General features: G+C 31.6%; 10 protein-coding genes, 6 long non-coding RNA genes, 1 other non-coding gene and 1 pseudogene across 21 annotated transcripts; 6 read left to right on the top strand and 12 right to left on the bottom strand.

Moving 5' to 3' along the window:
• Window positions 1–3422: 3422 nt before the first annotated feature.
• On the top strand, window positions 3423–8945 carry LOC110635539 (bifunctional 3-dehydroquinate dehydratase/shikimate dehydrogenase, chloroplastic). Its single transcript, XM_021784923.2, has 11 exons — window positions 3423–3741; window positions 4398–4630; window positions 5039–5144; window positions 5249–5467; window positions 5798–6144; window positions 6539–6602; window positions 6749–6857; window positions 6946–7086; window positions 7696–7844; window positions 8288–8450; window positions 8544–8945. The coding sequence occupies exons 1-11, from the start codon at window positions 3721–3723 to the stop codon at window positions 8585–8587; spliced, it is 1596 nt and encodes a 531-aa protein (XP_021640615.2). The 5' UTR covers window positions 3423–3720; the 3' UTR covers window positions 8588–8945.
• Window positions 8946–9995: 1050 nt separating this feature from the next.
• Window positions 9996–14761, top strand: LOC110635522 (uncharacterized). Its single transcript, XM_021784889.2, has 3 exons — window positions 9996–10326; window positions 10878–11011; window positions 11097–14761. Exon 3 carries the CDS (start codon window positions 11186–11188, stop codon window positions 14642–14644), a length of 3459 nt encoding a protein of 1152 aa, XP_021640581.2. The 5' UTR covers window positions 9996–10326; window positions 10878–11011; window positions 11097–11185; the 3' UTR covers window positions 14645–14761.
• Window positions 14762–14987: 226 nt separating this feature from the next.
• Window positions 14988–15059, top strand: TRNAP-UGG (transfer RNA proline (anticodon UGG)). Its single transcript has one exon. It is a non-coding gene; the product is annotated as a tRNA-Pro (tRNA).
• A 1572-nt stretch (window positions 15060–16631) lies between these two features.
• LOC110642450 (uncharacterized) lies at window positions 16632–57270 on the bottom strand. The gene is made up of 10 exons (XM_058142739.1): window positions 57107–57270; window positions 52113–54919; window positions 50210–50590; window positions 49474–50028; window positions 21612–21992; window positions 20712–21266; window positions 19148–19528; window positions 18246–18800; window positions 17146–17643; window positions 16632–17017 (listed from the first exon to the last, which is right to left on the bottom strand). Exons 2-10 carry the CDS (start codon window positions 54897–54899, stop codon window positions 17000–17002), a joined length of 6111 nt encoding a protein of 2036 aa, XP_057998722.1. The 5' UTR covers window positions 54900–54919; window positions 57107–57270; the 3' UTR covers window positions 16632–16999.
• On the bottom strand, window positions 19607–26320 carry LOC131177659 (disease resistance protein At4g27190-like; annotated as a pseudogene).
• On the bottom strand, window positions 39666–43404 carry LOC131177662 (uncharacterized). Its single transcript, XR_009147022.1, has 5 exons — window positions 43250–43404; window positions 43117–43162; window positions 42867–42940; window positions 40018–40080; window positions 39666–39891 (listed from the first exon to the last, which is right to left on the bottom strand). It is a non-coding gene; the product is annotated as an uncharacterized LOC131177662 (long non-coding RNA).
• On the top strand, window positions 46591–47759 carry LOC131177664 (uncharacterized). Its single transcript, XR_009147024.1, has 2 exons — window positions 46591–47252; window positions 47339–47759. It is a non-coding gene; the product is annotated as an uncharacterized LOC131177664 (long non-coding RNA).
• Window positions 57271–59308: 2038 nt separating the features above from the next.
• LOC110633494 (uncharacterized) lies at window positions 59309–62385 on the top strand. Of its 4 annotated transcripts, none has more exons than XM_021782128.2 (7): window positions 59329–59756; window positions 59843–60019; window positions 60279–60419; window positions 60772–60828; window positions 61406–61432; window positions 61827–61922; window positions 62004–62385. In XM_021782128.2, the coding sequence occupies exons 1-7, from the start codon at window positions 59517–59519 to the stop codon at window positions 62208–62210; spliced, it is 945 nt and encodes a 314-aa protein (XP_021637820.2). In that variant the 5' UTR covers window positions 59329–59516; the 3' UTR covers window positions 62211–62385. The 4 variants fall into 4 exon arrangements, with proteins under 4 accessions (XP_021637822.2, XP_021637820.2, XP_021637823.2 ...); XM_021782129.2 differs by having other exon boundaries at window positions 59338–59756; window positions 62010–62385; XM_021782130.2 differs by lacking the exon at window positions 60279–60419 and having other exon boundaries at window positions 59309–59756.
• A 2945-nt stretch (window positions 62386–65330) lies between these two features.
• On the bottom strand, window positions 65331–68051 carry LOC131177660 (uncharacterized). Of its 2 annotated transcripts, none has more exons than XM_058142742.1 (4): window positions 67723–68051; window positions 66821–67375; window positions 65728–66270; window positions 65331–65598 (listed from the first exon to the last, which is right to left on the bottom strand). In XM_058142742.1, the coding sequence occupies exons 1-4, from the start codon at window positions 67987–67989 to the stop codon at window positions 65581–65583; spliced, it is 1383 nt and encodes a 460-aa protein (XP_057998725.1). In that variant the 5' UTR covers window positions 67990–68051; the 3' UTR covers window positions 65331–65580. The 2 variants fall into 2 exon arrangements, with proteins under 2 accessions (XP_057998725.1, XP_057998726.1); XM_058142743.1 differs by having other exon boundaries at window positions 65728–66222.
• An 18-nt stretch (window positions 68052–68069) lies between these two features.
• LOC131177661 (uncharacterized) lies at window positions 68070–69172 on the bottom strand. Its single transcript, XM_058142744.1, has 2 exons — window positions 69153–69172; window positions 68070–68872 (listed from the first exon to the last, which is right to left on the bottom strand). The coding sequence occupies exon 2, from the start codon at window positions 68846–68848 to the stop codon at window positions 68120–68122; it is 729 nt and encodes a 242-aa protein (XP_057998727.1). The 5' UTR covers window positions 68849–68872; window positions 69153–69172; the 3' UTR covers window positions 68070–68119.
• A 14084-nt stretch (window positions 69173–83256) lies between these two features.
• On the bottom strand, window positions 83257–109585 carry LOC131177658 (uncharacterized). The gene is made up of 13 exons (XM_058142740.1): window positions 109525–109585; window positions 109326–109401; window positions 109081–109157; window positions 91143–93988; window positions 90495–90965; window positions 89623–90375; window positions 87627–88462; window positions 86789–87496; window positions 86110–86574; window positions 85098–85829; window positions 83640–84461; window positions 83499–83563; window positions 83257–83384 (listed from the first exon to the last, which is right to left on the bottom strand). Exons 7-12 carry the CDS (start codon window positions 88155–88157, stop codon window positions 83540–83542), a joined length of 3282 nt encoding a protein of 1093 aa, XP_057998723.1. The 5' UTR covers window positions 88158–88462; window positions 89623–90375; window positions 90495–90965; window positions 91143–93988; window positions 109081–109157; window positions 109326–109401; window positions 109525–109585; the 3' UTR covers window positions 83257–83384; window positions 83499–83539.
• Window positions 88189–93968, bottom strand: LOC131177705 (disease resistance protein At4g27190-like). The gene is made up of 6 exons (XM_058142814.1): window positions 93357–93968; window positions 91143–93308; window positions 90495–90965; window positions 89623–90375; window positions 88334–88462; window positions 88189–88275 (listed from the first exon to the last, which is right to left on the bottom strand). Exons 1-6 carry the CDS (start codon window positions 93966–93968, stop codon window positions 88189–88191), a joined length of 4218 nt encoding a protein of 1405 aa, XP_057998797.1.
• Window positions 109586–112359: 2774 nt separating the features above from the next.
• On the bottom strand, window positions 112360–112886 carry LOC110642448 (uncharacterized). The gene is made up of 2 exons (XR_009147026.1): window positions 112740–112886; window positions 112360–112563 (listed from the first exon to the last, which is right to left on the bottom strand). It is a non-coding gene; the product is annotated as an uncharacterized LOC110642448 (long non-coding RNA).
• A 417-nt stretch (window positions 112887–113303) lies between these two features.
• Window positions 113304–118912, bottom strand: LOC131177704 (disease resistance protein At4g27190-like). Its single transcript, XM_058142813.1, has 4 exons — window positions 116770–118912; window positions 116142–116680; window positions 114214–114594; window positions 113304–113864 (listed from the first exon to the last, which is right to left on the bottom strand). The coding sequence occupies exons 1-4, from the start codon at window positions 118910–118912 to the stop codon at window positions 113304–113306; spliced, it is 3624 nt and encodes a 1207-aa protein (XP_057998796.1).
• Window positions 118913–131968: 13056 nt separating this feature from the next.
• On the bottom strand, window positions 131969–134973 carry LOC110633495 (uncharacterized). The gene is made up of 3 exons (XR_009147025.1): window positions 134700–134973; window positions 134450–134523; window positions 131969–132182 (listed from the first exon to the last, which is right to left on the bottom strand). It is a non-coding gene; the product is annotated as an uncharacterized LOC110633495 (long non-coding RNA).
• Window positions 132351–134032, bottom strand: LOC131177663 (uncharacterized). The gene is made up of 3 exons (XR_009147023.1): window positions 133979–134032; window positions 132552–132614; window positions 132351–132426 (listed from the first exon to the last, which is right to left on the bottom strand). It is a non-coding gene; the product is annotated as an uncharacterized LOC131177663 (long non-coding RNA).
• A 447-nt stretch (window positions 134974–135420) lies between the features above and the next one.
• LOC110633496 (uncharacterized) lies at window positions 135421–136476 on the top strand. The gene is made up of 2 exons (XR_002490844.2): window positions 135421–135968; window positions 136055–136476. It is a non-coding gene; the product is annotated as an uncharacterized LOC110633496 (long non-coding RNA).
• A 108-nt stretch (window positions 136477–136584) lies between these two features.
• On the bottom strand, window positions 136585–143951 carry LOC110633493 (disease resistance protein RPP5). The gene is made up of 6 exons (XM_058142741.1): window positions 143932–143951; window positions 143309–143767; window positions 139117–139509; window positions 138187–138765; window positions 137085–137579; window positions 136585–136955 (listed from the first exon to the last, which is right to left on the bottom strand). Exons 2-6 carry the CDS (start codon window positions 143729–143731, stop codon window positions 136938–136940), a joined length of 1908 nt encoding a protein of 635 aa, XP_057998724.1. The 5' UTR covers window positions 143732–143767; window positions 143932–143951; the 3' UTR covers window positions 136585–136937.
• Between the last annotated feature and the right edge of the window lie 228 nt (window positions 143952–144179).

The raw sequence follows: 144179 nt of genomic DNA, 5'->3' as shown, positions 1-144179 counted from the left end.
GATTTGACTATTACAATATAAGCTATTATGCTTCTTTACCAACATTTGCCAAAGTTATAAATTCGGATTCCACCGTAGAATGAGTTATACAAATTTATTTATTTGATGCCCAAGAAACAGAACCTCCACTTAAAGTGAACACCAACCAAAAGTTGACTTATTATCCTTAGCACTACTTATCTAATTGACATTTGTATAACCCTATGATCTCCACCATATTTGTTTCACTAGTTTATCATATAATCACATGTTTATAACACGAACTACATAAATAATTCATAGTGTAGATATGTACCTTATTTGCATAAATAAATTGTTTCATAACTTGTTTAAAATGAGAGCCTCCAAAAATAAAGAACAATATCAAATTTGCACGCACACAAATGCACATTCATTTGTCCTCTTGTCACTTCTTACAAATGACTTATAAGACTCTTATATTTACTACTCAAAATGTACCAATCTTTTGGCCAATAAATTCATATCTTCATACATGTAATTATTAAGAAGATTTGCATCTTTTCATTTAGTTACATTTTTTGGCCAAGGGACACAAATTTTTATGTGGATACAACTCTTTATATGGTTTTAGCACAATTGGAAATTTAACGCAGAATAATCTATAGTTTATAATTTTTTTTAAATATCCAAAAACCCTTGAAATTTCTTTCCAATATTCCACACTAGGATTATTTGTATATCTTGATAATTTACATACTGCAAAAGCAATATCAGGAGTAGTGCAATGCATAGCATACATTAAGCTATCAATAGCACTAGCACACTCAATTTGAGCAATTATTTTATCAAAAATTTCAGTCAATTTGCAATAAATATCATATGGAGTATTTGCTTCCCTCAATATAATGAAATTGACAAAGAGTAAAACCCCACACTATATTACAGTTAGGTAGTTTAGGCAAATCCCTCAAGGATAATAACCAAAATATAAATCTAGACAGTAATTTTAAAATTCTCCCAAGAATAAATTAAAAAATAATAATGTTGATTATAGGTAAAAACGAAGAAAAGAGACAAAAAAGAAAACTTAATAGATTTTTATTCCAAACTGTTATTTATAAAGCATTTGCATCTCTTCAAACATATACAACAGTTCATTTTGTATCTATTAGAATAATTACATTTGTTCACTTATACCTTTTAGAATAGATACAACAGTTCACTTTATATTTCTTAGAACAATTACATTTGTTCATTTACACTTTTTAGAATAAATACAATTGTTTACTTTGTATCTCTTATAACAATTACATCTACTATCTTATACCATTTACAACAGATACAACCATTCACTTTGTATCTCTTAGAACAATTACATCTGTTCACTTATACCGCCTATAACATATACAACTATTCACTTATACCTCTTAGAATATATACAACTATTCACTTTGTATCTCTTAGAATAATCATATTTGTTCATTTACACATTTTAAAACAGATATAACTATCGGTAATAAATAGTTCATTTTGATGCCTTTTAATTAATGGACATAACTCTTTCAAAATGAGACAAATTTTTTTATCACTAATATTTTTAACAATATCCCCACCTAGTTAGTGATAGATACAATCAATATGAATTAGGATTTATGCATACAAAAAGTGTTTTTTAACTTATGCACATAAATCTTATTACCTTCTTTAACACTTTCATCATGATCTTTAGTATCATAATATAACCTTATATTTCTTCTAATTATAAGCATGTCATCAATATAAAGATAAATTATCACATAAAAAATATTTTAATGTGTAAGTATTTTTGAATCTGTTTAAGAGAAAAATCATATGTGGCATACAGTAATTTCTTCCTATAATCATTCAAACTAGAAGTATGATGTGCTATTATTCCTCCTAATTGCAGTGATTTAGGAATTACCATTTTCAAATCCTTAAACTTTGAAACAAAGATATGCAACTCATGGACTTATCCATAATAGACATATTATCAAGTATTTAGAATTCAAAATATTTTATAATGATAAATTTATCCACACCTTTTTTTTTATTGTATTTGAATTCTAACGAATTCCAGATTTCCTTTTGAGACTTGACAAAAGTAAACAAATTTTATAACATATCTGATGAGTTGTTGAGAATATGACCTCTGCATGACAATTCACCTTTTTTTCCTGATCTGCTTTCACCTTCTCAGTGAACATAATTTGTTCTTTAAAACAATCAAGTTTCACAAACTCTTGATTCATCACGGAAACAACCATAGACTCCATTGCGATTAATACTTTAAAATTGTTGTAGCAATGGGTGTAGAATAGGCTTTGAGGTGTGATGAATTACTATCTTTAAGGTATTAATTGTCCCCACTAGATTGCTGCAAGGTTATGGCAATATACCTCTAGGATACAATAAAGCCTAAAATCAACTCCTGAAGATTTCCCTTAAAAACTCTTTATACGAACTTAATTTAGAGAGACTAGAGGAAAAGAGGAAGAAATAGAAGTAGTATATATCTGGATTAAAAAACTCATCCGTATTTATAAATAATGAAAAGTTATAGCACCTTTTTATAGATAGACACATTTATCTATCTTCAATAGATACAATTGTTTGTATAGACTGTTTGTATAGAATAGACATGTCTGTTTATTAACAGATACCTATATAAACAGTTGTGACTATTTGTATAGAATAAATATATCTGTTTATTAATAAACTTATCTACTTGTAAATAAATACATATGTTGATAATTTATTTACGAAAATTATAATAAGATAATTATTTTATTTTACACATATACGTATAAAGTGTTATAATAGAATAATATATATTTATTTATATATATATAATTTTATACACATTTCACTTTTATCATTCCTTCACTTTTTTATATTTTAACACATAAAAATTCTTTCTCTTTATATTATCTAATATACAAGCTATTTATAACATTAATAGATAACATAAAGCAATTTCATTTCAACAACAAGAAATTAATCCTCTTCAGCTTCAATAATTCTATAGTGCTTTCAAGCTAATTGATAAAAAAAAAGGAACCCTCATTTATCTCTTTAAATAATGCAATAATTACTTCATTTTTATTTTAAAACCAAGGAACATTAATTGCTGTGTTAGTCCTCAAAACATTAATTGCTGTATTAGTCCTCAATTTCTGCTACCAGTAAGTCAGACGATACTGCCACAAGGACTTACAATTGGAAGATGAAGACAAATTATTATTAAATGCTTTTATTTTTATTTATGTTTCAAAAATATCCTTAAAATGGACAATTTGGTAAAACCAACTTTTTTAGTCAACAGCAGTCTCGCTGCCCACAGCGGCGTTTCTATTTACCTAACTCCAAGCAGTGCCGATTCAGTTGTTGGTCAACTTAACGACAGTCGTTTTGCCACATTTCGATATCCAAATTTTCATTCATCATAATTTCATATCAGCGAACCAAAAATGATTAAAATTTCACCCTGCTCTGCAATTCCAATATGGAAATGATGGTTGCAGCTAAATATACCAGCCAACGGTCTTCTTTTTTAACCCTTTCTATACAGACCTATTAAACTTAGCTATTCTCCTATTTATATATATACACACCTAACCCACCCCACCTAATGTAGACTCTCTTTCTTGGTCTTCGGTTTGATCGCTCCACTCTGCTGCCACCCGCTTCTTTCTTTGGCCTCAAGCAACGCCAGCGAACTACTTCATACTCTCTCCCACAATGACTCTCGGCAGTGTCCCGGTAACACCCTTTTTTTTTTTTTTTCTCTCCTTTTCTTGATTAGTTTCTAATTGTCTGTTTGGTTTCTAAACTGTCGTAAAGAAAGAAAAGAGCCACGATTTTTTTTTTTTTTTTTTTTTTTTTTTTTTTTTTTTGTAGTTTCTGGATATCCATACGGTTAAAGAATCCAATCTCTTAACTCGTTGTTTTAGGAAGACCGTGTTGGGGTTTAAATCAATTGTTCTTGGGTCTGATTATTGGAATAAGCTGAGTTAAGTGGTTTGCGCAGAGGCATAGTTATTGTTGATTAATGGTTTTGGGGTTATCTCCAGAATTAAAGAGAATTCAGATTATGGAATTTAAATTTTTTAGATTTTTCTTTTTAAAATTTCCTTCACTTTTCTTGCACCAAATGGAGTTTATTGATTTGTCTTCTCTGCTTAGCATTCACCTCTACAATAAGAAGGAGCAAATAATGTCGATGTTCATTTTGAAATTTCAACTTTTATTGGTTTTCTTTGCTTGGTTGATGAAAAACTTGGGAAAGTGAATACATAACTGATGGACCATGCAGAGCAAATCAAGTTTTCTGATTTTTTTTTTTAAATGTTGATCATTCCTAGATCTTCACATGTTGAACTTCTTTTCCTTTTTAAAATTTTTTTGGTGGATTCCAGTTGACTACTACGGATCTTCAAATTGTGGATGGAGCTCGAAGAAATTCCACGCTAATCTGTGCTCCAGTAATGGCAGAATCAGTTGATCAAATGTTGGTTCAAATGAAAAAGGCCAAGGAACTTGGGGCTGACCTTGTTGAAATTCGGGTGGATTTCTTAAAAAATTTCAGTCCTAGACAGAATCTTGAGGTCTTAGTCAAGCAAAGTCCTTTACCAACTCTTATCACTTACAGGTATAAATCATAAGATGATATACGTTTTGAGATTAAGAACGAGACCCCATGCTTATGTTATGTATTTTGAGTTTGATACCTGTCTTAGAATGTAAACTATGTAATATGGATATTTACTTTACCTTTGAATAGGTGAGTTACAAATATTTATCTGGATAATTATAATTATTTTATCATTAGCAGACTTAGATAATAATTTTTCAGTTGCTAATCAAGTGTGTAAACATTAGGATTTCAAGTGGACATAATGGAAAGCTCATCTTTACGAAATCAAATTAATGCATTAAAGTTTTAGTTTTCTCATCTTGTAATGGATCAACTCAGGCAAGCTTGACGCTACTAAAATAATATTAACACTTGTAAATTTACAACTTTAATAATTTTTCTAATGGATAATTTACCTTCTAGACCGAAATGGGAAGGTGGTGAGTATGATGGCGATGAAAGCAAGCGTCAAGAAGCACTACGTCTGGCAATGGAACTGGGATCAGATTTTATTGATGTTGAGCTAAAGGTTGAGCTACTTACAATCTGTATTATTTATTTCAATGTTGAAAATGTTTTATCTTCATTTACCAATGAACATGTCATTGAACTGTTTAATTTTGCGTCTTGAAGGTAGCTCAAGGGTTCTTCAGTTCCATTCAAGGGAAGAAACCTGAAAAGGTCAAGATTATTGTTTCTTCTCATAATTATGAAAGTACTCCATCCATAGAGGAGATTGGTGAGCTTGTTGCCAAGATACAAGCTACTGGAGCTGACATAGTGAAGATTGCAACAACAGCCTTAGACATCACAGACAATGCAAGAATGTTTCAAGTGCTTGTGCATTTGCAAGTAAGTAATTGATATGCTATGAAAGTACTCCATCCATAGATCTTTAATGCTATGATGGGGTTTTATGAACTTAAGGATTCTTTCATATATCAAATACTCTCAAATCTAGTATGGCTGTGAAATTTTAGCATATAGAAATATTGTGTGGCAATTACATATGTGTGTGACCTGCATCATAATGCATCATCTGCAAATTTCTAACCTCCTTTTCATAGTTGTACTAACGTTTTCTTGTTCTGTTTTAATAAAACCATCCAAAAGCATTCATGCATTGCTTTTTATTTTTCCTCATTTTTAAGCTTTATGAATGACTCTTCAGTTAAATTGTAGGTCCCAATTATAGGACTTGTTATGGGTGAGAGAGGCTTCATATCAAGGATACTTGCCGCAAAATATGGAGGATTTCTCACCTTTGGTTCAATTGAGGCAGGAGTAGTATCTGCTCCTGGGCAGCCAACCATTAAAGATCTGTTGGATTTGTATAATATCAGACAGATAGGAGCTGATACCAAAATACATGGTGTTATTGGAAATCCTATTGGTCACAGCAAAAGTCCTCATCTCTACAATGCAGCATTTAAGTCAGTTGGTTTTAATGGAATTTATCTGCCTCTTTTGGTTGACAGTGTTGCAAATTACATATCCACATATTCATCTCCAGACTTTGTTGGATACAGGTAAAATTTTCGCTAAAATCTTTTAGTGTAGCATGCATCATCTATTATGTTTTAGTTTTATAGTCCCTTACACTGCCGAAACTGAAATCATTTTGCCCGAAATATAAGTTTTCCAGCAGGCCAATCGGGCCTTTCGAAAGTTTAATTTCCTGAGTTATGTACTTCAGTCTTGTATGCATGAAGCATAAATTTGTGGTCTTCAGAAGGTCTGTAACACTATTTAGAAATTTAGGAATTACTTCAAGTATCTCTAGTCTCAACTCATATTCCTTCTCTAAGTTCTATATTTTTTATGTTTCATCTAGTCAATATAATAAATTCTTCAAATATTTGAAGATCTGCTGATCATTTATTCCTTTTGAATGGAGTTAATTTTGATTGATTTGAAATGCAGTTATACAATTCCTCACAAGGAAGCTGGACTTAAGTGCTGTGATGAGGTGGATCCAATTGCACAGGTAGTTAAAACAACTAGTTACTTTGTGATATTTGTACTTCACATTTGTCACAATCACCACTGAAAACATTGATCACCATTGTCATTTAGACTGTGAAGAATTTTGTTCCATCTTTCATATGTTCAATTAAAATATTGGCTTTGCAGGCAATAGGAGCTATTAGTTGCATGATCAGGAGACCAACGGATGGGAAGCTAATGGGATATAATGTTGACTATCTTGGAGCCATAGGAGCTATAGAAGAGGCACTGCAAGGTTTACAGTGCATCTTAGTGGCATATTCTGTTTAAAAAAAACTTTTAAATGAATTGTTTCCCCTTTTAACTCTATAATTTTCCTGTAGGATCAAATGGTACTCCTGCTTCTGGTTCTCCCTTGGTTGGTAAACTCTTTGTTGTCATGGGAGCTGGTGGAGCTGGAAAGGCCCTTGCTTATGGTGGTTATGAGAAGGGAGCAAGAGTAGTTGTTGCTAATCGCACTTATGGTGAGTCCCTCTGATTCTGTCATCATTCTGATGCAGTTCCTGATCTCTATGCATATGATGGCTTTTATAGAGGGAGTTCAATAAATAAGTATCCCATACTCAACTCAACTAAGCTTTTATCCTAAAAATTTATTGGGGTTAGCTATATGGATTCTCTTTCTTCACTATAAACGATTTTGGGTCGAATCCTTGAAAATGTGTGATGCTTCTAGGTCATGTTATATTACTCTCCTCCAAGTCAGTTTAGGTCTACCCCTTCCTTTTTTCCTATCCTCTAACCCAGTGTGCTCTACTTGTCTAACTAGAGCTTCCGTATGTCTACGCTTCACATGACCAAACTACTCTCTTCTCTCACAAAACAAACTCATTCTGAAAAATGTTGTCATGACTCTATAAAAGCCGTATTAGATACTTGTTGTTTGTGTTAGAAATATTCACATTGGTGCTAGGGAAATTATAATATTGTATGTTCTCATACATGGTAATAAAATTGTATGAAAATCATTGTTATTCACTGATGTTAAATCTGTTGTATTAATAAGGACTATTTTTCCTGATGAACGTTAGTTATGTGCTAACTTAATGATCATTTTGGTTATTTCTTATCAGAAAAAGCCAAAGAACTTGCCAGTAAAGTAGGAGGACAAGCAATGACTCTGGGTGAGCTGAAAGATTTCCATCCGGAAGAGGGAATGATCCTTGCAAATACCACTTCAGTTGGAATGAAACCAAGAATTGATGATACCCCACTTCCCAAGGTTTGCCCCTTCATCTTTTTCCCTTCCTAAGTTATGCCTCTGTATCATTTTTGTCATTTCATGTTCTGCTGTTGCATGAGTGCAAGAGTTTTCACATCAACTCTCCTGGATGGATTAATTAAACAGTCAGACTTTGCTGATGATTATGAGAAAATGAGACTAATTTATGATAATTGCAACATTACTCTTGGTCTTGGTGAACGGTTTGGAAATAATATGGAGAGGCATGGAAGTCTTTTATTTCTACAAGAAGTTTTCAAAGATATAGTACACATCAAATAAGTTGTTGTTTTCTTACCTTAACTAGATCAACCTGCTTCAGGCATCAAATCAAAGCCTAACATCAGAGTCATCATTTTCCTTATTGTAATTCTGCTTAATAAGTAAATTAGTTAGTGGATACACTTCAGTAATCTTATATTCTATTTTGCTTCTCTTTGCAGGAAGCTCTGAAACACTACTCCTTGGTCTTTGATGCAATTTACACACCAAAATTGACCAGGCTCTTAAGAGAAGCACAGGAATCTGGGGCCACTATAGTTTACGGGACCGAGATGTTCATCAATCAAGCATTTGTACAGTTTGAAAGATTCACTGGTTTGCCTGGTAAATTGAACCCCAACAAATAATCTAAAACTCGTCAGTTCTTTGTTCTTTAATCACACATTAAATCTTTTGTTTCATTTTTCTATTTTGCAGCGCCAAAACAACTAATTAGGGATGTGTTGGCAAGAAATACATGAGAAAATTTTCCAAGTGAATCTCTTCTTGCAGCTGAATCTATATATTTTTTTTTCCAATTATTGCAATCAGCAGCTGTTCAATTATTCTGTTGTATCAATAAATTTCATCTTGATGGAAGAACTTTCAAATGAATCTTGATAATTGTCAAATCTCATGCTAGGCTGCTTAAATAGTGCTATAGGTAAATTAGTTATTTTAGTATGGTGAAAAAAATATTCATGTAGCCAACCCAAATTTCCATTAAGAGAGTATTTGGTTATGGGAATTCAATATTATTGTTCAGAATCATTTTCTATCAGCAACTTTCCAAGAAAGTAATATGAAGAATTTAATATTATCATATTTGATAAGATTCAATCAATGCCCCCATTTGATTGAGAGTTTGAATCTTACCAACTGTTCTCTTTATTGAGCAATTTGAGTTATATTTAGATATAAAATCATAAGTATAATTTAGCGCACTTTATATAATTTTGACAATAATGTAAATATAATTGCAAAAATATTATTATGTAACAATATCTGACTTAAATTTAATAAAGATATGTTAGGTTTAGTTGTTGTGGTTAGTTAATGTAAAAAAAAATATTTAAAGAAATAAATATAATTTTAAATTATTAATTTTAAATATGATATCTTAAATCATTGACTAAAAGGCTAAAAGTTGAAAGCTTTGCTGTATTATTACTCCACTAAATTAATGTAAATTTATTATCTTAAATAATAATTTAATAAAATGGGTTCTCCAAGAACATTCTTAGCGTGGAGACGTTGCTTATGCAGAGGCAAGAATCGAACCCGAGACCCTCTAAATTTTATAAGGCTCTGATACCACTTGAACTGAAAATAATATCCTGTCCAATCAAGACACAAAATTTATCTTAACTTTCAGTCTATCGGGCCCAATTTAAAGTGTTGGATCTCTCTGGACAATTCTAGAGAGTGACCACATATTTAAATTTAAAATTTATTTTTATTATATATATTTATCTAATTTCAATTATTATTACTTCCATATTATGATTATATTTATATTTAATTAATAATATATGTGAACGTAAATTTTTTATTAACCATTTCTATTTTAAATTTAATAATTTTAAAAATTATTTAAATTCTATTTAAAATTTCATTAGTAATTTAAATAAATAGATTCAAAATTCTATTATTAAATTTAATAATTTAAATAATATATCCCATTTCAATTTTTATAATATTTTAATTACATTTATTTTATTAAAATTAAATTAAATTAAATATACAGGTTTTATTTAAATGTAATTGTCAGTCGAAGCATGGAAAATTAGGCATTTAAATAAAAAAAAATTCATTATAAAATAAAAAAAAAGACCTACCTGCCATAGATGCAATGCAAATATAATAAAAAGGAAAACATTTTGGGAGCAAACAAAAATTTCTCACAAACTGAGGGGTGCTCTCTCTCAGTTTTCGCTCCCTGCTTCTGTGTGTCTTCCAAAAATTTTCACTTTCTCTTCCCCCCGCTCTTTCCCCCCCTTCTCTTTCCCTCCATGTGACTATCCTCTTTCTAAAGCTGATAAATAATCACATCCTATTATCCCAAGTAAGTGAACCCTTTCCTTTTTCTCTTCCATGCCTTCCATGTCTATTTTCTAGGGTTTTTGGTTTCTCATTTTTTTGTTCTGTTTAATCAATTGGACTTATTTTGAGACGCTTTTACCTGCATGCCATGCCAGGCCATTCCATTTTGAGTTTCAATGTGAGTATATATATCTCACATACATGTCTGTTTCTTTATTTAGGGTTTGCATTCAGTTTGACTTTTATTAGTTGAATCATTTTTGGTCTTGTGTTAAAATGTCAGTCTACCTTTTGTTTCTGTTGTGCAGTGCTTTTATGGGGGGGAATGAGGATAGTTCACTTTTTGGGGTTTTGGGTGCTTTGTGTATTATCTGATAGTATGTTTAATTGCTTTTAGATATCAATTCTTAATTCCTTAACATTTTATCCGAATTTGCTAACTGTTACTGCTTGTTCAGTTGGTCAGATATGCGTGTATGCATAATTTGAATGAAAACTTCGGAGTATAATTGAAGGGATTTTATGCTTTACGAGATGATATGATGGCTTTTTTTGTTACCGCGTATGGATTCCTTTTCTATTGCTTGTGTGCTTTCTCTGTTTAACCTGTGATTTATGATTTCTGTTGGATTTGCTTGGGTCATTTTCTCGCTTTTTTCTTTCTTTCTTTCTTTCCCTTTTTTTTTTTTAAAGTTCTAAATGGAGTTGATTTATTACTTCTTAATACAGGTTTCAGGTATCACACATTATTGTTCTGGGTCAGTGAGATTGTTGCTTGCAGTTGTGGGATGAGGTGAAAGGCCAGCATTTTGTGTCACGTAGGTTCCCATTTTGAAGACTTTTCAATTGTTGTTATTTGAATGGTAGGTGTTATTGTTTTATAACGCATTGTTGGTAAACACAAATGGTAGAAATTTGGGCTAAAATGCGTTTCTTATGTTGCTGCAGTGTGAAGATATTGGATGAGAGTTGGACTCTGGTGAGACAAGGGAAGAAAAGTTGCCATCTCATTGGGTATTATTGGGTTTCAACTGTCAATGGAATGCAATAAAGAGGAGGCCATTAGAGCAAAAGAAATTGCGGAAAAGAAAATGCAAAATGGGGATTTTGTTGGGGCACGCCGGATTGCATTGAAGGCACGGCAACTCTATCCTGACCTTGATAATATTTCTCAATTATTAATGGTTTGTGAGGTTCATTGTTCTGCACAAAACAAACTAAATGGATCAGAAATGGATTGGTATGGAGTTCTCCAGATTGAGCAGTTTTCAGATGAGTCTGTTGTCAGGAAGCAATTCAGAAAGCTTGCTCTCTCTCTTCATCCAGACAAGAATAAGTTTGCAGGTGCAGAGGCTGCTTTCAAGCTGATTGGTGAAGCAAATAGGGTGCTTACAGACCCAACCAAACGTTCGTTGTATGACATGAAGTGCAGAGGTTCACTGAGATCTGTTGCACCAAAGTCAGCAACTGATCAGTCAAATAAAAACTCTTATGCCAAGAAGCAGCATGGTGCTGCAAACAAGTTTGCTAATACGCCTCATTCGCAGTACATGAGTTCACATACTTATCAGCAGCCACAACAGACAACATTCTGGACACACTGTCCCTCTTGCACCGTGAAGTACCAATACTACAGAGAATTTCTAAATAAAATGTTACGGTGTCAAAATTGTCAGCAGCCTTTTATTGCTAATGATTTGGGTACGTCACCTGGATCTTCCTGGAGTCAGTTCCTCAATGATAAAAGAGTTCCAAATCAAGGTCCTTCTAAAGTTGCACCAGGAAATAATGCAGGGAAGCCATCTGGTATGAGCTTTATGCCTAAGGTAGGAAGAGCTGCAGATGTTTGTGGGAGTTCTAAACCCAAAGAGTCAAAGGCAGAAAATGCTGCTGGAATCAGTGAGGGTTCTAAACCACATGAGAAAGTGAATGGGCATGTGGATGTGGAAGCTGGGAAAGGAGGCGTGCCATTGTCGAAGCCAGATGCAACAAAATCTAAGGTGCCAGGAAGTATTGCAAGTAGCAAGAGATGGAGGAAGTCAGTAGCGGAATCCAGTGAGAATTTTGACAAAAGCAGCAATGGTGGCACTGAAGAAAACATCGTTGTTGAGGAAAATGATGGTGATCTTTCTGCACAGAATTCTAGACCCAGTGACAGCCATCCATCTAGGAGATCTTCAAGGCAAAAGCAGCACATTTCTTACAAGGAAAATTTGAGCGATGATGATTTTGTTGCCCCTCTTCCAAAAAGATCTAGGGGTGGCAGTTCATCTGGTGTGGATGATGGGGGGATAAAAGCAAGTGCAGATGTTGGAGTACCAAGAGATATTCCAGCTGGTTTTGCTGCTGCTGTGTTGAATAGAAACAACAAAGTGGTCAAACAAAAAGCAAGTTCCAGTCTCGAAGAAAGATCATCGAACAAGAAAAGCAAAACTGGAGATTTTGAGGCTACCGTAGATGAAGCGTCCATGTCAGAGAAGGCTGGTACAAAGTTGGAGAACAGTGATGAAAACCCCAAAATTGACACATCAAAGTTAAATTCAAATGAAGCACCAAAATCAGAGATCTTTGAATATCCTGATCCAGATTTCAGTAACTTTGAGAAAGATAGGGCAGAGAGCTCTTTTGCTGTTAATCAAATATGGGCTATTTATGACTCAGTTGATGGCCTGCCCAGATTTTATGCTCGGGTAAAGAAAGTGCTCACACCTGGGTTCAAGCTGCAGATAACTTGGCTAGAGGCAATCTCACATAACAAAGCTGAGCAACAATGGCATGATGAGGATTTGCCTGTTGGTTGTGGTAGGTATGAAAATGGAAACACTGAAACTGTAGATTGTCAAATGTTCTCTCACCAAATGCATTGCATGAATGCTGCCCGCAGAGGCACTTACTTGATATATCCTAAGAAGGGAGAAACATGGGCGCTCTTTAAGGATTGGGACATTAAATGGAGTTCTGAACCAGAAAAGCATAGGCCACCGTACCAATTTGAATTTGTGGAAGTTGTGACGGATTTTAGGGAGGATGTTGGCATTGGGGTTGCTTATTTGGGTAAAGTGAAGGGATTTGTTAGTATTTATCAGCAAGTTGACTGTAATGGTGTTCTATCATTTTGCATACGACCAAGTGAACTGTATAGATTTTCCCACCGAATTCCTTCATTCAGAATGACTGGTCAGGAAGGAGAAGGTGTCCCTGCAGGGTCTTTTGAACTTGATACTGCTGCACTGCCTAGTAATCTTTACAACCTCGTTGAACTTGGTGATGTGAAGGTTGGAAAGGAGAAGCTGGATACTGAAGCAATTGGTTCATATTCAAAGTCTCCTGAATATAAAGTGGAACCTATAAAGCGCTCTGAGAAGGTTTGCACTCCTAAGAATCTCAAGAGTGGTCCTGAAAAAGGAACTTCAAGACATGCAAGATCTCCAGGAGAATCAACTGGGACATGTAGGGATGACAGTCATATTGATGGAGGTCAACGGGCAAAAGATGAGGATGGTAACAAAGTTGCTAGTCATGGCAAGCTAACTCAACCTGAAGGAATCCGTACTTCTTTTCAGGATACTGAGAGGAGCACAACCCATAAGAAATTGGAGAAGGTAAAATTTACAGCAGATGCCTGGACACCTAGAAGATCTCCTAGAGATTTAAGCAAGGGAAGTACTCCAGTAAATGCAAGTCAGTCTACAGCAGAAGACGCTGACAAGCATAATTCAACAAACAAAGATGGAAGACACGGGCAACCAGGTGCTACCTCATGTCAGCCTGATAATAAAATGCATTTCCATGTGAAGAATGGAAGTTTAGTCAGTCCCACGAAAGGTCAGGAGTCTTCAGATTGTAAGGTTATAGAAGTAGAGCACTATGATTTCAAGAGCGAAAAGTCCAAGGATAAATTTCAACTGGACCAGGTATGGGCACTGCACAGCGATAAGGATGGTTTACCCAGGGATTATGCTCAGGTTAAGAAGATTGAATCCACTAATGGGTTCAAATTGCATGTGGCAATGCTTGAAGCCTGCCCACTCCAAAAAGACATGCAGACTGTTTGCGGGACATTTAAAGTTAAAAATAAATGCATACTGCTTCCTGTCACTGCATTTTCTCATCAGGTGAAAGCGAAGCCAATTGGGAAGAACAAATACGAAATTTACCCTAGACAAGGGGAGATTTGGGCAATATATAAGATCTGGAATGCTGAATTAACGTTTTCAGACCAGGATGCAAGGGAATGCGACTTTGTTGAAGTGGTAGAAGAAAATGAGGGGGGTGTGAAAGCTGTAGTTTTGATACCCGTTAATGGATCTGCATCATTTTACACGGCACCAAGAAGATCAAAACGCAGTATAATTGACATGCCACGGGCTGAGTTTGGTAGATTTTCTCATCAGTGTTTAGCTTCCCAGGTTGTGGGAAAGAACAATAGTTTCCTGAAAGGCTATTGGGAGCTTGCTCCTTCATCAATTCCTGGTTCTGTAATTTTGGTAGATTAAACGGTCATATTGTAGGTAGGTTGCGTACTGATCTTTGTGGAATGCTATGAAATTGTTCCCTGTTATAAGCGGAATGAAGTTTGTAGAAACTTTGGCAATATGGGTTTTTCTTCTCAACCATTGATTTTTTTTTTTTTTAAATCTATTTTTATTTGATCTTTAGAATTTAATTATGTTAACATTATCTCATTTGGTAAAATAAGCATTTATTTCTTATGATAGAATTGAAGTGTTTATTTCATAATGCATTGCCTTTATCCTCTTTAAGAGTTTTTGCAATGCCAAGAAAAAAATTTCTTAGGAAATACCCTTAATATTAAATATTAGATAAATACACGGACGTGGGCATCTGGTCTAGTGGTATGATTCTCGCTTTGGGTGCGAGAGGTCCCGAGTTCGATTCTCGGAATGCCCCAAATTTTTTTCTTCCCCTCCTTTTATTCAACCTGACCCGGCTACATGAGTGCGAGATTGCCCAGGAGCGAGCGAAGATCAAAGCCACCCTTGTTTCTTTTGGTGTGCTAGTGGCTTGTGTGGCTTAGGTTGAGCTAGTTCCTCTTGTATGGAGATATTTGATTAAGAGAACAGATTTGTTTTCCAAAGTTCACCTTTAATTCACTGTTTGAGATGTATATTCATTTTGTTGCCGTGAATATAGAATTATTTAACTCCTTGGGAACTTTCACTGAAATTATGCTTCTTTTAGGAAGATGTAAGTGTTAGGCATTTTTTACTTTGTAACTCACTGGGAGTTCTTAAGCTGACTTGTCGTCAAGCCATGTGATCTTGGTACTGTGTGACGAAGTATCTGGCCTAAACCTAGCCCTAGTCACTTTCTACCAAGCAATATACCTGGCTTGGTAGTTGGTACTAGGTACATTAACTAGACTTTGCTATGGTCTATGGCTGAGTTAAATGTAGCAGTGGGCTCTGGATGCTACTGAAACCTGGACTTAAGCTTTTCCTGTGTGATTTTGACCTCAAACTTTTGTACGGAATCCGCAAAGCAACATCTTCTGGCAGGATGAGATCAGAGCCAAAGGCTTTTGGTAGGTCCTCACCAGTTCAGCTTATGTTTTATTATATCCAGCCTAAATTCTCTTGGTAATAATTAAAAGTTTCTTCACCAATTTAGTCAGATTTGCACACTGATAATTTTGAAGTTCAGGTGCGGTTCAGTATCCATAAGGATTGTTTTCCACTCCCTCAGTGTTTTCAAGGCGGCCATAAAGGACAATTATGATAAAAGGAACAAATTCAAAATAGAACTTACAGTTCAAAAAGTGAGAATTACTGGTTTTTTTTGTTGTTTGGTGGTTGTGTACTTCTGTAATTTAGTAGTCATATATATATATATATATATATATATATTCCAATTTTCCCTTTCAGATTAGGAAGCTCAGTGAACTTTTCTGACCTGCCGTGTTTCACTCAGTGCCATCAGATGCAGTGCCTGTCCATTCCCCATCAATTCAGGATAGGAAAGTGGGAAACTTTGCCAAGTCAGTGGTGATGGTCGGAGTTATCCTGCAGTCTCTCATGAAATTGATCGGCGTATTGGGCCCACGGAGGTGATATCAACACAGAGAGAGGAAGCTCCTCGTGATTTATACATGAGTGAAAAGGAGTATCGCACCTATGATCTTCTAGACCCGCACAACGGCACAAGAGGGATTTGGAAATAGAGCACCTTCTCAGACAGCAAGCTCCTCTATACAGTGATACTATTCCTTTGCATAGAGAATCATTCTTGCTGATCCCTTCTATTTAACTCACAGAGAGTTTCAGACTTACAATGTTGGTGGTAGAAGCGAATTGCCACCTGCAGCAGCATCTAGTTCTGTTAGTACTGCGTTGGACTCCTATATTCATTGGATCCATATTATTCTTACCGATATGGTGCTTCATCTTCAAAAGTATATCAGCTGCCTCCATGCATGTTGATCAAAATCAATCAACATTCATTAATTAAAAAGTCCAAAGCAAATTAATGAAGTCGAATTTGCTTTAAGATGGTTCTAATTTACAATATCCAAACACATTAGGCCATTAGCCTTACAATCCTCATACACATAATATCTCGTAAAGGCAATGCAGACACTAAATTTAACTAATTAGTGTATTCATGGATATTAAACACGATTATCTGAATTCAAACTTTACCAAATACAGACTGCTTTTAGGAATAATAAAATGGGAACAATATGGTCCGTTCACCATTTAAAATCTCAGAAGGAAACAACGCCTTGCATAGATAATCCCAATATGAATAAGAAAGCCCTTCCACAATCTACATCTGAATCAATTACAAAGAGCGTTGGCCTTATTTCAGCTTCAGCAAATGATGGATTGGGGTCAATCTTCCTTGGCATTCTGTACATATCCAAGAAATTTAGGGACAACAAAGTTAGGATCAAGAAGAGAATACATCAGAATTGAGTGATGATTTCAATTCTATGGTTTAGGAGAAAAGGGAATTTGGTTAACCAACACATACATACCATTTCTGCAAACAATTGTTGTACAGTGTCATTCAGATTGCCGTTCCAACACTCTCGTTCATCATCGTGTTGTACAACGAGGAGTCTTGGTGTGCTTAAGACTCCTTTTGAGAAAACCTGCATCTTGGGGCATTTCCTCACTATTACTTCTGTTAAAGAGGGGAATTTGAAGCTGTGCTCTGCTGAGCAAAAACTGACGAGGCTTGGCAAATATCTAAGTCCCAGTTTTCCTAATTTGCTAAAGATGATATCCTCTTTCGATTCATTTCCCTCATTTGCAACTATTTCTTTCAATCTGTCACATGCTCCTATACTCATTTTTGTGAGTTGTACCAGACTTTTTGCTGTTGAAGATGTTACCAAACTAACTAATCCATTGCATTTCCATACAGTCAAACGCGTCAGATTTTGAAAAGAAGCAGAGGATGGTGCTAAAGTGATCAAGCTGTCACAGTGCCAAACGAGAAGTTCTTCAAGAGACCCAAGAGCTTGGTCTAGCTGCGAGTCATGGTTCCACATATCCGTCAAAGCAGGAAGATAACCCAACTATAAGTGCCATATCATGTTTTAAAAAAATTACATAATCGACTCATTATCAAGCATTTTTATTTTCAATGTATGCAATCATATAATCATCTAGTAAAATTGATATTTAATTTGGCTCCAAAATCAATTTTGTTATTATGAACATATTGTAACTTAATTCTAAATAAATTTATTCTTTAAACTTAATTAATTCTATACAATAAGTTTATTATATATATTCTTTTCAAAATAACAAAAAAAAAAAAATTAAGTGCTATATTTTTTAAACTTATATATATAAAAACACAATCTCAACTAAATTTACAAATAGTGTATTAAAATGAATATAAACACATTATTTTCTTTTTTTCACTTTGAGGTGTGGAAAACAAATTCAATGGCAATGCTTTCTATGTAAAATAAATTTAATGCTCTATTTAGTTTTAGTATATAATAAGTTTCATTCTTAAAATTTTATAGATGAGAAGATATTACTTATACACAAAATATATCAAAATTTTTTAAGATAATGCAAAAAATAGATTTTAAGCTTGACACAGAGATTGAGCTCATACCTTTCTAAAGGAGAAATGTGGCTGCAGAACTTTAACCATAGGTTGGTTCTCCATATTTGTTTCTACCCAGTTCAGATTCTGAACAATTTTCTCCACCCCAGAACTGATTATATGCAGTCTTTTGAGTTGTAGCAGATTTTTAGCTATTGAAGCTGGGAAAATAATTTTTAGATCTGGACAATTCCAAACACTCACTGAACTTAGGTTATCAAACAAGACAAGTCCCAGAGGATCCTCATTCCATACATGCTTCAACTTTGGAAGGTCGCTTATGTGTAGAGTTCTCAATTGAATGGCTACTGATTCTTTCATTTTTATTAGCTCTTGGAGATCAAACACCTCTTGCAGTAAATCGCAATTATGTATGACCAGACGTTGAAGATTCCGGAGGCCTCTCAACAACGTGGATGGAAAAATTTTAATTAGTTCTTCACAGTGCTCCACAGTAAGTGCGTTTATTTTGCAAAAGGAATCTGAATGGAGTTCACTGTGCCATATCATCTTCAAATTATCCATGTTGAGAATCTCCAATTGCTCCATGTTGGGGAATGCAACCTGCATCAAAATCAATAGTCACTGTGAATAAACTTGACATGATACTCTCCTCTGTTTATTTCTTTCTCTATTTCAATAAATTTTTTGCTTATAAAAAAAAATAGACATGATAATTTCATTTTGACTCACATTCAACAGCAGATTGCTGACCCCTTAAAGCTAACATAGCATTGGATTTAGACCATCCAACATTGTTCAAATTTGAAATATACAATTTACAAGTAAAAATTATTTTTTAATCAAATATTGAAATTTAGGCCAATTACAACAGCAATCCTAAAGAAGGAACAATTAACGATTGTGGATAACAACGGAAACTATTATTCAGGTGAAAAAAGACTGCATACCTTTTCATCGAAGAGAGCAGAATTTATAATGTCAAGTTCACTGCTGGATGCCATATTTGAAGTCGTATAATTGGAGACAAAGGTCCTCATTTGAGGGCAATTTTGTATGCGCAGCTGTTTCAAGGCAGGACATTCAACTAAATTACTTGTGCAGAATCGCGTGAGTTTTGGAAGCTTCTTGAGCTTCAGGGACTCTAGTTGATGGAGTAACATCTTACTCATTATTTCTTCTTCCAATCCTTCCTTGACCATCACTTCTTCCATCATCTTACAATTGCGTATCTGAAGCCTTTTCAAATGCACAACACTTGAGAGTGATAATAAATTTTTCAAATTATCACATCCATCCACAATCAGGATAGTCAAATTAGGAAAAGATACCTGCAGTGAAAACTAGAGTCTCAGGTCCTTCAACTGTTGAGCATCACAGTACACTACACATTATCACTTGTTTGGTTGGACTTTCAGTTAGCAGTTGAATTACTGTACTAGCGTCCAACGAATGAAAAATAATTGTAGTTTTTGAATTCAATCACTTTACTTTCATAGAAAATTGTTATTGAATATCAAAATAATTGTAAAAATAAATTTTTTTAGTAGGAAATTGAGAAAGTAAAAACTTAAACTAATATTCGACTGATATGTTTTCAGTCATTAGACCAAATCAAACTAGGCACAAATAAAATATTTTAAAAATATAAAGATATATTTTTTTTGCATTAAAAAATCTCATAAACATAAGTCTAAAATTATAAATAACATATTAAATAAAATACATTTGCAGTGGTCATGTTAAATTTACCTTTTTTTCATATTTATTACTTTTCCTTTTTTCATATTTATCACATTTCCAGAAGCATATAATACATATTTCCACTTAAAAAGGAAAAGTAATAAATATGAAAAAAAGGTAAATTATAAATTAATAAAAATCACAGCTCAATCCCTATATTTTTTTATTAAAAATAATTTAATTTCTAAGTTTAGATATCTTTAAAAGAATAGTCCTTGGCCTGAATTGACCATTAATTTCTTTGCTTTCTTTTAAATTTTGGATAATTAAATTCCTCAAATTTTATTTTATTATTAAAATAGTCTTCCATTCATCTAGTAAAATTGATATTTAATTTAGCTCCAAAATCAATTTTGTTATTATGAACATATTATAACTTAATTCTAAATAAATTTATTCTTTAAACTTAATTAATTCTATACAATAAGTTTATTATATATATTCTTTTCAAAATAACAAAAAAAAAGTATTATATTTTTTAAACTTATATATATAAAAACACAATCTCAACTAAATTTACAAATAGTGTATTAAAATGAATATAAACACATTATTTTCTTTTTTTCACTTTGAGGTGTGGAAAACAAATTCAATGGCAATGCTTTCTATGTAAAATAAATTTAATGCTCTATTTAGTTTTAGTATATAATAAGTTTCATTCTTAAAATTTTATATATGAGAAGATATTACTTATACACAACATAATATCAAAATTTTTTAAGATAATACAAAAAATAGATTTTAAGCTTGACACAAAGATTGAGTTCATACCTTTCTAAAGGAGAAATGTGGCTGCAGAACTTTAACCATAGGTTGGTTCTCCATATTTGTTTCTACCCAGTTCAGATTCTGAACAATTTCCTCCACCCCAGAACTGCCTATATCCAGTGTGTTGAGTTGTAGCAGATTTTTAGCTATTGAAGCTGGGAAAATAAATTTTAGATTTGGACAACGCCAAACGTACACTGAACTTAGATAATGAAACAACACAAGTCCCAGAGGATCTTCATTCCATACATGCTTCAAATTTGGAAGGCCTTCTATGTGTAGAGTTCTCAATTGAATGGCTACTGATTCTTTCATTTTTATTAGCTCTTGGAGATCAAACACCTCTTGCAGTAAATCGCAATTATGAATGAACAGACGTTGAAGATTCCGGAGGCCTCTTAACAACGTGGATGGAAAAATTTTAATTAGTTCTTCACAGTGCTCCACAGTAAGTGCGTTTATTTTGCAAAAGGAATCTGAATGAAGTTCATTGTGCCATATCATCTTCAAATTATCCATGTTGAGAATCTCCAATTGCTCCAAGTTGGGGAATGCAACCTGCATCAAAAATCAATAGTCACTGTGAATAAACTTGACATGATACTCTCCTCTGTTTATTTCTTTCTCTATTTTTCAATTTTTTTTTTTTAAAAAAAAATAGACGTGATAATTTCATTTTGACTCACATCCAACAGGGGATTGCTGACCCTTAACGCTAACATAGCATTGGATTTAGACCATCCAACATTGTTCAAATTTGAAATATACAATTTACAAGTAAAAATTATTTTTTAATCAAATATTGAAATTTAGGCCAATTACAACAGCAATCCTAAAGAAGGAACAATTAACGATTGTGGATAACAACGGAAACTATTATTCAGGTGAAAAAAGACTGCATACCTTTTCATCGAAGAGAGCAGAATTTATAATGTCAAGTTCACTGCTGGATGCCATATTTGAAGTCGTATAATTGGAGACAAAGGTCCTCATTTGAGGGCAATTTTGTATGCGCAGCTCTTTCAAGACAGGACATTCAACTAAATTACTTGTGCAGAATCGCGTGAGTTTTGGAAGATCCATGAGCTCTAGGGACTCTAGTTGATGGAGTAACATCTTACTCATTATTTCTTCTTCCAATCCTTCTTTGACCATCACTTCTTCCATCATCTTACAATTGCATATCTCAAGCCTTTTCAAATGCACAACACTTGAGAGTGATAATAAATTTTTCAAATTATCACATCCTTTCACAATCAGGATAGTCAAATTAGGAAAAGATACCTGCAGTGAAAACTAGAGTCTCAGGTCCTTCAGCTGCTGAGCATCACAGTACACTACACAATCACTTGACTGGTTGGACTTTCAGTTAGCAGTTGAGTTACAGTACTAGCGTCCAACGAATGAAAAATAATTGTAGTTTTTGAATTCAATCACTTTACTTTCATAGAAAATTGTTATTGAATATCAAAATAATTGTAAAAATAATTTTTTTTTATTAGGAAATTGTGAGAGTAAAAACTTAAATTAATATTCAGCTGATATGTTTTAAAATAAAATATTTTAAAAATACAAAGACATTTTTGTTTGCATTAAAAAATCTCATAAACATAAGTCTAAAATTATAAATAACATATTAAATAAAATACATTTGCAGTGGTCATGTTAATTTTATACCAATTAAATATAATTGATTTTCAATAAGAATATACATAGAACTATTAACTGACTAGAAATTTTTATCACATTTCCAGAAGCATATAATACATATTTCCACTTAAAAAGGAAAAGTAATAAATATGAAAAAAGGTAAATTATAAATTAATAAAAATCACAGCTCAATCCCTATATTTTTTTATTAAAAATAATTTAATTTCTAAGTTTAGATATCTTTAAAAGAATAGTCCTTGGCCTGAATTACCATTAATTTCTTTGCTTTCTTTTTAATTTTGGATAATTAAATTCCTCAAATTTTATTTTATTATTAAAATAGTCTTCCATTCACATATTTTATTTAAGTAATAATTATTTTATATTTAAATGGTAATTCATTTTTAATCATTATAATTGACTATAATTATCAATATATAAAATATTTTTTAAAATATTTAATTAAATCTTTATAATATATAATTACTGAAATATAAAAACACTTTTGTCAATATCAAATTATTTATAAAAAAATAAAAAAATTATTTATTAAATAAAATATCCCTATATAATTATTTAATATGTTTATGTTAAATAAAAATAATTATTACAATAATTTTTTATTAATAATATTAATAAATGTAAAATGATGAATTTAAATATAATTTATACAATTTTTAAATAAAATAAAACTAAATGAAGATATAATTTCGCTGAGAATATTTATAAATTATATAAAAAACATTATGTTTATGTATTGTCAAAATAAATTACATTAAATCACATAAAAAGTAAGTTTTCTTATATAATGTTTTCCTTAAGAAAATACATTAAAAGTATTTTTACAATTATTTGTTTATTAAAAAAGATCACTATAAGCAAAATTAATTCTTTTTTAAAACTATAGATCATAATATAAAAAATTTTAAAAAAGAACTAATTTTAACTATATTTCAAAAAACTATTATTTTCTAATTAACTTTTTATTATTTTATATTTACATAAATAAATGTTATTAATGATTTTAGACATATCTTATTGACAAATTTATAATTTATATAAAAATAAAATACTAAAAAGAATTAAAGATAAGAACAAATCTTTATCTTAAAATAAAGCATCTTAAAAAAGATATTTAGTGGCGAACTAGAAACAGGATGTGGACCAAACCTTTCTACTGAAAAGTGGCATTGGTGTCTCAGTCTCGTCTTCACATTCAATTTCTTTATTACCTCCACTAGTTGTTGCTTCCTTCACTCGGGAACAAAAGCTTACAAATTGAGGTAGATTTTCCAATCTCAAATATCGTAGCTGTGGCAAATTAATTTTTTCATCATCTTCACCTTCCTCAACTACTATCTCTTCCATAATTTCGCAACTCCTCACATCCACTTTTTCGAGCTTCTCAAGGCCTTTAAACATAGAGAATGAAAAGAGACTCCTCAATGCATTACAGTTCCCCACCTTTAATTTTCTTAAATTGCTGAAAGACCCCACCATATAAGACCCACAATAGATCTTCTTCAAATTATTCAAATTGTCAATAAATAATGACTCCAACCTCGGAAAAGCAGTGGAATGGCCCCTTATCATCCAGTCTATGATATATTGAATGGGGCTATTTTGAACATGCAGATGCTTCAACTCAGGAAAACCTTGGTCGTCTGATTCATCGAGCACACTTCTTACACCCTTTAGGTCGTCCAAATACAGATCTTCAGTTTTCATCAGCAACACTTTTACCCTCTCCAACAGAGCGCTTGTACTAAGCTTGAGTTTCAACGTTCTTGAGGTTTTGTACTTACCACGCCAATCCCACACATCTCCGATGAAAACTCTAAATCTTTCCAGTTTTTCAGAAAATAAATCTTTAGGCATGATATTTGCATCCATGATGTGTACCTCCAAAGTGGACAGCTTTGACAAAAGCTTCAATTCTGACAGTTTAGCATTGTTTCTTGGTTCATCATGTCCCTCACCCTTCCATTGCACAAAACCGTCCCCCATGTACAATTCTTCCAGTTGGGCTAACCTTGATAGGACATCTGGGGGAATCACTTCAAGTTTTCGACATCGGCTCAAATCCAAAAGTCGCAAACGAGTCAATTTGCTTACTTCACTTGGCAGCCGAACAATGGTAGATTGAATGAAGCTGAGAACTTGCAACTGTTTTAGCTCTCCGATTGCAGAAATGTCTTCCAAAACACACTGATCCAAACACAATGTTTGGAGGTTCTCAAGGTATTGAAGTGATAAAGGCAGTGGTGACAAGTGCATTCCCGTCAAATCCAAGACTTTGAGCTCTTCCATTCTACTGAATAAATTCTCTGGGATTTTGAGCGAGGAATTATTAAACATAAAAAATGACTTGAGTTTTGGGCATTCAAGTACTTCAGGAAGCTTAGGGATATTGCAATATGGCAAGGAGATTGATGTGCATTGTTCAAAGAAGTCTTTATTCGGCCATTCTTCCAACTGAGTTTGATATGCTGCAGTAAAGACATGATGATGCTTGGATGCAATTGAGGCTGCGAAGCTGTAAACCACATCGTGCATTTTGACTTGTTCATGGTTGTCGCCTTCCAGTAACAAACAAGACATTTTAAGATCACTGATTACTTTAAGTAGTCTATCTCTTGTTGCTTTCAGTGTGGTGCGTTGATTAAACAAGCCTAACCCCATGCTATATTTCAACAAGTCACTGATGAACACAACATCAGGGAATTGTCCTAAAAGTCGGAACAAAGACCTCTCTTCATCTCTCAGAAAGTTGTAACTCAACTCTAGGGCCGAGTAAACTCTCTGTTCAACTCCTTTGCCATCAAACTTTTTAAGCTCTTCCAACGCATCGTTCCATTCAAACATTTGCTTGTTTTTCAATCCCGTCGCTACTGGTACAATTAAAATGGGCAAGCCAGCGCATCTATCTGCGACTTCCATAGCTATAGGTCGTAATTTGGAATCTTTAAGATCTCCCACAATCTTCTCAAATAGATTCCTTGCTTCTGGATCCTGTAAAACATCAAGCAAGACATCTCTTTGTACTCCCATTTCCAACAACACAGATTGATTTCTAGACGTCATCAGTATCTTGCTCCCTTTATGATCAGGGCCATAAGGAATTCCTACCTCCTCCAGTTTGATTGCTGCCCAAATATCATCTAGAATTATGAGAATTTTCTCTTCTTTTTTTATTCGTGCGCTCAACCGAGCTGCTCGTACCTCAACAGACTCCACATCAAATTTGTAGTCTAACTAATCTGCAATGTCTTGCTGAACTTTTTTCAATTCCGGATTGTGAGTTACAGTTGCCATAACCACCAATTTGAAGATTCCGTATTCCCTGACTTGTGCAGCAATCTGTTTCACTAGCGTGGTCTTACCCACGCCTCCCATTCCGTACACTCCAATGAGATTAACATCAGCATCCTTTAAAGCATTCATGATTTGCTCCACAGCTGATGTTCTTGATTCAAAGGCCTCAAAACCTTTGACTGCCCCTATGCCCTGTGGTGTGATGCGGTAGCAAACTTTCTCAAAATTTCCTTCTTCTCGGGTTCTAACAACGATTGGTAAAGCTTTGCTCGCTTTTCTACTAATCTGGTGGCGCCTGATCAAATTAGGACACAATCCCATGAAGCACCTCCTCTTTGATCTGTCTTCATGTCGAAGAAGAATTTTACTAGCATCTTCAGTGACATTATTCACTTTAGTAAACCACCTCGGAACAACATCTTCAACTTCTACTGGATTGCGCCTAACAGCTTCCTCCACAGTGTGCTCAACGATTTGTTTTTTAAGCGTGAGCTGTCTAACTTCTTCTTCAAGGTTGCGGATGTTGTCACTGTAGTTGAATACATATTTGATCTGACGCAGAGTGGGTTCAACCAACAGTTCGAAAACTTTGGATACAATGGGAGCAGTCACTAATTTCACAAACTCCATTTGCTGAATTTTTTTTTTCCCTTGGAATGTGACCACCTAACATACCCAGAGAAAATAAAAACATGGAGAGGTGAGAAGGAAAGCAAGAAATAAACAATTAACAGAACGCAACAAACACAAACAAAAGTGCTTTGAAATCAGATGAGAAATAGAAACCAAACGGTAAGTAATTTGCATACAATAAATAAATAATATAATAGAAATAAACAATATAACAGAGTAAAGATTTCCGACAAAAGATTTAAATAAAAACGATAATCAAAGTCATAATTGTGAGCTTCAGTTTCTTATGTAAGCGCTTAAAAGTTAACGTTTTCATTTAGATGTTTTGACTACAAAAAATTAATTTTTTAAAATTTTTTAATTTTATTTACAACTTTTAATTTTAATAATTTTATCTAAATTATCAAAAATTATTACACTTTTTTTTAACTCCATTTTTAACTGATCCATATTTTAAAATTTATTTTAATATACATCGTGATATAAACATTATTAGTTATCTACTAAAATTCAATGGTTTTGTTTGCTGGCTATCCCTTCAAACATCGCTCTTATGTAATGTTTCAGATTAAGGGAAATTCTAGAGTGAATTCCTCATATAATAAATAGAGTGAATTCCTTCATATAATAAATAGAGTGAATTTCTCATAATTATTAGTGCCCAAAATACTAAATAATCTCTTCTCATATTAAAATAAAATTAATCGAAAAATATTGATAGGAATGATAAGACTGAATATTTTAATCGTTGGAGACAAATTGAAAAATAGAATTATTGCAATATACTAAAACACAACAACAGTAAAAGAAAATGACGATTCTGCCCCTATTTTCTTTTTTTATTATTTTTTTTTTGATAAAAAGTCTATTTTAACTTTTTAAAGTGTGACTCAATACTGATATAAATATTTAAAATATTTTTAGATTCAAACAAATTCTAAAATTAAATAAATCTTTTAAATTTTAAAAATAAATTAAATAAATTCTTTAATTATTTTAAAAATAAATAAATTCTTTAAATTTTAATAATAAATAAAAAAGGATTGAGCTACAATTTACCTTTAATATAAATCTAATTAAAGTTGTGTACAAAAATCTTTTAGTGTATAGAGTTCTCATTGATAATCATGTGTTTCTAATTCGCAACATTCTAATAGGTATTTACTACGTCCTAGAATATATTGATAAATTATTTTTTTGCTAAATGATTCAAAAAAAAAATCTCTATAGATTCAAGACACTTTTGTATATAAACTTCTTGAATAATTATTTAAATAAAAATTTATCAATCTACTTTAAAATGTAGTAAATTTTTATTAGGATATTGTAAATCAGATACGTAATATTGCGGATGAGGATTATGCGCACTAAAAGATCATGTATAATATTGGCTAGATTTATTTATTTCTTTAAGAAATTAAAAAGCTTATTTATCTATAAAATAGTAAAAAAAACTTAATCAATTTTTAAAATTTAAAAAAATTATTCGACTTTTTTTTTTTAAGTTCAAGGATTTAATTGAAGTTTAAAATATTTTAAAAATTTATATAATTATTTAACATAACTTTAAAATTTAAATATACCTTTTGCTTTTTTTTTTTTTTTTTCTAATTTCTATTCCGAATATAGCATATGCTGCTGGCCTGCACTCAACCCACTGCACGGTGCACTTGACAAGTGCAATTTCCTTTTTACTTTTTTTCTTCTCTCTTTACAAGACTTTTCCTATTTTTCTTAATTTTAAATGTGTTAATTTTATTTTATTTTAATAATATATTATATTTAGTTATTATTATTTTCATTGAAATAATTTTAAAATAATTTATTTATGGTAAAACGTAATTCATTATTCTAACAATAATATTGTCATCAATTTAGCCTATGGCAGTTTCTTATTTATCATGTCTTTACTTTAATTTTAGTTTATATATTTTTGAATAGTTTTACATGCTACCTTATTTGTTTTTATTAGTTAAATCTTCTTAATTAGGAGGAACACTTAAGTCCCCTTTAATTTTTTATTAAAGTGTTCTACTTTATCAATTGAATTTTTAAATTTTTATTTGTTTATTTTAATTTTTTTAACCATTTAAGTGTTAGTACACGAATTTTATTTTTTTTTATTTTCTGTTATTATCATTTTAAATTTTAATTATTTGACTATTTAATAATTAAATTTAGCATTAATTATTATCTTTACAAAATAAATTTTAAGATGACTCCAGATAAAATGAATTTTAATTTATATACTCAACTCAACTTAATTCAACTAAACCTTTATCTCAAAATTTGGGGTCGATTATATGGATTTGCTTTCTCCACTCTAAACGATTTTGGGTTAAATTTTCAAAAATGTGTAATGCTTCTAGGTCATGTTGTATTACTGTCCTCCAAGTCACTTTAGGTCTACCCCTTCTTTTATTTCTATCCTCTAACCTAATGTGCTCTACTCGTCTAACTGGAGCTTCCGTATATCTATGCTTCACATGACTAATCCGCCTCAATCTCTCCACTCTCAACTTATCATCAATTAACATCACTCCTACTTTTTCTCTAATACTCTCATTACGGACTTTATCTAGTTTAGTATGGCTACTCATCCACCTTAACATTCTCATCTTTGCAACTCTTATCTTAGACACATACAACTCTTTTAGTGATTAACACTCACTACCATATAACATAACCAGTCATATGGCTGTACGGTAAAATTTTCCTTTCAACTTATTGGAAATCTTGCAATCATATAAAACTTCTGTAGCACGTCTCCACTTCAACCATCTGGCTTTAATCCTATGACTAACATCCTCCTCACATCCCCCATCTACTTGAAGGATTGAGCCGAGGTATTTAAAGTGATTACTTTGAGACAGTGCCACTCCATCCAAACTAACTCCTTTCCTATCACCAATTTGGCCTTCACTGAACTTGCAATGCATATATTCTGTCTTCGTTCTACTTAACTTAATGCCCTTTGATTCTAAAGTACTTCTCCAAAGCTCTAGCTTTCTATTAACTACTTCTTGCATCTCATCTGTCAGAACTATATCATCCGCAAATATCATGCACCAAGGGATACTCTCTTGTATATGTTTCATCAATTCATCTAAAACTAATGTAAAAAGGTAAGGGCTTATAGCTGATCCTTGGTGTAATCCAACTGAGATTGGAAAATCTCTTGTGTCCTCTCCTACTGTGCGCACAATAGTAGTTGCTCCTTCATACATATCTTTCAATCCTCTTTTGTTCTAACACTCTCCATAAAGACATCTCTTGGAACACTATCATAAGCCTTCTCTAAATCAATAAAAACCATGTGTAGATCTTTCTTCACATCTTTATATTTCTCCATCAAACTTCTAATGAGAAATATTGCTTTTATAATTGAACGACCGGACATGAAGACAAATTGATTGGGAGAGATAGAAGTATCATGACGTAGTCGATGCTCCACAACTCTCTCCCACAACTTCATAGTATGACTCATGAGTTTAATTCCTACAACACCCTCCCTGTAGCAACTCCGTACATTCTACTGTTCAAGTGACCAGTGTCGGTCCGGACAGCTAGAACGTCCGAAAAAATATTTAAACTAAAGTGAGGAACTATAATTAACTCAAATATTAGTAAGAAAAATTTAGAAAAAATTTTAGAAATAAAATACAACCAAGTTAAATGAGTCGGTGCCCTAGCGAAGGGTAACCCAGTGGGAAGTTGCAGTTCTCGCAACTAGGAGCCCTAAACCCAGGAGAAAATTCATAAAATAATTTTTGGGACTCCAAAGAAGGGTCATTGAGGTTCCTATGATATTAGAATACCAAGAAAATGCTTAGAAAAATTTTTCAATCGGTACAGACAATTTTGGTCTGTTATGTCAAACGGAGGGCATTTTGGTCATTTCACCTTCAGAGGTGATTTTTGGCCGACTTGTCCAGTTAAGTAAATAGTTATTATGGCACAAAATGTGAATAAATATTGCTAAAAATTAAATTGAAATTAAGTAGACAAGAAAAGGAGAGAAAATAAAAGAAATTGAAATTATGACATCATTATGATGTCATTAAACATCCTCCCACCCAATCAAACTTTGACACATGGCATTAAATTATTTAAAATGACTAAATGGGTAGAAAAAAAGAAAGAAAAAATCAGTTCTTTTCCTTTCCCATTTCCACTCCTTTCCCATTTCCAGCCGTTTCCTCTCCTGGCCCACAACCACCATTAAAGCTTATATAAGCTTTCTAACTCACCAAATCTCACTTGAAACCCTAAGTCCACTTCAACAAAATTTGTCTATACAACTTAGCAAGGTGATTGGCTGCCAAAAAAAGCCAAGAAACTGAAGTTTGTGAAGGGAGAAAATTCTGCTACAAGTTGTAAGTGACCATACTCTTGCTATTTTTAGTTTAATTTATGTTTAATGGCATGATATGTGTAGGAAATGTAAGAAAATGAAACAAACAAGTGTGTGTGTGCACCCTACAAGTTTAAGCAGCTAGGGTTAGTTAGGGTGGGTGATTTTGCTTGATAGCAAAGTGTTGATGAGCAGCCCTTAGTGCTAAATGCATGATTGAACTTAGTTGTGTAGGTGAAATGCAAATATTATGCATGTATGAACATGGAAAAATATGGACACTTAACAACATTAGGCTTTGCTCATATGATGGTTCATTAACCTTGTAATGGTCAATTAGTGACCATTTGAATGTGTATGATGAGGAAATGAAGTGAGTTGAGGCTTGACATTTGTGTATGGGTGAGCTACCTTAGTTGACCAGCAGGACTGAGCATGAGTCCAGCAGGTTTGGGCAGTTACAAATGGAGTTGTAGAGGTTCAACTGGTGCAAGGCTAATTGAACATGAAACTAGACACATAATGGCACAACTTTGGTATAGAAACCCTGCCTAGAAAACTAAACTAAGTTGACCTAAAAATTGCCCTAATCCGGGTAACTTGCATTCTTCCTGGGCAAAATGACCAAATGAACAGTGTTTATTTATTTAGTCATAACTCAGTGTAGAAAGGTCCAATTGACCTGAAATTTTACCAGCAGAAAGCTGAGATATAGACCTACAACTTTCATGAAGAAACCTAACCCAAATTTTAACCATAACATGTTCAAAAAGTGACCTGCAATCACTTCACAAGACATTGTAGATTTGGTCAGTCCAGAAAATCTGGAAAGTTTGCAATCCGGCCAGTTATGGTGTTTAGGCCATAACTTGAGCTACAAAACTCCAAATGGAGTGATTCAAAAAGAGAAATGTAACTATACACAATAAGAAACAACTTTTATGTAAACAACTTTATCAAATTCCTATTATAAAAATGACCAATGAAACAGTAAATACAAGGCTTGAAATCTGAAAATTTTGAATAACTAACACTAAGCTTAGAAATCGTATTGGCAACCAATACCAACAACTTTAGAATGCAAAATGTGGTATGTTGGGAGTATTAGAACCAATGTACCTATTGTCTATGCAAAATTTAACATTTTAGTTGACCAATGAAATGAATAGTAACACCTAAACTTAAATTTCAAGAATTGTACAATTTAAAAATGTAACATGCCTTAGTACACCTAGCAAGATTGGTTTGGATAGGTTGGCATGCCAATAGGGTTCAGTTAGCAGTACTGCACATGGCATTATGCCATTATGTGATTTTATAGCTTTTAGCCATTCTGACATAGTGATGATACTTGGCCTTGTGCCTAATGTTTATTACAGTTTATTAGCTGTTCTGTTGCACACCAGGAGATACATATGTAACCGATGGTGTGACGGCCCGAGGTACTTGATACCCAGTGCCAGTTTACCCGTTTATCTAGTTCAGTCATCCAGTATAGGTTACTTGAGCAACCGAAAATGAAAGTGAATAAATTTAATGAAATTATGAATATAACAAGTACAAAATAAATAAGATTACCAATAATGATAAAAAAATTATCTGCATAAGACATCAGAATATGCACTGCATATTTATTTTCTGTTATTTCTTTTTATTCTATTATTGACACTACTAAGCATTATTGCTTAGCACGTTGATTTTTGCCACGTTTAGGTTCTGGAGAGACCGACTGAGAGCCCAGCAGACCACAGACTGGGTGAGACCTTCTGCAGATCTGCATAGTGTCTGTGTCACCTCAATGACATCAGTGCATTAGTAAGACACTAGGTTTCATTTTGGGTATTTTATAATTAACTTTTATTTTCTCATAATAAATTGAGACTCATGTAATGTATTTTGTTATTAATGTAAATAGTGAAAATTATGTTTATGAATAAAAAAGTGAATATTTGTTTATGACTTGTATATGAATATCCTATGAAATGAATGATTGAGAAATAGAAATGTTGTTGAAAAATATTGAGATTTTGTTGATGATATGGAGTTTGGGATTGATTGAGAATTTTGGAAGTGTTTTTCTCAGGTTTCGAAGAACTGTTTTCTCCATTTTTAGCCGGTACTCTGCCGGATTTTCTATAAAATTTGCGAAACCTCAAAAAAAAAAAATTTATGATTTCAATAAATGATTTAAATGAATTATACTTCACAAATTATACTTCATAACTATGAAAAAAAAATAAATAAGGAAGGATAAAAATAATTGAAATAAAATAGGGTGTTCCGGTATACTGTGTGGCATATCTTACTCGCTTGTACTATAGACGGGTAAGGGGTGTCACAATTCTCCTATAGTTTGAGTAACTCTGTATGTCTCCCTTATTTTTAAAAATAGGTACTAAAATACTCCTCCTCCATTCATCAGGCATTTCCTTTGAGTTTAGAATCTTATTAAATAATTTAGTTAACCATGCCACTCTCATATCTCTTAAACACTTCCACACTTCAATTGGTATTCCATCGGGTCCACAGGCTTTACCCACTTTCATTCTTTTAAGTGCTTTCTTTACTTCTAAAGATCTAATCCTTCTAATATAATTCACATTCTTTTCTATTATTCTATAGTCTATATTCACGCTATTACCATTTTGACTATTGTTAAAGAGATCATCAAAATAATTTCTCAATCTTTCTTTAATGTCTTCATCTTTTACCAACACTTTTCCTTCTTTATCCTTAATGCACCTAACTTGATTGAGATCTTGATATTGCTTTTCTCTTCTCCTTGCTAATCTATAAATATCTTTCTCATCTTCTTTAGTTCGAAGTTTCTCATATAACTTTTCAAAGGCCTATGCTCTTGCTTGACTAATTACCTTTTTTGCCTCTTTCTTTGCTATCTTGTACTGTTCATATGCCTCATTATTATCACATTTAGATAATTTCTTATACCATTTCCTCTTTCTCTTTACTGCCTTTTGTACTTTCTCATTCCACCACCATCTCTCTTTTGAGGGTGGTCCATGTCCTCTAGACTCTCCAAGTATTTTTTTAGCTACTTCTCTAATCTTTGATGCCATATGTATCCACATATCATTGGCCTTCATATTCAGCTTCCATGCTTCGGACTCGAGAAGCTCATTTTTGAACTTCACTTGCTTTACTCCTTTGAACTCCCACCACTTTGATAGAGTTATACTATTTCTTATGACCTTGCTTGAATTATTCCTAAACTTGACATCCAAGACCACTAATCGATGTTGACTTGTTAAAGCGTCTCCTAGAATGACCTTGCAATCCTTGCATAGAGCTCTATTTGTCTTCCTAGTTAAGAGGAAGTCAATTTGACTTCTATGTTGCCCACTTTTGAATGTCACTAAATGTGACTCTCTTTTTATAAAGTAAGTATTTACTAGTATTAGGTCGTATGCCATAGCAAAATCCATGATACTTTTTCCCTCCTCATTTCGACTGCCAAAATCAAAACCTCCATGAACATTCTCATAACCTTGCCTATCACTTCCTACATTTTCATTCAAATCTCCACCAATGAAAACGTTCTCTTCATTCGGTATGCTTTGCATTAGATCATCCATATCTTCCTAAAACTTTTATTTACTTTTACTATTTAGCCCTACTTGTGGGGTATAAGAACTAAATACATTTATTGTTTCTCCTTCTAGTATTAGCTTTACTAGTATAATTCTATCTTAATATATGAAAAATATAATAACAACAAATTAATATCTATTTTAATAATTTTTTTAAATACTTCTTAAAATAGTAAGATTTTGGTTGATATTATTATTGTTTTGTAATAATAATAATAATAATAATAATAATAATAATAATATTATTATTATTATTATTATTATTATTATTATTATTATTATTATTATTATTATTATTATTATTATTATTATTACTACCTATAAAATATTTAAACAAATATATATACAGACTTTTTCTTTAGTATGAAACCTTGAAAGGCCCCTGGTGTGGATGGCCTCCAAGAAAGCTTTTATCAAAGCCAGTGGACAGTTATGGGTAATTCGGTTTGGGAGGAGGTTAGAAGAGGGTTTAGAGGGGGCCATTTGGAGGATCAAATGAATAGAACTATGTTAGTTTTGATTCCAAAAATGGAGAACCCTATCACTATGGCTCAAATTTGTCCCATTAGCTTGTGTAATATGGTGTATAAAGTGATTACTAAGGTGCTTGTTAATAGAATAAAAAAGTTCCTCCCTCAGATAGTGAGTCCGAATCAAGTCAATTTTGTGCCTAACAGACAGATAATTGATAATATTGTTATAACTATAGAGGCGGTGCATTCTATGAGAGCTAAGAAAGGTCGAAAAGGCTACACGATTGTTAAAATTGATTTAAAGAAGGCATATGACTGTATTAGTTGGTCTTTTCTTTAAGATACTTTACATTAAGCTGGGTTGCCGAGTAGTCGTATTCAGTTAATTATGAGATGTGTGTCTAGAGTTTGGATGCGGGTTTTATGGAATGGGGATATGATCGAGGAATTTATTTCATGTCGAGGTCTTAGGCAAGGAGATCCTCTGTCTCCCTAGCTTTTTGTTTTGTGTATGGAACGTTTTTGTTGTAGTATTGAGATTTTTCTAGAAGATATAAAGATCATTATTTGCATTTTTTAATCCTTAAATTCTTTTATCAAACTTGTAAGGTGTAATTGTATGTCTTTCCTTGATTTAAGGAGATTGATTAGAAAGAAGTAAGTTAAAACTTGTTGTAGTAGCTATGAATCATGCTTTTTATACTACTTTTGCTGCTATATAAACAGCCTAATCTAATGAAATGTGTGAATTCTACAATTTTAATCTGGTGTTGTGTGAGATAGAAAACCTCTATTTTCTTTATAAGTTTACTATGGAAAAATCTAACAAACGGTATAAGAGCTTCCATCTTAAGGTTGTCTATCTTTGTGAGTTTTAAGAGAGATTTGAGAGTTGTTTCACAAAAAAAATTTGAGAGGTTATCCAGCAGTAGTTCATTTCCCGCTCCACATATTTTTGCAAGTGAGAACTATGATTTTTGGCCTATAAAAATGACAACATTTTTTAGAGCTTATGACTTGTGGGATGTAGTAGATACTGAAAGAGATCCAACACCTTTGCCACCAAATCCAACTTTGGCACAAATCAAATATCATAGTGATGAATGTGCCAAGAAATACAAGGCTTTAACTTTCATTCATCAAGCTATTTCAGATTCAATATTTCCAGGAATAGTTTATGCCCAAATAGCCAAGGAAGCTTGGGACAAGCTCAAAGAAGAGTTCCAAGGGAGTGAGAGGGTGAGATGTTCAAAATGAAGGATGGTGAATCAGTCAAAAACTACTCTGCCAAACTGATGGAGATTGTGAATCAAATGAGGCTTTTTGGAGAAGATTTTCCACATGGAAAAGTTGTGAGAAGATTATGATTTCTTTGTCAGACAAGTTTGAAGCAAAATTTTTTACAATTGAAGAGTCATGTGACTTGAAGAGACTCACAATTGTAGAGTTAATTAGCATACTTCAGGCTCAATAGCAAAGAATTTCAATAAGAAATGAAGAAGTTGCTGAAGGAGCCTTTCAAGATTTCCAAGCTAAGAACAAAGGAAACGCTTCATCAAGCACAAAGGAGATTGAAGCTAAAAACAAAGATAGTAGTAGGAAAAGAAAATTTTCACCTTGTGGCACTTGTGGGAAGACAAATCATAGTGAAGATAGATGCTAAAAAATGGCTTAATGCAATTTTTACAAGAAGCAAGGTCACATTGAAAGATTTTGCAAAGCAAAGCAAAATCAATCTCAACAATAATCTGCTTAGCAAGCCAATTTCAGTGAAGATCAACAAGAAGTTGAAGAATCCTTATTTTTTGCCTCTCAAGTTTTTGAGTCAACAGAGAAGTATATTTGGAATGTTGACAGTGGCTAATCACATGGCCAATGATGCAAGTTTTTTTCAACTTTTTGGATAGATCTATCAAGACTAAAGTGAGAGTGGGAAATGGAGAAATTGTAAAAGCTGAAGGCAAAGGTTCAATTTCACTTCAGACAAAGAAAAGTATGAAGGTCATTTCTGATGTATTGTTTATTCCAAAGTTTGATCAAAATCTTCTTAGTATTACACAAATGATAAAGAAGGAATACTCTGTGTTATTTAAAAGGGATATGTGTTCCATTTATGACTCACATGATTATTAGGTTGCTGAAGCAAGATTGGAGAACAATAGCTTTGTTTTAATTTTGAAATCTGAAATACTTGATTGTGATAAAGGTGAAAATGAAAAGAAAACTTCAGTATGGAAAAGTGATTGTACAGGCGTTGACAAAGGAAGGGCAATACAAAGTAGCTGTTTTTGATGTTAAAGGCTCAAAATTATATGTTTGCTGCAATGAAATCAAGGAGGAGTTAAAGAAGGTTAAACCAGTTGCAAAATTTCCAAATGACAAAGGTAGAAGAATGGTTACTGCCTCAAAAGCAAATCAAGCTGAAGTTTCTTATGCTTCTAGCAGCAAAAATTATTTTGTTTCAGTTGTAAGAAGTCATATAAAGCATGGGAGAATCGAGCAAGATGATGTGAAGTTTCATCCAAATAAAGAGGCTAAGAAGAATTATTTAGGGAGCTAGTTTGACTATATCAATTGTAGAAGAGTCTCCAGAAATTGAAGCTAAAAAAGCTGTCATGCATTAATTTTACTGTGTTTGCCTTCAATACATAGATAACTAATTCTGATTCTTTGTGCTTCTTTTTCTTAGCAGCTAAAGTCTTTGTTTGTGGGTTTTAAGGTGTGTTGCTCTTTTAACATCAATTTTCCTTTGTCTCTCTGCAAATGGATTCTGTTTTCTGTTTTTCTTTTTCTTTTTATTTTTTCTTTTTCCAGTGGCAATGGGGTTAGGTATTCATGGTTTATTCTTGAGATTTAGTTTAGTTTTATGAGTTGCTTTTATTCTAATTAGGTTTAATTTTTTTATTAATTTGTGTTATGCTTTTATTTATTTTTTGATTGAACTATCAGTAAGGCTTTTATCGTTTGTTCCACTGCTCATGTGTGTATATTTTGCCATATTTGTTTTTGGGAGTTAAGCATCTTTCTGTTAACTTTTTAACTGGTGTGCTCATTTTATTTTGTCCTCTTTGGTTTCTATTCTTGATTTATGTTGCCTGGGACAGTAAAAAAGGTTGGAATGAGAGACCTGTTAATGATATAGCTTTTATTTGTTCTTTGTTCTTTATCAAGCTATTTAATTGACTGCCCATCCAATTAAATGAATGATTGGCTATTTTGAAGGCATTATTCTGGCATGGTTTTCATCCTTTACTAATTAGATTTATGCTTGGTAAAAAATCTAGGGTTGTCTGCTTTGTCAGTGCCAATATTTTATGTTTCCATATTTATTCTTCAAGTTCTTTTTAACCTTTGAGCTTTTTTGATGATTGAGTTTCTTTTCCGCTTACTTATGAATCCTACATCAGATTCAGTAACCGAGCACTGAATTTAGCTCATTTTGCTGCCATTGTTTTGATATTTTGGTATTTGGTTTTTGAAGTTGCATCAATGATGGGTGCAATTAGTTTCAGTAAAGTTCAAATTTTTATGCGGGTGTGGCTTCTACAGGACGATCAGAGGGAATGAAAATAAATTTTTTTGTTTTCTATTGTTTAATTCTCAAAATTTTTTTTATCCTTTCTCATGAAGCCTTTGTTAAATTCAATAACAGATTTCTAAATTTAGAGGATCCTACTTGAATTGTTTCATGTTGTCATCTTTTCAATGATGCATGTAATTAGCAGTTGAAACACAGATATTGGAAACAACATAAGAATTTAATTTTATCATCTTGGAATTAAAGCTGTATAATTTTTTATGTTTGTATGTTTAAAATTTTTACAAGCCAGCCTGATCAGTTTGGACAGAACGATTAGAGGCAATCAGAAAAGATTGATTTGGTCATGCTTAGACTGACACTTTAGTTTTTTTTTTTTTTAATTTTATATTATTGTTTTTGCCAATTAATTAATTTATTTTGATCTGTCTTATCAAGCTATTATTAGAAACTTATGAGTTAGTGCAATGACTTTGGTTATGAGGAATTCCTTTCATTTGTAACTCACTCAATTAGTTATTGCTTCAATTTTTTTGCTGGTAGGCAGATTTTACTGGCAAGGATTTTTAATTGTTTGGTTGTTGGGCATCCATTTTGAATGGATGCTGGTGTTATTTGATGTGGTTCCCTAGGAGTTCTTTGGTGGGGGTGATGTGGCTTTTTTGCCTTCTTTTGTCTTCTTGGATTTTGCTGGGGATTCTGTCCTCTTGGTGACAAAATTTTTATTTTGCTGGACTTTGAAAGCTAACTTACTTCTAGGATGTTGTTTGGCCTGGGATCTTTTTGTTTATTTGGCCTTGCTTATCCTAAATTGTAAATACAACTTTGGGTACCATGGAGCTGTGCCGTGTAATTATAAGCTCCATGTTACCTTTTTTTAATGACTTATTTATATATTGATGACCAAGGTATGTAAAAATCATGCTGCTTAATGATAATGAGATTATCTTTGTTTAGCTAAGTGGATTATGGTTTTCTTTTACTATAGTTCTGTTTCCTTAGTAGTTTGTGCCCTTTGGATAGCTGCATTTAAGTCATTTGGTTGTTGGTTAATAACATTTCACAGCTAATTTTGCTACTCAGTACATGTGATTTGTTTTTATAAAGTGTTTATCTGTTTTTAGAGATCTTTTGTTTCTCTTTATTTTGTTTTCTTTCAATTATACCATCTATCCTCAAGTTCTCTATCAAATCTATGTATCATTCTCTATGCTCCAGCTTAAAATATTATTCCACTACATCACATAGGTAACACAGACATAGGATTATAAAAAAAAGGGAAAAAGATTACTTTCTTTATAGGATTTAACTTCTTGTTGCTTTGATCATGGATGGCAAAGTCTTCAAGTCGCAGTTGTTGCACAAATACTGCATAGAAACTAGGTGTCAGACAATAAACAATTACATATATTAAATATATAATTCTGGTTGGATTACTTGGTTAGTCATTGGTTATTACTAACTAACTAAGAAAGAAGATGAGAGAAGGGAGACAAGATGGGAATCAATTTATTTTTAAAGAAGCACATAGCTAACCTGCTTGGAACAAACATGGCTTTCTCTCGTTTCTTTCGTGTGTAAATTTTTTATTCTTAACGACTGCTTCTTTTGCCTGAAACTGAGATATTTTATTTTGTTTGCTTCTGCTTAAGTTAGATTTACTACATTACATTGAAAACACAGCCATAGGACTGTTAAAAAAAAAAAAATACAAGATTATCTCCTTCATATCAGGTACCTGAGTTGTTCTTGGTTCTGATAATGAATAGAGAGGCCTGTGAGTCTCAATTGCTAGCAGATTCTGCCAAAGAAAAACTAGATTGGACCAGTAATTGCTGGATAAATTTATTGGGGTAACAATGGCTGTTAAATATTTAGATCAGTTTTTAATTATTTTAGTTTATCCATAGTGAGATTAATGCTCTGTTTGGGTGGGGTGAGGAAAGGATAAATAAGGGTAACGAGGAGGTAATAACTATTATACCCCTATTCGGGAAGAGGTGAGTTAGTAAATGATAAGGGTAAGCAAGGGTAAGGCTTAATTTTTTTATTAAAAATCCAATTATACCCATTAAAAATAAACCCAACGTACTACTATAAATAAATGTCTTCTCTCTCAAGTGGTCATACATAGTTTTTCTGTTTTCAATCATTTGTTTTTAAATAGTTTGCTACAATTATTGTACTTCAATTATTATTTTTTTATTTGATCTTTCAATAGTTTGCTTCAATTATTATGCTTCAATTATTATTTTTTTTTTTCTAAATAATCCATTTTTTATTCAATCTTTATTAGATTTGCGCATTATTATTTTGATCTATTAATTTTATGATTTATTTATAGTGGACCATTATTATTTATAAATTTAAGATTTATCATAATGAGTTTACCATTTAATAATTTATCTAATAAAAAATGATATTTTTGTACCTCTTATTTATTCTTCTTTCACCTCTTTCCAAACATGAAGAATATACATTATCTTTCCTTACCTTTCCATTAATTCACCTCTTTTCAAACATGAGATTTTTTTTATTGTAACTCTCTTCACCCTTCCCCTTCCTTACCCTCCCTTATCCTTTCATTAATTACCCTTCCCTCACCCCATCCAAACAGAGCCTAAGAAGCATGATCTATTTATCCCTAAATTCTATGCTTTTACATGACCAAGTCCAGCTTAATTTATCTTGATATTTAACTAGGTCATTGCTTATGATTCAGCTAATTGGGTAATTTTACTAGATTGCATGTAGAAATGGAAGATCCCATCACAGCATCTCATTGGAAAAAATGGTTTTTAGTGCAACAGGTTTTTTTTTTTTTAGCATTTAAATTAAATTAACTATGGGCTCATCATGTTATTCTGCTAAATTACGGAGACAACAAAAATATAGAGTTATAAAAAAAATTTTATTTATAAAACAACAGCTAGGGGTGGCCACGGTTCGGTTTTGAATCGGAACCGAACCGGAACCGGTTCGGTCAAAACTTGACCAAAACTGGTCAAAACCGGAACTGGCTTAGAACCGGACCAAAACCGTCCTTCCGCGGTTTGGTTCAAGTTCATATTTTTTAAGAACTGTGAACCGGCGGTTCCGAATCGGATTGAACCGACAATTTCAAACAAGATTCAACCAACGATTTAAATATAAAAAAATTCAATAAATATGTTACCTCACTCTTAATTTATTTATATATATCATTAATTCTTTACACAATTATTCTCTGCATTTTCTTCAATTCTTAATATTTTTTCAATTTTTCTCAAATTCTCTAAATAATTATTTTCTACACTTATTTTAATTTCCAATACTCTCTCAATTTTCCTACTTTTTTATTTTATATACTTACTGAAATTTTCAATACTATCTCAATTACTTTGTTATTACTTTAAATCCTCAATAAAATTTTCAATACCCTCTATTTTAATTTTTTTTCTCTTTTATACTTTTTAATTATCAATTATTATATAATTTTTAAAAAAAGGCAAGTAATAGAACTAGAAATTTTTATTCCTCTAAATCCTAAAGGGATATTTAGGCAAAATTAAGTTCATACACTTTTTGCTAATTTCTTTAAAAAAAATTAATTTCATCTCACGCTTTTTAATCAGGTTCAAGTCTTTATTTATTAAATTTTTCTTAAAGATAAATTATTTTCTTTCTTTTTTTTCTTATTTTATTTTGATTGAAAGATTTCTAAGAAAAATTAAAATATTTTTACAAATATAACTTAAATTTTGAATCAATAAAATTTTTCTCTAATTTTTTTTGTCTAAGCTACCCTTAAACCATCCCTAAACCACTTCCAAACCGTCCTCCAAACTGTCTTGAACCATTCTTTTTCGAACCGCCCTTCAAACCGTTTTAAACCGGGGCTCAAACCGGAACCGGCGGTTCAGAAACCGTTTTCCAAACCATCCTCTAGCGGTTTGGTTCAAGCTCATGATTTCATTGAACCTAAACCGGCGGTTCCTGAACCGTGGCCACCCCTAACAACAGCTAATTTTATTAAGGTTTTTTTTTTTTTTTAACAAAAATAAAAGAAGAAAGGATCAGATACAGTGATAGGTGGTTTGGAAATTATATAACGGGTGGTGGAAGAACTTATGGCCTACATTTTTAAATCTCTTTCCTTTCTTCTACATCTGCCTATCAAGCCATTGGCTCAATCCATTTATCCCTATATTTTTATGCTTCAACATGCCCAAGTGTAGCTTTATTTATCTTGAAATTTAACCAGGTCATTGTTCACGGTTCAGCTAAAAAGATAATTTACTAGCATATTTAATTTATACTTATTGATGTTTTGACTTTTTTTTGAATTTACAGGTATAAATTATATATCATAGTTGAAGATGCCATGGGCGTTGCAACATTTGTTGTTTTTGGGTGCTTGGTTGTGGATCTCATTAGCCTTCCTACATCCAATTTTAGCACATAGTTCAAAGGATAGAAATTAGGTTCCAACAATCTTGACGAGAATATATACACAGAAAATATTTCAAGTGATTCTCAGCTCTAGAATCGAGTATGCATTTGAGATTTCTTTCAAAGTAGTTGACATTATCAAAGACGATGATATACCTTCAGAATCACAACCGGCTATCTGCCCAATATTAGTATAGAGCCCACTTTCTAGAAAAATGAAGGAAGGTGCCCTGAAAATCGGAAAAGCTCAATTTATGAGACATTGAAAAAGCAAGCCATTACCTGAGATCCCATCTACTCTGACATCAAGCTCAGAGTCACTTTCAGGACAAGATAAACTCTTGAACTTTAAGTCAGATGAAATCAATGATCAAGAAGTCGCGAATTGAGTGAGTACAAAATTCACCGTTGATTATTATCCTTGATACTCTGTATTGATGATTGATTCGAGCCTAAATAAATAAAAACCAATCTGAAAGAAACAGTATCAAAGAAAATCTGAAAATAAGTGATAAAAATAGAAGGGAAAAACTTGTTACCTTTAGCAATCAGAAAATGGTAGAGAGACAGAGCGAGCGGAATGATCGGTTGATTAAGAATTAAAGCCCAAGCGAATCGAGAGCCTAAAATGTGTATGCCAATGAGCAATGGGTACGCTGAGACGCATAAGGGGAAGTTGAGGGACTTAATGCGCCTACTCAATTCAAATCCTTGGAAGAGCCTTTTTTTTTCTTTTAAGATTCTTCAATCAAAATTAATTTTTTAATTTAACTTTTTTTTCTCAAATAATAAATTTAAAATATAAATATATAAGTATAATTTTATATTATATTTATATATTAATATTATAATAAATTAAGTTTAAATAAAAATTTTTTTATATACAAATATCAAATATATTAAAAAAAAAAAGCACGAATCACGCTAGCATTTGCTCCTCCACTGGCTTATTCTCTGTCCTTCAAAAAAAAAAAACCTTGATTATTAGACCTTTACTTTTCCAATGAAATTTTTAAGTACAATAATTTATTATATAATTTATAAATTTTTAAAAAATTTATAAATTAAAAACAATTAGTGATAAGTAAGTTTTATTGAAAATTTTTAATGTATAAAAATATAAAATGATATAGTTATAAAAAAATATTATTATAAAAAAATTATCAATTAATTATAAATAATATAATAAATTAACTTTATTTAAAAGTTTCTATACCAAAAATATTAAAAAAAATAAATAAAGAGAATCACCCATAAGAGAGGTAAAAGAATAACGTGGACATGGCCGACAGAGGACCATAGATGTAAAAGTTGATATTTTTTTTGTGGGAGGGAGGAGATAAGGGTAAAATAGTATTTTACATAAATTAATTAAATATTTTTGAATAGATCAATTATTTTTTATTGTTCTTTATAACATAAAAAAATTAATTTTAAGAGAAATAAAAATTAAATATGATTATATGAGAATTCAATTGAATTATTTTAATATAAATAATTTATTTTAAGAGAATCTATTGTATGAAGTCAAATATGGTGTCATACTAACTTAAAATAAGATACTTACGTTATATATAAAATTTGAATAAATATTTTTCTCTTTAGCTAATTTTTTAGATGGAGTTAGACAAAAATAAGTTATACTTAACCTATTTCTTTTACACATATCGTTAAAGGATGATAGGCTGTAATCTCTTTTGTGAATAATATTCATCTTTTCATATAAAAAAAATTTCTGTTTTATTAATTTAGAATTTACTTTGATTATATCTGATGTTATTATCGAGAAAATTAAAGTAACATTTTATATAAATTAATTAAATATTATTAAAATTAATTTTAAAATAAATATTAATTAGTTAATAATTATGTATTAAAATATAATATATCTAAACAAAAAAATATATAAAAATATTTTTATGAAAATTATTTTTTTAAAAAAATATTTTTATATAAAATATTTTACATTATTTAACTACAAAAAAATCATTTTTCTCAAAACTAACTTATTTTTTTAATTTAAAATTTTTTTATTAATTTTTAATTATTCTAAATATTAAAAAATATAAAAAAAATTATGAAAATATTTTCTACAAAATAAAATAAACAGTCTACAATAAATAAGTTTAAATAAAAATTTCCTTATTTACAAATACCAAATATATCAAAAAAAAAAAGCACAAATCACGCTATTATTCGTTCCTCCACTGGCTTCTTCTCTGTCCTTTTTTATACCTTTATTCTTTCAAAGTAATTTTTATTTACAATTAATTTATTATATAATTTATAAATTAATTAATAAAATTTTATAATTTAAAATTTTAATAATAAATAAATTTGTTTGAAAATTTCTAAATTATAAATAATATAAAATGATATAGTTATAAAAATTATCAATTAATTATAAATAATACAATAAATTAAATTTATTTAAAAATTTCTATACCAAAAATAATTTAAAAAAAAAAAAATAAAGAGCATCACGCAAAAGATAGATAAAAGAATAATTAAAGGTAGGAAATACTCATCTATATGAAAGTGGAAAAAAATTTATTCTTTTATTTTTCAGAATTTGTTCGACTTAAAAGTCACGCATCCGTTAAAAAAATATATAATTAATAAAAATATATAATAATATTTAATTGAAAATCTCATTTTTACCCACTTTCACACTAATATTTTCATTATAATCATCAATACTTCATTCAACTCCCACTTTGCTAATAGTATTTTCACTATGCAGGTATATATAATTTATTTTAATTTTTTATAATAAGGTATACACAAAATAAAATATAAAGAAAAATTAATAAAATGCTTGGTTTATTTTATTCGGCGTCTCACTTATGTGGTTAAAATTTACATTAAAAAGAAAAAAAAAAGCAAGGGACTTTTTATTGTACAATTTTGTTTTTATTTTTAAAGAAAATTATAATTTTTAATTTTTGTAAACAATAAGAAAAAAAATATGAAAAATGTGTTCACTTGTCAATAATAATTAAAAAAATTTTCTAATTAAAAAATTAAAAAAATTGTTGACGTCTTTCATAATTAAATTATTATAAATATATTTAAATTTTATTTTACTTTAAAAGTTTTTTAATATGTGTTATTTATTTTTTATATTAATATAATTAAATTTTTATGATTGTAAATAAATATTTTTTAAAATAAATATTTAATTTTAGTTTTGAAAAATTATATTATAATTTTGATTATAAAATGATAGTTGTTTTCTATTTGAAAAAACAGTTAGAAAAGTAAAATTGTTATTATAAAGAAAAATAGTAAAAAATAAGGATAACTCTAATCGTGAGATTCAAAAATATCCATTCTTATTACCTTATTTAGTTGAGGGTAAGTTCACTAGGAAACTTCATCTTCTTATAAGTTAAAAAACTTAACTTATTTGATTGCCATTTTAACTTCACTTTTCAAAAAGTAAAGAAACTTTCTTCAATTCAAAACAAACTTGCTTATCTCTATGGGGTAAGTTATTAAATAACTTTTTGAAAAGTAAAGGGTTTAAGTCAAGTAAGACTTTAATTTTATTTTTATAGATAATTTATTATTTGATCTCTAAATTTTGATTGAAATTATGATTTAGTTATATATTTTTAAAATTAAACTATTTAATTCATCATTTATGATTCATTAAAATTAGAGATTTTTTCATTCAATATTTATTTTATAAAGAAAAAGGTAAATATATATTTCTTTCAATTAAGGAAAATGTACTATCTAATCTCTAAGTTTTTACTAATATTACAACTTGATTCTTATATTATGAAAATCGAATGATTTAATAAATCGACATTAAAAGCCTCAACTAAATCGAACCATCTGAATTGGACGATAGGGAGGCTGAGAATCCTGTAGAAACACCAATTAAAGCAGAATCATCCAAAAAAAGAAACCCCAAATCATTGAAGGCCAAATCTTGTATAAAAAAGGAGTCTTCAGCTGGCAGCTCTTTAAAGGCCAATAAATTTAAAGGTAATCGAGCGGCTTGGGGAAGAAAAAGGGGGAGGAAGAATAAGAGTGTAGTACAAGAGAATGAGGGAAGTAACAATAAAGGGAACAAGAATTATCAGACCAGAATTCAAGGGAAGAGAGATTACAAAAGAATAGTGCCAATGAAGAGCATACTGGAAACGGTCTAGAGACTAAAAAGAGCCGAGAAAAGATTGCTGGTTCAAGTAGGAGCCAACATAGCCAAAGGAGTGAAGAAAAGCAAGGTGGTACAGATAAAAGCTCAGGAAGTCAAAAGAATATAGGGAAGCTTGATTTGAAGGAAAAGAGTTAGGGAGAAGAAAGAAAGACAGAGAAGCTCGGTGGCTGCATCTTTATGTGTAACACAAAGACCAAACCAGATTGTTTCTGTTATCGAGTAATGGGTGTGACAGCAAGTAAGATAGATATTGTGCTGGGTGTGAAACCTGTACTTTAAGCTTTTCCTGTATGATTTTGATCTCAAACTTTTGTATGGAATCTACAGAGCAACATCTTCTGACAGGATGAGATTGGAGCCAAAGGCTTTCGGTAGGTCCTTCCCAGTTCAGGTTAAGTTTTATTATATCCAGCCTAAATTCTCTTGGTAATAATTATAGTTTTCTTGACCAATTTAGTCAGAGTCATGGCCTCATTCAGACAGGGAAACGTTTGCCATAGTCAGTGGTGATGGTCGGAGTTATCCTGCAGTCTCTCACGAAATTTATCGGCGTATTGAGCCCTGAGAGGTGGTATCAACACAGAGAGAGGAAGCTCCTCGTGATTTATACATGAGTGAAAGGGAGTATCGTACCTATGATCTTCTAGACCCGCACAAGAGGAATTCGGAAAGAGAGCACCTTCTCAGACAGCCAGCTCCTCTATACAGTGAAACTATTCCTTTGCATAGAGAATCATTCTTGCTGATCCCCTCTATTTAACTCAGAGAGAGTTTCAGACTTACAATGTTAGTGGTAGAAGTAAATTGCCACCTGCAGCAGCATCTATTTTTGTTAGTACTGCGTTGGACTCCTATTCAATGGATCCGTATTATTCTTACCGACAGGGTGCTTCATCTTCCAAAGTGTATCATCTGCCTCCATGCATGTTGATCAAAATCAATCAAAATTCATTAATTAAAAAGTCCAAACCAAATAATGATGTCGAATTTAGTTTAAGATGGTTTAAATTTATAATATCCCAACACATTAGGCCATTAGCCTTACAATCCTCATACACATAATATCTCATAAGGGCAATACAGACACTAAATTTAACTAATTAGTGTATTCATGGATATTAAACACGATAATCTGAATTCAAACTTTACCAAATACAGACTGCTTGTAGGAATAATAAAATGGGAACAATATGGTCCGTTCACCATTTAAAATCTCAGAAGGAAACAACACATTGCATAGATAATCCCAACACGAATAAGAAAGCCCTTCCACAATCTACATCTGAATCAATTACAAAGAGCGTTGGCCTTATTTCAGCTTCAGCACATGATGGATTGGGGTCAATCTTCCTTGGCATTCTGTACATCATCCAAGAAATTTAGGGACAACAAAGTTAGGATCAAGAAGAGAATATATCAGAATTGAGAGATGATTTCAATTCTATGGTTTAGGAGAAAAGGAAATTTGATTAACCAACACATACATACCATTTCGGCAAACAATTGTTGTACAGTGTCATTCAGATTGCCATTCCAGCACTCTTGTCCATCATGTCGTACAACGAGGAGTCTTGGCGTGCTTAAGACTCCAATTGAGAAAACCTGCATCTTGGGGCATTTCCTCACAATTACTTCCGTTAAAGAGGGGAATTTGAAGCTGTGATCTGCTGAGCAAAAACTGACGAGGCTTGGCAAATATCTAAGTTCCAGTTTTCCTAATTTGCTAAAGATAATATCCTCTTTCCGTTCATTTCCGTCATTTGCAACTATTTCTTTCAACCCATCACATTCACTTATCAGCATATCTCTGAGCTGGACCAGACTTTCTGCTGTTGAGGATGTTACCAAACTAGCTAATCCATTGCATTTCCATACAATCAAACGCGTCAGATTTTGAAAAGAAGCAGAGGATGGTGCTAAAGTAATCAAACTGTCACATAGCCAAACGAGAAGTTCTTCAAGAGACCGAAGAGCTTGGTCTAGCTGCGAGTCATGGTTCCACATATCCGTCAAAGCAGGAAGATTACCCAACTATAAGTGCCATATCATGTTTTAAAAAAATTACATAATCGACTCATTATCAAGAATTTTTATTTTCAATCTATGCAATCATATAATCATCTAGTAAAATTGATATTTAATTTAGCTCCAAAATCAATTTTGTTATTATGAACATATTATAACTTAATTCTAAATAAATTTATTCTTTAAACTTATTTAAACTTAATTAATTCTATACAATAAGTTTATTATATATATTCTTTTCAAAATAACCAAAAAAAAAAAAGTATTATATTTTTTAAACTTATATATATAAAAACACAATCTCAACTAAATTTACAAATAGTGTATTAAAATGAATATAAACACATTATTTTCTTTTTTTCACTTTGAGGTGTGGAAAACAAATTCAATGGCAATGCTTTCTATGTAAAACAAATTTAATGCTCTATTTAGTTTTAGTATATAATAAGTTTCATTCTTAAAATTTTATATATGAGAAGATATTACTTATACACAACATAATATCAAAATTTTTTAAGATAATACAAAAAATAGATTTTAAGCTTGACACAAAGATTGAGCTCATACCTTTCTAAAGGAGAAATGTGGCTGCAGAACTTTAACCATAGGTTGGTTCTCCATATTTGTTTCTACCCAGTTCAGATTCTGAACAATTTCCTCCACCCCAGAACTGTCTATATCCAGTGTTTTGAGTTGTGGCAGATTTTTAGCTATTGAAGCTGGGAAAATAATTTTTAGATTTGGACAATACCTAACACGCACTGAACTTAGGTTATCAAACAAGACAAGTCCCAGAGGATCCTCATTCCATACATGCTTCAAATTTGGAAGGCCTTCTATGCGTAGAATTCTCAATTGAATGGCTACTGATTCTTTCATTTTTATTAGCTCTTGGAGATCAAACACCTCTTGCAGTAAATCGCAATTACTTATGACCAGAAATTGAAGATTCCGGAGGCCTCCCAACAACATGGATGGAAAAATTTTAATTAGTTTTTCACAGTTTTCCACAGCAAGTCCGTTTATTTTGCAAAAGGAATCTGAATGGAGTTCATTGTGCCATATCATCTTCAAATTATCCATGTTGAGAATCTCCAATATCTCCAAGTTGGGGAATGCAACCTGTATCAAAAATCAATAGTCGTTGTGAATAAACTAGACATGATACTCTCCTCTGTTTATTTCTTTCTCTATTTCAATAATTCTTTTGCTTACTAAGAAAAAATAGACATGATACTCTCCTCTGTTTAACCATTGTGGATAACAACGTAAACTATTATTCAGGTGAAAAAAGACTGCATACCTTTTCATCGAAGAGAGCAGAATTTATAATGTCAAGTTCACGGCTGGATGCCATATTTGAAGTCGTATAATTGGAGACAAAGGTCCTCATTTGAGGGCAATTTTGTATGCGCAGCTTTTTCAAGACAGGACATTCAACTAAATTACTTGTGCAGAATCGCGTGAGTTTTGGAAGATTCACGAGCTTCAGGGACTCTAGTTGATGGAGTAACACCTTACTCATTATTTCTTCTTCCAATCCTTCTTTGACCATCACTTCTTCCATCATCTTACAATTGCATATCTCAAGCCTTTTCAAATGCACAACACTTGAGAGTGATAATAAATTTTTCAAATTATCACATCCATCCACAATCAGGATAGTCAAATTAGGAAAAGATACCTGCAGTGAAAACTAGAGTCTCAGGTCCTTCAACTGTTAAGCATCACAGTACACTACACATAATCACTTGTTTGGTTGGACTTTCAGTTAGCAGTTGAATTACTGTACCAGTGTCCAACGAATAAAAAATAATTGTAGTTTTTGAATTCAATCACTTTACTTTCATAGAAAATTGTTATTGAATATCAAAATAATTATAAAAATAAATTCTTTTTATTAGGAAATTGAGAAAGTAAAAACTTAAACTAATATTCGACTGATATGTTTTCAGTCATTAGACCAAGTCATAAACTTAAAAATATAAAGATATTTTTTTTTACATTAAAAAATCTCATAAACATAAGTCTAAAATTATAAATAACATATTAAATAAAATACATTTGCAGTGGTCATGTTAATTTTATACCAATTAAATATAATTGATTTTCAATAAGAATATACATAGAACTATTAACTGACTAGAAATTTTTATCACATTTCCAGAAGCATATAATACATATTTCCACTTAAAAAGGATAAGTAATAAATATGAAAAAAGGTAAATTATAAATTAATAAAAATCACTGCTCAATCCCTATATTTTTTATTAAAAATAATTTAATTTCTAAGTTTAGATATCTTTAAAAGAATAGTCCTTGGCCTGAATTACCATTAATTTCTTTGCTTTCTTTTTAATTTTGGACAATTAAATTCCTCAAATTTTATTTTATTATTAAAATAGTCTTCCATTCACATATTTTATTTAAGTAATTATTATGTCATATTTAAATGGTAATTCATTTTTAATCATTATAATTGACTATAATTATCAATATATAAAATATTTTTTAAAATATTTAATTAAATCTTTATAATATATAATTACTAAAATATAAAAACACTTTTGTCAATATCAAATTATTTATAAAAAACTAAATAGTTATTTATTAAATAAAATATCCTTATATAATTATTTAATATATTTATATTAAATAAAAATAATTAGTACAATAAATGTAAAATGATGAATTTAAATATAATTTATACAATTTTTAAATAAAATAAAACTAAATGAAGATATAATTTGGCTGAGAATATTTATAAATTATAAAAAAAATTATGTTTATGCATTGTCAAAATAAATTACATTAAATCACATAAAAAGTAAGTTTTCTTATATAATGTTTTCCTTAAGAAAATACATTAAAAGTATTTTTACAATTATTTGTTTATTAAAAAAGATCACTATAAGCAAAATTATTTCTTTTTTAAAACTATAAATCATAATATAAAAAATTTTAAAAAAGAACTAATTTTAACTATATTTCAAAAAACTATTATTTTCTAATTAACTTTTTATTATTTTATATTTACATAAATAAATGTTATTAATGATTTTAGACATATGTTATTGACAAATTTATAATTTATATAAAAATAAAATACTAAAAAGAATTAAAGATAAGAACAAATCTTTATCTTAAAATAAAGCATCTTAAAAAAGATATTTAGTAGCGAAATAGAAACAGGATGTGCACCAAACCTTTCTACTGAAAAGTGGCATTGGTTTCTCAGTCTCGTCTTCACATTCAATTTCTTTATTACCTCCACTAGTTGTTGCTTCCTTCACTCGGGAACAAAAGCTTACAAATTGAGGTAGATTTTCCAATCTCAAATATCGTAGCTGTGGCAAATTAATTTCCTCATCATCTTCACCTTCCTCAACTACTATCTCTTCCATAATTTTGCAACTACTCACATCCACTTTTTCAAGCTCCTCAAGGCCTTTAAACATAGAGAATGAAAAGAGACTCCTCAATGCATTACAGTTCCCCACCTTTAATTTTCTTAAATTGCTGAAAGACCCCACCATATAACGCCCACGACAGATCTTCTCCAAATTATTCAAATTGTCAATAAATAATGACTCCAACCTCGGAAAACCAGTGGGATGGTCCATTATCATCCAGTCTATGATATATTGAATACCAAGGCTATTTTGAACATGCAGATGCTTCAACTCAGGAAAACCTTGGTCGTCTAATTCATCGAGCACACTTCTTACACCCTTTAGGTCGTCCAAATATAGATCTTCAGTTTTCATCAGCAACACTTTTACCCTCTCCAAAAGAGCACTTGTACCAAGCTTGAGTTTCAACGTTCTTAAGCTTCTGTAATCAGCATATCTCTCGTACTCGTGCCAGTCCCAGTCCCACTCATCACCGATGAAAACTCTAAATCTTTCCAGTTTTTCAGAAAATAAATCTTTAGGCATGATATTTGCATCAACGATGTGTACCTCTAAAGTGGATAACTTTGACAAAAGCTTCAATTCTGACAGGTTAGCATTGTTTCTTGGTTCATCATGTCCTTCACCCTTCCATTGCACAAAACCGTCCCCCATGTACAATTCCTCCAATTGGGCTAACCTTGATAGGACATCTGGCGAAATCACTTCAAGTCCTTGACATCGGCTCAAATCCAAAAGTCGCAAACGAGTCAATTTGCTCACTTCACTTGGCAGCCGAACAATGGTAGATTGAATGAAGCTGAGAACTTGCAACTGTTTCAGATCTCCAATTGCAGAAATGTCTTCCAAAATACAGCGATCCAAACACAATGTTTGGAGGTTCTTAAGGTATTGAAGTGATAAAGGCAGTGGTGACAAGTGCATTCCCATCAAATCCAAGACTTTGAGCTCTTCCATTCTACTGAAAAAATTCTCTGGGATTTTGTCCGAGAAATTATTAAACATAAAAAATGACTTGAGTGTTGGGCATTCAAGTACTTCAGGAAGCTTAGGGATATAGCAATATGGCAAGGAGATTGATGTGCATTGTTCAAGGAAGTCTTTATTCGGCCATTCTTCCAATTCAGTTTGATATGCTGCAGTAAAGACATGATGATGCTTGGATGCAATTGAGGCTGCGAAGCTGTGAACCACATCATGCATTTTTACTTGTTCATGGTTGTTGCCTTCCAGTAACAAACAAGACATTTTAAGATCACTGATTACTTTAAGTAGTCTATCTCTTGTTGCTTTTAGTGTGGTGCGTTGATTAAACAAGCCTAACCCCAAGCTATATTTCAACAAGTCACTGATGACCACAACAGGTCCGAGTTGTCCTAAAAGTCGGAACAAAGACCTCTCTTCATCTCTCAGAAAGTTGTAACTCAACTCTAGGGCCGAGTAAACTCTCGCTTCATCTCCTTTGCCATCAAACTTTTTAAGCTCTTCCAACGCATCGTTCCATTCAAACATTTGCTTGTTTTTCAATCCCGTCGCTACTGGTACAATTAAAATGGGCAAGCCTGCGCATCTCTCTGCGACTTCGATAGCTATAGGTCGTAAGTTGGAATCTTTAAGATCTCCCACAATCTTCTCAAATAGATTCCATGCTTCTTGATGCTGTAAAACTTCAAGCAAGACATCTCTTTGTACTCCCATTTCCAACAACACAGATTGATTTCTAGACGTCATCAGTATCTTGCTTCCTTTATGATCAGGGCCATAAGGAATTCCTACCTCCTCCAGTTTGATTGCTGCCCAAATATCATCTAGAATTATGAGAATTTTCTCTTCTCTTTTGATTCGCTCGCTCAACCGAGCTGCTCGTACCTCAACAGACTCCACATCAAATTTGTAGTCTAACCAATCTGCAATTTGTTGTTGAACAGTTTTCAAATCCGGATTGTGAGTTACAGTTGCCATAACCACCAATTTGAAGATTCCGTATTCCCTGACTTGTGCAGCAATCTGTTTCACTAGCGTGGTCTTACCCACGCCTCCCATTCCATACACTCCAATGAGATTAACATCAGCATCCTTTAAAGCATTCATGATTTCATCCGCAGCTAATGTTCTTGATTCAAAGAACTCAAAACCTTTGACTGCCCCTATGCCCTGTGGTGTGATGCGGTAGGAAACTTTCTCAAAATTTCCTTCTTCTCGGGCTCCAACAACGATTGGTAAAGCTTTGCTCGCTTTTCTACTAATTTGGTGGCGCCTGATCAAATTAGGACACAATCCCATGAAGCACCTCTTCTTTGCTTTGTCTTCATGTCGAAGAAGAATTTTACCAGCATCTTCAATGACATTATTCACTTTAGTCAACCATCTCTGAACATCAGCTTCAACTTCTTCTACTGGATTGCGCTTAACTTCCTCCACAGCGTGCTCAACCCTTTGTTTTTTATCCGTGAGCTTTTCAACTTCTTCTTCAAGGTTGTGTATGTTGTCACTGTAGTTGAATACATATTTGATCTGACGCACAGTGGGTTCAACCGACAGTTCGAAAACTTTGGATGCAATGGAACTCACAATCTCCATCTGTTGCTTTTGCGAAGGGACTATTTTGATTGGGAAGTGAGCACCAAAGATGAGCAAAGAAAATAAAAACAAAGAGAGGTGAGAAGAAGAGCAATGAAATAAACAATTAACACAACACAATAAACTACAAAACTATTTTGAAATCAAACGATAAATAGAAACCAAAAGGTTAAGTAATTTGCAAACAATAAATAAATAAATAAAACAACATAAATAAATGACACAACAGAATAAAGATTATTTCTGACTATAAATTTAAATAAAAACGATAATCAAAATCATAGAATTCTGAGACACAGGTAATCTGGGTTTTCTTAATGCATTTTACAATTATAAAAAAAAAAAAAAAAATGCTGAGATATTGGTAGAAATTATGAATGGGAAGTTAAAGGATACTAATGAGGTTTCCGATTTAAAGAAAATCTTGCTTAGCTCGTATCTGATATATAATTTAATATTTATTTTTTATATTTTATATTTCAAAATCAAATTATAAAATCTTGTTAATAATAAATTTATCAATTAATTATAATTTTATTTAAAGTGTTATTAAATAAAAGTTTCAATAATTTAATTTTAAATTCTGAAATAAGGTAATTAAAAATTATTTTTTATTATTTTTAAATTATTTGGTAATAACAATGAAAGGATAACAAAGCAGAAGAGAAAAGTATACATGCCACGTGGTGATTTTTAAGTATCATTATTATCATTTTTATATTTTAATTATAAAAAATGTTTTAAAAAATAAATGTTTAAATTTTATAAATAATTTTCAGTAAATAATATATTAATATAATTTTCAAAAAATAATATATATATATTGAGAACTTAAGAAATAAATTAACAATATTTTTCTATTGAAAGAGAAAATTAAATCATTTAAAAAAATATTTTTTTAAAAAAGGAAATATATTTTAAATTTTAATAATTTCATTAAAATATGAAAATATTTATATATATAAATAATATAAATATATATCATAAATTTAAAATTATTATAAAATAACAAAAAATAATTTTTAATTCAGTAAATATTTTTTTTTGAGTTAACCAAAATAAATATTAAAATTTTAATTTAAATAAAAAAATATAATAACAAATTAATAATCTATTTTAGTAATATTTTTGCTTTTTTCTACTAAAAATACTTTTCAAAATAATAAGATTTTGATTGTTAATAATAATAATAATAATAATAATATTATTATTATTATTATTATTATTATTATTATTATTATTATCTAAAAAAATATTTAAACAAATGATATGTACGGACTTTTAAAAATATTTATTTAGATTTGCTTAATATATTAAATATGTAAATTTAGTTTCTAAGTAGTAAATAATTAAATTTACGTACCCTGCTCTTAAATTTTGATATAATTTGTGATATATTTAATTTATTTATAAATAATTAAAAATATTTTTAAAAGAATATTAAAATATTATTTATATATATTAAACCTATTACCCTAAAAATAATTTAGGCTTTCTTTTAAGATAGGTTAATTAATTTTTTAAACTAGTATTACAATTATTTTACTTTTTTTTATAAGTCAATTCTAAAATGAATTTTTTTCATTATTAAATTATATTTTATTCAACGTATTATAACAAATTAATAATAAATATTTTATTATTAAATAGTTTGTCTTAAACCAAACTATATATACATATATGATACGTAATATAATGAATTAAATTATTAATAGATAATAATTTTATTTATAAGATATAAATATTATATTTTATATTATTATAAAATAAAATTAAATATGTTAAATATTTTTATTTATTAATTATATTAACAGAATAAAAATAAAAAAAAAAATAATAGTAGCAGCATTGCGCTAATTTTTTTAAAGCTTGTTGAAAGTCTAATTTGTAAAAATTAAATATAATTGTAGTAATCTTTTGTAATTAGATAAAATTATTAAAATTAAAATTATAAAGAAAATTTACAAAATATAAAAAAAATTTTACCTTTTCTTAGTCATTAGTCTTTTTATCTTCAATTCTACTTAAGTACCAAAAAACAAAAAAGAAATGCTGAGAAAATCAAGGACGATGCCTTCTCAAAATACATAAACAGAGTAGGGACTGTCTTCTCATGAAGAGATCTAATAAGGGAAAGTTAAAAAAAAAATAAAAATAAAAAATAAATAGAAAGACAAAGAGAGTTACAGAAGGAAGGAAGAACTTACTGATTTTTTGGATCAAATGAGAGAAATGAAAACAGAAACAATTTCCTTTTGAAAATAAACAGCAGGCTGCCAATTAAGGAGCAACAGAATAGAAAGCGAAAACATATTAATAAATAAGAAACAAAAACCGAATAATTAAAGAGTGAAACAACATCAAAGAAACTCTGGAATTAAGCGATAAACAGAGAAGGAAAACTTATTACCTTTAGCAATCAGAGTATGTAAAGAGAGAGATAGAGAGAGAGAGAAAGCAGGATGATCAGTTGAGCCACATATCTCGTAACACTATTTATACCCTGTGGACTTTTTTTTACTTTCAGAGTTCAAACGTTCAAAATAATAAAATTATCATTATTTTATTTTTAATGATATGAATATGTTATATTATTTCAATAATTTATTTTAAATTTAATTTTTTAAAAACTATAACTTTAATTACATAAATAAAAATAATTATACACTATAAATTATTTGATGTACGTACACATACGTATTTTACAAACTAACCTATATAAGCATCCTAATAATATAATAATTAAATTAATTTAGGTAATATGTGCTTTTCATAGTCGGTCGTTGTGAAAATTAAATTAGTCATTTGCATAAAAATATTATGAAATATAAAAATAATTTACCTAAAAAATATTTTAAAAAATCAACCTTATTTAATTAAATTATATTAATACCCCCTCTTACTAAGAAAAAAACAAAAAAATAGTCAATTATTCTTCCCGGAAAAAAAAAAACAAGTAAATAAGTTGCGGAAATAAAACAAAAAATCAAAGTCAAAAAAGGCAACAACCAAATTGCTCGATTATTAATGAAAAGATGTTAAATAAAATATTAAATCTAATGCATATTTTTCTATATATGTCTAAATAATGTTATTAAAATGGTGTAATGCCATGCACTAAAATTCAGATTTTAATGGCCATTTAGCTGACAAGTCTCTCTCTGCCGGCTAGGTTCTTTAAACAATTTCCTTTCTTCCTGCTAATGACGTCAATGAATGAAAGCTTAAAATTAAGAATGGTGTTTAAGAAAACGCCACAGGATATAACTTAAAAATGATTTATAAAATTAAATCACTTAATAATAGTGTTTAAAAAAAATCATTATGTGACACATACTTTAAAAAATAAAAATATCTATCAGTTAAATTATTTTAAAATTAAATGATATCTATTTTTAGAATTTTGAAATACATTTGAAAATTTTATAACTGAAAAAAATAAATATTATATAAACTGTTATACTAAAAATATAAAATTGTTATCTTAAGAGGTGAGGTGAAATAGTAAGAGTCCCTTTTTCTTTTAATTAGTAGTCTCAAATTTCAATTCTGAATATAGAACACATTTAAAATTTGAGATGGAGCGCTTTGCTTATCCTTTATGGGCCTGCGCATAAAACATATAGTAGTGCATTATCACTATTTGAAAGAAAAAGTTTTACAAGATTATGTTTAAATGATGCCAATTAGTAGAGATTTTTATAAAAGATCTCAATGGTGTAAAAATAGAAAAGTTTCAGAAGTTACTTAGCATGATTTCAAGGAAAGAGATGATTAGTGTTGATTAAAGTCAACACTAATTTAATTTCAAGATTTAGCCATATGGTTAAAATCCTTCAATATTTTTGAGTTAGATATTTTGTTAGACTTTCTTAATTTTCTATTAAATGCAAGACGACCTTTATGTGCCTATAAATAGCCAAACTTCTTTAAAGTTTTGGGCATAAAGAGTGAAGTGAGGGAAGAGATAAAATTTTCATCTAAAGGAGAGTAGAGAAAATAATAGAGTGTAAAAGTATTATAATCAAGATATTAGTATGATTCAAAATATGTTTTATATTTGCTACATTGATGAATTTTGTACATAAAAAATATTATACTTTTACTATTATCTTGTTAAAATTAATAAAAATTTATTTAGAGTGTGTATTTTTTTTTTTTTTTTGGCAAAAATCTGCCCAATTTTCCTAACAAGGATCAATGGAAAAGTGGAACCAAAAATTCAGAGAAGAATGATGGAGAGTTCACCATTCCTACCTGTAAAACATGTGGTGCTAAACTAGGGAATGAATTTTCAATGCCATGGTGAACTGCAAATAATGAACAGAAATGCCATCATATTCATAAACAAAACCCAAATTAACTGCGAGTTCTTAACTGCAAGTTGATTTTACCGTCACCTAGCAGGTCTACATCAAAGTGGGAAAGTTTAATTTAAAGGATGAAACTTAACTGTGATTTTCCAATTCTTAAAAATGCTATCTTTTTGTACTTGAATCTTTCAACCACAGAAACAGGATAATCACCGCAAATGTTCAACGGCACAATTTATAGCTGAACTACAACCCTACAACACAGAAACGGCGTCGTTCGGTATTCCCTTTCTCTGTCTTGTGCATGGCATGTTTTTTTAAGGAAAGAATGAACTTTGCGGTGGAGCTCCGACTAAAAACTCCCGGGGACGGGATTCTAGCCCCAATGAAAGTGAAGGAAGCCGATTATGCCGTCCGACGTCGTCGGGCTCTGAAAAGAGTGGACAAAGAGTTGTCGAAATCCGATTTCAAGAGAGCTCTCTCCCTTGTCAAACAATTGCAAGGCAAACCCTTTGGCCTCCGTGGCTTTGGCGCAGCCAAACAGGTCTCTCTGTCTCTTTTCACTTGCTGTAGTTACAATATTTTGAAAGCGGTTTCATGTTTTGATTTGGGTATTGGATTGTGACGCAGGTACCCAGAAGTCGCCTGGTGTTGAATCAATTAGTATTCAATGGGATAGATTTATCACCCCTTGGTCCATTGGTTGATTCGGTTATGGATTCAATAGATAAATCTCTTCATTTCCTTTTACCGGATGGTGAACGCAGAGGTTCTAGCTGTGAAGAAGATCATTTCCTGTGTCTGCAAGTAAGTCACCGAAGTTCCTTCCCAAAAACCTCTGCTTTGAATATGAGTATATCTATCCTATAGAAGTGTGACCCTGCTGCTGGGGAGTGGAATTGTTATGTGTTATTAGCAACACAGTGCCCTCCCTGTCAAGAGAGATTATGAACTTATGGTTAGGGCACATAGCATGAAGCAAAGCTGCAGCTCAACAATAATTACAGCCCTGGAATGAATTTTTTAATTATTTTAAACTTTAATAATAAAAGTTGCAATGTTGCAGCATGAAGCTGGTCATTTTCTGGTTGGCTACTTGCTTGGGGCTCTCCCAAAAAGATATACAGTACCATCTGTTGAAGAACTGAGAGATGGCAATTTCGAGGGAGGGAAAGTAGAGTTTCTGGGATTTGAGTTTCTCAGAGAAGTAAGACAACTATTGTCATTTACTCTCCTGTAATCTTCTACAAATATTGTTAGTTTTTTCATGTGACAGTAGTGCTTGGACAGTCTTTGGCTTGAGAACTTAAATTCTGTTCACAATTTTCAATTATGGTACCATAGATGTTTTAGATTTTTTTCATTTTTTTCTGGGGGCTAACATGGCTACTTCAAAGGCTTTTCCTCCTTCAATTCATTTATTAATGTAGTTTGCAGCATGACGAAACTCTCATATGTGGATGATTGTTTTCCAAATTGGAAGGATTTAAACCTGTTAAGAGCAATTTCTTTCTAGTTTGATGTCCCTATATTTATTTCATCACTTTTCATGCATATAGGTTGGTGCTGCCCAGATGCTTAGGAAAAATATTATAAATGAAGAATCATCCTGTTCGGTGAGACATTCTGTCATTTATTCCTTATGTAGTCGATGTAAAAAGTTTCAAGATTGTTTGCAAGTTTACACTTCTTGATTATGTGAAAGCATTAAAACTTGATTGTTCTAGTATGTTAGAAAGTCTTGCGCCATTCTCTTGTTATGCAGATTTTTTCAGCTGTTGTGGAGTTAAAAGAAAAATCATATGTGAAAGTGAATTTTGTTTTCTTTGTGGTCTTGATGTTATTTACTACCTTTATGTGATAAAGGTACCCCAACTGTGCTTTTTCTCTTTGTAATTATATAATTTGAAAATATATTGTTTGATGCTTTATTAACTGATCATCCACTTTGGCTGCTTTGTACTGGTACATACTAAGTAATGTAACTAAAACAGAGCAGGATGCTGTTAAAAAAAAATGTTCAGAACTCTGCCGTGACCCATGAGTGTCACTTCCTAATTTGTAAATCTTGGAAGTACACCTGGGTTGTTGGTATTTGTTGCAAGTGTTATTGGTTGTTTGCTTTAAAGATCTGTTTGAAATATGTATTCTTCTGCCTAGCTCTTTTAATTAATGCATTCCTATATCATGCAGGGCAATAGAGGCAAAATTTCATCCAAGGTGAGGACTCTTTTTCTTTTCTTCTAATTTGTTTCATTTACAGTATATGATTTTATTTGTTGCAGGCAATAGGTTGTGTTGGCATGGTTTTTGTGATTATTGAATGTTCCTAATAAACAGAAGAGAAAATGTGATATGACAACTACAAGATTGACTATTCTCTAAGGAATGAATAATTGGGCCACAAAGAATCAGAGATATGTTTGTAGGATGCATGATCATGATGAGAATGTTAATATGGATGTGAAATGACAAAGAATAGAATGTAAATGGAATACAACTGAATGGTTTCATATTAAAATGGATTCCTGGACCTTTAATAAATAAAATAATTACTTTCACAACATTAGTTGGATGATTATGCATGATAACTATGGATTTAATTCTCTTGCAGACTTTAAACAACTTTTCTTGCATAATATTAGGAGGCTTGGTGGTGGAGCACCTAGTATTTGGGGATTCTGAAGGTCATTATTCTGATGTTGACAAGGTTAGGCTGGATATTTATAAATAATGCGGTATTGGGGATGAATCTTTTTAGGTTACTAAGATTTATTCCTTGTTAATTAAGGAACAGTTGGACAAAGCACTTAAATGGTTGGGTTTCTCCAACAGCGAAGCAAACTTTCAAGTGAGATGGGCTGCACTAAACACTGTCTTTGTATTGTGTCGTCATCATAAAGCTAGATTGAAACTGGTAGAAGCCATGGCACAGCGGCAATCAGTTGGCTTCTGTATCGACGCAATTGAGAATGCTATCGATGGAAGACAAATATAAATAGTGTATCTACATTCCTTTAATGTTGCATTCTCTTTTGTTGAGTTCTCCGAACAACATTCTTTTCCAATTCTAGCTTACCACGATGGCAATTCTTGACAATATTGATGATAATTCAACAAACAGGAAACATGAAGCACCTGTGCGTCTGAGGACCACAGAAATTTATTTTGCAGTTGAAGTCGCTAACATATTGTGGGAAGTGGGTGAACTGTGAAGCGATTCTTACTGCCTTCTCCGTCATGGTAACGGGTGTATTATCCACATGCATGTTATTTCAGGCCACCATGCAAAGAGATCTATCGAAGTATAGTGATCATGCTGGAATGTTGTTCTTTTGGATGATGATATGAATCTCCACATAATAATAATGCTCAGCAACTTAAGTATGTTAGGCAAAAATGGGGCCCAAACTTCAATTTCATTAGCAACCAATTATGAGTCCTTAGCCTATTACACCCATTTAACCCCAAGACCATAGTATATTTTAACATTCTTGTTCACTGGGAATATAAAACATGAGACCTGTTCTCCGTTATTACAATCCAGTGAGACAACATGTTAAAGGCGTACATTATCCTCTGCAACACTCCCTCTGAAGATAACTAGGTCTCAGCGTGTTCCCAGACAAAAGAGACACAACTTATAATAAAGACAAAAGTTGAGGGCATGCAATCATCTTCTCCAAATCATGCAAGAATCAAATAAAAAAAGCAGAACAGCCTAGAAGCGCAGCATTCTGTTCACTAACCTAGTGAAACTCCATTATACATCCAATCTCTTGTCCACAAGTATATTAGAAAAAAAAAAGAAATATATATATATATATATATATATATAACACAGAAAAGAGCACCATAGATTGATCAACTGATCGAAAAGCTGCGTGGTTTGATTCCAAAGCCGCCTTACCCAAAAGATACCATAGTAAACCAAGTAGAAAACCAAAATTGAATATTTTACAAGTGTAGAATTCCTAAAGAAAACTAGATACTGAGGGAAAAGACCTAGAACTCTTGAGAGGCAGATCCAATATCGTCTTTGCCCTTGCCAATCTTCTTAGGAAGGAGAGTCTGGTGAATGTTAGGCAACACACCACCATTGGCAATGGTAACAGAGCCCAGAAGCTTACTCAGCTCCTCATCGTTCCTCACAGCAAGCTGAATGTGCCTTGGCACAATACGGTTCTTCTTGTTATCTCTTGCTGCATTCCCAGCAAGCTCCAATACCTAAAACCAATCACCCATTAGCAAACCAACACAAAACTAGTAATAAACCCAGCGGCATCTTAATAAACAGCTAATCAATCAAATGATCAACGGAAACCATATTAATCTCCTAAAAACGAAGGACTAATTTTTATGAGCAATACAAAACTAATCGATCATAGTAAACCCTTCAACCAATAATGCACCAATTAATCCAAATCACGACCCTTGAAACAAAACCATCAAATTAGGGAAGAAAACTTGAGATAATTAATAAAATCAGTAAAAAAAAACAGTATGAGATTGCCCAGGAGCGAGCGAAGATCAAAGCCACTCTTGTTTCTTTTGGTGTGCTAGTGGCTTGTGTGGCTTAGGTTGAGCTAGTTCCTCTTGTATGGAGATATTTGATTAAGAGAACAGATTTGTTTTCCAATGTTCACCTTTAATTCACTGTTTGAGATGTATATTCATTTTGTTGCCGTGAATATAGAATTATTTAACTCCTTGGGAACTTTCACTGAAATTATGCTTCTTTTAGGAAGATGTAAGTGTTAGGCATTTTTTACTTTGTAACTCACTGGGAGTTCTTAAGCTTACTTGTCGTCAAGCAATGTGATCTCGGTACTGTGTGACTAAGTATCTGGCCTAAACCTAGCCCTAGTCACTTTCTACCAAGCAATATACCTGGCTTGGTAGTTGGTACTAGGTACATTAACTAGACTGTGCTATGGTCTATGGCTGAGTTAAATGTAGCAGTGGGCTCTGGATGCTACTGAAACCTGGACTTAAGCTTTTCCTGTATGATTTTGACCTCAAACTTTTGTACGGAATCCACAAAGCAAAATCTTCTGGCAGGATGAGATCAGAGCCAAAGGCTTTTGGTAGGTCCTCACCAGTTCAGGTTATGTTTTATTATATCCAGCCTAAATTCTCTTGGTAATAATTATAAGTTTCTTCACCAATTTAGTCAGATTTGCACACTGATAATTTTGAAGTTCAGGTGCGGTTCAGTATCCATAAGGATTGTTTTCCACTCCCTCAGTGTTTTCAAGAAGGCCATAAAGGACAATTATGATAAAAGGAACAAATTCAAAATAGAACTTACAGCTGAAAAAGTGAGAATTACTGGTTTTATTAGTAGTCATATATATATATATATATATATATATATATATATTCCAATTTTCCCTTTCAGATTAGGAAGCTCAGTGAACTTTTCCGACCTGCCGTGTTTCACTCAGTGCCATCAGATGCAGTGCCTGTCCATTCCCCATCAATTCAGGATAGTGAAGTGGGAAACCTTTGCCAAGTCAGTGGTGATGGTCGGAGTTATCCTGCAGTCTCTCATGAAATTGATCGGCGTATTGGGCCCACGGAGGTGATATCAACACAGAGAGAGGAAGCTCCTCGTGATTTATACATGAGTGAAAAGGAGTATCGCACCTATGATCTTCTAGACCCGCACAACGGCACAAGAGGAATTTGGAAATAGAGCACCTTCTCAGACAGCAAGCTCCTCTATACAGTGATACTATTCCTTTGCATAGAGAATCATTCTTGCTGATCCCCTCTATTTAACTCACAGAGAGTTTCAGACTTACAATGTTAGTGGTAGAAGTAAATTGCCACCTGCAGCAGCATCTAGTTCTGTTAGTACTGCGTTGGACTCCTATATTCAATGGATCCATATTATTCTTATCGACATGGTGTTTCATCTTCAAAAGTATATCAGCTGCCTCCATGCATGTTAATCAAAATCAATCAACATTCATTAATTAAAAAGTCCAAGGCAAATTAATGAATTTGAATTTGGTTTAAGATGGTTCTAATTTACAATATCCAAACACATTAGGCCATTAGCCTTACAATCCTCATACACATAATATCTCGTAAAGGCAATGCAGACACTAAATTTAACAAATTAGTGTATTCATGGATATTAAACACGATTATCTGAATTCAAACTTTACCAAATACAGACTGCTTTTAGGAACAATAAAATGGGAACAATATGGTCCGTTCACCATTTAAAATCTCAGAAGGAAACAACACATTGCATAGATAATCCCAACACGAATAAGAAAGCCCTTCCACAATCTACATCTGAATCAATTACAAAGAGCGTTGGCCTTATTTCAGCTTCAGCACATGATGGATTGGGGTCAATCTTCCTTGGCATTCTGTACATCATCCAAGAAATTTAGGGACAACAAAGTTAGGATCAAGAAGAGAATATATCAGAATTGAGAGATGATTTCAATTCTATGGTTTAGGAGAAAAGGAAATTTGATTAACCAACACATACATACCATTTCGGCAAACAATTGTTGTACAGTGTCATTCAGATTGCCATTCCAGCACTCTTGTCCATCATGTCGTACAACGAGGAGTCTTGGCGTGCTTAAGACTCCAATTGAGAAAACCTGCATCTTGGGGCATTTCCTCACAATTACTTCCGTTAAAGAGGGGAATTTGAAGCTGTGATCTGCTGAGCAAAAACTGACGAGGCTTGGCAAATATCTAAGTTCCAGTTTTCTTAATTTGCTAAAGATAATATCCTCTTTCCGTTCATTTCCGTCATTTGCAACTATTTCTTTCAACCCATCACATTCACTTATCAGCATAGCTCTGAGCTGGACCAGACTTTCTGCTGTTGAGGATGTTACCAAACTAGCTAATCCATTGCATTTCCATACAATCAAACGCGTCAGATTTTGAAAAGAAGCAGAGGATGGTGCTAAAGTAATCAAACTGTCACATAGCCAAACGAGAAGTTCTTCAAGAGACCGAAGAGCTTGGTCTAGCTGCGAGTCATGGTTCCACATATCCGTCAAAGCAGGAAGATTACCCAACTATAAGTGCCATATCATGTTTTAAAAAAATTACATAATCGACTCATTATCAAGAATTTTTATTTTCAATGTATGCAATCATATAATCATCTAGTAAAATTGATATTTAATTTAGCTCCAAAATCAATTTTGTTATATGAACATATTGTAACTTAATTCTAAATAAATTTATTCTTTAAACTTAATTAATTCTATACAATAAGTTTATTATATATATTCTTTTCAAAATAACAAAAAAAAAATTAAGTGCTATATTTTTTAAACTTATATATATAAAAACACAATCTCAACTAAATTTACAAATAGTGTATTAAAATGAATATAAACACATTATTTTCTTTTTTTCACTTTGAGGTGTGGAAAACAAATTCAATGGCAATGCTTTCTATGTAAAATAAATTTAATGCTCTATTTAGTTTTAGTATATAATAAGTTTCATTCTTAAAATTTTATAGATGAGAAGATATTACTTATACACAAAATATATCAAAATTTTTTAAGATAATGCAAAAAATAGATTTTAAGCTTGACACAAAGATTGAGCTCATACCTTTCTAAAGGAGAAATGTGGCTGCAGAACTTTAATCATAGGTTGGTTCTCCATATTTGTTTCTACCCAATTCAGATTCTGAACAATTTCCTCCACCCCAGAACTGTCTAAATCCAGTCTTTTGAGTTGTAGCAGATTTTTAGCTATTGAAGCTGGGAAAATAATTTTTAGATTTGGACAATCCCAAACACGCACTGAACTTAGGTTATCAAACAAGACAAGTCCCAGAGGATCCTCATTCCATACATGCTTCAAATTTGGAAGGCCTTCTATGCGTAGAGTTCTCATTTGAATGGCTACTGATTCTTTCATTTTTATTAGCTCTTGGAGATCAAACACCTCTTGCAGTAAATCGCAATTACGTATGACCAGACGTTGAAGATTCCGGAGGCCTCTCAACAACGTGGATGGAAAAATTTTAATTAGTTCTTCACAGTGCTCCACAGTAAGTGCGTTTATTTTGCAAAAGGAATCTGAATGGAGTTCATTGTGCCATATCATCTTCAAATTATCCATGTTGAGAATCACCAATTTCTCCAAGTTGGGGAATGCAACCTGCATCAAAAATCAATAGTCACTGTGAATAAACTTGACATGATACTCTCCTCTGTTTATTTCTTTCTCTATTTCAATAAATTTTTTGCTTATAAAAAAAATAGACATGATAATTTCATTTTGACTCACATCCAACAGCGGATTGCCGAACCCTTAAAGCTAACATGGCATTGGATTTAGACCTTCCAACATTGTTCAAATTTGAAATATACAATTTACAAGTAAAAATTATTTTTTAATCAAATATTAAAATTTAGGCCAATTACAACAGCAATCCTAAAGAAGGAACAATTAACGATTGTGGATAACAACGGAAACTATTATTCAGGTGAAAAAAGACTGCATACCTTTTCATCGAAGAGAGCAGAGTTTATAATGTCAAGTTCACTGCTGGATGCCATATTTGAAGTCGTATAATTGGAGACAAAGGTCCTCATTTGAGGGCAATTTTGTATGCGCAACTCTTTCAAGACAGGACATTCAACTAAATTACTTGTGCAGAATCGCGTGAGTTTTGGAAGATCCATGAGCTCTAGGGACTCTAGTTGATGGAGTAACATCTTACTCATTATTTCTTCTTCCAATCCTTCTTTGACCATCACTTCTTCCATCATCTTACAATTGCATATCTGAAGCCTTTTCAAATGCACAACACTTGAGAGTGATAATAAATTTTTCAGATATTACTTAAGTCCAAAAATACCAAAATTTTTTCAGATATTACAAAGAAAGATTTTAAGCTTGTCAGGGAGATTGAGCCCATACCTTTCTAAACGAGAAAAGTGGTTGCAGAACTTGAGTCATGAGTTGACACTCTTTATTTGTTTCTACCAAGTTCTCATATTCTGAACAAAAAATGTTTACTTCCTCACAATGATACACCGCTAACCTCTTTAGCATTGGAGATTCCATAGTGTGTATTCCTGGGTAGAAGCACTTGAGCTCATATAATTCCCCAAAAGTCAAGAACTTTAAGCAAGGAAAAACAAATTCAGAAGTTGCTTCTAATCCTTGGTCCTGAGCAACAATTTCCTCCACCTCACAACTTCTTATATGCAGGGTTTCGAGTTGTGGCAGATTTTTAGCTATTGAAGCTGGGAAAATAAATTTTAGATTTGGACAATCCCTAACATACACTGAACTTAGGTTATGAAACAGCACAAGTCCCAGAGGATCTTCATTCCATACATGCTTCAAATTTGGGAGGTTTGCAATGTACAGAGTTCTCAATTGAAAGGCCACTGTTTCTTTCATTTTAATCAGCTCTTGCAAATCAAACGCCTCTTTCAGTGAAGTACAATTCCATATGACCAAATCCCCAAGATTCTGGAGGTCTCTCAGCAACATGGATGGAAAAATTTTAAGTAGTTCTTCGCAGTATTTCACCTCAAGTACTTTCATTTTGCAAAAGGAATCTGAATGGAGTTCATTGTGCCATATCATCTTCAAATTATCCATGTTGAGAATTTGCATTTGCTCCAAGTTGGGGAATGCAACCTGTATCAAAAATCAATAGTCTGAATAAACTAGACTCGATAATTTCATTTTGACTCATACCCAACCGGGGATCGCAGATCCCCTAAAACTAACATAGCACTGTATTTAGACCATCCAACATTGTTCAAATTTGAAATATACAATTTACTAATAAAATTTTTTTTTAATCAAATATTAAAATTTAGGCCAATTACAACACCAATCCTAAAGGAGGAGCATGGGTATGTTGTAACATCGGGAGCAATTAACGATAAAAATGGAATGGGAAGAGACTGCATACCTTTTCATCAAAGAGAGTAGGACTTAAGTACTTTAATTTTTGGACTTAAGTACTTTCTTTAAATTTTTATTTATTTATTTTAATTTTTTTAACTACTTAAATGTTAGCATACGAATTTAAAATTTTTTTATCATTTTTTTTTCTCTTATTATCATTTTAAATTTTAATTATTTGGTTATTTAATTATTAAATTTAGTTTTAATTATTATTATATTTACAAAATAAATTTTAAAATAATTCCATTTTATGATAAAATGAATTTTACTTTATACACCAACATTATATTAGTAAAATATAAAATAATAAGAAAAGTATAATAACAAATTAATAATCTATTTTAGTAATATTTTTGCTTTTTTCTACTAAAAATACTTTTCAGAGTAATAATAATTAATTATTATTATTATAATAATTAATTATTATTATTATAATAATTAATTATTATTATTATTATAATAATTAATTATTATTATTATAATAATTAATTATTATTATTATTATTACCTAAAAAATATTTAAACAAATGATATGCACGGACTTTTTCTTAATATTTATTTAGAGTTGTTTAATCTATTAAATGTGTAAATTTAGTTTTTAAGTAGTAAATAATTAAATTTACATACTTTGCTCTTAAATTTTGATATAATTTGTGATATATTTAATTTATTTGTAAATAATTAAAAATATTTTTAAAAGAATATTCATATATTATTTATATATATTAAACCTATTACCCTAAAAATAATTTAGGCTTTCTTTTAAGATAGGTTAATTAATTTTTTTAACTAGTATTACTATTATTTTACTTTTTTTTGTAAGTCAATTCTAAAATGAATTTTTTTCATTATTTATTTATATTTTATTCAATGTATTATAACAAATTAATAATAAATATTTTGTTATTAAATAGTTTGTCTTAAACCAAACTATATATACATATATGATACGTAATATAATGAATGATTAAAATTTTATTTTAGATGAATTAAATTATTAATAGATAATAATTTTATTTATAAGATATAAATATTATATTTTATATTATTATAAAATAAAATTAAACATGTTAAATATTTTTATTTATTAATTATATTAAATGAATAAAATAAAAAAAATAATACTCACAGCATTGTGCTATTTTTTAAAGCTTGTTGAAAGCCTAATTAGTAAAAGTTAAATATAATTTTAGTAATCTTTGTAATTAGATAAGATTATTAAAATTAAAATTATAAATAAAATTTATAAAATATAAAAAAATCTTCCCTTTTCTTAGTCATTAGTCTTTTTATCTTCAACTCAAGTACCAGAAAAAAAAAAAAAAAAAAAAACGAAAGAAAGAAATGATGAAATAAAGGAGGACGATGCCTTCTCAAAATACAATGAGACACAAAACAGAGTAGAGACTGTCTTCTCATGAAGAGATCTAATAAGGGAAAGGAAAAAAAAAATTAAAAATAAAAAATAAATAGAAAGACAAAAAGAGTTGCAGAGGGAATTAACAGAAAGGAAGAAGATAACAAACTCACACACACAAAAGAACTTACTGATTTTTGCGATCAAATGAGAAATGAAAACCGAATCAGTTTCCTTTTGAAAATAAACAGCAAGCTGCTAATTAAAGAGCAACAGAATAGAAAGAGAAAATATATAAATAAGAAACAAAAACCGAATAATTAAAGAGTGAAACAATATCAAAGAAACTATGGAATTGAGCGATAACAGAGAAGGAAAACTTATTACCTTTAGCAATCAGAGTATGTAAAGAGAGAGAGAGAGAGAAGGCAGGATGATCAGTTGATTACTCCAGAGAAATCAACCGAAAATGAATGGAGAACATAATATTACTTGTGGAAATTAAAGGCATCTATTGTCTCCAAGGAAGACCAAGACCTTTACTCGTCAATGAAAACGCTACTTGGTTCCTTGGCTGTAAACCGCTTGCTCATCTGGTCCAACCATACTGGCACGACAAGTCGTTTTAAGGGATTCAATTAGTTATTTAATTAGTTGTTTTCTTGTAGATTTTTTTTTTCATTTTTCTATTTTTCATTTTGAAAGAAAATTTCAAGGAACATGTGAAATACATTCACTAGAGTTTTCTAATTTAAAAAATTTTAAAAATTATTAACATCTTTCATAATTAAAAATAAATTTTTATTATTTTATAATATAATATATAATATATTTTTTTTAAATAAAAAAATTAAAAAAAATAGAAACTCAAATATGAAACTATCAATGAATAATATATTTTTTTTAATTTTCAATCTAGATTATGCAATATATAACGCATACACATTATCAACAATTGAGTGTTTTAACGTATAAAACTAGTCAATAACAACAAGTCTTTGTGGAAATAAAACTGAAAATCAAAGCCTAAGAAAGAAAGCCGCAAGCCAACTCTCTTTAATGACCCAACGACTTTTTTGTTACATGACAATGATAGGATAGAAAAGATGTAAATATTTTTATTCATAAATCAATATCAAAAAATAATTAATATAAATAAAAAAAAATATAGATATATATCACCAACTCAACTCAACTCAACTCAACTAAGCCTTTATCCCAAAAATTTGGGGTCGGCTATATGGATTCGCTTTTTCCACTCTGAACGATTTTGGGTTAAATCCTCAGAAATGTGTAATGCTTCTAAGTCATCTTTGCACTACTCTCCTCCAAGTCAATTTAGGTCTACCCCTTTTTTTCTTTCTATCCTCTAGCCTAATGTGCTCTACTTGTCTAACTGGAGCCTCCGTATGTCTACGCTTCACATGACCAAACCACCTCAATCTCCCTTCTCTCAACTTATCTTCAATTGGCACAACTCCTACCTTTTCTCTAATACTTTCATTACGGACTTTATCTAGTCTAGTATGACCACTCATCCACCTTAACATTCTCATCTCTGCAACTCTTATCTTAGATGCATACGACTCTTTCAGTGCCCAACACTCACTACCATATAGCATAGCCGGTCGTATGTCTGTACGGTAAAATTTTCCTTTTAATTTATTGTGAATCTTACGATCACATAAAACTCCCGTGGCACGTCTCCACTTCAACCATCCGCTTTAATTCTATGACTAACATCCTCCTCACATCCCCATCTACTTGAAGGATCGAGCCTAAATATTTAAAGTGATTATTTTGGGAATGTGCCACTCCATTCAAACTAACTCCTTCCCTATCACAATTTTGGCCTTCACTGAACTTGCAATGCATGTATTCTGTCTTCGTTCTACTTAACTTAAAACCCTTTGACTCTAGAGTACTTCTCCAAAGTTCTAGCTTCCTATTGACTCCTTCTCGTGTCTCATCTATCAAAACAATATCATCCGCAAACATCATGCACCAAGGAATACTCTCTTGTATATGTTTCGGTTCATCTAAAACTAATGTAAAAAGGTAAGGGCTTATGGCTGATCCTTGGTGTAATCCAATTGAGATCGGAAAATCTCTCGTGTCCCTCCCACTGCGCACAATAGTAGTTGCTCCTTCATACATATCTTTCAATACTTGTATGTACCTAATAGATACCCTCTTTTGTTCTAACGCATTCCATAAGACCTCTCTTGGAACACTATCATAAGCCTTCTCCAAATCAATAAAAACCATGTGTAGATCTTTCTTCCCATCTCTATATTTCTCCATCAAGCTTCTAATGAGAAAGATCGCTTCCATAGTTGAACGACCAGGCATGAAACCAAATTGATTGAGAGAGATAGAAGTATCATGACGTAGTCGATGCTCCACAACTCTCTCCCACAACTTCATAGTATGGCTCATGAGTTTAATTCCCCTATAGTTTGAGCAACTCTGTATGTCTCCCTTATTTTTAAAAATAGGTACTAAAATACTCTTCCTCCATTCATCAGGCATTTTCTTTGAGTTTAGAATCTTATTAAATAATTTAGTTAACCATGCCACTCCCATATCTCCCAAATACTTCCACACTTCAATTGGTATTTCATCGGGTCCACAGGCTTTACCTACTTTCATTCTCTTAAGTGCTTCCTTTACTTCTAAAGATCTAATCCTTCTAGTATAATTTACATTCTTTTCTATTGTTCTATAATCTATATTCACGCTATTTCCATTTTGATTATTATTAAAGAGATCATTAAAATAATTTTTCCATCTTTCTTTAATGTCCTCGTCTTTCACCAACACTTTTCCTTCTTTATCCTTAATGCACCTAACTTGATTGAGATCTTGACATTTCCTTTCTCTACTCCTTGCTAATCTATAAATATCTTTCTCCCCTTCTTTAGTTCCAAGTTTCTCATATAACTTTTCAAAGGCCTGTGCTCTTGTTTGGCTAATCGCCTTTTTGCCTCTTTCTTTGCTATCTTGTACTTGTTCATATGCCTCATTATTATCACATTTAGGTAATTTCTTATACCATTCCCTTTTTCTCTTCAACGCCTTTTGTACTTCCTCATTCCACCACCATCTCTCTTTGAGGGTGGTCCATGTCCTTAGACTCCCAAGTACTTTTCTAGCAACTTCTCTAAACTATGATCCCATCTGTATCCACATATAATAGCCCTCCATAACTAGCTTCCAGACTTCGGACTCAAGAAGCTCATTTTTGAACTTCACTTGCTTTACTCCTTTGAACTCCCACCACTTTGTTCGAGCTACACTATTTCTTCTGACCTTACTTGAATTGTTCCTAAACTTGACATCCAAGACCACCAACCTATGTTGACTTGTTAAAGCCTCTCCTGGAATGACCTTGCAATCCTTGCATAGAGCTCTATTTGTCTTCCTGGTTAAGAGGAAGTCGATTTGGCTTCTATGTTGCCCACTTTTGAAAGTCACTAAATGTGACTCTCTTTTTATAAAGTAGGTATTTGCTAGTATTAGGTCGTATGCCATAGCAAAATCCAGGATGCTTTTTCCTCCTCATTTCGACTGCCAAAACCAAAACCTCCATGAACATTCTCATAACCTTGCCTATCACTTCCTACATGTCCATTCAAATCTCCACCAATGAAAACATTCTCTTCATTCGGTATGCTTTGCATTAAATCATCCATATCTTCCCAAAACCTTTGTTTACTCTCACTGTCTAGTCCTATTTGTGGGGCATAAGCACTAACTATATTTATTGTTTCTCCGTCTAGTACTAGTTTTACTAGTATAATTCTATCTCCTACTCTTTTCACACTACTCTGCGTCTTTCAATGTCCTGTCTATGATTATACCCACTCCGTTCTTGTTTCTCTCCTTTCAGAAACCACAATTTGTACCTGAATTACCCACTTCCTTACTTTTCTCTCCTACCCATTTAGTCTCCTGAATGCAAGCAATATTCACCCTTCTCCTTTCCAAGGTATCCACAAGCTCCATTAATTTTCCTGTAAGTGATCCAACATTCCAAGTACCAACCCTGATCCTCCTCCTATCCTGCTCCTTCCTAATTGGTCTCCTTCTATGATATCTTCTATTATTTTCTATGTTTATCTTGTGTTATGTTCCACTATTTGTTCTATTATCTGTCCTATGGACTAACTTCTTTACCCACACCCGTCCATGATGTGGGAACCCTTGCTCACTTAACACCACACCCGGGCGCCAGCATGGCGCGTCGCTTTCGGTGAACGCCCTACACCCTTGCATATTTATCACTACACCCGGGCTCCGATGTAGCGCGTCGTTAGTAGAGGACGCCCCAACATTTATATCATTTGAATCCATATCATAGGGTGTGACGAAATTTTTACGCTGGTTGTCACCTACCGCAACCCTCCTCCTTTATCCGGGCTTGGGACCGGCTAAGCGCAAACTACTTAGGCGGAGTTAGATATATATCACCATATGAGTATTTTAATATATAATATTTTCTTCTAATTTATTATTAACTGACAAACATTTAATTTTATCAAAATTTTTTGTAATGTAAAATATAAAAAATATTATCAATATTTTTTATACGAAATTATAATTATTTTATATCTAAATTGAGCAGTAAAGATATAAGTTAAAATTAGAAATATTTTATTTTCTTATAATTATATATGTGAATATTTTGCCCTCATATATTGATGGATGCATTTCATATCATTATTTAAGTATAATTTTTATAATTAATTTACTTATGTTTACAGCTAATATACTAGAAATTATCCTTTATTTAGTTAATTTTCTCTTTTCATACTTCTTAGTTTAATTTATGAAATTTACTTATTTTATAGATTAAAATATAGAGAAATTTGATGATATTTTGATCAGAGCAGTCATTTGAAAGAAATCAGAGCTGATCTACAAAATTTTAAAGAGAAAAATTTGAAGTTGAATTTAAAGAACAGAAAGTTGCACAATATATGACACAGCTTGTGTAGCTTATGTAGCAGCCAGTGTTGGTGCACTTGATAAGTCTCGAAAATTGTCCAAAAAGGTGCACAACTTGCGACACAAGCGCAACACAACCCAATCCAGCTTATGTCATTTTAATGAAAGATGCTGACGTGGTACTTTCTCTCATTTGACCTAATATATAATCTTTTCTCCAGAATCTTCTGTCTTTTAACCCATTTTGCAAAAGAGAGAAGGAAGAGAGAGAAGCATCCTTGGATCATTGTTGCAGCAACCAAGATGACGTCTTCTCCAATGTTCCAATAGCAGTTTCTTCACCATTTTTACTGAGTTTTTCTTTCTCTTAGTTTAGATATTCATTTCTTCTTCATTTATTCACTTGAGTTTGTCTTGAAATCATAATTTGTGAGTATAACTTTAAGATTTCAGAGATGGGTATGTAAATATTGCCTTATATTGTGGTTTTTAAATTGATTTAACTATTTTAATGAGATTTGTTACATTTTTTATTTATTGTTTGTGAGCTTATTGTCTTAATGAAAGTGCCCTCATCAAGTTAAGTTTTAATCATTTACAGATTGACTGAAAAGTGAATGTTTAGGATAGATAATCTTGTAATAAACTTGATTTTCTTGATGTTAGAAATAAGCTAAGAAAATTAAAAGGACTTTTATAATCAATTAGAGCTTTAGATGGATTTTTATCAGGTTTGAAATACCGTGAAAATAGGTTTGATTTGATGACAACCAATTTTGAAATGCTTGAGAGAGGTTTTAAGGAACTAAGAATTGATTTCCTTTAAAAATTGCAAATCTCATGTGTCTGCCTAAATTGGAGATAAACCACATGCAAGTAATATTGGAAATCTCTATCTCTAGAATCACTTTAATTCTTATTGAAGTTAGATTTAAATCATCTCAAATTTATAATTAGTAATTTCATCTTAAGTTTTAGTTATTTAGTTCAATTAGTTTAATTAATTATTTGATTTCCCTTAAATTTCTCAAATACCAATTTTAATTTTGAATTTCATTATCAATATCTTTAAATTTTAGCATTCTAATTAGCTTATTCATTTATTTTCAATTGAAGCACAATTTTCTATGGGAACTGTCACACCTTACCCCTCTGTAAGGCATAACATGATCCCGTAGAATACCTAATGAACTACCGAACTTCACCTATCGATAACTCATTAAGTACCCTATAAGGGATTTTAAAACAATTTTCTTATTTTTGATAAGTGGTGAGCATTTTCTAATAGGTATTTAAAACATTTAATTAAATTTAAAACTAGTTAATATTTTTAGTCCATTTTATTTTTTCGCAAATTTTATAAAAATTTTGGCAGAGTTTCGTTTGTATTTTGAGAAAACAGTTCTTCAAATACCTGAAAAAAAACACTTCCAATAATTTTTCAACCACTTCTTCAATTTCACAATCAATCTCAACCATTCTCTCAAATTTCAAAATTCAACAGTCAACATTTCTCAATTTCCAAAATTCCATAATCCTCAAGGTACTGTCAATCAATTTCATACATCCATATTTCTTTAAAGATAAACAATTTATATATACATCATACAAAAATTTACATTAAGAAAATCCAAACTAAAATTTATTACCAATTTTATACAGATTTTGTACAAGCTGCTCAAGACCCATTTGCACATGTCCATACATTTCTGTGCATTACATACATCAAAATAAATATTTACAGGCAGGGTATAAATTATACCCGATAACTTCAAGCTGATAAATCCTCAATCCTCAGCAGCTCAGTCTGCTGCTCCTCTAGTCTCTATATCTGCGACAGCAATAAAAGCTATCGTTGAGTACTAGGACTCAGTGGTGCACAACATACTAAAATAATCTTTATGCAGAACTTAAATAACATTTATTCAAAAATTTGACTGAACATGAGTATTAAATACAAATCATGCATTATGAGATTTTAATCCCAAACAATTTCATTTTGAAGTATCAAATCACATTCCATAAAACCCACAGTTAGATCATGCCATTCGAAACAAATAGAATCTCAATAGCCAGAGGCTAAAGAGAAATCACATTACAAGGCTAGCTAGCTCAAATATATGGATATCCATTCACATCCTCTTCTACTGGCACACCTCAACACTTCTCCAGAGAAGGAATCAAAATTCGAAACTAATTACCCACACTAGTCGTGCTAGTGAGGTGTTCAAATATATGGTCATGATACTGTGGTTTCAAAACTTATCTTAACAATTTGCTAAACATTGTCATTTCAAATATACACAATAACTTTCAACAATTTCAATTAAAGCATCATAAATAATGTCTCAATTCACTTTTTCAAATCATTCAAAACAATATGCAGCAAATAATTTACAAAAATTACACGTTGTGCACAAACCTCAAGCGAGTCGCCTCTTGGCCTCGACTCGGTTCCTCGGGTTCTTTCCCGGTATTCTTTCCAACTGAAACACACAATTTTACAATGTTTCAGTACTAGAACTTAACATAAACCCAAAATAAATTTAGCTTCACTTTTACCTAGCTCTAACGTGCTAAACTCGACGTTCTTGAAATTTTTGTGTTTTGGGTTACCATTCACTATACTATTCAAGTCAAATTGTTGACTTTCTAAGGCTTAATAGGTATGGGAACTCCAACTTTACTCACATACCACATTTTGGTCACTAAATTTGTTGGTTTTGGTCATTTTCTCAAAACTTAGGTCTTTTAGGCAAAATTGCCAATTTTCAGTTTTGGAGTCCTAAGTTGCACTATTTCATTGGTCCTTTTACTGTTGGAATTTGGCAAAACTTTCTTCATAGAAAATGTTCCCTATTATCTTAAGTTTATTCTCCTTTTTGAATCACTCCAATTGGAGTTTTGTAGCTCAAGTTATAGCCAAAATACAGTTACTGTTCATGCTGCAGAATTTAGTTCTGCAGATTTATTACTCCAACTTTGTTCAGCAATTGGATCAAGTTAAGTCCATAATTTGGTCTAATTTTCCTCATATGAAATGTTCTAATATATCTTAGGTTTTCATTGGTTCAAGAATCACCTAAATCGGAGTTTTCTAGAGAGAGTTATAGCCATTGAAACTTTACTGTTCATATGGCAAATCTGCAGTTCTGCAGATTCAGTGGTTCAACTTTGTTCAGTAATTTGATTGGGTTAATGGCATAATTTGGGTTTGTGTTCTTCATGAAAGTTTTAAGTCTACATCTCATCTAACCACTGGTTAAATTTCAGGTCATTTTGACCTGCCGAGCTCGAGTTATGACCAAATGAACAAACATTGTTCATTTGGTCGATTATCTGACAGCGACTGCAATTTTCCAACTTTGGTCAATTTGTTCACTAGGTTTTGGTCACTTTTTGGGCATGCTTCCTAAATGAAAATTGTGTCATTTAGTGCCTATTTTCATTCTCAATTGGTCTCATACCAATTGGACTTGTAAAATTCTATTTTTGGTCCCTCAAAGTTGACTTTTGGTCATGGTGCATACCCAATCCGAATTTGGCTTTGATTCAAACACTTCTAACACACTTAATTAGGTCACAAATGACTATTTCTTTCCTTAAACTATGTCAAAGACATCATTTAGCACTTGTTCACATTTTTTGTCCCTAAACCCTAATGTCCAAACCCTAATTCATACTAATTTTTGCATTTACTTGATTCCATGCCTTTAACCATAGTCATTCAACTAACTAAGGTTTATATACCCATTCAAACTATTCAAATCATGCAAATCACCCTCCCCCTTAGGCTGGCCGAAATTCAGTAATGGTCCCTCACAATTTTTTTTTTCATTATAAACATATTTACAAGCTAAATAAGTTAGAAATGTAAGAATCAAACTCAATTTATCAAATTTGATTACTAACCTTTTTATGCAGAATTTCCTTTTCTTCAAAACTCCTTCCTTTCTTTTTCTTTTTGTTGTCAAGCTCCTTATCTAGGTCTAACTACAAGATTTAATGTTGGAGAGTAAGGTTTTTATGGTGGAATTGAAGGTTTATGAAGCTTGACTTAAGAGCTCTAATGGAGTTTGAGAGAGAGAGCTAAGGGAGAGAGGTGGGCGGCTTCAAGGGAAAAGATGACCAAATGGATTTTTTTTTTTCTTTTCTTTTGTCTCTTTATCTCTTTAAGAAGACCAAAAATCTAAATAAATAAATAAATTAATTATATTATTTATGGCATCATACATGAGGTCATGCATGATGTCATCACCTTTTGACTTTTCCATTTTCTTTTTTTTTTTTCTATTAGTTTTTTAATTTAATTCTCGATTTCGAAATTTTCTTTTCTTCAATTTTATTTGACAGTTAGGTCAGAAGTCAGCTCTCGGGGTCAATTGACCAAATTGCCCCTCGCCGATTTATCCCGGTTTGCAATTAATTCCATATTTCTTAGTCTCACGACCTAATTATTTGGTGATTTATGATTCTTTTTCGTGATTTTCTCTTTTCTACTGTGTTTATAAGGGTCCTAAGGACCGCGGCGTCACATTTTACGGTTCGAAATTTGAGTTTAAAATGACTTCGCAGTTGTTCCTGAGAAGGTCACCCATCGCTGTGACTCTCGGCTTGTTTAATTTCTTATGTTCTGTTTTTCTTGTTTATACTTAACTAATTGGACATTATTAATTATTTCTGTTTATGGCTTCTCTAGTTGTCTTAAGTGTGGTTCTAATCTCCTTAATTGTCCGGACCGACTCTGGTCACTGGAACAGTGAAATATACCAGGCTATGCAAATAAGAGTGTTACGGGAACAATATTTTTAAAATTATATTACTCTAACTTGTGCACTTGCGGAATCTATTTTACTGCAACATCATATATATATTTATGGTTCCATATAAAATTAGTAACAAATTATTAGACTTAGATTTTATATTTATTAATTAAAAATTAAACGTGTAATTTATTTTTATTAATCAATTAGTCTCTTCTAAATATGGGTGTTCACTTTTTGTTTCATTACTGTTCTAGCTAAAAATCGGAATTAAACCTTCGATTTTTTGAATTTTAAGAATCATATTTGGAATCAAACTTTGGTTTCGATTTCGGTTCTGCTCTAAACAATTTTGATATGGTTCTGATTCCGATTTCCGTTCTTTTTTATTTCATTTTAGTTCTAATTTCATTTTAAATCTCGATTTTTACATCTAAAACTACAATATTTTTGTGTTCATTTTAAAATAGAAAATAAAATCAAATAACAATAAAAATAATAATCATATTAATATTAAAATAAATTTATATGAAAAAGTATATTTTTTAATAAAAATTTTATATAATCTTTTACATATTTATTAATTATATAATCTAAACAATACATATATAATTAAAAATTAAAAAATATATTATATTATATGACTCACATGTGATTTAGTCATATAATTAAAGATTATAAGATGATTTAATATATTAAATATTAAAATTATTTAAAAGTTAGAAAAATAAAAAATAATATTAAATTATATGCGCTTATAATTATAGATAAATTAAGTTTATATATATATATATATATATAATTTTATTGAAATTATAAAATATATCTAAATGACAGAAATAATAAAGATTTCTGATTATAGATTTAAATAAAAATGATAACCAACATCATAAGTATTGTGAGCTTCAGTTTCTAATACTCACTCTCTGCATGGCTTCAATTAAAGGAATTGTGAGCTTCATTCTGTGCCACAAACTAGTAAAGAAAATCAAATCTTGTTCAAAGTTCAACATGTGATAGATGGTCTTATTTTTATACATACTGTGACTAATTAATAATTAAGTAAACTCCACATTTGAATTTGAAACACAATAATAAAGTGATATTCAAATTTCAGATGTACCAGAAAGCATATTTGATAATTGATTTTAATGAAATTCACAAAATTAGGCTTATCAAAATTTTAAAAGTCACTTGTAAGTTTTGACAATTTTTTTAAGAAAACAAAAAAGAATGGATTTTTTTTTTAAAATTTTATAATTAGGTTTAACCTCACAATTTTGAAGAGAAACTCGTTGATAAAAAGAAAGAAATTTACAAGGGTTGAATTTCTAGGAACCATCAATGGCACTGTTGTAGTTATATATCTGCATCATCTATACCATCTTCTATAATTGCAATGCAAGATCCTACAGATCATCCCATAGTCATGGCTTCTGAAAGTTTATCTCGGGCTCCCTCATGAAGACGTAAAATTAAGATGGTGTTATCCTACAGACCTCCTGGGGACGGGATTCTATCCCCGATGAAAGTGAAGGAAGCCGATTATGCCATACGACGTCGTCGGTCTCTGAAAAGAGTGGACAGAGAGCTCTCGAAATCCAATTTCAAGAGAGCTTTTTCCTTCGTCAAGCAATTGCAAGGCAAGCCCTTTGGCCTCCGTGGCTTTGGCACAGCCTAACTTGTCTCTCTGTTTCTTTTCACTTGCAGTAGTTACAATTTTCTGATAGCGGTTTCATGTTTTGATTGTGCTATTGGATCGTGACTCAGGTACCCAGAAATCGCTTAGTGTTGAATCAATTCGAATTCAGTGGGATAGATGGTGAATGCAGAGGTTCTAGCAGTGACGAAGATCATTTCCTGTGTCTGCAAGTAAGTCACCAAATTTCCTTTCCAGAAACCTCTGCTTTGAATATGAATGTACCTATCTCATAGAAGTATGACAAAGCTGCTTGGGAGTGGAATTGTTATGCGTTATTAGGAACACAGTGCCCTCTTTGTCAAGAGAGATTATGAATTTATGGTTAGGGCATATAGCATAAAGTAAAGCTGCGGCTTACAATTGGCTTATTAATCATGCAATAACAATTACAGCCCTGAAATGAACTTTTTGGTTATGTGAAACTTCAATAATATAAGTTGCAATGTTGCAGCATGAGCCCGCCTGACATTGGTCCAGTGGCAAGGGCACAATGAACCTGGGTTTACGTCCCCAGTTCGATGCCCCTCCCCCCATGTACCTATCGACGAAAAAATGTTGCAGCATGAAGCTCGCTTATACTCTTCCTAGAGGTTTATACTTTTTGAATTGAGTGTGGTTATAGAAAATTCGAATTTATATAAGAATAAACTTAATAATCATTAAATTAAATATATATATCTAAAGTTATATACTTATTATATATAATTTAATTAGTTCTGCATAAATCTCGATATTAATATTTAATCTAATAAATATAAAATTTAGAGTTGTTTCTAGTTTAGAGAAGATTTGTCTTATGTACATCGTCTCTTCACTTTCTGCATTGGATTACTACAAATGACAATTTTCAACTTCTCCAATATTCCTAATGCCACTTTATTTATTTGTTAATTAAAATTAGCTGATAATCGAATTTTGTCAATTAAAAACACTGTTTTATTTAGTTTATAATATATTGTGATCATGTGATATAATGAATTAAGTACTTTTAATTACCTTTATTTAGTTGAACATTTGATCATCATCTTTCCCTCAGATGGTTTTGATCTACAGAAATTTTGGAGTGGACCAAAATCCCTTCCATAAACTAGCACCATTGGCGAAGCCTAATTTAATGAATGTTGATTGATTTTGATCCACCTAGAAACAAGTCAAAATCGGTGTAACATGATCTTAATTTACAATGTGCAAACACATTAGGTCATCGGCATTACAATCCTCATACATATAATATATCATAAGGGCAGTACGTTGAAACAAAATATAATTAATTAATGTATTCATGTATATTGAACACAATTATCTGAATACAAGTGATCACAATACGAATGAAAAAGCCCTTTGACAACCTGCATTTGATTTAAGGAATATGGATATTTTGTGGCTTGCATCACCTACAAAGAGCCAGCTTTGGCCTTATTTCAGCTTGAGCACATAATGGATGGGTCAATGTTCCATGGCATTCTGTACATCATCCAACAAATTTTGGAATAACAATGTCAGGATCAAGAAGAGAATGCAGGTATCTATTCTATGGCTTAAGAGAATTGCGAATTTGACAAACTAAAACATACGTACCATTTCTGCAAACAATTGTACCAAGGCCTCAGTATTCCATTCTAATCCAATTGGTCATCTTGTACCTATTATGATTTCAAACTTTAATATGTATCTATTCTATGGTTTAGGAGAACTGGAATTTGATTAACAAGTACATACGGTTTCTGCAAATAATTGTTGTACAGCGGCATTCAGATTGCCATTCCAGTGCCATTGATTATCTTTTTCTACTCCTAGCAGCCTTGGTGTGCTTAAGACTCCTTTTGAGAAAACCTGCATCTTAGGGCATTGCTTCACAATTACTTTTGTCAAAGAGGGGAATTTGAAGCTGTGATCTGCTGAGCAAAAACTGATGAGGCTTGGCAAACAATCAAATTCCAAACTTTCTAATTTGCTAAAGATGATATCCTCTTTCGATTCTTCTCCCTCATTTGCAACTACTTCCTTCAACCCATCACATTCTTTAATAATCATTATTGTGAGCCGCACCAGACTTTTTGCTGTTGAGGATGTTAACAAACCAACTAATCCATTGCATTTCCATACATCCAAAGTCGTCAAATTTTGGAAAGAAGCAGAGGATGGTGCTAAAGTAATCAAACTGTTACACTCCGAAACCACAAGATCTTCCAGAGGCTGAAGAACATAGTCCCACTGGGAGTCTTGGTTCCATATATCCGTCAAATCAGGAAGCTTAAGCAATTCTAAGTGCCGTATCTGTCTAAGAATCTCAGCATATTTTTCCTTACCAATAGAACCTTCATAAGAAAACAACTCTTTGAATTGACTACAAGCCACTACAAGTTTTTCCATACACCGAAATCTTTCAAGGAGATGAAAGGGAAAAACTTCAGATTCATCATGAAAGCAATGAATCTCAACGACTTTGAGTTTCCGAAAGAGGTCTGCTGGGAACTGGTTTTGCCATATTATTGTCACATCCTTTCTTGACAGTGTTAACTGCTCCAAGTTGGGGACAATCTATGAAAGTAATCAGATGAAAACATGTTAAAAATTCAAGTTGCCTCCGAAAGTTTGCAGATATAAGAAATAGCAATTTTGCACACTTTTAACCGAAAAAATGACTATTAAGCTACACGATCAACTTTGTTATTATGAACTAATTATAATTACTTAATTCTAAATAAATTTGTCCATTAAACTTAATTATAATTCTATACAAATAATTTATTTTCAAAATAACCTAACAATGTAAATATTATTAAAATTATAGACATATATTAATTAACAAATCAATAATCTAAATTAAATTTATAAATAGTGCAAAAATGAATATAAATACTTCATTTTCTTTTTTTCACCTTAAACTAAACGAGGTGTGTGTTCAAAAAATTAAAGTACAAATTCAATCCCAATGCTTTATATATATATATATATATATATATATATATATATATATATATATATATATATATATATATATATATATATATGTAAAAAAAAAAATTAATGTTTTATTCAGTTTTAGTGTATAAGTGTCACACTTAAAATTTTATGCTGAGTATGAGAAGATATTACTTAAGTCCAAAAATACCAAAATTTTTTTAAACATTACAAAGAAAGATTTTAAGCTTGTCAGGGAGATTGAGCCCATACCTTTCTAAACGAGAAAAGTGGTTGCAGAACTTGAGTCATGAGTTGACACTCTTTATTTTTTTCTACCAAGTTCTCATATTCTGAACAAAAAATGTTTACTTCCTCACAATGATTCACCGCTAAGCTCTTTAGCATTGGAGATTCCAAAGTGTGTATTCCTGGGTAGAAGCACTTGAGCTCATATAATTCCCCAAAAGTCAAGAACTTTAAGCAAGGAAAAACAAATTCAGAAGTTGCTTCTAATCCTTGGTCCTGAGCAACAATTTCCTCCACCCCACAACTTCTTATATGCAGGGTTTCGAGTTGTGGCAGATTTTTAGCTATTGAAGCTGGGAAAATAAATTTTAGATTTGGACAATCCATAACATGCACTGAACTTAGGTTATGAAACAACACAAGTCCCAGAGGATCTTCATTCCATACATGCTTCAAATTTGGGAGGTTTGCAATGGACAGAGTTCTCAATTGAATGGCCACTGTTTCTTTCATTTTAATCAGCTCTTGCAAATCAAACGCCTCTTTCAGTGAAATACAATTCCATATGACCAAATCCCCAAGATTCTGGAGGTCTCTCAGCAACATGGATGGAAAAATTTTAAGTAGTTCTTCGCAGTATTTCACCTCAAGTACTTTCATTTTGCAAAAGGAATCTGAATGGAGTTCATTGTGCCATATCATCTTCAAATTATCCATGTTGAGAATTTGCATTTGCTCCAAGTTGGGGAATGCAACCTGTATCAAAAATCAATAGTCTGAATAAACTAGACTTGATAATTTCATTTTGACTCATACCCAACCGGGGATCGCAGATCCCCTAAAACTAACATAGCACTGTATTTAGACCATCCAACATTGTTCAAATTTGAAATATACAATTTACTAATAAAATTATTTTTTAATCAAATATTAAAATTTAGGCCAATTACAACACCAATCCTAAAGGAGGAGCATGGGTATGTTGTAACATCGGGAGCAATTAACGATAACAATGGAATGGGAAGAGACTGCATACCTTTTCATCAAAGAGAGTAGGACTTATAATTTCAAGTCCACTGCCGGATGCCATGTTTGAAGTTGCATAATTGGAGACAAATGTGGTCATTTGAGGACAGTTTTGTATGCACAGCTCTTTCAAGGCAGGGCATTCAACTAAAGTACTAGTGCAGAATCGTGTGAGTTTTGGAAGATCTTTAAGCTTCAGGGACTCTAGTTGATGGAGCAACATCTTTGTCACTATTTCTTCTTCCAATCCTTCCCTCACCATTACTTCTTCCATTATCTTACAATTGCATATCTCAAGTCTTTTCAGATGCACAACACTTGATGGTGATAAGAAATATTTTAAATTACCACACCCATCAATAATCAGGCTAGTTAAATTCTGAGTATAAGAACATATTTCCAACTGCTGAGCGTGCCATATCATCTCGACCTTAGTTGATGACAGTTTCAAGTCTTTCAAATTAGGAAAAAATACCTGCAGTGAAAATTTTTTGCTTCATCACATATATATATAGTCACAGAACAGATTTTCTCAAACGATTACTAATCACTATATAACTAACGTTCAAATTATGGTGTCTGAATGGGTTACGAGTAAAATCACTTCTTGTTTAATATTTATTATAGTACAAATTAAAGGATCCTTGAAGTGAATCAAGTTCTTAACAATCTGAAAATAGAATACCAACCTTTGGCTCAATAATTCCATCGTTTGCATTTGGGGCTGCTTCCTTGAAAAATGAACAATTGAATGTGGTTGGGCAATCAGCTAAAGTAATCTCTTTTAGAGATGGAAAATGCACAGTACCACTTCCAGATTTGAAAGTGATTAAGTTGGGCAAGGACTCGAGAGTAATGGAGTTCAGTAGAGGAAATATGATCTCCTCCATAGATTCTTCCTTCGCTACGCCTTCTGTGATGATTGCTTTAACCATGGCACAACTTTTCACTTCAAGCACTTGGAGTTGCTCCAGTCTAGAACAGATGGTAGGAGTAAATATGTTTCTCAAACTGCTACAATTGTGGATTTTGAGCAGTTTAAGGTTTCTGAGGTCTAAAATTCCGTTAGGAACCTCAATCCAGAGACGCCTCAACATTGGAAGATTTATCAGGTCCAACTCATTTAACTTGGACAAATGCCCAACAACACTGTTGGCATTTTCCCATTCCGAGCCAAAAACTTCTTCCATAAAATCACAATTTCTTACCTCAAGCTTACCCAGATTATTCAAAATGGGTAGCAGACCAGAGGGAACAGAACTAGAGGGAAACATACATTCGTCTACAACCAGCCTACTCAAATTGTAGAAGAAGTTGAATGGAAGTTTATCTTGCCATACCGCTTTTAGTTCAGGAAATTGAGAGAGTTCCAAATGTTGTAGGCCACTGAATCCAACCTACCAAAGCAGAACAATGAATAGTGATTATACAAGCAAATATTACTTCGGTTATCTAGCAGTTCTCTACAAGAAAATGGGGCACACACAATTTAGGAATTAGGAGATGGGTAGATTATATTGAACTAACCTTTTCTGCATACAATTGTATTATAGTGGAATTAAGGTTTCCAATCCAACGCCATTTATCTCTTTCTTGTGTCAAATTTACTCTCTTTAACTTTGGTGCGCTTATGGCTCCTTGAGAAAAAATCTTCATTTTGGGGCACTGTGTCACAATTACTTCTTCCAAAGACGGAAATTTTAACGCGCAATTCGCTGATGAGCAAAAGCTTGAGAGGCTTTTTAAGCAGAGAAGTTTCAAAGTTCTTAATTTCCACAAAACAATCTCACTTTGGGATTGGGAATCATTTCTGTCGTTTGACACAATTTCTTCCACCTTATGGCTTTCTATTACGATCATTGTGGTGAGATTGACCATACTTTTAGCAGTAGAAGATGATATTAAGCTCAACAATCCTTGACATTTCCACACATCCAGAGTCGTAAGATTTTTGAAAGTTGCAGAGGATGGTGCCAAATTAGTCAAACGATGGCACCTCCATATTTCAAGGGTTTCAAGATTTTGAAGAAATGGGACAGGTTGGCATCTTGATTCCATATATGCCTTATATTAGGAAGGAAATCCAACTTTAAGAATCGTATCTGCGACTGCAAGAGAACCCCTGCATCCTCACTAACAACACCATGTGGGAGTAACTCTCTGAAATAACAGCTGCCTAAAACAAGCTTTTCCAAATTTGGGAATTTTGGAAGAATATTAAAAGGCAAATTCACTGAAGCATCATGAAAGCTTTGCAGAACGAGAATTTTTAGTTTGAAAAAGAGATCTATTGGAAAGTGGCTTTGCTGTATCATTGCAATGTCCTCGTTGTTTAGCGCTAATTGCTCCAAATTGCCAACAATCTGTAAATCATTCAAAAAAAAATGTAGAAATTGATGTTCCAAGTTGACTATACTTGTGATCGTAACTGAAAAACAAAAAATAAAGCAAAAGGCATTCATTCAAGGGCAAACTGTGCAATGAAATCACGCACTGAAAAATTTCCCTAATGAAAGAAAGCTAATGAGGAAACAAAACCATTTAATTTTCATGTAATTTTTCAATTTTACAGAGAAATTATAACATACTCTCTGAGCAGTAATTTCTCAAAGGTCTTCATTGAGATCAGAGAAATAGACCCTATATGATTGTGATAAAGAACATATTACTTTGATAGCCTCAAACAATGTTCTGTTCCAAATATTGGATAAATTTCATTGGGGGCTAACAATAATACATTGATAAAAGAATTCAATAATAAATATAAATATTACTAAATTCTATTATTTAAAGTAATAAAAATCAGGAGACATTAAAGTATTATACCAAATTCTTCCAGAAAACTTACACATCTTAAAAAATATATATATATACATAAACCTCAATGTTCTAGATTATATAACATACTATTATAATATTAAAAAAAAATAAATAAACAATCATCCTTTAAAAAGAAAGCAAACAATTCATTCAAGGGCAAATTATGCAATGAAATCATGCACCGAACAATCAACTTTTCAATCAGTTAATTAATTATTTAATTATTTTGGAATACAAGGATGACAAACAGGTAAATTATGCCACAATTGAATTATTGTTGTATCAACAATTTGTAAATTGTTTAATTAAATAATTAAACTTGTTGTATCAACAGGTAAATTATGCCACAACAGGTAATTTACAAGTTTATCAACAGGTTTACAAGTTTAATTAAATTGTTGATATATATCAACAATTTAATTAAACTTGTAAATTAAAATAAAAAGGATGACAACAGGTAATTTTCTACCATTAAATGCTTTGAATTTTTTAATTTTAAATTTGTGGGAAAATTATGCCATATCAGCTGTTAGAAAAAGTTAATAATTTGTAGTGTTTACGTGTAAGCAGATTCTTAAAAAGGATATGTAAATTTCAGCAAATTCTTAAAATGGAGACTGCTATTTCATTCTAGATATAATCAACAATGGTATTCATTTGTCCATAAACTATGACTGGAATTATTCAAAAGTAGTGGTCGTACCTCTCTAAATGCGAAAAGGGGTTGCGGAACTTGAATCTTCAATTGGCTCTCTTGCCCATCCATAAGTATTTCTTGAGATTCTGAATTGAAAGTTTTCAATTTTTTACAGCCATACACACGTAAAGTTTTTAGCTGTGTACATTCTAAACTGTGTTTTTCTGAATAAAAACACCTCAATTCTTCTAATTGGCGAAGGACCAAGGTCTTTAGTCCACGAAACACAAACTTGGGATTAATGGTAATCGCTTCTACTCTTTCCTCCTTAGCGACGACTTCCTCCATCCCACATCCATTTATGCTAAGCAATTCAAGATGTGGTAGACCTAGAGCTATTGAAAATGGGAGGAGGCTTTTCAAATTTGGACAATTCCAAGCATACAGCTGGCGTAAGTTATAGAAGGAGAGAATCCTATGAGGATCCATGTTCCATACTTGCTTCAAATTTGGAAGGTCCCGTATGTCCAAAGCTCTCAATTGACTGCGCTCTACAACATGTACTTCGCTTACTCTTACTAATGCCCGGAGATCAAACACCTCTTCCACTGAATCACAATTCTTTACAACCAATGATTCTAGATTTTGAAGGAATCGACCCAACAACTTAGATGGAAAAATTTTCAGTAGTTGTTTCCCATATTGTACTTGTAGCACTTTCAATCTAGAAAAAGAATCTGCTAGGAGTTCTTCACACCATATCATCTCCAACTTATGCATGTGCATAATATACAATTCCTCCAAATTAGGAAACCACACCTGAAATACAAATTTCATGGTGTTAATAATAGCCTGATTAACCCTTAAATATGAGAGGTAAAAAATAGATAAATAATTTAAATATGACACAAAGGAAGAATTGATAAATAGTTTAGAACCTTTTCATCAAAGAGAGTTGCGTTCGCTTGTGTAACTCCGCTGCTAGTTCCCACATTTTTGCTTGTGCAAGTAGAGAGAAAAGCATGTAGATGAGGGCAGTTATCTACCCGCAGCACTTTCAAGGAGGGACATTCAATTAAGTTAGCTGTGCAAAATCTTACAATTCTTGGAAGACCTTTGAGCTTCAGCGAGTGTAGTTTAGGGAATAGCATTTTGCTCATCATTTCACCTTCTCCTTCTGCAATTATTACTTCTTCCATGGATTTGCACTCACATATCTCAAGTGTTTTGAGTTGTGCGAGACTTCCAACAATAGAGGATGTGAATAGATAGTTTAGATTCCCACAGCCATCCACAATCAAGGTCGTTAATTTTTCAATATATAGAGATGATTCTATATGTTGATTAGGCCATATCATTTTCACATTAATCCCAGACAATTTGATATCTTCCAAATTAGGGAATTCAATCTGCAGGCATAATTTTTATTTTCAATTAAAAAAAAGAATGGCAAAATATGAAAAATAATAAAATATTAGAAAGAATTAGAGTAAATTACTTTTTAATCTAGAATGAATTATTTTTATTTTTTTATAAAATGTCTAAAAAAGATAAGTCGGAAAACAGAAATAAGATGTGGACCAAACCTTTTTGCTGAAAAGTGGCAACGGAGCTTCAATCTCGTCCTCGCATACAATTTCTTTAGAGCTTGTACCAACTGCTGCTTCCTTTTGCTTTCTTTGGGATGCAGAGCACACCTTCTCTTGGCCTTGCGAACAAAAGCTTGTAAGTTGAGGTAGATTATCCAATGTCAAGGATCGTATTTGTGTCAAATTAATTTCCTCATCATCTTCACCTTCCTCAACTACTATCTCTTCCATAATTTCGCAACTACTCACATCCACTTCTTCAAGCTTCCCAAGGCCTTTAAACATAGAGAATGAAAAGAGACTCCTCAATGCATTACAGTTCCCCACCTTTAATTTTCTTAAATTGCTGAAAGACCCCACCATATAAGGCCCATAATAGATCTTCTCCAAATTATGCAAATTGTCAATAAATAATGACTCCAACCTCGGAAAAGCAGTGGAATGGCCCATTATCATCCAGTCTATGATATATTGAATACCAAGGCTATTTTGAACATGGAGATGCTTCAACTCAGGAAAACCTTGGTCGTCTAATTCATAGAGGACACTTCTTAAATCCGTTAGGTCGTCCAAATATAAATCTTCAGTTTTCATCAGCAACACTTTTACCCTCTCCAACAGAGCGCTTCTACTAAGCTTGAGTTTCAACGTTCTTAAGCTTCTGTAATCAGCATATCTCTCGTACTCGTGCCAGTCCCAGTCCCACTCATCACCGATGAATACTCTAAATCTTTCCAGTTTTTCAGAAAATAAATCTTTGGGCATGATATTTGCATCCATGATATGTACCTCTAAAGTGGACAGCTTTGACAAAAGCTTCAATTCTGACAGGTTAGCATTGTTTCTTGGGTCATCATGTCCTTCACCCTTCCATTGCACAAAGCCGTCCCCTATGTACAATTCCTCCAACTGGGCTAACCTTGATAGGACATCTGGCGAAATCACTTCAAGTCCTTGACATCTCCTCAAATCCAAAAGTCGCAAACGAGTCAATTTCCTTACTTCACTTGGCAGCCGAACAATGGTAGATCGAACGAAGCTAAGAACTTGCAACTGTTTTAGCTCTCCGATTGCAGAAATGTCTTCCAAAACACAGCCATCCAAACACAATGTTTGGAGGTTCTCAAGGCATTGAAGTGATAAAGGCAGTGGTGACAAGTGCATTCCCGTCAAATCCAAGACTTTGAGCTCTTCCATTCTACTGAATAAATTCTCCGGGATTTTGAGCAAGGAATTATTAAACATAAAAAATGACTCGAGTTTTGGGCATTCTAATACTTCAGGAAGCTTAGGGATTTTGCAATATGGCAAGGAGATTGATGTGCATTGTTCAAAGAAGCCTTTATTCGGCCATTCCTCCAACTCAGTTTCATATGTTGCAGTAAAGACATGATGATGCTTGGATGCAATTGAGGCTGCGAAGCGGTGAACTACATCGTGCATTTTGACTAGTTCATGGTTGTCGCCTTCCAGTAACAAACAAGACATTTTAAGATCACTGATTGCTTTAAGTAGTCTATCTCTTGTTGCTTTTAGTGTGGTGCGTTGATTAAACAAGCCTAACCCCATGCTATATTTCAACAAGTCAATTAGGTGCCCACCCTGAGGTGGGAGCTGTCCTACAAGTCGGAACAAAGACCTCTCTTCATCTCTCAAAAATTTGTAACTCAACTCTAGGGCTGAGTGAACTCTCGCTTTATCTCCTTGGCCATCAAACTTTTTAAGCCCTTCCAACTCCTCGTTCCATTCAAACATTTGCTTGTTTTTCAATCCCGTCGCTACTGGTACAATTAAAATGGGCAAGCCTGCGCATCTCTTTGCGACTTCGATAGCTATAGGTCGTAAGTTGGAATCTTTAAGATCTCCCACAATCTTCTCAAATAGATTCCATGCTTCTTGATACTGTAAAACTTCAAGCAAGATATCTCTTTGTACTCCCATTTCCAACAACACAGATTGATTTCTTGACGTCATCAGTATCTTGCTCCCTTTATGATCAAGGCCATAAGGAATTCCTACCTCCTCCAGTTTGATTGCTGCCCAAATATCATCTACAATTATGAGAATTTTCTCTTCTCTCTTGATTCGCTCACTCAACCGAGCTGCTCGTACCTCAACAGACTCCACATCAAATTTGTAGTCTAACCAATCTGCAATTTCTTGCTGAACTTTTTTCAATTACGGATTGTGAGTTACAGTTGCCATAACCACCAATTTGAAGATTCCGTATTCCCTGACTTGTGCAGCAATCTGTTTCACTAGCGTGGTCTTACCCACGCCTCCCATTCCATACACTCCAATGAGATTAACATCAGCATCCTTTAAAGCATTCATGATTTGCTCCACGGCTGATGTTCTTGATTCAAAGGCCTCAAAACCTTTGACTGCCCCTATGCCCTGTGGTGTGATGCGGTAGGAAACTTTCTCAAAATTTCCTTCTTCTCGGGCTTCAACAACGATTGGTAAAGCTTGGCTCGCTTTTCTACTAATCTGGTGGCGCCTAATCAAATTAGGACACAATCCCATGAAGCAACTCCTCTTTGCTTTGTCTTCATGTCGAAGAAGAATTTTAGTAGCATCTTCAGTGACATTATTCACTTTAGTAAACCACCTCGGAACATCAGCTTCAACTTCTTCAACTGGATTGCGCTTAACTTCCTCCACAGTGTGCTCAACCCTTTGTTTTGCATGCGTGAGCTTTTCAACTTCTTCTTCAAGTTTGTGGATGTTGCCACTGTAGTTGAACACATATTTGATCTGACGCACAATGGGATCAACCAACAGCTCGAAAACTTTGGATGCAATGGAACTCACAATCTCCATTTGTTGCTTTTGTGAAGGGACTATTTTTGATTGGGAAGTGAGCAACAAAGATGAGCAAAGAAAATAAAAACAAAGAGAGGTGAGAAGAAGAGCAATGAAATAAACAATTAACACAACACAATAAACTACAAAACTATTTTGAAATCAAACGATAAATAGAAACCAAAAGGTTAAGTAATTTGCAAACAATAAATAAATAAATAAATAAAACAACATAAATAAACGACACAAAAGAATAAAGATTATTTCTGACTATAAATTTAAATAAAAACGATAATCAAAATCATAGAATTCTGAGACACAAGTAATCTGGGTTTTCTTAATGCATTTTACAATTATAAAAAAAAAAGAAGGAAGATTGCTGAGATATTGGTAGAAATCATGAATGGGAAGTTAAAGGATACTAATGAGGTTTCCGATTTAAAGAAAATCTTGCTTAGACCCATCATATACATGAGATATAATATTTATGATGGGATTTATATATAAAATAAGTAAAATTATTAATTATTTATCTTGAATTCATAATAAACAAACTCTAAATATTTTTTTTTTCATTAGAATCTAAGAGAGATGATTGAATCTGCCTATATTCACATTATAATATATATTTTAAAAAATAAAAATTTTTATTGCTAAGTGTTATAATACATTTTTATGTAAAAAATTTAATTTACTGCTCAATTACTTACCTGTGAACCATCTCCATTATTGCTAGTCTGGTCTTACTAAATCACTAGTATTTTTTTTAAGCATTACATAGTTTATTTATTATTTTATAATAATATAATTTAATATTTATTTTTTATATTTTATATTTCAAAATCAAATTATAAAATCTTGTTAATAATAAAATTATTAATTAATTATAATTTTATTTAAAGTGTTAATAAATAAAAGTTTCAATAATAACTGGCATAATTTTGTATTTGATAAAATATATAAAAATATATATTATTTAATTTTAAAATCTGAAATAAGGTGATTAAAAATTATTTTTTATTATTTTTAAATTATTTAGTAATAACAAAGAAAGGATAACAAAGTAAAAGAGAAAAGTATACATGCCACGTGGTGATTTTTGAAGTATCATTATTATAATTTTTATATTTTAATTATAAAAAATGTTTTTAAAAAATAAATGTTTAAATTTTATACATAATTTTCAGTAAATAATTATTTAAATATATATATTAATATAATTTTCAAAAATAAAAATATATTTAAATTTATTATGAATATTGATATATATATATATATATATATATATATATTGAGATCTTTAAGAAATAAGTTAAAGGCAAATATTTTCTTACTAAAGAGAAAATTAAATTATTTAAAAAAATAATTTTTTTTAAAAAGGAAATATTTTTTAAATTTTGATAATCTTATTAAATTATAAAAATATTTATTCATATACATAATATAAATATGTATCATAAATTTAATATTATTATAAAATAACAAAAAATAATTTTTAACTCAGTAAATATTGTTTTTGAGTTAACCAAAATAAATATTAAAATTTTAATTTAAATAATTAAATTTTGTATTTAAATGTACAAAATTAAAATAATTATAAATTATAAATTATAAATTATTTGATGTATGTGCAGTGATGAAGGCATTAATTCCTTTGAGAGGGTCTAATTAAAATATATAATTTATAAAAATAACATATATAAAATAGACATAAATTGATAAGAGAATTTCTAATTAGAAGTTAATAAGATATTATAAGTAAATTACAATGGTTATCGTTTATTTTTTTATTAATTGAAATCTAATTAATCATAATAATTTCTTTGTCAATATTTATAAATATATATTTTTCAATGTAATTTATCAAACAATCATATAATAATTCATCTCCTATTCTATTGTGAAGTGAATTTTCATGTAACTAATAAGATTAATGATCAATTTTACTTTAATAATTCAATTTTATAATTAACAACATAACAATATAAATTTAATATCAATTTTATTTTGTATATTAAAATATAAATCTAAGAAATATATGGTTAATCTCTTATTACACGCTTTGGTGCACAAGTATAGACTTGATTTTTTTTTCCTTAAAAAAAGAGACTTTGTTTTCATAATTATACTTTTATTTGATTATAAGTATAACATATGTTGTATTTTTTCTTCTGATTAAAAAAATATAATTAATGATGCAATTATAATGACAAGCAGTCAAGAACCTTATTCCCCTAGAAGGATATGAACTTTTTTTTTTCTCAATATAAATGATTAGAGACAAAATAAGCAAAAAATAAAATAACCTATAATTACCTCTAGGCCAAAAAATGGGTTGTTTAGTCCACTAATCATATATTAGTAGTGTGATTCTTTTGTAACACCTCTAATTTTTAAATTAATTATTTTATGGGTAGATATTAATATTTTATTTTATTTAAATTTTAGGTAATTATTTGAAATTTTTTGAATTTTTTGAAATCGGGTTCGATTTCCGAAAATATAAAACTTTGATGATTTTTGAAAATTTATTTAAAGACCACGTGGTAAAACTAAAAATATATTTAAATTCTACAAATTTTTCTAAGTTTTCTGAAATTTTTTCGAGATTTTTGGGTCTTGTTTTCGATCTCAAGGCAGAGTAAAAATTTAATTTCGAGTGCCCTGCATCAAACTGACTGAATCGAACCAGATCGGGTCGGACCGATCTAATTAGACTGGTATAATCGAACCGGACCGATCTAGAGTGATGCCAATTGAGGATAAGTTGAGAGAAGGGAGATTGAGGTGGTTTAGTCATGTGAAGCGTAGATATACGGAGGCTCCATTTAGATAAGTAGAGCACATTAGGTTAGAGGATAGAAAGAAAAGAAGGGGTAGACCTAAACTGACTTGGAGGAGAGTAATACAACATGACCTAGAAGCGTTACACATTTCTGAGGATTTAAACCAAAATCGTTTAGAGAGAGAAAGCGAATTCATATAACCGATTCTAAATTTTTGAGATAAAGGTTTAGTTGAATTGAGTTGAGTATATAAATTAAAATCCATTTTATCTGGAGTCATCTTAAAATTTACTTTGTAAAGATAATAATTAATGCTAAATTTAATTATTAAATAGTCAAATAATTAAAATTTAAAATGATAATAACAGAAAATAAAATAAAAAAAATTAAATTCGTATATTAACACTTAAATGGTTAAAAAAATTAAAATAAAAAAATAAAAATTTAAAAATTCAATTGATAAAGTAGAACACTTTAATAAAAATTTGAAGGGGACTTAAGTGTTCCTCCTAATTAAGAAGATTTAACTAATAAAAACAAATAAGGTAGCATGTAAAACTATTCAAAAATATATAAACTAAAATTAAAGTAAAGACATGATAAATAAGAAACTGCCATAGGCTAAATTGATGACAATATTATTGTTAGAATAATGAATTACATTTTACCATAAATAAATTATTTTAAAATTATTTCAATGAAAATAATAATAACTAAATATAATATATTATTAAAATAAAATAAAATTAACACATTTAAAATTAAGAAAAAATAGGAAAAGTCTTGTAAAGAGAGAAGAAAAAAAGTAAAAAGGAAATTGTACTTGTCAAGTGCGCCGTGCAGTGGGTTAAGTGTAGGCCAGCAGCATATGCTATATTCGGAATAGAAATAAAAAAAAAAAAAGGTAAAAGGTCTATTTAAATTTTAAAGTTATGTTAGATAATTATAAAAAATTAAATTCTTCAACTTTTAAAAAAAATCAAATAATTTTTTTAAATTTTAAAAATTGATTAAATTTTTTTACTATTTTATAGATAAATAAGCTTTTTAATTTTTTTAAAAAATAAATAAAAAAATTAAATTATAATTTATCTCTAATATAAATCCAGTCAATGTTATATATGATCTTTTAGTGCACATGATTCTCATATGTAATCTTACGTATTTGATTTGCAACATCCTAATAAAAATTTGTTACATTCTAAAGTAAATTGATAAGTTTTTATTTAAATAATTATTCAAGAAGTTTATATACAAAAGTGTCTTGAATCCATAGAGATTTTTTTTTGAATCATTTAGCAAAAAAATAATTTATCAATATATTCTAGAATGTAGCAGATACCTATTAGAATGTTGCGAATTAGAAACACAGAATTATCAACGAGAATTCTATACACTAAAAGATTTTTGTGTACAATTTTGATTGGATTTATATTAAAAGTAAATTGTAGCTCAATCCTTTTCTATTTATTATTAAAATTTAAAAAACTTATTTATTTTTAAAATAATTAAAGAATTTATTTAATTTATTTTTAAAATTTAAAAGATTTACTTAATTTTTTTTATAACTTTTTGGTGTTTGTTTGAATCTAAAAATATTTTAAAGATTTATATCACACTTTAAAAAGTTAAAATAGACTTTTTATCAAAAAAATAGTAATAAAAAAAGAAAATAGGGGCAGAATCGTCATTTTCTTTTACTGTTGTTGTGTTTTAGTATATTGCAATAATTCTATTTTTCAATTTGTCTACAACGATTAAAATATTCAGTCTGATCACTCCTATCAATATTTTTCAATTATTATTGAGTATTTTGGGTGTGTATACACCCTTACTAATAATTATGAGAAATTCACTCTATTTATTATATGAAGGACCTATATATTTTATTTATTTTCTTTTTTTTTTTTAATGAGTAAGAGAGCATTGTATTCTAAAATTTCCCTTAATATGAGACATTACATAACAGCAATGTTTGAAGGGATGGCCAGCAAACAAAACCATTAAATTTGAGTAGATAACTAATAATGTTTATATCACGATGTATATTAAAATAAATTTTCAAATATGGATCAGTTAAAAATGGAGTTAAAAAAAAGTGTAATAATTTTTTATAATTTAGATAAAATTGTTAAAATTAAAAGTTATGAAAAAAATTAAAAAATTTTAAAAAATTATTTTTTTTAGTCAAAACATCTAAATAAAAACGTTAACTTTTAAGCGCTTACATAAGGTGTTTATTTCTATTATTTTCTTTATTTATTGTTTGCAAATTACTTGCTGTTTGGTTTCCATTTCTCATCTGATTTCAAAGCACTTTTGTTTGTGTTTGTTGCGTTCTGTTAATTGTTTATTTCTCGCTTTCCTTCTCACCTCTCCCTGTTTTTATTTTCTCTGGGTATGTTAGATGGTCACATCCCAAGGAAAAAAATAAAAATAAAAAGCAGCAAATGGAGTTTGTGAAATTAGTGACTGATCCAATTGTATCCAAAGTTTTCGAACTACTGGTTGAACCAGTGGTGCGGCAGATCAAATATGTATTCAACTACAGTGGGTAATTCGGTTTGGGAGGAGGTTAGAAGAGGGTTTAGAGGGGGTCATTTGGAGGATCAAATGAATAGAACTATGTTAGTTTTGATTCCAAAAATGGAGAACCCTATCACTATGGCTCAAATTCGTCCCATTAGCTTGTGTAATGTGGTGTATAAAGTGATTACTAAGGTGCTTGTTAATAGAATAAAAAAGTTCCTCCCTCAGATAGTGAGTCCGAATCAAGTCAGTTTTGTGCCTGACAGACAGATAGTTGATAATATTGTTATAACTATAGAGGCGGTGCATTCTATGAGAGCTAAGAAAGGTCGAAAAGGCTACACGATTGTTAAAATTGATTTAAAGAAGGCATATGACTGTATTAGTTGGTCTTTTCTTTAAGATACTTTACATTAAGCTGGGTTGCCGAGTAGTTGTATTCAGTTAATTATGAGATGTGTGTCTAGAGTTTGGATGCGGGTTTTATGGAATAGGGATATGACCGAGGAATTTATTTCATGTCGAGGTCTTAGGCAAGGAGATCCTCTGTCTCCCTAGCTTTTTGTTTTGTGTATGGAACGTCTTTGTTGCAGTATTGAGATTTTTCTAGAAGATATAAAGATCATTATTTGCATTTTGTAATCCTTAAATTCTTTTATCAAACTTGTAAGGTGTAATTGTATGTCTTTCCTTGATTTAAGGAGACTGATTAGAAAGAAGTAAGTTAAAACTTGTTGTAGTAGCTATGAATCATGCTTTTTATACTACTTTTGCTGCTATATAAACAACCTAATCTAATGAAATGTGTGAATTCTACAATTTTAATCTTGTGTTGTGTGAGATGGAAAACCTCTATTTTCTTTATAAGTTTACTGTGGAAAAATCTAACAAATGGTATCAGAGCTTCCATCTTAAGGGTGTCTATCTTTGTGAGTTTTAAGAGAGAAAACCTCTATTTTCTTTATAAGTTTACTGTGGAAAAATCCAACAAATGGTATCAGAGCTTCCATCTTAAGGGTGTCTATCTTTGTGAGTTTTAAGAGAGATTTGAGAGTTGTTTCACAAAAAAAAAATTTGAGAGGTTATCCAGCAGTAGTTCATTTCCCGCTCCACCTATTTTTGCAAGTGAGAACTATGATTTTTGGCCTATAAAAATGACAACATTTTTTAGAGCTTATGACTTGTGGGATGTAGTAGATACTGGAAGAGATCCAACACCTTTGCCACCAAATCCAACTTTGGCACAAATCAAATATCATAGTGATGAATGTGCCAAGAAATACAAGGCTTTAACTTTCATTCATCAAGCTATTTCATATTCAATATTTCCAAGAATAGTTGGTGCCCAAATAGTCAAGGAAGCTTGGGACAAGCTCAAAGAAGAGTTCCAAGGGAGTGAGAGGATGAGATGTTCAAAATGAAGGATGGTGAATCAGTAAAAAACTACTCTGCCAAACTGATGGAGATTGTGAATCAAATGAGGCTTTTTGGAGAAGATTTTCCACATGGAAAAGTTGTGAGAAGATTATGATTTCTTTGTCAGACAAGTTTGAAGCAAAATTTTCTACAATTGAAGAGTCATGTGACTTGAAGAGACTCACAATTGCAGAGTTAATTACCATACTTTAGGCTCAATAGCAAAGAACTTCAATAAGAAATGAAGAAGTTACTGAAGGAGCCTTTCAAGATTTCCAAGCCAAGAACTAAGGAAACGGTTCATCAAGCACAAAGGAGATTGAAGCTAAAAACAGAGATAGTAGTGGGAAAAGAAAATTTTCACCTTGTGGCACTTGTGGGAAGACAAATCATAGTGAAAATAGATGCTAAAAAAGGGCTTAATGCAATTTTTACAAGAAGCAAGGTCACATTGAAAGATTTTGCAAAGCAAAGCAAAATCAATCTCAACAACAATCTGCTCAGCAAGCCAATTTCAGTGAAGATTGTAGAAAGAGATGATTCTCATTGATTTCAATTAATCTGTACATGGGTATACATATACAATTGATTCCTATAATTGTGTTCTACTAATTAGGAAGAAATCCTAAATAAGAAATCCTAAATAAGAATACAGAATACAAAATATATAGAGAAATAATATAGTGATTGACTTTCCATAACATAGTGATTGACTTTCCATAACACTCCCCCTCAAGTTGGAGCATATATGTTAATCATGCCTAACTTGTTACAAATGTAGTCAATCCTAGCTCCATTCAGAGCTTTTGTGAAAATATCTCCTAACTGCTCTCCAGTTTTGATGTGTCCTGTTGAGATGATCTGTTGTTGAATCTTTTCACGAATAAAGTGACAATCAATCTCAATATGTTTGGTCCGCTCATAAAACACCGGATTAGAAGCAATATGAAGAGCAGCTTGATTATCACACCACAATTTCGCAGGCAGGGAGGTCTTAAAACCTGTCTCATCTAGTAATTGAAATATCCACATTACCTCACATACTGATTGTGCCATGGCTCTGTATTCGGATTCAGCACTAGATCGAGAAACTACACTCTGCTTCTTGCTTCTCCAAGACACCAAATTTCCTCCAATAAAAACGCAATATCCAGTGGTTGACCTCCTGTCAACCTTAGATCCAGCCCAGTCGGCATCTGAAAAACATTCAACATTCAAATGCCCATGATTACTATATAGCAAACCTCTTCCTGGAGCGCCCTTCAGATAACACAAGATTTGTTCCAAGGCTTCACAAAGAGCAAAAGTTAGGGAACACATCAACTGACTTACCACACTAACGGCATAAGCAATGTCGGGGCAGTGGTATGTAAGGTAGTTCAATTTTCCTACCAATCTCCTGTATCTCTCTGGATCTTTAAACAACTCACTATCCCCTGCTAACAATTGTAAAGTTGGAGTCATTGGTGCGCTACAAGGCTTAGTACCTAATTTTCCTGTCTCTGTCAATAGATCGAGGACATATTTTCTTTGAGACAAGAAAATACCCTTCTTACTTCTCATAACTTTGATACCCAAGAAATACTTTAACAATCCCAAGTCTTTGGTCTGAAACCGAGTTTGGAGGAAGTTTTAAGAGATGAAATACCTGCAGAGTCACTCCCAGTGATGACAATGTCATCCACATAGACTACCAAGAGAATTAGATCAGCCTCAGATTGCCTATAAAATACTGAGTGATCACACTTACTCTTTTGCATACCAAATTCCTGTACTGCTTCACTGAATCTCCCAAACCATGCCCTAGGACTTTGTTTCAAGCCATAAAGAGACTTCCGAAGCCTACAAACTTTACCCAACTCCCCCTGAGCAACAAACCCAGGTGGTTGCTCCATATACACCTCCTCCTGAAGATCACCATGAAGGAAAGTATTCTTGATATCCAATTGATGCAGGGGCCAATCATATGTAGCTAAAGAGATAAACAAGCGAATAGAAGTAAGTTTAGCTACAGGAGAAAAAGTATCAGAGTAATCAACCCCATATGTCTGAGCATATCCTTTTGCTACAAGGCGTGCTTTTAACCTAGCCACAGAACCATCAGGATTTACCTTTCAGTATATACCCATTTGCAACCAATAGCTTTCTTACCGGTGGGCAAAGGCAATAGTTCCCATGTACCATTAGCATCTAAAGCCTCCATTTCCTCTTTCATAGCATCACACGGCCGGGATGAGACGATTGCCTCATCAATGTATTAGGGATCTGACAGAGTCTAAAGAAGTAACAAAACACCGAGAACAAGAAGACAATTGATTATAAGAAACAAAAGAAGAGATAGGGTAAGTACATGAACAGTTACCTTTATGAAAAGCAATGGGTAAGTCTAGATCAGAATCATGATCAGTATGAGGTACAGGATCTCACAACGAAGTAGCTGGTGGAGGATCTGAGTCAGGAATCTCCAGTCTCCTGGAATAAACATGAACAACGGGAGGTCGAGTAGGTCTAGAGACACAAAGAACAGGCTGTGGGAGAGTACTAGACATTGGTTAGACAGTATATATTAAGAGATCATCCTCCTCCCCCTGACTCTCATACACAGATGATAGAGGAAAAAATGGAGTGGACTCAAAAAATTTGACATCTGCAGAAACAAGATAACGATTAAGAGTAGGAGAGAAACAACGATACCCTTTTTGGAGCTGGGAGTACCCAAGGAAGACACATTTGAGAGATTTTGGATCCAATTTAGTAACCTGTGAACGAACATCACACACAAAACAGGTACAACAAAAAATACGGGGTTCAATAGGGAACAAAGATTTTGTAGGAAACAAAGTAGTATAAGGAATATCCCCATTAAGGACAGAAGACGACATACGATTAATCAAAAAATATGCCGTAGAAACTGCATCCGCCCAAAAGTGTTTAGGTATTTTCATCTGAAAAAGAAGAGCACGAGTTACCTCAAGAAGATGGCAATTTTTTCTTTCGGCCACGCCATTTTGGGATGGGGTATCCACACAGGAAGACTGATGAAGAATGTCATTTTGTGTCATATAAGGCTGAAATTGTGCTGAAAAGTATTCTTTGGCATTGTCACTTCTTAATATGCGCACAGAAATATTAAATTGAGTTTTGATTTCATTACAAAAGGCACAAAAGATAGAAAACAACTCAGAACGATTCTTCATTAAATATAACCAGGTAACGCGAGAGTAATCATCAACAAAAGTAATAAAATAACGAAATCCAGTTTTAGATGTAACAGAACAAGGACCCCAAAAATCAGAATGAACTAACTCAAAAGGAGATGAAGCCCGTTTATTGACTCTAGACACAAAAGGCAAACGATGATGTTTTGCAAACTGACACGACTCACATTCTAGTCGATAAAGGCGAAATTGAGGACACGGCTTCTTCATGGTAGACAAAGAAGGATGACCCAATCTACAATGAGCTTCAAGAGGTGTTAAGGTACTGGAGCAAACAAGCGGCGGTACATGATTTTCGAATGTAGAGACCACTGACTCGCGTCCTCTACCAATAATCGCTTTGTCGTAAGATCCTGAAACAAACACCGGTCGGAAAAAGGAAAGCGAGAACAATTTAAGGTGCGAGTAAGTTTACTAACAGTAGAAAGTAGATTAAAAGAGAATTTTGGTAGACACAAAGCAGAAGACAAAGAAATTGTGAAGTCGGGTTCGCATTCAGAACCCATAACACAAGAAGTAGAACCATCACTAAAGTAATGTAGAAAGTGAGATTAGGTGAAAGCGGATAGAAGACTAGAATTACTGTCATGTGATGCATGCACGAGAATCAATAACCCATTTGGATGAAGAAGACACAAGGCATGTAGTGGATTTACGACTCGTGATCGCGATGTGAGGAACTGGTAGGCTTTAGAGATGCACGATCTTGGGAAAATTGTGCAAAATCCTCTGCAGATACCAAAATAGTTTTCTCAGAGGAAGATACTGTAGAATTCTCTGCTGCCATATTTGCCATATGTGATCGCTGATTTTTTCTCTGAAGTTGCGGACAATTATATTTTGTATGGCCAGGCTCATGGCAATAATAACAAATGACTCCTCTTGAGTCCTGATTAGAACTAGCCTCTACATTACGTTGATTACTTCTATTGCCTATAATTCCTCCTCTACTTCCTCTTCTATTACCCTGTTGTCCATTTGGATTACGGCTAATAAGAGCACTACTGGCAGGCTATGAAGATTGAGCACTCTCTGTACGAAGGACCTGTGTGAACGTTTCATGCAAAGAGAAAATCTCAGAACTGGAGAGGATCTGAGATTTAGCAGTCTCATACTCTGAAGGAAGGCCTGCAAGAAAACTCATAACAGCCAGTTGCTCCTGTTGGGCCTGCTGAACTTTCACATTAGGACTAAAAGGCAACAATACATTAAGTTCCTCATATACCCGTTTAAAATCCAAAAAATAAGCCGTGAGAGACTTATCCTCTTTCTCAGCACGGTAGAATGCCTTACAAACATCATAAATACGGGAGATATTCTCTTTACTAGAATATAGAAAATCTAAGTAATCCATCAATTCCTTAACAAATTCACAGTGATTAATTAAACTAATTACCTCACTATGAATCGAGTTCCGAAGCTGCAAAAACAACCGAGCATCCTCACTTAGCCAAGTTTGTCGTGTATCATCAGTGGGTGGATCTTTAGTAAGGTGATCATCCTTATCAATGCTACGCAAATAGACCCTATGATCTTACTCCACCTGGTAATTCGAACCATTAAGTTTGTGTTCCGTGATCTTAGTCATCACCGGAATCACATCAGAAATAACATTCTTATTGTCTGCCATTTGTTGAGACAAATAAAACTAACCGAAACGCTAATCCAAAGTGCTTATAGCAGCAAAATAACCCAAAATCACAAATCAAGCAAATACCAAAATAAGATCTGAGAGCCAAACCTCAGAAGTCCTTTAATGGTTATACTGGATCAGGCAACAGCACACAGTGGTGGAATGAGGGGGTTGAGACGACGCCGGCGATGTTGATCGGGGTTGAAACGGCCGGTCGGCGGCCAAGGTCTCTCCTGAGCTGGGTAGTGAGAACAAATAGTCACCCTAGATTGATGACCTGCTCTGATACCATGTAGAAAGAGATGATTCTCATTGATTTCAATTAATCTGTACATGAGTATATATATACAATTGATTCCTATAATTGTGTTCTACTAATTAGGAAGAAATCCTAAATAAGAAATCCTAATAGGAATACAGAATACAAAATATATAGAGAAATAATATAGTGATTGACTTTCCATAACATAGTTATTGACTTTCCATAACAAAGATCAACAAGAAGTTGAAGAATCCTTATTTTTTGCATCTCAAGTTTGTGAGTCAACAGAGAAGTATATTTGGAATGTTGACAGTGGCTAATCACATGGCCAATGATGCAAGTTTTTTTCAACTTTTTGGATAGATCTATCAAGACTAAAATGAGATTGGGAATGGAGAAATTGTAAAGCTGAAGGCAAAGGTTCAATTTCACTTCAGACAAAGAAAAGCATGAAGGTCATTTCTGATGTATTGTTTATTCCAAAGTTTGATCAAAATCTTCTTAGTATTGCACAAATGATAAAGAAGGAATACTATGTGTTATTTAAAAGGGATACGTGTTCCATTTATGACTCACATGATTATAAGGTTGCTGAAGCAAGATTAGAGAACAATAGCTTTGTTTTAATTTTGAAATCTGAAATACTTGATTGTGATAAAGGTGAAAATGAAAAGAAAACTTCAGTATGGAAAAGTGATTGTACAGGCGTTGAAACAAAGGAAGGGCAATGCAAAGTAGCTGTTTTTTATGCTATTTTTGATGTTAAAGGCTCAAAATTATATGTTTGCTGCAATGAAATCAAGGAGGAGTTCAAGAAGGTTAAACCAGTTGCAAAATTTCCAAATGGCAAAGGTAGAAGAATGGTTACTGCCTCAAAAGCAAATCAAGCTGAAGTTTCTTATGCTTCTAGCAGCAAAAATTATTTTGTTTCAGTTGTAAGAAGTCATATAAAGCATGGGAGAATTGAGCAAGATGATGTGAAGTTTCATCCAAATAAAGAAGCTGAGAAGAATTATTTAGGGAGCTAGTTTGACTATATCAATTGTAGAAGAGTCTCCAGAAATTGAAGCTAAAAAAGCTGTCATGCATTAATTTTACTGTGTTTGCCTTCAATACATAGATAACTAATTCTGATTCTTTGTGCTTCTTTTTCTTGGCAGCTAAAATCTTTGTTTGTGGGTTTTAAGGTGTGTTGCTCTTTTAACATCAATTTTCCTTTGTCTCTCTGCAAATGGATTCTGTTTTCTGTTTTTTTTTTCTTTTTTTTTTTTTCTGTTTCCAGTGGCAATTTGGTTAGGTATTCATGGTTTATTCTTGAGATTTAGTTTAGTTTTATGAGTTGCTTTTATTCTAATTAGGTTTAATTTTTTTATTAATTTGTGTTATGCTTTTATTTATTTTTTGATTTATCAGTAAGGCTTTTATCGTTTGCTCCACTGCTCATGTGTGTATATTTTGCCATATTTGTTTTTGGGAGTTAAGCATCTTTCTTTTAACTTTTTAACTGGTGTGCTTATTTTATTTTGTCCTCTTTGGTTTCTATTCTTGATTTATGTTGCCTGGGACAGTAAAAAAGGTTGGAATGAGAGACCTGTTAATGATATAGCATTTATTTGTTCTTTGTTCTTTATCAAGCTATTTAATTGACTGCCCTTCCAATTAAATGAATGATTGGCTAAATTGAAGGCATTATTTTGGCATGGTTTTCATCCTTTAATAATTAGATTTATGCTTGGTCAAAAATCTAGGGTTGTCTGCTTTGTTAGTGCCAATATTTTATGTATCCATATTTATTCTTCAAGTTCTTTTTAACCTTTGAGCTTTTTTGATGATTGAGTTTCTTTTCCGCTTACTTATGAATCCTACATCAGATTCAGTAACCGAGCACTGAATTTAGTTCATTTTGCTGCCATTTTTTTGATATTTTGGTATTTGGTTTTTGAAGTTGCATCAATGATGGGTGCAATTAGTTTCGGCAAAGTTCAAATTTTTATGCGGTTGTGGCTTCTACGATCAGAGGGAATGAAAATAAATTTTTTTGTGTTCTATTGTTTAATTCTCAAAATTTTTTTTATCCTTTCTTATGAAGCCTTTGTTAAATTCAATAACAGACTTCTAAATTTAGAGGATCCTACTTGAATTGTTTCATGTTGTCATCTTTTCAATGATGCATGTAATTAGCAGTTGAAACACAGATATTGGAAACAACATGAGAATTTAATTTTATCATCTTGGAATTAAAGCCGTATAATTTTTTATGTTTGTATGTTTAAAATTTTTACACGCCAGCCTGATCAGTTTGGACAGAACGATTAGAGGCAATCAGAAAAGATTGATTTGGTCATGCTTAGACTGAAACTTTAGTTTTTTTTATTTTATTTTATATTATTGTTTTTGCCAATTTATTTATTTATTTTGATCTGTCTTATCAAGCTATTATTAGAAACTTATGAGTTAGTGCAATGACTTTGGTTATGAGGAATTCCTTTCATTTGTAACTCACTCAATTATTTATTGCTTCAATTTTTTTGCTGGTAGGCTGATTTTACTGGCAAGGATTTTTAATTGTTTGGTTGTTGGGCATCCATTTTGAAGGGATGCTGGTGTTATTTGATGTGGTTCCCTAGGAGTTCTTTGGTGGGGGTGATGTGGTTTTTTTGCCTTCTTTTGTCTTCTTGGATTTTGCTGGGGATTCTGTCCTCTTGGTGACAAAATTTTTATTTTGCTGGACTTTGAAAGCTAACTTACTTCTAGGATGTTGTTTGGCCTGGGATCTTTTTGTTTATTTGGCCTTGCTTATCCTAAATTGTAAATACAACTTTGGGTACCATGGATCTGTGCCGTGTAATTATAAGCTCCATGTTATCTTTTTTTAATGACTTATTTATATATTGATGACCAAGGTATGTAAAAATCATGCTGCTTAATGATAATGAGATTATCTTTGTTTAGCTAAGTGGATTATGCTTTTCTTTTACTATAGTTCTGTTTCCTTAGTAGTTTGTGCCCTTTGGATAGCTGCATTTAAGTCATTTGGTTGTTGGTTAATAACATTTCACAGCTAATTTTGCTACTCAGTACATGTGATTTGTTTTTATAAAGTGTTTATCTGTTTTTAGAGATCTTTTGTTTCTCTTTATTTTGTTTTCTTTCAATTATACCATCTATCCTCAAGTTCTCTATCAAATCTATGTATTATTCTCTATGCTCCAGCTTAAAATATTATTCCACTACATCACATAGGTAACACAGACATAGGATTATAAAAAAAAGGGAAAAAGATTACTTTCTTTATAGGATTTAACTTCTTGTTGCTTTGATCATGGATGGCAAAGTCTTCAAGTCCCAGTTGTTGCACCAATACTGTATAGAAACTAGGTGTCAGACAATAAACAATTAAATATATTAAATATATAATTCTGGTTGGATTACTTGGTTAGTCATTGGTTATTACTAACTAACTAAGAAAGAAGATGAGAGAAGGGAGAAAAGATGGGAATCAATTTATTTTTAAAGAAGCACACAGCTAACCTGCTTGGAATAAACATGGCTTTCTCTCGTTTCTTTCGTGTGTAAATTTTTTATTCTTAATGACTGCTTCTTTTGCCTGAAACTGAGATATTTTATTTTGTTTGCTTCTGCTTAAGTTAGATTTACTACATTACATTGAAAACACAGCCATAGGACTGTTAAAAAAAAAATACAAGATTATCTCCTTCATATAAGGTACCTGAGTTGTTCTTGGTTCTGATAATGAATAGAGGCCAGTGAGTCTCAATTGCTAGCAGATTCTGCCAAAAAAAAACTAGATTGGACCAGTAATTGCTGGATAAATTTATTGGGGTAACAATGGCTGTTAAATATTTAGATCAGTTTTTAATTATTTTAGTTTATCCATAGTGAGATTAATGCTCTGTTGGGTGGGGTGAGAAAAGGATAAATTAGGGTAACGAGGGGTAAATAACTATTATACCTCTATTTGGGAAGAGATGAGTTAGTAAAGGATAAGGGTAAGTATTAGCTTACCCTCCCTTACCCCTTAAATCCCAATTTTTCTTACACTCCAAATTGGGATGTAAGCAGGGGAGGTGAGATTTGAAAATTACTTTATTTTTTTATTTTTTTTATTGTATCATTAATTTTTTATTAAAAATCTAATTATACTCATTAAAAATAAATCCAACGTACCACTACAAATAATGTCTTCTCTCTCAAGTGGTCATACATAGTTTCTCTGCTTTCAATCATTTGTTTTTAAATATTTTGCTGCAATTATTGTATTTCAATTATTATTTTTTTTATTTGTTCTTTCAATAGTTTGCTTCAATTATTATGCTTCAATTATTATTATTTTTTTCTAAATAATCCAATTTTTATTCAATCTTTGTTAGATTTGCGCATTATTATTTTGATCTATTAATTTTATGATTTATTTATAGTGGACCATTATTATTTACAAATTTAAGATTTATCATAATGAGTTTACCATTTCATAATTTATCTAATAAAAAATGGTATTTTTGTACCTCTAATAATTATTTATTCTTCTTTCACCTCTTTCCAAACATGAAGAATATATATTATCTTTCCTTACCTTTCCATTAATTCACCTCTTTTCAAACATGAGATTTTTTTTATTGTAACTCTCTTCACCCTTCCCCTTCCTTACCCTCCCTTATCCTTCCATTAATTACTCTTCCCTCACCCCATCCAAACAGAGCCTAAGAAGCATGATCTATTTATCCCTAAATTCTATGCTTTTACATGACCAAGTCCAGCTTAATTTATCTTGATATTTAACTAGGTCATTGCTTATGATTCAGCTAATTGGGTAATTTTACTAGATTGCATGTAGAAATGGAAGATCCCATCACAGCATCTCATTGGAAAAAATGGTTTTTAGTGCAACAGGTTTTTTTTTTTTAGCACTTAAATTAAATTAACTATGGGCTCATCATGTTATTCTGCTAAATTACGGAGACAACAAAAATATAGAGTTATAAAAAAATTTTTATTTATAAAACAACAGCTAGGGGTGGCCACGGTCCGGTTTTGAATCGGAACCGAACCGGAACCGGTTCGGTCAAAACCGGACCAAAACTGGTCAAAACCGGAACCGGCTTCGAACCGGACCGAAACCGTCCTTCTGCGGTTTGGTTCAGGTTCATATTTTTTAAGAACTGTGAACCGGATTGAACCGATAATTTCAAACAAGATTCAACCAGCGATTTAAATATAAAAAAATTCAATAAATATGTTACCTCACTCCTAATTCATTTATATATATTATTAATTCTTTACACAATTATTCTCTGCATTTTCTTCCATTCTTAATATTTTTTCAATTTTTCTCAAATTCTCTAAATAATTATTTTTTACACTCATTTTAATTTCCAATACTCTCTCAATTTTTCTATTTTTTTATTTTATATACTTACTGAAATTTTCAATACTATCTCAATTACTTTGTTATTACTTTAAATCCTCAATAAAATTTCCAATACCCTCTATTTTAATTTTTTTTTCTCTTTTATATTTTTTAATTATCAATTATTATATAATTTTTTAAAAAAGGCAAGTAATAGAACTAGAAATTTTTATTCCTCTAAATCCTAAAGGGATATTTAGGCAAAATTAAGTTCATACACTTTTTGCTAATTTCTTTAAAAAAAATTAATTTCATCTCAAGCTTTTTAATCTGGTTCAAGTCTTTATTTATTAAATTTTTCTTAAAGATAAATTATTTTCTTTCTTTTTTTTTCTTATTTTATTTTGATTGAAAGATTTCTAAGAAAAATTAAAATATTTTTACAAATATAACTTAAATTTTGAATCAATAAAATTTTTCTCTAATTTTTTTTGTCTAAGCTACCCTTAAACCATCCCTAAACCACTTCCAAACCGTCCTCCAAACAGTCTTGAACCATTCATTTTCGAACTGCCCTTCAAACCGTTTTAAACCGGGGCTCAAACCGGAACCGGCGGTTTAGAAACCGTTTTCCAAACCATCCTCTAGCGGTTTGGTTCAAGTTCATGATTTCATTGAACCTAAACCGGCGGTTCAAGAACCGTAACCGGCGATTCCTAAACCGTGACCACCCCTAACAAAAACTAATTTTATTAAGGTTTTTTTTTTTTAACAAAAATAAAAGAAGAAAGAATCAGATACAGTGATAGGTGGTTTGGAAATTATATAAAGGGTGGTGGAAGAACTTATAGCCTACATTTTTAAATCTCTTTCCTTTCTTCTACATCTGCCTATCAAGCCATTGGCTCAATCCATTTATCCCTATATTTTTATGCTTCAACATGCCCAAGTGTAGCTTTATTTATCTTGAAATTTAACAAGGTCATTGTTCACGGTTCAGCTAAAAAGATAATTTACTAGCATATTTAATTTATACTTATTGATGTTTTGACTTTTTTTTGAATTTACAGGTATAAATTATATATCATAGTTGAAGATGCCATGGGCGTTGCAACATTTGTTGTTTTTGGGTGCTTGGTTGTGGATCTCATTAGCCTTCCTACATCCAATTTTAGCTCTTAGTTCAAAGGATAGAAATTGGGTTCCAACAATCTTGACGAGAATATATACACAAAGAAAATATTTCAAGTGATTCTCAGCTCTAGAATCGAGTATGCATTTGAGATTTCTTTCAAAGTAGTTGACATTATCAAAGACGATGATATACCTTCAGAATCACAACCGGCTATCTGCCCAATATTTGTATAGAGCCCACTTTCTAGAAAAATGAAGGAAGTTGCCCTGAAAATCGAAAAAGCTCAATTTATCAGACATTGAAAAAGCAAGCCATTACCTGAGATCCCATCTACTCTGACATCAAGCTCAGAGTCACTTTCAGGACAAGATAAACTCTTGAACTTTAAGTCAGATGAAATCAATGATCAAGAAGTCGCGAATTGAGTGAGTACAAAATTCACCGTTGATTATTATCCTTGATACTCTCTATTGATGATTGATTCGAGCCTAAATAAATAAAAACCAATCTGAAAGAAACAGTATCAAAGAAAATCTGAAAATAAGTGATAAAAAAAGAAGGGAAAAACTTGTTACCTTTAGCAATCAGAAAACGGTATTATATATTATAACTTAATTCTAAATAAATTTATTCTTTAAACTTAATTAATTCTATACAATAAGTTTATTATATATATTCTTTTCAAAATAACAAAAAAAAAAAATAAGTATTATATTTTTTAAACTTATATATATAAAAACACAATCTCAACTAAATTTACAAATAGTGTATTAAAATGAATATAAACACATTATTTTCTTTTTTTCACTTTGAGGTGTGGAAAACAAATTCAATGGCAATGCTTTCTATGTAAAATAAATTTAATGCTCTATTTAGTTTTAGTATATAATAAGTTTCATTCTTAAAATTTTATATATGAGAAGTTATTACTTATACACAATATAATATCAAAATTTTTTAAGATAATACAAAAAAATAGATTTTAAGCTTGACACAAAGATTGAGCTCATACCTTTCTAAAGGAGAAATGAGGCTGCAGAACTTTAACCATAGGTTGGTTCTCCATATTTGTTTCTACCCAGTTCAGATTCTGAACAATTTCCTCCACCCCAGAACTCTCTATATCCAGTGTTTTGAGTTGTGGCAGATTTTTAGCTATTGAAGCTGGGAAAATAAATTTTAGATTTGGACAATCCCTAACACGCACTGAACTTAGATAATGAAACAACACAAGTCCCAGAGGATCTTCATTCCATACATGCTTCAAATTTGGAAGGCCTTCTATGTGTAGATTTCTCAATTGAATGGCTACTGATTCTTTCATTTTTATTAGCTCTTGGAGATCAAACACCTCTTGCAGTAAATCGCAATTACGTATGACCAGAAATTGAAGATTCCGGAGGCCTCTCAACAACGTGGATGGAAAAATTTTAATTAGTTCTTCACAGTGCTCCACAGTAAGTGCGTTTATTTTGCAAAAGGAATCTGAATGGAGTTCATTGTGCCATATCATCTTCAAATTATCCATGTTGAGAATCTCCAATTGCTCCAAGTTGGGGAATGCAACCTGCATCAAAAATCAATAGTCACTGTGAATAAACTTGACATGATACTCTCCTCTGTTTATTTCTTTCTCTATTTCAATAAATTTTTTGCTTATAAAAAAAAAATAGACATGATAATTTCATTTTGACTCACATCCAACAGCGGATTGCTGACCCCTTAAAGCTAACATAGCATTGGATTTAGACCATCCAACATTGTTCAAATTTGAAATATACAATTTACAAGTAAAAATTATTTTTTAATCAAATATTGAAATTTAGGCCAATTACAACAGCAATCCTAAAGAAGGAACAATTGACCATTGTGGATAACAACGTAAACTATTATTCAAGTGAAAAAAGACTGCATACCTTTTCATCGAAGAGAGCAGAATTTATAATGTCAAGTTCACTGCTGGATGCCATATTTGAAGTCATATAATTGGAGACAAAGGTCCTCATTTGAGGGCAATTCTGTATGCGCAGCTCTTTCAAGACAGGACATTCAACTAAATTACTTGTGCAGAATCGCGTGAGTTTTGGAAGATTCTCGAGCCTCAGGTACTCTAGTTGATGGAGTAACATCTTACTCATTATTTCTTCTTCCAATCCTTCTTTGACCATCACTTCTTCCATCATCTTACAATTGCATATCTCAAGCCTTTTCAAATGCACAACACTTGAGAGTGATAATAAATTTTTCAAATTATCACATCCATCCACAATCAGGATAGTCAAATTAGGAAAAGATACCTGCAGTGAAAACTAGAGTCTCAGGTCCTTCAGCTGCTGAGCATCACAGTACACTACACAATCACTTGTTTGGTTGGACTTTCAGTTAGCAGTTGAATTACTGTACTAGTGTCCAACGAATGAAAAATAATTGTAGTTTTTGAATTCAATCACTTTACTTTCATAGAAAATTGTTATTGAATATCAAAATAATTATAAAAATAAATTTTTTTAGTAGGAAATTGAGAAAGTAAAAACTTAAACTAATATTCGATTGATATGTTTTCAGTCATTAGATCAAATTAGACTAGGCACAAATAAAATATTTTAAAAATATAAAGATATTTTTTTTTTTTTGCATTGAAAAATCACATAAACATAAGTCTAAAATTATAAATAACATATTAAATAAAATACATTTGCAGTGGTCATGTTAATTTTATACCAATTAAATATAATTGATTTTCAATAAGAATATACATAGAACTATTAACTGACTAAAAATTTTTATCACATTTCCAGAAGCATATATGAAAAAAGGTAAATTATAAATTATTAAAAATCACAGCTCAATCCCTATATTTTTTTATTAAAAATAATTTAATTTCTAAGTTTAGATATCTTTAAAAGAATAGTCCTTGGCCTGAATTGACCATTAATTTCTTTGCTTTCTTTTAAATTTTGGATAATTAAATTCCTCAAATTTTATTTTATTATTAAAATAGTCTTCCATTCAAATATTATATTTAAGTAATAATTATTTTATATTTAAATGGTAATTCATTTTTAATCATTATAATTGACTATAATTATCAATATATAAAATATTTTTTAAAATATTTAATTAAATCTTTATAATATATAATTACTGAAATATAAAAACACTTTTGTCAATATCAAATTATTTATAAAAAAATAAATAGTTATTTATTAAATAAAATATCCTTATATAATTATTTAATATATTTATATTAAATAAAAATAATCATTACAATAATTTTTTTATTAATAATATTAATAAATGTAAAATGATGAATTTAAATATAATTTATACAATTTTTAAATAAAATAAAACTAAATGAAGATATAATTTCGCTGAGAATATTTATAAATTATAAAAAAAAATTATGTTTATGTATTGTCAAAATAAATTACATTAAATCACATAAAAAGTAAGTTTTCTTATATAATGTTTTCCTTAAGAAAATACATTAAAAGTATTTTTACAATTATTTGTTTATTAAAAAAGATCACTATAAGCAAAATTAATTCTTTTGCAAAACTATAGATCATAATATAAAAAATTTTAAAAAAGCATATTGTTTGTTTATTAACTAATTTTAACTATATTTCAAAAAACTATTATTTTCTAATTAACTTTTTATTATTTTATATTTACATAAATAAATGTTATTAATGATTTTAGACATATCTTATTGACAAATTTATAATTTATATAAAAATAAAATACTAAAAAGAGTTAAAGATAAGAACAAATCTTTATCTTAAAATAGAGCATCTTAAAAAAGATATTTAGTAGCGAAATAGAAACAGGGTGTGCACCAAACCTTTCTACTGAAAAGTGGCATTGGTGTCTCAGTCTCGTCTTCGCATTCAATTTCTTTATTACCTCCACCAGCTGTTGCTTCCTTCTCTCGGGAACAAAAGCTTATAAACTGAGGTAGATTTTCCAGTCTCAAATATCGTAGCTGTGTTTTTTCATCATCTTCACCTTCCTCAACTACTATCTCTTCCATAATTTTGCAACTACTCACATCCACTTTTTCAAGCTTCTCAAGGCCTTTAAACATAGAGAATGAAAAGAGACTCCTCAATGCATTACAGTTCCCCACCTTTAATTTTCTTAAATTGCTGAAAGACCCCACCATATAAGGCCCACAATAGATCTTCTCCAAATTATTCAAATTGTCAATAAATAATGACTCCAACCTCGGAAAAGCAGTGGAATGGCCCATTATCATCCAGTCTATGATATATTGAATACCAAGGCTATTTTGAACATGCAGATGCTTCAACTCAGGAAAACCTTGGTCGTCTAATTCATCGAGCACACTTCTTACACCCTTTAGGTCGTCCAAATATAGATCTTCAGTTTTCATCAGCAACACTTTTACCCTCTCCAAAAGAGCACTTGTACCAAGCTTGAGTTTCAACGTTCTTGAGGTTTGTACTTACCACGCCAATCCCACACATCTCCGATGAAAACTCTAAATCTTTCCAGTTTTTCAGAAAATAAATCTTTAGGCATGATATTTGCATCCATGATGTGTACCTCCAAAGTGGACAGCTTTGACAAAAGCTTCAATTCTGACAGGTTAGCATTGTTTCTTGGTTCATCATGTCCCTCACCCTTCCATTGCACAAAACCGTACCCCATGTACAATTCTTCCAGTTGGCCTAACCTTGATAGGATATCTGGGGGAATCACTTCAAGTTCTCGACATCGGCTCAAATCCAAAAGTCGCAAACGAGTCAATTTCCTTACTTCACTTGGCAGCCGAACAATGGTAGATTGAATGAAGCTGAGAACTTGCAACTGTTTTAGCTCTCCGATTGCAGAAATGTCTTCCAAAACACAGTCATCCAAACACAATGTTTGGATGTTCTCAAGGTATTGAAGTGATAAAGGCAGTGGTGACAAGTCCATTCCCGTCAAATGCAAGACTTTGAGCTCTTCCATTCTACTGAATAAATTCTCTGGGATTTTGAGCCAGGAATTATCAAACATAAAAAATGACTTGAGTTTTGGGCATTCAAGTACTTCAGGAAGCTTAGGGATATTGCAATATGGCAAGGAGATTGATGTGCATTGTTCAAAGAAGTCTTTATTCGGCCATTCTTCCAACTCAGTTTGATATGCTGCAGTAAAGACATGATGATGCTTGGATGCAATTGAGGCTGCGAAGCTGTGAACCACATCATGCATTTTGACTCGTTCATGGTTGTTGCCTTCCAGTAACAAACAAGACATTTTAAGATCACTGATTACTTTCAGTAGTCTATCTCTTGTTGCTTTCAGTGTGGTGCGTTGATTAAACAAGCCTAACCCCATGCTATATTTCAACAAGTCATTGATGACCACATCATGAGATGCGAGTTGTCCAAAAAGTCGGAACAAAGACCTCTCTTCTTCTCTCAGAAAGTCGTAACTCAACTGTAGGGCCGAGTAAACTCTCGCTTCATCTCCTTTGCCATCAAACTTTTTAAGCCCTTCCAACGCATCGTTCCATTCAAACATTTGCTTGTTTTTCAATCCCGTCGCTACTGGTACAATTAAAATGGGCAAGCCTGCGCATCTCTCTGCGACTTCCATAGCTATATGTCGTAAGTTGGAATCTTTAAGATCTCCCACAATTTTCTCAAATAGATTCCATGCTTCTTGATGTTGTAAAACTTCAAGCAAGACATATTTTTGTACTCCCATTTCCGACAACACAGATTGATTTCTAGACGTCATCAGTATCTTGCTCCCTTTATGATCAGGGCCATAAGGAATTCCTACCTCCTCCAGTTTGATTGCTGCCCAAATATCATCTAGAATTATGAGAATTTTCTTTTCTCTTTTGATTCGCTCGCTCAACCTAGCTGCTCGTACGTCAACAGACTCCACATCAAATTTGTAGTCTAACCAATCTGCAATTTGTTGTTGAACATTTTTTAAATCCGGATTTTGATTTACAGTTGCCATAACCACCAATTTGAAGACTCCTTTTTCCCTGACTTGTGCAGCAATCTGTTTCACTAGCGTGGTCTTACCCACGCCTCCCATTCCATACAATCCAATGAGATTAACACCAGCATCCTTTAAAGCATTCGTGATTTCAACCGCAGCTGATGTTCTTGATTCAAAGACCTCAAAACCTTTGACTGCCCCTATGCCCTGTGGTGTGATGCGGTAGCAAACTCTCTCAAAATTTCCTTCTTCTCGGGTTCTAACAACGATTGGTAAAGCTTTGCTCGCTTTTCTACTAATCTGGTGGCGCCTGATCAAATTAGGACACAATCCCATGAAGCACCTCCTCTTTGATTTGTCTTCATGTCGAAGAAGAATTTTACTAGCATCTTTAGTGACATTATTCACTTTATTAAACCAACTCTGAACTTCAGCTTCAACTTCTACTGGATTTTGCCTAACAGCTTCCTCCACAGTGTGCTCAACGCTTTGTTTTTTATCCTCGAGCTTTCCAACTTCTTTTTCAAGGTTGCGGATGTTGTCACTGTAGTTAAATACATATTTGATCTGACGCAGAGTGGGTTCAACCAACAGTTCGAAAAGTTTGGATACAATGGGATCAGTCACTAATCTCAGAAACTTCATTTGCTGATTTTTTTTTTTTCCTTGGGATGTGACCACCTAACATACCCAGAGAAAATAAAAACAAGGAGAGGTGAGAAGGAAAGCAAGAAATAAACAACTAACAGAACGCAACAAAAACAAACAAAAGTGCTTTGAAATCAGATGAGAAATAGAAACCAAACGGTAAGTAATTTTCATACAATAAATAAATAATATAATAGAAATAAACAATATAACAGAGTAAAGATTTCCGACAAAAGATTTAAATAAAAACGATAATCAAAGTCATAATTGTGAGCTTCAGTTTCTAATACTCACTCTCTGCCTTTTTCCTTTTCTTTTTGTTGTTACAGTGTTTCTTATGCAAGCGCTTAAAAGTTAACGTTTTTATTTAGATGTTTTGACTACAAAAAATTAATTTTTTTTAAATTTTTTAATTTTATTTACAACTTTTAATTTTAATAATTTTATCTAAATTATAAAAAATTATTACACTTTTTTTTTAACTGATCCATATTTTAAAATTTATTTTAATATACATCGTGATATAAACATTATTAGTTATCTACTAAAATTCAATGGTTTTGTTTGCTGGCTATCCCTTCAAACATCGCTCTTATGTAATGTTTCACATTAAGGGAAATTCTAGAATACAATGCTATCTTACTCATTTAAAAAAAGAAAATAAATAAAATATATAGGTCCTTCATATAATAAATAGAGTGAATTCCTCATAATTATTAGTGCCCAAAATACTAAATAATCTCTTCTCATATTAAAATAAAATTAATTGAAAAATATTGATAGGAGTGATAAGACTGAATATTTTAATCGTTGTAGACAAATTGAAAAATAGAATTATTGCAATATACTAAAACACAACAACAGTAAAAGAAAATGACGATTCTGCCCCTATTTTCTTTTTTTATTATTTTTTTTGATAAAAAGTCTATTTTAACTTTTTAAATTGTGACTCAAAACTGATATAAATATTTAAAATATTTTTAGATTCAAACAAACTCTAAAATTAAATAAATCTTTTAAATTTTAAAAATAAATTAAATAAATTCTTTAATTATTTTAAAAATAAATAAATTCTTTAAATTTTAATATTAAATAAAAAAGAATTGAGCTACAATTTAAGTTGTGCATAAAAATCTTTTACTGTATAGAATTCTCGTTGATAATCATGTGTTTTTAATTCGCAACATTCTAATAGGTATTTGTTACGTCCTAGAATATATTGATAAATTATTTTTTTGCTAAATGATTAAAAAAAAATCTCTATGATTCAAGACACTTTTGTATATAAACTTCTTGAATAATTATTTAAATAAAAACTTATCAATCTACTCTAGAATATAGTAAATCTTTATTAGAATGTAGTAAATCTTTATTAGGATATCAATCTCTAGAATGTAGTAATTAAAAAGCTAATTTATCTATAAAATAGTAAAAAAACTTAATCGATTTTTAAAATTTGAAAAAATTATTTGACTTTTTTTTTAAGTTAAAGGATTTAATTGAAATTTAAAATATTTTAAAAATTTATATAATTATTTAACATAACTTTAAAATTTAAATAGACCTTTTGCTTTTTTTTTTTTTAATTTCTATTCCGAATATAGCATATGCTGCTGGCCTACACTCAACCCACTGCACGGTGCACTTGACAAGTACAATTTCCTTTTTACTTTTTTTCTTCTCTCTTTACAAGACTTTTCCTATTTTTTCTTAATTTTAAATGTGTTAATTTAATTTTATTTTAATAATATATTATATTTAGTTATTATTATTTTCATTGAAATAATTTTAAAATAATTTATTTATGGTAAAATGTAATTCATTATTCTAACAATAATGTTGTCATCAATTTAGCCTATGGCAGTTTCTTATTTATCATGTCTTTACTTTAATTTTAGTTTATATATTTTTGAATAGTTTTACATGCTACCTTATTTGTTTTTATTAGTTAAATCTTCTTAATTAGGAGGAACACTTAAGTCCCCTTTAAATTTTTATTAAAGTGTTCTACTTTATCAATTGAATTTTTAAATTTTTATTTGTTTATTTTAATTTTTTTAACCATTTAAGTGTTAGTACACGAATTTTATTTTTTTTTTATTTTCTGTTATTATCATTTTAAATTTTAATTATTTGACTATTTAATAATTAAATTTAGCATTAATTATTATCTTTACAAAATAAATTTTAAGATGACTCCAGATAAAATGAATTTTAATTTATATACTCAACTCAACTCAATTCAACTAAACCTTTATCTCAAAATTTAGGGTCGATTATATGGATTCGCTTTCTCCACTCTAAACGATTTTGGGTTAAATCTTAAAAAATGTATAATGCTTCTAGGTCATATTGTATTACTGTCCTCCAAGTCACTTTAGGTCTACCCCTTCTTTTATTTCTATCCTCTAACCTAATGTGCTCTACTTGTCTAACTGGAGCCTCCGTATATCTATGCTTCACATGACTAATCCGCCTCAATCTCTTCTCTCTCAACTTATCATCAATTGATATCACTCCTACTTTTTCTCTAATACTCTCATTACGGACTTTATCTAGTTTAGTATGGCTACTCATCTACCTTAACATTCTCATCTTTGCAACTCTTATCTTAAACACAAACAACTCTTTCAGTGATCAACACTCACTACCATATAACATAACCGGTCGTATGGCTGTACGGTAAAATTTTCCTTTCAACTTATTGAAAATCTTGCAATCACATAAAACTCTTGTAGCATGTCTCCACTTCAACCATCTGGCTTTAATCCTATGACTAACATCCTCCTCACATCCCCCATCTACTTGAAGGATTGAGCCGAGGTATTTAAAGTGATTACTTTGAGACAGTACCACTCCATCCAAACTAACTCCTTTCCTATCACCAATTTGGCCTTCACTGAACTTGCAATGCATATATTCTGTCTTCGTTCTACTTAACTTAAAGCCCTTTGATTCTAAAGTACTTCTCCAAAGCTTTAGCTTTCTATTGACTACTTCTCGCATCTCATCTATCAGAACTATATCATCCGCAAATATCATGCACCAAAGGATACTCTCTTGTATATGTTTCATCAATTCATCTAATGTAAAAAGGTAAGGGCTTATAGCTAATCCTTGGTGTAATCCAACTGAGATTGGAAAATCTCGTGTCCTCTCCCACTGTGCGCACAATAGTAGTTGCTCCTTCATACATATCTTTCAACCCTCTTTTGTTCTAACACTCTCCATAAGACATCTCTTGGAATATTATCATAAGCCTTCTCTAAATCAATAAAAACCATGTGTAGATCTTTTTTCACATCTTTATATTTCTCCATCAAACTTCTAATGAGAAAGATCGCTTTCATAATTGAACGACTGGGCATGAAGACAAATTGATTGGGAGAGATAGAAGTATCATGACGTAGTCGATGCTCCACAACTCTCTCCCACAACTTCATAGTATGACTCATGAGTTTAATTCCTGTAACACCCTCCCTGTAGCAACTCCGTACATTCTACTGTTCCAGTGACCAGTGTTGGTACGGACAGCTAGAACGTCCAGAAAAATATTTAAACTAAAGTGAGAAACCATAATTAACTCAAATATTAATAAGAAAAATTTAGAAAAAATTTTAAAAATAAAATACAACCAAGTTAAATGAGTCAGTGCCCTAGCGATGGGTAACCCAGTGGGAAGTTGCGGTTCTCGCAACTAGGAGCCCTAAACCCAAGAGAAAATTCATAAAATAATTTTTGGGACTCCAGAGAAGGGTCATTGAGGTTCCTATGGCATTAGAATGCCAAGAAAATGCTTAAATTTTTTTTTCAATCGGTACAGACAATTTTGGTCTGTTAAGCCAAACAGAGGGTATTTTGGTCATTTCACCTTCAGAGGTGATTTTTGGCTGACTTGTCCAATTAAGTAAATAATTATTATGGCACAAAATGTGAATAAATATGGCTAAAAATTAAATTAAAATTAAGTAGACAAGAAAAGGAAAGAAAATGAAAGAAATTGAAATTATGACATCATTATGATGTCATTAAACATCCTCCCACCCAATCAAACTTTGACACATGGCATTAACTTATTTAAAATGACTAAATGGGTAGAAAAAAAGAAAGAAAAAAATCAGTTCTTCTCCTTTCCCATTTCCAGCCGTTTCCTCTCCTAGCCCAAAACCACCATTAAAGCTTATATAAGCTTTCTAACTCACCAAATCTCACTTGAAACCCTAAGTCCACTTCAACAAAATTTGTCTATACAACTTGGCAAGGTGATTGGCTGCCAAGAAAGCCAAAAAACTGAAGTTTGTGAAGGGAGAAAATTCTACAAGCTGTAAGTGACCATACTCTTGCTATTTTTAGTTTAATGGCATGATATGTGTAGAAAATGTAAGAAAATGAAACAAATAAGTGTGTGTGTGCACCTTACAAGTTTAGGCAGCTAGGTTTAGTTAGGGTGGGTGATTTTGCTTGATAGCAAATTGTTGATGGATAGCCCTTAGTGCTAAATGCATGATTGAACTTCGTTGTGTAGGTGAAATGCAAAGATTATGCATGTGTGAACATGGAAAAATATGGACACTTAACAACATCAGGCTTTGCTCATGTGATGGTTCATTAACCTTGTAATGGTCAATTAGTGACCATTTGAATGTGTATGATGAGGAAATGAAGTGAGTTGAGGCTTGGCATTTGTGTATGGGTGAGCTGCCTTGGTTGACCTGTAGGACTGGGCATGAGTCCAGCAGGTTTGGACAGTTATAAATGGAGTTATAGAGGTTCAACTAGTGCAAGGCCAATTGGACATGAAACTAGACACATAATGGCACAACTTTGGTATAGAAACCCTGCCTAGAAAACTAAAATAAGTTGACCTAAAAATTGCCCTAATCCGGGTGACTTGTATTCTGCCTGGGCAAAATGACCAAATGAATAATGTTTATTCATTTAGTCATAACTCAGTGTAGAAAGGTCTAATTGACCTAAAATTTTACCAGCTGAAAGCTGAGATATAGACCTACAACTTTCATGAAGAAACCTAACCCAAATTTTAACCATAACATGTTCAAAAAGTGACCTACAGTCACTTCACAAGACATTATAGATTTGGTCAATCCAGAAAATCTGGAAAGTTTGCAATCCGGCCAGTTATGGTGTTTAGGCCATAACTTGAGCTACAAAACTCCAAATGGAGTGATTCAAAAAGAGAAATGTAACTAGATACAATAAGGAACAACTTCCATGTAGACAACTTTATCAAATTCCTATTGTAAAAATGACCAATGAAACAGTAAATACAAGGCTTGAAATCTGAAAATTTTGAATAACTAACACTAAGCTTAGAAATCGTATTGGCAACCAATACCAACAACTTTAGAATGCAAAATGTGGTATGTTGGGAGTATTAGAACCAATGTACCTATTGTTTATGCAAAAGTCAACATTTTAGTTGACTAATGAAATGAATAATAACACCTAAACTTAAATTTCAAGAATTGTACAATTTAAAAATGTAAAATGCCCTAATACACCTAGCAAGATTGGTTTGGATAGGTTGGCATGCCAATAGAGTTCAGTTAGCAGTACTGCACATGGCATTATGCCATTTTGTGATTTTATGGCTTTTAGCCATTCTGACATAGTGATGATACTTGGCCTTGTGCCTAATGTTTATTACAGTTTATTAGCTGTTCTGTTGCACACCAGGAGATACATATGTAACCGATGATGTGACGGCCCAAGGTACTTGATACCCAGTGCCAGTTTACCCGTTTATCTAGTCCAGTCATCCAGTATAGGTTACTTGAGTAACAAAAAATGAAAGTGAATAAATTTAATAAAATTATGAATATAACAAGTACAAAATAAATAAGATTACCAATAATGATCGAAAAATTATCTGCATAAAACATCAGAATATGCATTGCATATTTATTTTCTGTTATTTCTTTTTATTTTATTATTGGCACCACTAAGCATTATTGCTTAGCGCGTTGCTTTTTGCCACGCTTAGGTTTTAGAGAGATCGACTGAGAGCCCAGTAGACCACAGACTGGGTGAGAACTTCTGCAGATCTGCATAGCATCCGTGTCACCTCACTGACATCAGTGCATTAGTAGGACACTAGGTTTCATTTTGAGTATTTTATAATTAACTTTTATTTTCTCATAATAAATTGAGACTCATGTAATGTATTTTGTTATTAATGTAAATAGTGAAAATTATGTTTATGAATGAAAAAGTGAATATTTATTTATGATTTATATATGAATATCCTATGAAATGAATGATTGAGAAATAAAAATGTTGTTGAAAAATATTGAGATTTTGTTGATGATATGGAGTTTGGGATTGATTGAGAATTTTGGAAGTGTTTTTCTCAGGTTCCGAAGAACTGTTTTCTCCATTTTTAGCCCATACTCTGCCGAATTTTCTATAAAATTTGCAGAACCTAAAAAAAAAAAATTTTATGATTTCAATAAATGATTCAAATGAATTATACTTCAAAAATTATACTTCATAACTATGAAAAAAAAAATAAATAAGGAATGATAAAAATAATTGAAATAAAATAGGGTGTTCCGGTACACTGTGTGGCATATCTTACTCGCCTGTACTATAGAAGGGTAAGGGGTGTCATAATTTCCCTATAGTTTGAGCAACTCTATATGTCTCCCTTATTTTTAAAAATAGGTACTAAAATACTCCTCCTCCATTCATCAGGCATTTTCTTTGAGTTTAGAATCTTATTAAATAATTTAGTTAACTATGCCACTCTCATATCTCTCAAACACTTCCACACTTCAATTGGTATTCCATCGGGTCCACAGGCTTTACCCACTTTCATTCTTTTAAGTGCTTTCTTTACTTCTAAAGATCTAATCCTTCTAATATAATTCATATTCTTTTCTATTATTCTGTAGTTTATATTCACGCTATTATCATTTTGACTATTGTTAAAGAGATCATCAAAATAATTTCTCCATCTTTCTTTAATGTCCTCATCTTTTACCAACACTTTTCCTTTTTTATTCTTAATGCACCTAACTTGATTGAGATCTTGATATTGCTTCTCTCCTCCTTGCTAATCTATAAATATCTTTCTCCTCTTCTTTAGTTCAAAGTTTCTCATATAACTTTTCAAAGGCCTGCGCTCTTGCTTGACTAACTACCTTTTTTGCCTCTTTCTTTGCTATCTTGTACTGTTCATATACCTCATTATTATCACATTTAGGTAATTTCTTATACCATTTCCTCTTTCTCTTCAATGCCTTTTGTACTTTCTCATTCCACCACCATCTCTCTTTTGAGGGTGGTCCATGTCCTCTAGATTCTCCAAGTATTTTTTTAGCTACTTCTCTAATCTTTGATGCCATATGTATCCACATATCATTGGCCTTCATATCCAGCTTCCATGCTTCGGACTCGAGAAGCTCATGTTTGAACTTCACTTGCTTTACTCCTTTGAACTCCCACCACTTTAATCGAGTTACACTATTTCTTCTGACCTTACTTGAATTATTCCTAAACTTGACATCCAAGACCACTAACCGATGTTGACTTGTTAAAGCGTCTCCTGGAATGACCTTATAATCCTTGCATAGAGCTTTATTTATCTTCCTAGTTAAGAGGAAGTCAATTTGACTTTTATGTTGCCCACTTTTGAATGTCTCTAAATGTGACTCTCTTTTTATAAAGTAAGTATTTGCTAGTATTAGGTCGTATGCCATAGCAAAATCCATGATACTTTTTCCCTCCTCATTTCGACTGCCAAAATCAAAACCTCCATGAACATTCTCATAACCTTGCCTATCATTTCCTACATGTTCATTCAAATATCCAACAATGAAAACGTTCTCTTCATTCGGTATGCTTTGCATTAGATCATCAATATCTTCCTAAAACTTTTGTTTACTTTTACTATTTAATCCAATTTATGGGGCAGAAGAACTAACTACATTTATTGTTTCTCCTTCTAGTATTAGCTTTACTAGTATAATTTTATCTTAATATATGAAAAATATAATAACAACAAATTAATATCTATTTTAATAATTTTTTTAAATACTTCTTAAAATAGTAAGATTTTGGTTGATATTATTATTGTTTTGTAATAATAATAATAATAATAATAATAATAATAATATATTATTATTATTATTATTATTATTATTATTATTATTATTATTATTATTATTATTATTATTATTACTACTACTACCTATAAAATATTTAAACAAATATATATACAGACTTTTTCTTTAGTATGAAACCTTGAAAGGCCCCTGGTGTGGATGGCCTCCAAGAAAGCTTTTATCAAAGCCAATGGATAGTGGGTAATTCGGTTTGGGAGGAGGTTAGAAGAGGGTTTAGAGGGGGTCATTTGGAGGATCAAATGAATAGAACTATGTTAGTTTTGATTCCAAAAATGGAGAACCCTATCACTACGGCTCAAATTCATCCCATTAGCTTGTGTAATATGGTGTATAAAGTGATTACTAAGGTGCTTGTTAATAGAATAAAAAAGTTCCTCCCTCAGTTAGTGAGTCCGAATCAAGTCAGTTTTGTGCCTGACAGACAGATAGTTGATAATATTGTTATAACTATAGAGGCGGTGCATTCTATGAGAGCTGAGAAAGGTCGAAAAGGCTACATGATTGTTAAAATTGATTTAAAGAAGGCATATGACTGTATTAGTTGGTCTTTTCTTTAAGATACTTTACATTAAGCTGGGTTGCCGAGTAGTCGTATTCAGTTAATTATGAGATGTGTGTCTAGAGTTTGGATGCGGGTTTTATGGAATGGGGATATGACCGAGGAATTTATTTTATGTCGAGGTCTTAGGCAAGGAGATCCTCTGTCTCCCTAGCTTTTTGTTTTGTGTATGGAACGTTTTTGTTGTAGTATTGAGATTTTTCTAGAAGATATAAAGATCATTATTTGCATTTTTAAATCCTTAAATTCTTTTATCAAACTTGTAAGGTGTAATTGTATGTCTTTCCTTGATTTAAGGAGATTGATTAGAAAGAAGTAAGTTGAAACTTGTTGTAGTAGCTATGAATCATACTTTTTATACTACTTTTGCTGCTATATAAATAGCCTAATCTAATGAAATGTGTGAATTCTACAATTTTAATCTTGTGTTGTGTGAGATAGAAAACCTCTATTTTCTTTATAAGTTTACTATGGAAAAATCTAACAAACGGTATCAGAGCTTCCATCTTAAGGGTGTCTATCTTTGTGAGTTTTAAGAGAGATTTGAGAGTTGTTTCACAAAAAAAATTTGAGAGGTTATCCAGCAGTAGTTCATTTCCCGCTCCACATATTTTTGCAAGTGAGAACTATGATTTTTGGCCTATAAAAATGACAACATTTTTTAGAGCTTATGACTTGTGGGATGTAGTAGATACAGGAAGAGATCCAACACCTTTGCCACCAAATCCAACTTTGGCACAAATCAAATATCATAGTGATGAATGTGCCAAGAAATACAAGGCTTTAACTTTCATTCATCAAGCTATTTCAGATTCAATATTTCCAAGAATAGTTTGTGCCCAAATAGCCAAGGAAGCTTAGGACAAGCTCAAAGAAGAGTTCCAAGGGAGTGAGAGGGTGAGATGTTCAAAATGAAGGATGGTGAATCAGTCAAAAACTACTCTGCCAAACTGATGGAGATTGTGAATCAAATGAGGCTTTTTGGAGAAGATTTTCCACATGGAAAAGTTGTGAGAAGATTATGATTTCTTTGTCAGACAAGTTTGAAGCAAAATTTTCTACAATTGAAGAGTCATGTGACTTGAAGAGACTCACAATTGCAGAGTTAATTAGCATACTTCAGGCTCAATAGCAAAGAATTTCAATAAGAGATGAAGAAGTTACTGAAGGAGCCTTTCAAGATTTCCAAGCCAAGAACAAAGGAAACGCTTCATCAAGCACAAAGGAGATTGAAGCTAAAAACAAAGATAGTAGTGGGAAAAGAAAATTTTCACCTTGTGGCACTTGTGGGAAGACAAATCATAGTGAAGATAGATGCTAAAAAATGGCTTAATGCAATTTTTACAAGAAGCAAGGTCACATTGAAAGATTTTGCAAAGCAAAGCAAAATCAATCTCAACAACAATCTGCTCAGCAAGCCAATTTCAGTGAAGATCAACAAGAAGTTGAAGAATCCTTATTTTTTGCATCTCAAGTTTGTGAGTCAACAGAGAAGTATATTTGGAATGTTGACAGCGGCTAATCACATGGCCAATGATGCAAGTTTTTTTCAACTTTTTGGATAGATCTATCAAGACTAAAGTGAGAGTGGGAAATGGAGAAATTGTAAAAGCTGAAGGCAAAGGTTCAATTTCACTTCAGACAAAGAAAAGTATGAAGGTCATTTTTGATGTATTGTTTATTCCAAAGTTTGATCAAAATCTTCTTAGTATTGCACAAATGATAAAGAAGGAATACTCTGTGTTATTTAAAAGGGATATGTGTTCCATTAATGACTCACATGATTATAAGGTTGCTGAAGCAAGATTGGAGAACAATAGCTTTGTTTTAATTTTGAAATCTGAAATACTTGATTGTGATAAAGGTGAAAATGAAAAGAAAACTTCAGTATGGAAAAGTGATTGTACAGGCGCTGACAAAGGAAGGGCAATGCAAAGTAGCTGTTTTTGATGTTAAAGGCTCAAAATTATATGTTTGCTGCAATGAAATCAAGGAGGAGTTAAAGAAGGTTAAACCAGTTGCAAAATTTCCAAATGACAAAGGTAGAAGAATGGTTGCTGCATCAAAAGCAAATCAAGCTGAAGTTTCTTATGCTTCTAGCAGCAAAAATTATTTTGTTTCAGTTGTAAGAAGTCATATAAAGCATGGGAGAATCGAGCAAGATGATGTGAAGTTTCATCCAAATAAAGAGGCTAAGAAGAATTATTTAGGAAGCTAGTTTGACTATATCAATTGTAGAAGAGTCTCCAGAAATTGAAGCTAAAAAAGCTGTCATGCATTAATTTTACTGTGTTTGCCTTCAATACATAGATAACTAATTCTGATTCTTTGTGCTTCTTTTTCTTGTCAGCAAAAATCTTTGTTTGTGGGTTTTAAGTTGTGTTGCTCTTTTAACATCAATTTTCCTTTGTCTCTCTGCAAATGGATTCTGTTTTCTGTTTTTCTTTTTCTTTTTATTTTTTCTTTTTCCAGTGGCAATGGGGTTAGATATTCATGGTTTATTCTTGAGATTTAGTTTAGTTTTATGAGTTGCTTTTATTCTAATTAGGTTTAATTTTTTTATTAATTTGTGTTATGCTTTTATTTATTTTTTGATTGAACTATCAGTAAGGCTTTTATCGTTTGTTCCACTGCTCATGTGTGTATATTTTGCCATATTTGTTTTTGGAGTTAAGCATCTTTCTTTTAACTTTTTAACTGGTGTGCTTATTTTATTTTGTCCTCTTTGGTTTCTATTCTTGATTTATGTTGCCTGGGACAGTAAAAAAGGTTGGAATGAGAGACCTGTTAATGATATAGCTTTTATTTGTTCTTTGTTCTTTATCGAGCTATTTAATTGACAGCCCTTCCAATTAAATGAATGATTGGCTATTTTGAAGGCATTATTCTAGCATGGTTTTCATCCTTTAATAATTAGATTTATGCTTGGTCAAAAATCTAGGGTTGTCTGCTTTGTCAGTGCCAATATTTTATGTTTCTATATTTATTCTTCAAGTTCTTTTTAACCTTTGAGCTTTTTCGATGATTGAGTTTCTTTTCCGCTTACTTATGAATCCTACATCAGATTCAGTAACCGAGCACTGAATTTAGCTCATTTTGCTGCCATTGTTTTGATATTTTGGTATTTGGTTTTTGAAGTTGCATCAATGATGGGTGCAATTAGTTTCAGTAAAGTTCAAATTTTTATGCGGGTGTGGCTTCTACAGGACGATCAGAGTGAATGAAAAGAAATTTTTTTTGTGTTCTATTGTTTAATTCTCAAAATTTTTTTTATCATTTCTTATGAAGCCTTTGTTAAATTCAATAACAGACTTCTACATTTAGAGGATCCTACTTGAATTGTTTCATGTTGTCATCTTTTCAATGATGCATGCAATTAGCAGTTGAAACACAGATATTGGAAACAACATGAGAATTTAATTTTATCATCTTGGAATTAAAGCTGTATAATTTTTTATGTTTGTATGTTTAAAATTTTTACAAGCCAGCCTGATCAGTTTGGACAGAACGATTAGAGGCAATCAGAAAAGATTGATTTGGTCATGCTTAGACTGAAACTTTAGTTTTTTTTTTTAATTTTATATTATTGTTTTTGCCAATTAATTTATTTATTTTGATCTGTCTTATCAAGCTATTATTAGAAACTTATGAGTTAGTGCAATGACTTTGGTTATGAGGAATTCCTTTCATTTATAACTCACTCAATTAGTTATTGCTTCAATTTTTTTGCTGGTAGGCTGATTTTACTGGCAAGGATTTTTAATTGTTTGGTTGTTGGGCATCCATTTTGGATGGATGCTGGTGTTATTTGATGTGGTTCCCTAGGAGTTCTTTGGTGGGTGTGATGTGGTTTTTTTGCCTTCTTTTGTCTTCTTGGATTTTGCTGGGGATTCTGTCCTCTTGGTGACAAAATTTTTATTTTGCTGGACTTTGAAAGCTAACTTACTTCTAGGATGTTGTTTGGCCTGGGATCTTTTTGTTTATTTGGCCTTGCTTATCCTAAATTGGAAATACAACTTTGGGTACCATGGAGCTGTGCCGTGTAATTATAAGCTCCATTTTATCTTTTTTTAATGACTTATTTATATATTGATGACCAAGGTATGTAAAAATCATGCTGCTTAATGATAATGAGATTATCTTTGTTTAGCTAAGTGGATTATGCTTTTATTTTACTATAGTTCTGTTTCCTTAGTAGTTTGTGCCCTTTGGATAGCTGCATTTAAGTCATTTGGTTGTTGGTTAATAACATTTCACAGCTAATTTTGCTACTCAGTACATGTGATTTGTTTTTATAAAGTGTTTATCTTTTTTTAGAGATCTTTTGTTTCTCTTTATTTTGTTTTCTTTCAATTATACCATCTATCCTCAAGTTCTCTATCAAATCTATGTATCATTCTCTATGCTCCAGCTTAAAATATTATTCCACTACATCACATAGGTAACACAGACATAGGATTATAAAAAAAAGGGAAAAAGATTACTTTCTTTATAGGATTTAACTTCTTGTTGTTTTGATCATGGATGGCAAAGTCTTCAAGTCGCAGTTGTTGCACCAATACTGCATAGAAACTAGGTGTCAGACAATAAACAATTAAATATATTAAATATATAATTCTGGTTGGATTACTTGGTTAGTCATTGGTTATTACTAACTAACTAAGAAAGAAGATGAGAGAAGGGAGAAAAGATGGGAATCAATTTATTTTTAAAGAAGCACACAGCTAATCTGCTTGGAATAAACATGGCTTTCTCTCGTTTCTTTCGTGTGCAAATTTTTTATTCTTAATGACTGCTTCTTTTGCCTGAAACTGAGATATTTTATTTTGTTTGCTTCTGCTTAAGTTAGATTTACTACATTACATTGAAAACACAGCCATAGGACTGTTAAAAAAAAAAAATACAAGATTATCTCCTTCATAAGAGGTACCTGAGTTGTTCTTGGTTCTGATAATGAATAGAGAGGCCTGTGAGTCTCAATTGCTAGCAGATTCTGCCAAAGAAAAACTAGATTGGACCAGTAATTGCTGGATAAATTTATTGGGGTAACAATGGCTGTTAAATATTTAGATCAGTTTTTAATTATTTTAGTTTATCCATAGTGAGATTAATGCTCTGTTTGGGTGGGGTGAGGAAAGGATAAATAAGGGTAACGAGGAGGTAATAACTATTATACCCCTATTTGGGAAGGGGTGAGTTAGTAAATGATAAGGGTAAGCAAGGGTAAGGCTTACCCTCCCTTACCCCTTAAATCTCAATTTTTCTTACACCTTAGGGGGGTGTAAGCAGGGGGAGGTGAGATCTGAAAATTACTTTATTTTTTATTTTTCTATTGTATCCTTAATTTTTTATTAAAAATCCAATTATACCCATTAAAAATAAACCCAACGTAGCACTACAAATAAATGTCTTCTCTCTCAAGTGGTCATACATAGTTTCTCTGCTTTCAATTATTTATTTTTAAATAGTTTGCTGCAATTATTGTACTTCAATTATTATTTTTTTTATTTGTTCTTTCAATAGTTTGCTTCAATTATTATGCTTCAATTATTATTATTTTTTTCTAAATAATTCATTTTTTATTCAATCTTTGTTAGATTTGCGTATTATTATTTTGATATATTAATTTTATGATTTATTTATAGTGGACCATTATTATTTATAAATTTAAAATTTATCATAATGAGTTTACCATTTAATAATTTATCTAATAAAAAATGGTATTTTTATACCTCTAATAATTATTTATCCTTCTTTCACCTCTTTCCAAACATGAAGAATATACATTATCTTTCCTTACCTTTCCATTAATTCACCTCTTTTCAAACATGAGATTTTTTTTATTGTAACTCTCTTCACCCTTCCCCTTCCTTACCCTCCCTTATCCTTTCATTAATTACCCTTCCCTCACCCCATCCAAACAGAGCCTAAGAAGCATGATCTATTTATCCCTAAATTCTATGCTTTTACATGACCAAGTCCAGCTTAATTTATCTTGATATTTAACTAGGTCATTGCTTATGATTCAGCTAATTGGGTAATTTGACTAGATTGCATGTAGAAATGGAAGATCCCATCACAGCATCTCATTGGAAAAAATGGTTTTTAGTGCAACAGGGTTTTTTTTTTTTTTTAGCATTTAAATTAAGTTAACTATGGGCTCATCATGTTATTCTGCTAAATTACGGAGACAACAAAAATATAGAGTTATAAAAAAATTTCTATTTATAAAACAACAGTCAACAGCTAATTTTATTAAGGTTTTTTTTTTAACAAAAATAAAAGAAGAAAGAATCAGATACAGTGATAGGTGGTTTGGAAATTATATAAAGGGTGGTGGAAGAACCTATAGACTACATTTTTAAATCTCTTTCCTTTCTTCTACATCTGCCTATCAAGCCATTGGCTCAATCCATTTATCCCTATATTTTTATGCTTCAACATGCCCAAGTGTAGCTTTATTTATCTTGAAATTTAACCAGGTCATTGTTCACGGTTCAGCTAAAAAGATAATTTACTAGCATATTTAATTTATACTTATTGATGTTTTGACTTTTTTTTGAATTTACAGGTATAAATTATATATCATAGTTGAAGATGCCATGGGCGTTGCAACATTTGTTGTTTTTGGGTGCTTGGTTGTGGATCTCATTAGCCTTCCTACATCCAATTTTAGCTCATAGTTCAAAGGATAGAAATTAGGTTCCAACAATCTTGACGAGAATATATACACAAAGAAAATATTTCAAGTGATTCTCAGCTCTAGAATCGAGTATGCATTTGAGATTTCTTTCAAAGTAGTTGACATCATCAAAGACGATGATATACCTTCAGAATCACAACCGGCTATCTGCCCAATATTTGTATAGAGCCCACTTTCTAGAAAAATGAAGGAAGTTGCCCTGAAAATCGAAAAAGCTCAATTTATCAGACATTGAAAAAGCAAGCCATTACCTGAGATCCCATCTACTCTGACATCAAGCTCAGAGTCACTTTCAGGACAAGATAAACTCTTGAACTTTAAGTCAGATGAAATCAATGATTAAGAAGTCGCGAATTGAGTGAGTACAAAATTCACCGTTGATTATTATCCTTGATACTCTCTATTGATGATTGATTCGAGCCTAAATAAATAAAAACCAATCTGAAAGAAACAGTATCAAAGAAAATCTGAAAATAAGTGATAAAAAAAGAAGGGAAAAACTTGTTACGTTTAGCAATCAGAAAACGGTAGAGAGACAGAGCGAGCGGAATGATCGGTTGATTAAGAATTAAAGCCCAAGCGAATCGAGAGCCTAAAATGTGTATGCCAATGAGCAATGGGTACGCTGAGACGCATAAGGGGAAGTTGAGGGACTTTATGGATAATTTATTATTTGATCTCTAAATTTTGATCGAAATTATGATTTAGTTATATATTTTTAAAATTAAACGATTTAATTCATCATTTATGATTCATTAAAATTAGAGATTTTTCCATTCAATATTTACCTTATAAAGTAAAAAGATAAATATATATTTCTTTCAATTAAGAAAAATGTACTATCTAATCTCTAAGTTTTTACTAATATTACAACTTGATTCTTGTATTATGAAAATCGAATGATTTAATAAATCGATATTACAAGCCTCAACTAAATCGAACCATCTGAAATGAACGATAGGGAGGCTGAGAATCCTGTAGAAACACCAATTAAAGCAGAATCATCCAAAAAAAGAAACCCCAAATCATTGAAGGCCAAATCTTGCATAGAAAAGGAGTCTTCAGCTGGCAGCTCTTTAAAGGCCAATAAATTTAAAGGTAATCGAGCGGCTTGGGGAAGAAAAAGGGGGAGGAAGAATAAGAGTGTAGTACAAGAGAATGAGGGAAGTAACAATAAAGGGAACAAGAATTATCAGACCCGAATTCAAGGGAAGAGAGATTACAAAAGAATAGTGCCAATGAAGAGCATACTGGAAACGGTCTAGAGACTAAAAAGAGCCGAGAAAAGATTGCTGGTTCAAGTAGGAGCCAACATAGCCAAAGGAGTGAAGAAAAGCAAGGTGGTACAGATAAAAGCTCAGGAAGTCAAAAGAATAAAGGGAAGCTTGATTTGAAGGAAAAGAGTCAGGGAGAAGAAAGAAAGACAGAGAAGCTCGGTGGCTGCATCTTTATGTGTAATACAAAGACCAAACCAGATTGTTTCTGTTATCGAGTAATGGGTGTGACAGCAAGTAAAATAGATATTGTGCTGGGTGTGAAACCTGGACTTTAAGCTTTTCCTGTATGATTTTGATCTCAAACTTTTGTATGGAATCTACAGAGCAACATCTTCTGACAGGATGAGATTGGAGCCAAAGGCTTTCGGTAGGTCCTTCCCAGTTCAGGTTAAGTTTTATTATATCCAGCCTAAATTCTCTTGGTAATAATTATAGTTTTCTTGACCAATTTAGTCAGAGTCATGGCCTCATTCAGACAGGGAAACGTTTGCCATAGTCAGTGGTGATGGTCGGAGTTATCCTGCAGTCTCTCACGAAATTTATCGGCGTATTGAGCCCTGAGAGGTGGTATCAACACAGAGAGAGGAAGCTCCTCGTGATTTATACATGAGTGAAAGGGAGTATCGTACCTTTGATCTTCTAGACCCGCACAAGAGGAATTCGGAAAGAGAGCACCTTCTCAGATAGCCAGCTCCTCTATACAGTGAAACTATTCCTTTGCATAGAGAATCATTCTTGCTGATCCCCTCTATTTAACTCAGAGAGAGTTTCAGACTTACAATGTTAGTGGTAGAAGTAAATTGCCACCTGCAGCAGCATCTATTTTTGTTAGTACTGCTTTGGACTCCTATTCAATGGATCCGTATTATTCTTACCGACAGGGTGCTTCATCTTCCAAAGTATATCATCTGCCTCCATGCATGTTGATCAAAATCAATCAAAATTCATTAATTAAAAAGTCCAAACCAAATAATGAAGTCGAATTTAGTTTAAGATGGTTTAAATTTATAATATCCCAACACATTAGGCCATTAGCCTTACAATCCTCATACACATAATATCTCATAAGGGCAATACAGACACTAAATTTAACTAATTAGTGTATTCATGGATATTAAAATGGGAATAATATCTCAAACTTTACCAAATACAGACTGCTTGTAGGAATAATAAAATGGGAACAATATGGTCCGTTCACCATTTAAAATCTCAGAAGGAAACAACACATTGCATAGATAATCCCAACACGAATAAGAAAGCCCTTCCACAATCTACATCTGAATCAATTACAAAGAGCGTTGGCCTTATTTCAGCTTCAGCACATGATGGATTGGGGTCAATCTTCCTTGGCATTCTGTACATCATCCAAGAAATTTAGGGACAACAAAGTTAGGATCAAGAAGAGAATACATCAGAATTGAGTGATGATTTCAATTCTATGGTTTAGGAGAAAAGGAAATTTGATTAACCAACACATACATACCATTTCTGCAAACAATTGTTGTACAGTGTCATTCAGATTGCCATTCCAGCACTCTTGTCCATCATGTCGTACAACGAGGAGTCTTGGCGTGCTTAAGACTCCAATTGAGAAAACCTGCATCTTGGGGCATTTCTCCATAAATACTTCCGTTAAAGAGGGGAATTTGAAGCTGTGATCTGCTGAGCAAAAACTGACGAGGCTTGGCAAACGATCAAGTTTCAATCTTTCTAATTTGCTAAAGATGATATCCTCTTTCGATTCATTTCCCTCATTTGCAACTATTTCTTTCAATCTGTCACATGCTTCTATACTCATTTTTGTGAGTTGTACCAGACTTTTTGCTGTTGAGGATGTTACCAAACTAACTAATCCATTGCATTTCCATACAGTCAAACGCGTCAGATTTTGAAAAGAAGCAGAGGATGGTGCGAAAGTAATCAAACTGTCACAACACCAAACGGTAAGAACTTCAAGAGACTGAAGAGCTTGGTCCAGCTGCGAGTCATGGTTCCACATATCCGTCAAAGCAAGAAGATTACCCAAACTATAAGTGCCATATCATGTTTTAAAAAAATTACATAATCGACTCATTATCAAGCATTTTTATTTTCAATGTATGCAATCATATAATCATCTAGTAAAATTGATATTTAATTTATCTCCAAAATCAATTTTGTTATTATGAACATATTATAACTTGATTCTAAGTAAATTTATTTTTTAAACTTAATTAATTCTATACAATAAGTTTATTATATATATTCTTTTCAAAATAACAAAAAAACGTAATTATTATATTTATTAAACTTATATATATATATATATAAACACAGTCTCAACTAAATTTACAAATAGTGTATTAAAATGAATATAAACACATTATTTTCTATTTTCACTTTGAGGTGTGGAAAACAAATTCAATGGCAATGCTTTCTATATAAAATAAATTTAATGCTCTATTTAGCTTTAGTATATAATAAGTTTCATTCTTAAAATTTTATATATGAGAAGATATTACTTATATACAAAATAATATCAAAATTTTTTAAGATAATACAAAAAAAAATAGATTTTAAGCTTGACACAAAGATTGAGCTCATACCTTTCCAAAGGAGAAATGTGGTTGCAGAACTTTAATCATTGGTTGGTTCTCCATATTTGTTTCTACCATGTTCTCAGATGCTGAACAAAAAATGTTTAGATTCTGACCAATTTCCTCCACCCCAGAACTGCTTGTATTCAGTGTTTTGAGTTGTGGCAGATTTTTAGCTATTGAAGCTGGGAAAATAATTTTTAGATTTGGACAATCCTGTACACGCACTGAACTTAGGTTATCAAACAAGACAAGTCCCAGTGGATCCTCATTCCATACATGCTTCAACTTTGGAAGGCCTTCTAGGAGTAGAGTTCTCAATCGAATGGCTACTGATTCTTTCATTTTTATTAGCTCTTGGAGATCAAACACCTCTTGCAGTAAATCGCAATTACGTATGACCAGATCTTGAAGATTCCGGAGGCCTCTCAACAACATGGATGGAAAAATTTTAAGTACTTCTTCACAGTTTTCCACAGTAAGTGCGTTTATTTTGCAAAAGGAATCTGAATGGAGTTCATTGTGCCATATCATCTTCAAATTATCCATGTTGAGAATCCCCAATTGCTCCAAGTTGGGGAATGCAACCTGCATCAAAAATCAATAGTCACTGTGAATAAACTTGAAATGATACTCTCCTCTGTTTATTTCTTTCTCTATTTCAATAAATTTTTTGCTTATAAAAAAAAAAAAAAGATATGATAATTTCATTTTGACTCACATCCAACAGCGGATTGCTGACCCCTTAAAGCTAACATAGCATTGGATTTAGACCATCCAACATTGTTCAAATTTGAAATATACAATTTACAAGCAAAAATTATTTTTGAATCAAATATTGAAATTTAGGCCAATTACAACAGGAATCCTAAAGAAGGAACAATTAACGATTGTGGATAACAACGGAAACTATTATTCAGGTGAAAAAAGACTGCATACCTTTTCATCGAAGAGAGCTGAATTTATAATGTCAAGTTCACTGCTGGATGCCATATTTGAAGTCGTATAATTGGAGACAAAGGTCCTCATTTGAGGGCAATTTTGTATGCGCAGCTCTTTCAAGACAGGACATTCAACTAAATTACTTGTGCAGAATCGCGTGAGTTTTGGAAGATCCATGAGCTCTAGGGACTCTAGTTGATGGAGTAACATCTTACTCATTATTTCTTCTTCCAATCCTTCCTTGACCATCACTTCTTCCATCATCTTACAATTGCATATCTTAAGCCTTTTCAAATGCACAACACTTGAGAGTGATAATAAAATTTTCAAATTATCACATCCATCCACAATCAGGGTGGTCAAATTAGGAAAAGATACCTGCAGTGAAAACTAGAGTCTCAGGTCCTTCAACTGTTGAGCATCACAGTACACTACACATAATCACTTGTTTGGTTGGACTTTCAGTTAGCAGTTGAATTACTGTACTAGTGTCCAACGAATCAAAAATAATTGTAGTTTTTGAATTCAATCACTTTACTTTCATAGAAAATTGTTATTGAATATCTAAATAATTATAAAAATAAATTTTTTTAATAGGAAATTGAGAAAGTAAAAACTTAAACTAATATTCGACTGATATGTTTTCAATCATTAGACCAAGTCAAACTAGGTAAAAATAAAATATTTTAAAAATATAAAGATATATTTTTTTTTGCATTAAAAAATCTCATAAACATAAGTCTAAAATTATAAATAACATATTAAATATTAGACAATATTGATTTTAGAAATATTGAGATAAGAATTTGGTACAATATCATAGTTTTTGTCGTATAATACATAAATAATTAAATAAAATACATTTGCAGCGGTCACGTTAATTTTATACCAATTAAATATAATTAATTTTCAATAAGAATATACATAGAACTATTAACTGACTAGAAATCTTTATCACATTTCCAAAAGCATATGATATATATTTCCACTTAAAAAGGAAAAGTGATAAATATAAAAGAGAAAAATAATTAAAATATGTTAAAAATCATAGCTCAATCCCTATATTTTTTTATTAAAAATAATTTAGTTTCTAAGTTTTGATATCTTTAAAAGAATGGTCCCTAACCCAAATTGACCGTTAATTTCTTTGCTTTCCTTTTAATTTCAGATGATTAAATCTCTCAAATTTTATTTTATTATTAAAATAGTCATCCATTCAAATATTATATTTAAGTAATTATTATTTTATATTTAAATGGTAACGTCACCGGAGACACTAACCCAAAAAATAAAACCCAAAAACACAACCAAAGGTCAAACATCACAGCAAGCAATCCATTCTTCACTAAAGATGAGGGAGTCTAGAAGAAGTGCATGCAACCTCTCTGCACAAACAGACGTCCATTGCAATGTAGCAAGCCAGCCCCACGCAGGACATAAATCATGTCCATTGAACCACTCTTGTGGAGAAAGAAAAATCTAAAAGCTACTAAAAAGGAAGGCTGATTAAGACAGGTTTCTCTCTCCGTTGAAGCTCCAATCTGCCAAGAACCATGAACCAAGAAACTATCTACAGTCTCCTAGAAGTGGAGGAGAGCAACCCACAACCAGGAGGAGGGATGGAGAACCACACCACTCTACCTTGTAGCGGCAAGAGCAACTACTAACAAGAGAAAGGCCTGAAGTCTCAAAAAAGAAAAGGGTTTCTTTTTAGAGAATTTCTCTTATATAAAATAAGAGAGAGAAAGCCTTAAATACTAAAAGGGTTTACTACAAAAAAAAAAAAAAAAGTTTTGCAACCAACTAAAATCGATTGCTATTAATAACTGATTTTTTAACTGATTTGTGATTTAAGATTTTTTTTAATAAATTAGTTAATTTTAAAAATTTAGCAACTGATTCAATAATCGGTTATTATTAATAACTGATTAATAATTGGATGCTAAATCAATTAGTAATCGATATTAAAAAAAACTTAAATACATGATCAATAACTAATTAAGAAATCGATTGCTAAATTAAATAATTATTTTAATTAACTCCAAAATTTGACAACCCATTTGTGATTAATAACTAATTAAGAAATCGATTGCTAAATTAAATAATTATTTTAATTAACTCCAAAATTTGACAACCCATTTGTAATCGGTTCCTAAAATCTATTGCAAAATTTTAAGCTTTTTTTAAAAAGACTCCAAATTTGTAACCGATTCTTTTTTATAACTGACTTAAATTTAGAATCAATTTTTGCAATCAATTGCAAATTGATTGCTAAATTTCCCCTTTAAAAATTTTCACCCAATGTTTCTTTTTTATTTGCAATTGATCTACAAATCGATTGCTAACAGTATTTGCTTTTTACAATCGATTGCTAACAGTAAATTTCCCCCTAAAAAATTTTTGCTCAATTTTTAAAAGAAATTAGCAGTCGATAGTTAATTATTAAAATTGATTGCTAATTCACTTATACAAACCATTACTCATTTCCCTTCTATACTACTTATTTTATTTTCCCACTAATCATTTTTTTTTTCTCTTCCTTCTTTTTTCTCTCGTTTTCTTTTTATTTTCTTTTATTTTATTTATTATTTTTTTCTTTCTAATATATTTTTTCTTCATCTTTTTTTTTTATCTAGTTCTCTATCATTTTTATCTCATCTGTTTTCTTCTTAATTATCTTTTTCTTTCTCATATATTTTCTTCATTATCATCTTTTTCTTTCTCATCTATTTTCTTTTTTATCATTTTTTTTCTCATTTATTTTCTTTCTCATCTTTTTTCTTTTTTCACCTTTTCTTTTTCATCTTTTTTATTTAATTTATTTTTTCTTGAAAATAAAATAAATATTTTTGTACAAATATATTTTTTTATTAATAAATTATTTGTAGTATTAATTTTTAGTAATTTTTTTGTTATAATATGCATAATAATTTTTTTAGTAATTTGTCTTATAAAAATCTTTTTAATATAACTTTTTGTTAATGTTTTTGTTAATAGTTATTATTAGTAATTTTTTTATAATATTTTTATATTAATTTTTTAATAATAGTTTTTCATTAATAATTTATTATTTTAGTAATTTTTTTGAAAAAATTTGTTTATTTAAATTTTTATTTATTATTTGGAAATTTAATTTTTTTATAAATTTTTTAAATTAACAACCGAACTTTTCAGTTGTTAAATCAGTTGTTAATAGCAATCGATTTATAAAATAGTTACAAAATCACACAATTAAATACACTAGAATTTTTACAATTGATTATGTTTTATTTGCTAACAGCAACCGATAATTTTTATAAAAAGTTTTTTTTAAAAAAATTTAATTAATTTAGTAACCTATTCGATTTCCTGTTACTAGTTATAATTAGCATCATTGCAACTAACTGAATTAATTATTAAATCGATTAACAATAAATTTTAATAGATTAGCAACCGATTCAGTCTATTGCTAATCCTAATTTGTTTTTTAATGGTTATAGTATAAAAGAAAACAAAATATATACTATTGAGTTGGGAAAAATAAGAAAGTACAAAACCCATGTGACATGAAAGGAAAGTGGCATGATAAAAACGAAAAAACCTGTCACCAAAAAAAATAAAGCAACCAAACAAAGTGAATCCACCTACACAATCAAATAACAAGTAGACTAACAGCTGCCGTCATGCACATGAAAACAGAACACATGTCATGCTTCCAAAGCAAAGGTCCCTGAACTAAGAGCCATAAGGCAAACCCACCACAAAATGTAATGGGGCCGACAGATGCTTGTGCATTTGTGTGAATCTTGTGCTTGTTTTTTAACAGGGTAAAACGTCTAATTTTAGGGTAGAAGTTAATTTCTTTTATAGAATATTAAGAGTTTCGTGAACTTGATCTCTATAGAAACTACACACATAAACACAAATTTTGGTAGCTTTTAAATACGTTACAAAGTAAGTAGCTATAACATTATGCCATAGTTACTTGAAAATGTGTGTGGTCATGCTTAGTACTAGGTCAGATAGTTCTCTCTCTCTCTCTCTCTCTCGGCCCAAACGCCTTTGTCAACCCACAAGAATCTGGAGTCTTAACAGAGGGGAAGAATTAACTAGAAGATATTGTTAAAAAAAAAAAAGCCAAGTTTGTCATCTTTAAAATAAAAAGCTACACGTTAGAAGAGAAAAATTGAAATGGGAAGAGACTCTGTACCTTGTCATTGAAGAGAGCAGAGTTTACAATGTCAAGTTCACTGCTGAATGCCATGTTTGAAGTTGCAGAATTGGAGACAAATGTCCTCATTTCAGGGCAATTTTGTATGCACAGCTTTTCCAAGGCATGGCATTCAACTAAATCACTTGTACAGAATCGTGTGAGTTTTGGCAAATCTTTGAGCGCAAGGAACTCTAGTTGATGGAGTATTGTCTTACTCATTATTTCTTCTTCCAGTCCTTCCCTGACCATGACTTCTTCCATCATCTTGCAATTGCATATCTTAAGTCTTTTCAGATGCACGACACTTGATGATGATGATAGATATTTTAGATTGCCACAGCCATCCACAGTCAGCGTACTTAAATTCTGAGCATAAGAAAACATTTCCAACGGTTGAGCATGCCATATCATCTCGACCATAATCGGTTTCAGTTCCTCCAAATTAGGAAAAAATACCTGAAAAGTAAATATATTGTTACAGTTTTTGGCTATTTTACATATTTTCAAATTATGGTATTCGAATGGGTTATGAGTAAAATTAACTAATATTTATTATGATACAAATTAAAGGATCCTTGAAGTGAATTAAGTTTTTAACAATCTAAAAATAAACTACCAACCTTTGGCTCAAAATTTCCATCGGTTGTGATGCATACATTTTATATAATCATTGAGGTTTAATTTCATAGCCATTTTATTTGATTATTAGTCATTTTTAGCTAATTTCATTAGTTAATTAGTTAGTTTTTCATAATTGTCGATTTTGGATTAATTTGTAATTTTTACTTTGTTTTGTAGGAAAAATGGTGTTTTGAAGGATCAAGAGAATTTTGCCATTGAGGAGTGTCTTCTCTGACCAAAGATGTCA

This window comes from Hevea brasiliensis, unplaced genomic scaffold (genome assembly GCF_030052815.1).
Source record: "Hevea brasiliensis isolate MT/VB/25A 57/8 unplaced genomic scaffold, ASM3005281v1 Scaf7, whole genome shotgun sequence".
NCBI classification, from domain to species: domain Eukaryota; kingdom Viridiplantae; phylum Streptophyta; class Magnoliopsida; order Malpighiales; family Euphorbiaceae; genus Hevea; species Hevea brasiliensis.
Note: the sequence above shows the minus strand (reverse complement) of the source record. Positions and strands in the feature narration are given on the sequence as shown.

Bases quoted from the DNA above. Each gene is read 5' to 3' on its own strand.
- LOC110642450 (XM_058142739.1), bottom strand. From the start codon at position 54,899: ATGGAGATTGTGAGTTCCATTGCATCCAAAGTTTTCGAACTGTCGGTT. The intron at 21,993-49,473 runs GTATGAGCTCAA...TTTTCACTGCAG, and splicing joins CACATTTCTCCTTTAGAAAG to GTATCTTTTCCTAATTTGAC. The intron at 19,529-20,711 runs GTATGAACTCAA...TTTTCACTGCAG, and splicing joins CACATTTCTCCTTTAGAAAG to GTATCTTTTCCTAATTTGAC.
- LOC131177658 (XM_058142740.1), bottom strand. From the start codon at position 88,157: ATGGAATCAAGATGCCAACCTGTCCCATTTCTTCAAAATCTTGAAACC. The intron at 85,830-86,109 runs GTATGCAGTCTC...TTTTTGATACAG, and splicing joins CTACTCTCTTTGATGAAAAG to GTTGCATTCCCCAACTTGGA. The intron at 83,564-83,639 runs GTATGTACTTGT...AAATCATAATAG, and splicing joins AACAATTATTTGCAGAAACC to GTACAAGATGACCAATTGGA.
- LOC131177660 (XM_058142742.1), bottom strand. From the start codon at position 67,989: ATGATGGAAGAAGTGATGGTCAAAGAAGGATTGGAAGAAGAAATAATG. The intron at 67,376-67,722 runs GTATGCAGTCTT...TTTTTGATGCAG, and splicing joins CTGCTCTCTTCGATGAAAAG to GTTGCATTCCCCAACTTGGA. The intron at 66,271-66,820 runs GTATGAGCTCAA...TGGCACTTATAG, and splicing joins CACATTTCTCCTTTAGAAAG to TTGGGTAATCTTCCTGCTTT.
- LOC110633494 (XM_021782128.2), top strand. From the start codon at position 59,517: ATGGCATGTTTTTTTAAGGAAAGAATGAACTTTGCGGTGGAGCTCCGA. The intron at 60,020-60,278 runs GTAAGTCACCGA...GCAATGTTGCAG, and splicing joins ATCATTTCCTGTGTCTGCAA to CATGAAGCTGGTCATTTTCT. The intron at 61,923-62,003 runs GTTAGGCTGGAT...TTGTTAATTAAG, and splicing joins ATTATTCTGATGTTGACAAG to GAACAGTTGGACAAAGCACT.
- LOC131177704 (XM_058142813.1), bottom strand. From the start codon at position 118,912: ATGAAGTTTCTGAGATTAGTGACTGATCCCATTGTATCCAAACTTTTC. The intron at 116,681-116,769 runs GTAAGTACAAAC...TGAAAACTGAAG, and splicing joins AGATGTGTGGGATTGGCGTG to ATCTATATTTGGACGACCTA. The intron at 114,595-116,141 runs GTTTGGTGCACA...TTTTCACTGCAG, and splicing joins TGCCACTTTTCAGTAGAAAG to GTATCTTTTCCTAATTTGAC.
- LOC110633493 (XM_058142741.1), bottom strand. From the start codon at position 143,731: ATGGTCGAGATGATATGGCATGCTCAACCGTTGGAAATGTTTTCTTAT. The intron at 139,510-143,308 runs GTACAGAGTCTC...CTGAGACTCTAG, and splicing joins CTGCTCTCTTCAATGACAAG to TTTTCACTGCAGGTATCTTT. The intron at 138,766-139,116 runs GTATGCAGTCTT...TTTTTGATGCAG, and splicing joins CAGCTCTCTTCGATGAAAAG to GTTGCATTCCCCAACTTGGA.
- LOC110635522 (XM_021784889.2), top strand. From the start codon at position 11,186: ATGGAATGCAATAAAGAGGAGGCCATTAGAGCAAAAGAAATTGCGGAA.
- LOC131177705 (XM_058142814.1), bottom strand. From the start codon at position 93,968: ATGGAGATTGTGAGTTCCATTGCATCCAAAGTTTTCGAGCTGTTGGTT. The intron at 90,376-90,494 runs GTTCTAAACTAT...TTTGTATTTCAG, and splicing joins CAACTCTCTTTGATGAAAAG to GTGTGGTTTCCTAATTTGGA. The intron at 88,276-88,333 runs GTGAATTTGCCT...AGCTTGTTTTAG, and splicing joins AAAGCTTTCATGATGCTTCA to GCAGCTGTTATTTCAGAGAG.
- LOC110635539 (XM_021784923.2), top strand. From the start codon at position 3,721: ATGACTCTCGGCAGTGTCCCG. The intron at 6,858-6,945 runs GTTTACAGTGCA...ATTTTCCTGTAG, and splicing joins TATAGAAGAGGCACTGCAAG to GATCAAATGGTACTCCTGCT. The intron at 7,845-8,287 runs GTTTGCCCCTTC...TTCTCTTTGCAG, and splicing joins ATGATACCCCACTTCCCAAG to GAAGCTCTGAAACACTACTC.
- LOC131177661 (XM_058142744.1), bottom strand. From the start codon at position 68,848: ATGCAAATTCTCAACATGGATAATTTGAAGATGATATGGCACAATGAA.